At 38.7% G+C, this 144,179-nt stretch overlaps 3 protein-coding genes across 3 annotated transcripts; 1 reads left to right on the top strand and 2 right to left on the bottom strand.

Annotated features, from left to right (window-relative positions):
* Window positions 1-60,309: 60,309 nt before the first annotated feature.
* CAAP1 (caspase activity and apoptosis inhibitor 1) lies at window positions 60,310-76,566 on the bottom strand. The gene is made up of 6 exons (XM_032206591.1): window positions 76,411-76,566; window positions 75,025-75,225; window positions 73,432-73,516; window positions 72,451-72,526; window positions 66,108-66,181; window positions 60,310-61,572 (listed from the first exon to the last, which is right to left on the bottom strand). The coding sequence occupies exons 1-6, from the start codon at window positions 76,540-76,542 to the stop codon at window positions 61,229-61,231; spliced, it is 912 nt and encodes a 303-aa protein (XP_032062482.1). The 5' UTR covers window positions 76,543-76,566; the 3' UTR covers window positions 60,310-61,228.
* An 855-nt stretch (window positions 76,567-77,421) lies between these two features.
* PLAA (phospholipase A2 activating protein) lies at window positions 77,422-95,834 on the bottom strand. Its single transcript, XM_032205774.1, has 14 exons — window positions 95,656-95,834; window positions 94,731-94,924; window positions 92,921-93,021; window positions 92,706-92,826; window positions 92,166-92,333; window positions 90,998-91,133; window positions 90,312-90,481; window positions 89,177-89,334; window positions 88,004-88,223; window positions 85,869-85,937; window positions 84,288-84,359; window positions 83,526-83,627; window positions 81,321-81,485; window positions 77,422-79,826 (listed from the first exon to the last, which is right to left on the bottom strand). The coding sequence occupies exons 1-14, from the start codon at window positions 95,805-95,807 to the stop codon at window positions 79,261-79,263; spliced, it is 2,394 nt and encodes a 797-aa protein (XP_032061665.1). The 5' UTR covers window positions 95,808-95,834; the 3' UTR covers window positions 77,422-79,260.
* Window positions 95,835-96,091: 257 nt separating this feature from the next.
* On the top strand, window positions 96,092-138,160 carry IFT74 (intraflagellar transport 74). Its single transcript, XM_032206043.1, has 19 exons — window positions 96,092-96,431; window positions 96,914-97,049; window positions 97,563-97,611; window positions 99,111-99,209; window positions 99,386-99,446; window positions 99,884-99,943; window positions 100,985-101,046; window positions 112,403-112,541; window positions 113,608-113,670; window positions 114,558-114,701; window positions 115,370-115,410; window positions 116,588-116,667; window positions 120,034-120,087; window positions 126,042-126,139; window positions 127,124-127,250; window positions 130,946-131,109; window positions 131,833-131,958; window positions 133,859-133,919; window positions 136,226-138,160. The coding sequence occupies exons 1-19, from the start codon at window positions 96,315-96,317 to the stop codon at window positions 136,339-136,341; spliced, it is 1,797 nt and encodes a 598-aa protein (XP_032061934.1). The 5' UTR covers window positions 96,092-96,314; the 3' UTR covers window positions 136,342-138,160.
* The last annotated feature ends 6,019 nt before the right edge of the window (window positions 138,161-144,179 follow it).

The following is a 144,179-nucleotide window of genomic DNA, read 5'->3' as shown; positions in this document are numbered from 1 at the left end:
GGGCAGATATGGCTTGCCAAGGAGTTCACCAATTACTGATGACAATCATCATCTTGTTATCACAACCTTCACAGTGGTTGGTGTCACCTCTTAGACTTCTTTGTTCCTCACAAGTACAGTTTTAGTTTTGCTCTCTCATCTCAACTGTATGGAGGTAAAGATTTACAGGCCTTAGTTGCAATAGGTGTGGACAAACTTAACTCCTTTGTTGCAAACCAGTATTTGGTACAATCAACCACAACAAAATGTTGTCCCTGAGGAATGCTGAGCTGGTTTTAACACCTTCCCAAGGCTTTTGTGGCAGGATAGAAATGAGGACCGAGTTGCAAGAACAGTCAGTATAGCAAATCACTTAGAGGTGTGCCATGCGTCTAACTTATCGTGAAAACCCTTATACCTTGGCAGGTTTCAGCTAAGCCCCCTGCTATAGGTGACAAGCCAAGCCATTGCTCCTCAGCCCTCTGTTTCTGAAAAAAACATCCACAATTGAAAGCATAACAGGGAAACAGGCCAAAAGCTGTGGTAAGGGTGTAACCAACACTTTTTTTTTTAGAGAGGGGGGTGCAAGACTAACTGGTCCTCACTCTGCAGGGCCTACAATCAAGCTAATCTTTTGGATTAGCACTACAAAGTTGGAACTCTTGATCCTTGTTTATTTTTCTAAAATAAAATTGGAACTAGGGTTTATCTTGTCCTTAACAGTACTTGCAGGTCTTTTCCAGTTCTAATGCTCATGAATTTAGAAGGGTAGTTAATCTTTAATTAAAAGAAATAATACTTGTTAAACTGTCAATTTGTGCTCTGCACTAGTGCAAGCTCAGCAGTCTCACAATAAATTAAAGTATACTAAAGCTCACAGCTGTTAACTGACATCCACACCCCGCAAAAAAAAAAAAAAAATGAAATAAAAAAAAATCATCAGTTTCAAGTTCTCTATCAGTAAAATATTACAAGTATATAACTAGTCACTTCCTCTCCAGAATAGTAGCTATGGGAACATAGCTACTTTTTCTATCACTCTTTTAGCTAGGATCTCTGGCATTTCAGGGGGGTGATACTTTGCTGATGAGAGCAATGCAGAGTACATCGAGGCCATCAGTTGTCAATGGCCTGCACAGTGCAGCATCAATTCCTGCAAAGTGCATTGTCAGGAATCTACTTCATTACATGATCTCTTTGCAGGAAGGATTATGCTTCCCTAAATGAGTCAAGGCAGACTCTGTGATAAAAGGCTGATAGCTAATTAATCATAGAAGTATTCCAGCTGGAGTCTGGAGTTTACTGGCATGCAGGACAATTTCATGGGGAGTTTATGTTGTGTATTTCTAACCAAAGTTTTTGTTTCTTGGTGGGGAGTTTCCCCTCTGGAAGGAAATGCTTTTCTCCACGGCAGCCAGAAGTGTGACTGCCATGTAGAAATAGATGTGGCAGCAAAAGGCAAGGTGAGGTACACAATACCAACGGCACAGACCTTGACACAAGGCAGTCTCTTGAGTACTCGTCCACATTCCCATCAGTTTTGTGATCATCCTGTGCTTCAAAGCTGTTCTGCAAGACTGATAAGTACAGGAAACAGATGAGCTGACAAGAAATTGCATCCCTCAGGCCATGTGATCGTGCATGCTCCTGTTTCCTCAACCCCATGAAAAGGCAGGGCCCACAGACATGGTAAGCATGGCCAAACACCATAGGAAAAAGGCACTCTCTGAAGTAGGGAGGACCCAGGCTCTTTGTAAAGCACAGCTTTATGGTGTCCATGGAAGAAATCCTGTTCGTTAATTAGCTAGCCAACAAATTCTGCACAAGCTGAAGCTTTTGAACAGATGCAGCTCCATAGAGTGTTCAGTGCTGTTGGCAGATCTCAAGGTGACACTGCCAGATCCTGACAGTGAAATACCTCCTGCAGTATCTGCATCAAATTTTCAGCTTCTTAATTATGCCACTTACTATGTTGAACCCTTCTTTAGTCAACTTTTTCCAGTCCCCAGAAATATTCACACGCTTGCTGAGGCTGCTGGAGAATGTTGCAATTTCAAGTCAGGCGAAAAAAAAAAAAAAAGTATATATTTTTATAAACTCTCTTCAGAGAAAAGTCTTTTACAACCTAGGTTGTGCACCTCGGAGCTTTCTTCACAGTCTCTTCAACCTAAAGCCATCTTCCCTCTGACAAGACATCCTAAGCTTCATATGGCACACTAGATTAGTTGTTCTGGTGGTACAGGGACAGAATACTAAAAAGCCTGAAATGTGTGCAATCCAGAGGCATTAAAAGGTATCTGCCACAAAAACAGCAATGATACAAAACTCATGGGGTTTTGGGTTTTGTCACAGGCACTGAGTTCCTACAGAAGCTTTGATCCTTCAAAAAGCTTGCTAAGGTGAAAATATCTTCTGGGCTACCTCTCACTTTATCTCAATAGAAAAATTCCCAGCTGTCTTTTGAAACTGGCAGAAATTCATTTACACAGGGGAAATAGTACGTTTCTCACTGCTTTGATGTTTGAAGTAAAAAAGCTGCCATTTTAGGGATAATTCAGGTAGCTTAAACTACAGAGAACACTAACACTGTCTACAATGCTTAACCTAGCATCATTCCAGTGGAAAGTTCCCAGAGTCATACAGCCACTGGAGCAGTACAAAATGCATTTGAGTCTTTTACTGGCACGGAAATCGATTCTATTGTGAACCAGAAGTCTGTTCTAGAAAAGTTCAATTTAAGAAAAGCCTTTTAGGGTTTACTTCCTTTTAAACTGCAATAACAAGAAAGTTCAAAATGTTCAAAAATGTTTCATGTTCAAAAAGAACTAGCACTCACTGGGTCATCAATAGCAGGTGATGGGAAAGTCAAATTAAAAAAAAAAAAAAAAAGGAAAAAAATATCAAGAAAAAATTGGAAGAAAGAAGAAAAAAATATAAAAATATTTGATGAGCTCAGTTTCATAACATTTCTCAGAAATTAGAAAGCCTTAATGAGGCTTTATCAATTTCAGCTGGTAATTTCAGGGACAATGTCTACGTTCTAGTCATGTAAGCTTTATTCACTAATAAAATTATTGAGAGTGATCTATCTTCTCACTTGAATAATCACTCAGATAATCACTTCTGCTAGCGCAAAACAAATGTAAAAATGCACCCAAACCAAGATAGCAGCAGAGAAATGTGAAGTTGCACTAGTGAATATTGCTATAATTCGCAGTCTAAGAAAGGGAAAAATCAAGTTCTGCCTAGAGTCCTTACTGACACAAGTGGACCCTCAAAGCATCTTTATTTTCTCACATATAGAAGAGGTGTAATACATAGCTGGTTACAAGTATATTATAACTCTCAGGAAATTCTTCTACTTTTGTTATTTATGCAAATGGCATTCAAATTTCTCTGTAAGCTCTTTTTTCTTTATTTCTTACAGTGGAATTTCAAAAAGTCTTTTCCCAGTCACCTATACATATCTGAACTAGACTACAGACATTTGCTAAAATTTTGTAAATCAGATCTGCTTCATGGAGCTAACCCATATTCCAGCAACATCCATCATACACAGAACTGCAACAAACTTCTTTGTTGTCACATACAAATTATTTTTATGTGTTCTCCCTGAATAGGAAAATAGTGCAAAAGTGCAAAATAGCACAATATCACAAAGAAGAAAAGTGGAACACCACCACCCAAATTGGGTCAAGTCATTTATCCTCCCATTTTACTTCAGCAAATGTTTTCACATAAAGGAAAGAGGGTCAAATAAAATGTTATTCTGATTTCCCACCATCAGTACTGTCCACAAACTCCCCTTGCCCCTATTTATAGCCTTGCAGTAAAACCCCAGTTGGAATGATTTTATTGTAATCAATCATCTTCCACAATTACATCCTTAAACACTCTCCTTTAGTTGTTATTTTTGGTCTCCTCTGAATTATTGGCTAACAAGTCTGCAAGAATTATGCTTTGTGAAGTTTAGATAAGGAAATCATTTACACATGAATATAACAAATATGTTATCAATTCTGTTGTCCCTTGAATTCTCAGTCACGTAGCCAAATGGAAACTTCACAAAAGTCTATCTGCTACCCTTTTACTATAGGGAAGAGGTCCTCAGGATATTAGCATTTATTGGTTAGAACTTCCTTTCAAGCACCTTCTTTCAAGTACCTTTGTAGAGCAGTCTGCTGCTTCTTGCCATCCACCCAAACACAGGAAAATTTTAGGTATACAGGTATATATATATATATATATATATATATATATATATATATATAAGATTCCAGTTGTAGGGCTAGATTAAATTTCACCCTCACACCTCACAAGGCTAGCAGACAAGTGGACAGACTTGCTTTGGAGTACAGTGTCTTTCCACCTATTCCCTCCAAAGAGAATCCATTCTCTCATCTCAAGTACATGAAGGTAGAGACTCCTTCTGCCTAGCCCAGCATTTATCCAAATCTTGGCCAGCTGATGCCTTCACAGCCTGCTGAGCACAATGTGGTTTGCTGATGGAGAAGTACCCAATGCAAGTAACATCTCAAATTCTCCAGTTGCATGGGTGGGCATGGCTCATGGGCATGGGCTATGAAGTTTTGAGCTCAATGGACTCAAGAGCAGCTTGAAAGTGTTTTATTCCAGCAGATAGTATAGTTCAGTGCCTAGCAGGTGCTTAACCTTGAACATGTGCATGGGAATTCAGAGGCCCCTGGTGCCAGCTTGCTAGGAAGTGCCCAGGCAGAGAAAAGGGCCCTGCAGATCCTGCATGTACTTTGTCCACCCAGAACCAAAAGAAGATGGATACTGGTTTTCCTCTTGTTCCTTTTGTGTGTAGTCATTCACTGAACAAATTTAATGTTGTCTTTCTCTCTCTCTCTGGTACTTCATTTAAATCTGTCTTTTAGCCTATCCAGCAGGAAAGAAGAGCAAAGATGGATTAGAGTTAGAACCACATTCACAGTACTAATAATGAAAACACAAATATCTTTTTTTCCCCAGAGTAAAATTCATATAATTCAGAAAGCGTCCCCACTCACCACACCATGTTCACCATGTTGCAAAGCCTGTTTTTAAAAATTTAACAAAAATAAGGAAGTAATTAAGCAAGCTAGCCAAAATTGTACTGATGTAAATTTATTACCTGATAATAAATCTAAGAATGTGCTTCTAGAAAACACCAAAACATGCGTCTAATTAAACCTGAACTAATTTATTTGAAACTTACTGCTGAACAAAGAATCTTGAAATATGACAATTTTACCCCTTTACCCCTTCAAACAAGAAAGGAATGCTGCATTCCCACAACAACGTGGCTCGTCCAGAAGATGGCCACATACATGCAAAAATAATCCAGTGAGTAATTCTGAAACTAAATCCTGCCCAGTTGAATCTGATGTCAGAACTAGTATTTGTTTCAGCTTTTGTTTCGTTTTGTTTTGTTGAATATAATAACTTCTGCTAATAAGGTCAGTTATCATTCAAGCAAGATAAAAAATTTCTGGCAAATTATTTCTCTAGTGGGAAAAAAAATCAACTACTAATCAATGTGGAAAATAGGTTTCTTGGAAAAAGTCTGGAATAAGGTTTTTGCTTATGTATGAGCTGTAAAATCTCAGTTCATTTTCTGAAGCTACTTTTTGTATTTATTTCAGAAGACAAGATCTGATATAAAATTGAAGAATGTTTTTGTTCCATAGAAAAGGAAACTTTTGACTGACTGAAATAAATAACAACAATAACACCAAACAAATGTTCAACATCTTCAATGGTGCGAAATTTTGATGTGTGATTACTCTGTTCTGAACCAGCATACTGTTCTTAAAAGTTTGGGGTTTGCACAGAGGAAATACAGCATAACTTTATCCTATACCACATAATTTTAGATCAGTAATTTCCCCATGAGTTTGGCCAGCAGCTGAAGACAAAGTATGGAAGTTATATCAGGGCATACACAATACTGGTGCCTCACTGGTGTACTCTCCCAGCAGCATTTATATGTGACCAAAGAGAACTCTGTAGGATAAACATTTCATGAATACATTCATTTTCAACAACTTGATATAGGAAGAGATATTTTCATAACAAGGTTTAGATATACAGATACGCCTCACATGCTTTGATTCACAGAGATGCATTTCACATCCAGAGCAATGCAAAACAGTCGAAAGCTATTAGTCCTGCTTATTTGAGTTATGGTCCCTGATGGTTGTGTAATATTTTTCACAGATAACCTGCTGCAAAACCATCAAAATGTTTTGGGAAAACAACCATTTTCACCTATAGAAACAAACACTTTCTACTTTTTTTAAAACACTACCAAGTAGCAACCCAGAATTGAGATGGTAACCTGTCATATCTGTGCCAGTCCAACAGAGATTTTAGAGAAGCAACCTAAAGATCTAAAAATAATGTGAAGTTTCATTTACCACAGCAAATGAACAGAGCCTCTAAATGCAGCATAGGAAATGGAGATGGACTTCAGTCCTAACAGATTGTAGCGGTATGGAAACTATAGATCTGGGAGGCACCTTTTTTCCAGTGACCAAATTCCTGGCTCACACTGGAGTGATGCCTGATGCTTGTGATGGATTGATGGCTTAATTTAGCTGCACCTAGTTAGGAGCATGCCCCTTCTCACAAAGTAGGCTTTTCTTTTTTTTTCTGCACCAAATTATGCCTGGGGGGTTTCCCTCATTGTTTGCAAATTTGAGGGATACACTGCTGGGCATAGTGACCACTCATATCACTAAATCACTCATATCCACTTCAGGATTTCTGGTCCAGGTTATCCAGACTCCATCTGATCCTTAGTTATAGTAAACCCTGGATTTTCACATAGTCTAATGTAATTGGACCAAATTTAAAACACAGTAATTACAGTAGAGGTCTGGCACAGACCTTGAGAAGATTGTTTAAAGATAGCTTTACATCTCCCTTGTCTCTTTTTAATCAAAGCTCCGCTGGAGCAGAAAATCTGTATTCCTAGCTGTAAGACAGGCTGTGAAGGACCACACTCTTATCTTGCAAATGTCATTACTTGGGTGGCAAAGAAAGATGCCTGTTAAATCTCACAGGCTTCAAGGGAACCAGAGAAGAAGTGTTTGGAATGACAAGCACATCCACCATTTCCTAGAGGCACAGCACTGTCATCAGAGACTGATTAGCTCCTATTCATAATATATTCCATCAGGACTTGAGGGAAAGTGTGCTTTCCAAGAGAGTATAGCACAGGAATACCACTATTTTATTCTGCCACTATAGACAGCTCAACATGCACTGAGATACTCCACCACTTCAGAAAACAAGCTGAACAAAAGGCTGAAGAAGGAAACACACCAGTAATTCTCTCTGGATGAATACATTGCCATTTTGCCTAGAAGAGGTACATGTATTCACAACACAGACTCTTCCTCTGCTGGGGTCACCCAGACCAAAGGGCCCGCAGGCCATACCAAGTGCTCTGTAGCTGGAGCTACAGGTCATCTGGCACGGTCACAGGAGGTGAGAACAGGCCGAGACACCGTGCAGTTCTCTTTCCCCAAAGCATGACGCATATGATTTGTTAATCCAGAGGCTGGGTAGCAGTTTGTGACTTACAGGTTTACTATTCTTTAATATGAAGAAGGAAAGACCAAAGATTAAAAAACTTCTTGGTCTCCACACTTACATTCCTATGCTGAAGCTGCCAAACACGGTGATGACTTCTGCAATTTAGGAATTGGGTTTGCTGGGGGAGCAGAGTGGGATTATTTGCTTCAGTCCATGAATCATAGCAAACACAGCACTGTCCTCAGGAACTGCGACCAAGCAGGGACAGAAACATACCTGTGAGCCAGAAGATTCAATCCCAGTCTCACTGAAGTCAGCAGAGTGTTGGCAGCGACTTCAGCATTGCCAGGATTTCACCCAGGAGGAGCAGGAGTTTGTATCACAACTGCCTCCTGCCAAACCAGCCACACTCCCTGTGCACGCCAACAGCCACCAGTTTCTTGTACTGATCCAAGACAAAGCTGTTGTTCTCCTGAGCACAATCAGCACCATGTGGTAAAACGGCCCTGTGCCACAAAGCCAATGCTGAACAGATACACGTCCCACTTGGTGGGGAGTGACACGACCTCATATTTCAATCGTAAGAGCAGAGCCTTGTCAGCACAACAACAGCAACGCACAAGGTACAGAGGAGAGGAGAATAAGGAAGAAAGCTCAGAGATTAATAGAATGGAGATGAGAACAGCCTCACAGTTAAACAGTTTACTTTTCAAAGGCAACACAAGGACAAAACGCTTTGTGCGAGGAGAAAATTAGTTTCCAAGGTGTGTGCTCTCCACAAAGAGTCAAGTTAATTATTCAAAGCAGAAGCCCATGAATTCTCACAATTTAGTCATTCTGTTCTGACACATTCAGGCCCAGTGAGCCGCTTCTTATCACTAAGACTTTGATAATTAGCTTAGACATATCAAATAAACTTTCTGGAGAATTCAGTAGTAAGCAGGTATGACATCCTAATAGGGGTTTTATTAGGCATTTCTCTGCATGGTAATGTATTAGCAATCACTGTGACATTTTCTGCTCTGAGGGGTTTTGGCCTTGCTCATTTTTTACACTTGCTGGGAAATAAATTTATTCACGGCAGAGATCTAATCCACTACACGACTCTGTTTACCCTGGTTTCTAAAGTAGCAGGTCTCTCAGAATTAATGAGAAGTGACATATACATCATAGAAGAAAACAGAGTGTCTTCAGCCTGGCATGACTGAATAGCAATGATCTCTGCTAGGTCTACAGACAGAGGAAAAGCATTCCTTACTGTCTTGGTCCTCACATCACAGCTGACATCAGCAAATGAGAACAGAAGAGATTTCTGCTTCCTCTTTCCCAAGACAAAACTCCAAAAAGACAGAAGAACTATCTACTAACCTTTACAGATATTGCTCCCTAAATTCAGAATAACACTCAATACACCTCCCACCAAAAATAAATAAATAAATAGATAGATAGATAAATAAATAAAAATTACCTATATGATGTGACTTTCAGGGCTTTACTTACTCTTCTGTCTGTGAATTACAACAAAGTTAATTTTGTACTGGTTACAGAGCAAATTATGATGAAGAACCCAGAGTCTTTTTTCAAATGACCCACAACCTGGAAGTGCACTGATGCAGAGTTTTGGCTTAGCATTTTGCAAAGTGTCTCTAACAACTGGACATAGTAGAGGGTGAATGTGCCCCACAGTTTTTGCAAAGACAGCTTTCTCTTTGGAATGGGAATTTCTCTTTGGAATTTGGAATGTCCAAAACAATACCTCTTTATTTTCTCATTTCATGAAGGAGAGATTTTCAGCAAAAGATATAGTTGACATGGCAGAATAACAATGCCCAAATATTATTGTCTACCACTTGTACATTGCCAGTGGACAATCAGGAAGGTCTCGAGCATTTTTGTCCCTTGTTATTCCTTCAGTGTAGTTATTATGAAATGAAGCATACTCATAGATCTAATACCATTTTGCCATGCAAATAATACTGCTCTCACGGAAGATTATCAGATGTACTTTTCTGAAGTTTTGACTGAAATTTCATTCATAAATTTTTATCTTGCAGAAAGGTAATCCTATGAAAGTCATTATAATGTTTTTGTCATTACAATGACAAATAGTAATCAAAGTCATTATAATGGTTTTGGTATTCATTGCAATGACACCTTTTCCTAAATTTACAACACTAATGGTATCTCTCAAGGCACTTCCATGTTAACTTTACAGAAGCTGTCCAAACTGGATGCCATATGTGTTTAACTGTGTTTTCATTAATGATTGAGTTAGTCATATTGTACTCACCTCACTCTTCGTGATAACCTTAATTGCTTTTGTGAACAGACCTATTACAGGAAACTTTACATCACATTATTGTCAGCCCCTACCATCTCATGTGTGCATTAATTTATTTCATATTCTGCTTTTTTTTTGTTGTTTTTTTTTTTTTTTTTTGTCTTTCCCAGCTTCTCTCCTGTTTGCTCCATTTGTTTAGAAACTGTCCCTTCCAGATGAAGGGCAAGAAATGCATGCTGTCCAGAGATTATAACAAAAAGTGAGACAGAATTAACAACTGCGAAGTATTTGGAAATCTCACTGTGGATAGAGACTGTCACAGAAAATATTCTTTCTCCTGTACCTTGCAAAATGGAGGATACAGGTACAGCTTCTAGTTTTGGAGTCTTTGCATTGGATAATGCCCTCAAAAATTTTGACTTTTTTCCTCCAGTATTCTGGTCCCATACCATATATAAAAAATATTTAGAATGCAATTAATTTTATTCATTAGCTACTTTTGTTAAGGTGTTGTTGCACCTCCACTCAAAAAAGAAAAAAAAAAAAAAAAAGGCAGCTGTTAGTTCACATAAATACTTTGGAAGTTAAGCCATGGTTGTTCTTAGAACAACCCAGAACTCCTCAAAATTGCAAGACCCTTACTCATTTCTTTCTTATACAAGCCAGATCCATAAACAAATTACTAGCAATGAATCTGCAGAAAAATATACTCTGGAAGTTGTAGTATAACAGGAAATCATGTTGATGTCTTAAGTAAGAGAAGATAAGTAATAAAATGAGTAAGGTAAGTACAGACTTGGAAATCAAAAAAAAAAAAAAAAGCTAAATTGCAATATATGAGAGAGAACACTGCATTTGCTTTACTAGTACTATACAAAGGCCATATTTTCCAACTTTTATGACAGGGAACAGTAGATTTCTCATGTTTTCTTCAAGGACTGGGGATGAAACCTCATTTTAATAACGGTCTTGATAGAACAATAGCTGACAACAATTAGCCTACAAAGGCCCTGAAAGTGGCAAATCTCTGCTATGCTAACTGATACAGCATTGTTTCCTTGGAAACTAGCAGTCAGGGAATACATCTGTCTTGGTCCTGCCTTTCTGTCTTGTCTGAAAGTTCCCGAGGAAAAGGGCCATCCTTTTAGTGTTAGTATATTTAGCAACTCAGGAATAATGGGCACATGATTACAATTGTGATAGCAAAATAAATAACAGCAGCGCTGTTAATCAGGTGCACAGTGCACTATTTGCATTTGTTAATGTCCGAAAATATTTAGTTCTAGAGGCATTCTTGCATCACCAAATACAAGGCGTCTCATCTTTTCTTTTTATGATTGCCTTTGTAAGATCACCTGCTCAGGACTCCTAGGTTACAAAGTGTCAATTATTCTAAAATTCCAGTACAAATAAATATGGATCACTTTGGGTCAGACTGTGTTAATCTGTTAACCAGAATCATGCTGTGATCAATCTGTTCTTCCTTTAAAACAGGACTACCTATGATTGACTACCTGAGGTCACCTTGATGCATAGAGTTATCTTAAGTGAGCAGTCCCATATTGTACAGGTTCAACAGGGCAAAGTTAAAGCAATAGTCCTGTATTTGAAAAGTGAGTGACAGAAAGTATAAAATGCTAATTAACTTGTCTATCCCTGCTGCTGACATGCCTTTGTTTAGCACTGAGTCTTAAGAAAAATATCAGACATCAGTGGGTACCCGTCCAGGTGCCCTGCACTTAAAGAAAAAAGATAATATTTTTGTAAATAATGATACTTTCAAGACAAAAAAAACAGCTTTCAAGTAGGCTGTACAGCATGGGAACAGTCATATTTATACATAAAACTAATTTTTCTAGTGGTTAGCACCAAATAATATTTATTAGATAACCTCATGCCCTATGTTAAAACTGGCAGTGGCAGTGCATTTTGGCACAGTGTGAGGCTAATGTCTGTAATTAGGGCTTAACAAGGCTACATAAAGTACTTAGTTTGTCAATTGTCATGAAAGTAGATGTACTGGCTTGATTATTTGTTCCTGTTTGTTTATGTACTTACTTATTGCCATATATTAAAGGTAATGGCGTGCCTTTCCCTCCCTTCTCCTTGTATGGTGATTAAGAATAGGATGCAAAGCCATTTTTAACACAAAGCACTGCTTCACTTTGTGGAAGGTTTGGCAGGTGTTTGCTATGAAGGTTCTGACATTGATACAATTTAGTACATTTATTTTTACATAAATACCATTAAAAGTTTATAAAGAGGCAAAAGGAGCAAGCTCTGTCTCATTAGGAGTGCAGCAAAGTACATTGGCGACATTGAACTATGGTATGTCCAGAAACTAAGTCCCCAGTCTTTCTCTGTCCTCCCTAAAATACAAAGTCTGGCTCCTCATTTCAGGTGCTTTGAGTCTCATCTCATTAAATATGTTATAGACTATGCTTTTGTATGGCATGCAGTACAGGACACCTTCTAGCAGTCTGATCCTGCAATGCACCTAGAAGTGCCCTTGGAAAGAAGGAAGTCCATAGCTAGGCCATTTACCCCAGTAGGGCAATAAAAATAACTGTCATTTCAACCTGCCTGGCCTCATACCTTTGCTAAACGAGATATTCAGTTCCTTTGCTCCTTGCTGCTATGTCCAACAAAAACATGTGTTAAGGCATGATGCCAGGGAATATCTGCCAGTCTAAAGAAAAAAGGGTTATCTGGGATAATGAACAATACTTGTAGACACACAACATATGGAGGTTGAGAAGAAAAGTGAAGGATCAGATCCATGGAGGTAATGAAATAATAAATATCTTCAGAAATCTCACTGTACGTGATTTTCCCAAGGTAACAAAGGAAGTTCGTAGCACAGCGAGAACTGAATTTTGATTTCCCAAGTCCTGAATTATCACCCAGCCACTGAATTTTAATGATTTTTAAATGATCCTTACATAGACTAGATCCGAACCACTGACCCAAAAGTGAAAATTTCTTCATCACATTATTCCAGGGTTACCTCATGAGTGGTCTCCTGAGTCATCCTGTATCTACAAAGCTATTTAGGAAAAGCAAATTACCTGTGGATATTGCTGTACAATAAAAGCCTTCTCATCTGCACCTACAAAATTACATAGTAAAATCTATGTACTGTAACCTGGCAGGGAGAGGTTTCACTTGACCAATATATTTTCTGCTGCAGATGATACAAGGAAGCTTTCTCAACAGAATAATTCTAACTCTGGCACTGCAGTACTTATCTATGGAAATGAGAGAATCTGTAAAAACACTCTGATCTTGGAGAGTCCAAAGAAAAGCAGAAGCTTCTCTGAAACAAAAAACAAAATTAAAAAAAAATAAAATAAAATAAAATAAATAAAAAAGGGGGGGGGAAGAGAGAGAGCAGAGAGAGCAGAAGAGTATGAAAGAACAAATAAAAAAAAATAAAAAATGTTTAAAAAAAGTTCTTATTTGAGCATTACTGTTCAAAGTAAATTACCCTGACTTATTCATAGCACAGCAAGACTGTAATATTATAAAACACTTGACTGTAATCAAAGGGCAACAGGATTAGCAGTTGTTTGTAATAATTTTATTTTACACTATAATAGTCATGACAAGTCTAGGATGTTTTTTATTCTGAGCATAAAATGAAATCTTATTACATTCTGCTACATGCTGCAAACACAGAAGAATATATTATGGATCTTGAAAAGTGCTAATAAAAATGTTCTTTATACTACAGAACTGATAAAAACAATATAGGGAATCTAATCCTGTGTAATGAGTACACACAAAATCTCTGTTAACATTGATTGGGGTTTTGCCTGAGTAAAGACAGAAGGTTAGAGTCACAATTTGCACTTTTCAAGCAGCTGAGAGATCTGTGGTTATAGAAAATATTCACTTTTCACCTAGAAAAGACTAAGACGTAGTTTCTTCTGATGTGGTGACCAAACATCTGCTTAAAGCTCTATGTGCATCCTTTCTGTCTGTCAGCAGGTGAACTGATGAAATAAGACCTGGAATTTTCAGATATCTTGATGAGTGCTTACTTGTCATTATGTTTTTAGGAAATAATTAATCTCTTCCTGGGTTCAGGTACTGCTTCAAACAGTTCAAGGAAGTTCAAAAGCACTATCACCTTGGGAAAATAGTAGAAAACAGATATTCTGCACTATCCTTGCACAGGTTCAGCAGAAGACCTCTGCCTCCATCTTGGGGACTCCTATCTTCAGCTAGGTCATAGAATCATAGAATCATAGAATCATAGAATATCCTGAGTTGGAAGGGGCCCTTAAGGATCATCAAGTCCAACTCTTGACACCGCACAGGTCTACCCAAAAGTTCAGACCATGTGCCTAAGTTCACAGTCCAATCTCTTCTTAAATTCAGACAGGCTCGGTGCAGTGACCACTTCCCTGGGGAGCCTGTTCCAGTGTGCAACCACCCTCTCTGTGAAGAACCCCCTCCTGACGTCCAGCCTAAATTTCCCCTGCCTCAGCTTAACCCCGTTCCCGCGGGTCCTGTCACTAGTGTTAATGGAGAAAAGGTCTCCTGCCTCTTGACAACCCCTTACGAGGAAGTTGTAGACTGCGATGAGGTCTCCCCTCAGCCTCCTCTTCTCCAGGCTGAACAGGCCCAGTGACCTCAGCCGTTCCTCGTACATCTTCCCCTCAAGGCCTTTCACCATCTTCGTAGCCCTCCTCTGGACACTTTCCAACAGTTTCATGTCCTTTTTATACTGTGGTGCCCAGAACTGCACACAGTACTCGAGGTGAGGCCGCACCAGCGCAGAGTAGAGCGGGACAATCACCTCCCTTGACCTACTAGCGATGCCGTTCTTGATGCACCCCAGGATACGATTGGCCCTCCTGGCTGCCAGGGCACACTGCTGGCTCATATTCAACTTGCTGTCTATCACGACCCCCAGATCCCTCAGGTCACTTCCTTCAACCTGCTGGCCACCCCTCTGTTGATGCAGCCCAGGACACAGTTGGCCTTCTGGGCTGCAGGCACCCATTGCTGGCTCATGTTAAGCCTTTTGTCCACCAGAACCCACAAGTCTTTCTCTGCAGGGCTGCTCTCAATGAGTTCTTCTCCCACTCTGTGCTCATGTCTAGGATTGCCCTGACCCAGGTGCAGCACCTTGCACTTGGACCTGTTGAACCTCATGCAGTTCACATGGGCCCATTTCTCCAGCCTGTCCAGGTCCTTTTGGATGGCGTCTTTGCCTTCTTTGGTATCAACTGCACCACTCAGCTTGGTGTTGTCTGCATACTTGCTGAGGGTGCACTCAATCCCATCGTCTATGTCACTGATGTATTGTAAAGCACCAGTCCCAAGACAGACCCCTGAGGGACACCGCTCGTCACCAGTCTCCTCCTGGACATTGACCACAACTCTCTGGGCGCAGCCATCAAGCTGGTTCCTTATCTACCAGAAGGTCCACCCTTCAAATCTAAATCTTTCCAATTTAGAGATTAGGATGTCATGTGGAACTGTGTCAAAGGCTTTACAGAAGTCAAAGTAGATGACATCAGTCAGTCTTCACTTCTCAACTAATGTAGTCACACCATCACAGGCCACCAGATTGGTCAAGCATGCTTTGCCCCTGGGGGAGCCACGCTGGCCGTCTCGGATCACCTGCTTGTCTTGCCTTAACATTAACTCCTGGAGGATCTGTTCCACGATCTTGCCAGGCTCAGAGGTGAGGCTCACCAGTCTGTAGTTCCCTGGGTCCTCCTTTCTACCCCTTTTAAAAATGGGAGTGATGTTTCCCTTTTTCTAGTCACTAGGGACTTCACCTGACTGCCATGATTTTTCAAAAATGATGGAGAGTGGCTTGGCGACTACATCAGCCAACTCCCTTAGGACCCTTTGATGCATGTCATCAGGGCCCTTGTAGTTGTTAGGTTGCATCAGGAGGTTCCAAATTTGCTCTTTGCTTACAGCAGGAGGGACTCTGCTCCCCATGCCCCCACCTAGGAGTTTGGGAACTTGAGAGATGTGAGAAGCCTGACCATTAGTGAAGACCAAGGCAACGAAGTTGTTCAGTACCTCTGCCTTCTCCACATCTGTCATAACCAGTTCTCCATCTTCAGTTGTCAGAGACACTACAGTTTCCCTAGATTTTCTTTTGCAGCCAATGTACCTGTTGAACACCTTCTTGTTATTCTTTGCATCCCTCCTCAACTTTAGTTCAGTCAGTGTATTGGCTTTCCTGATTCCATCCCTGCATATCTAGAGAGCATTTCTGTACTATTCCCAGAGCACATGTCCCCGTTTCCACTGTCTGTGCATTTCCTTCTTTTGTCTAAGTTTGACCAGCAGGTCCTTGTTCAGCCATGGAGTTTTCCTACCTTTCCTGCTTGATTTATTACATATAGAGCTCTTTTTTATTTATTTATTACATAGAGAGCTCTTGCGCTCTAAGAAAAAATCTCCAACAAAAACAAATCTCCAACCAAAGGACTTTGACTACTGTGTTCATGCATTCACACACAAAGACACTATCCAGACTTTGTAAAAGACAGGAAAAAAAGATAGAATGGATTGCATCCCAATTGAGAAGGCGTTCAATCCTCAGTCAAACTGCATGCATCATGGATGAGGCAGACAAGAACAACCAAATTCAGGTAAACATCTCAGAGAAAAAATGGAAAGTGATGAAGCAGAATAATTATGTAAAATAAGTGTTTATTTACTTGAAAATGGATAAAAGCACACTGGCCAGTGAGGTGCCAGAAATGGGTGGTATCAGCACTGAAAGGAAAGCTACAACCCATGGACAGTAAAATTGATGAAACTGAGGCTCCATGGTAGATCTATCATGTTTACTAAAGGACTTAATTTATCTATCTTCAGATCACATAATTATAGCATCGAGGTAGAAGGCACCAATCCTTCCTTCTACAATAAACATTAAAAAACTAGCAATAGGGACTTTTTGGCCTTAAGAGGAACAGAATCTTATTAGCATGTGACAAAAACAAATGATGATGCATTTGCCCAGAGTCTCAAAGGAGTACTGAAATGCACAAAAATAGACCTGGTCCGTTAAAATTAACAACACATAACACCATTCCCTTACTGTAAGGAAACTTTACATTAACTAACGAACATTTAATTAATTAATTTTATATTAATTGTATTTATAATATTAGTTAATTGATTAATTAATAAAAAGCAAATTTGGTTTGTTACACCTAGCAAGAAAAACAGGCAGCTAACTCAGTGGGGGAGAAAAGTGAACTCTTTCCTCTGAACAGACACAACAGGAGCAAAATTAAGAGCACAATGAAGTTTTCCAGTATCTACAGCAAACAAGCCTGGGACAAGGTATCCAGTACAGGATGAGATACTCCAAGATCAGCACACAATAATGCAAGAATGAGTGTAGTTACAGATATCTGACAGCAAAAATGCTGGTGCCTCACAAGAGATCAGTGGTTTATATTTTAAGGATCTGGACTTCTGTTTTAGGTTCATTGCATCCCCTATAGAGGATTTAAAGAAAAACAGATGCCAATTCTTTACAACTAGAATGCTTCCCTATTTTAATATTAGGGCTAAAACTGTGAACTGGGTAAAATGAGCCCATTGTTCCACTAAGCAGAGCGTATCTGTGTTGTGAATCAGAGTCATAGGTTCACGTACTTGTACAGCATGCAAGAAAAATAAAATCTAGAGGCAATACTTTCTTGTAGTGTAGTGTCAATAATCTAAATACAGAGAACGCGTGCTGTGCTACTTATGTGCATAACCCATGCCTAACCATCACAATCTCTGGAGGAAACACTCCATGGAAGAAATAAGTTGTGCGGTCTGCATGAAGGTTTTCTTTCTTACAGGAATACATGCATAGTGGTATACTTGTTGCTCTGTCTATGACACTCTTCACATGTAATTTCTCACCCAGAAGAGTATACTATATTTATGGAAAAGTAATAAGAAATGTGTAATACATTTGTGGATTATGTTATGATGTCCATAAATACTTTTTTTCGTCTAGCATTCTTTATACTAATTTCTTTAATTTTAGAAGATTTTTGAAATATGAAAAAGACTGACTACAGTGCAGGAAAATATCAAGAACAGGTGCATTACCAAAACTAATTCCAACAGCACACAAGTAGTATTTTTGCACTTTTTCTACCTGCTGTAGTTAAAGTAGTGACAGCAGTCACAAAGGTACAAATTAGCAGGTGAAGTCCATAAAAGAACACTTCAGTTTGTCTAAAGGTTGTCATAGTGCACAAAATCTCTAAGGATTAAAATCCAGTCTGATGGATGAAAATTTTGTCAATACCACAGGTTATCTGGGAAGGAGAACTGGTTAGGTAAGAAACTTTTTTTTTTCACTAAAATAAACAGTTTTTTTTAGTTAGCAACAACCAAAATTACATTATGCAGCAAATATATATTGTTGATCACTACCACCAACACTTTTCAGTGTTCAGGTATGGGATAAAGGTTAAATTCCTTATATTTTGAGGTGTAGTTTTGTTGCCAAATGTAAATTATTTAACTATTAAACCTGTCATTATTCTTCCACTGTTCTGGTCTGATTAGTTCTTATAATATTAAACAGCAATTCATTTTATCCCTCCACATCACAAATCCAGCTGAAGGAGATAAGTGGCTGATAAAAGATCTCTGAGAACAGTTATAAATGATTCACTTTACAAGAATAATAAAGCAGCTATGCAGAGCTAAGTAAACCCTCCATACATTGCATATAACTAATTTAGTTAGAAACCTTCAGCAAATTACATTCAATAATCTTCACTGTCAACCTGCTGTCCCCCAAACTTTTAAGCAGAAACTTAACTCTGAAATGCAAATGTCTAATTAGTTTTTAATAGTGAGGTTTATTTTTACTAAACTTGGTCATCTGTCTCTATTATTTTCTCAAATTTGTATAGTTAACAAGTAATTGCCATTTCAGGAGATCTCTTTCTCTTTCTTTCTGCTTTGCATTTACGCAAACTTCAGTAGAATTGATGTTCCTCTATTGTAAGCTGAGCCCTATGCCATGCTGATGTCCTCCCAGAGCCAGCACTCTCCTTCTCTAGAGGGACCCACTACAGGGACACTTTTTAGGGACTCACTGTAGGGATCCACCAACAGTCTTTTTCTCTTGGGACAGATGTGGAAAGCTTGAGGGCTGAGGTGTGAGGAAAGAAGCAGGTACTAAGCCGAATCTACAGGACATCATTTACATACATATGTAAGTGAAAGTCAATGTATCATGCTTTGTTTTGATGTAAATAACTGATTGCAAGGAATAGGAACCATTGACGTAAGAATTTAGACATTTTACGGCTCTTAGATCTCAGTTGTGATGCACATTCTGTCCTGGAGGGGAAAAAAAAACAGCAACACACAACTTTGGTAATTGAACAGCAACAGTCTCTGTGTTAGGTTCTTATGCTGTGCTGAAAATAGGGCTCACATTTAATAATAATATTAGAAACACTTCTCCATACTATATGTATTATGCCTCCTTTGTGTATATAAGGAATGTGATACATCTGAAAAATTTAGAAAAAAAAAAAAAAAAAAAAAAAAAGTTTCTTTTTCCCTAGGCCAGAAAATAAATGAAAACATTTTAAGTAATTTATTTCTTCCATTAAATTTGGTCTAAATAGTAAAAATATCACATCATTAATTACTGAATTGTTTTCTAACATATCAGGCAGGTGATATCTTGGCCTGTGTCCGAGTAATTACATTTAGAAGATTTGATTTTTAATGACGCAAACATTATGCATGGTACATGGCACTTCACCTCCTAAACCTAGAGTCTGAGATCAGAGAGCCACAAAGTTTTCTCTCATCTCTCCATTGCCTTCTTGTTCTGCGACTGTCAGAGTGGATTTGTCTAAAACCTGATGTCATGCTAAACAATATATAGGGGTGGCTAGCCTGGGGAGAGGGGCGGGGAACGACTGCTCAGGGTTAGGCTGGGCATCAGTCAGTGGGTGGTGAGCAATTGTACTGTGCATCACTTGTTTGTACACATTATTAATGGTTGGAAAGCTGCCAGGCAGAGAAGGACCTGGGAGTGATGGTGGATAGTCGGCTGAATATGAGCCAGCAGTGTGCTCAGGTGGCCAAGAAGGCCAACAGCATCCTGGCTTGTATTAGGAACAGTGTGACCAGCAGGGCTAGGGAGGTGATCGTCCCCCTGTACTCAGCTCTGGTGAGGCCGCACCTCGAGTACTGTGTTCAGTTTTGGGCCCCTCGCTACAAGAAGGACATCGAGGTGCTTGAGCGGGTGCAGAGAAGGGCGACGAAGCTGGTGAGGGGCCTGGAGAACAAGTCCTACGAGGAGCAGCTGAGGGAGCTGGGCTTGTTCAGCCTGGAGAAGAGGAGGCTCAGGGGTGACCTTATCGCTCTTTTTAGGTACCTCAAGGGAGGCTGTAGCGAGGTGGGGGTTGGCCTGTTCTCCCACGTGCCTGGTGACAGGACGAGGGGGAATGGGTTTAAGTTGAGCCAGGGGAGTTTTAGGTTAGATGTTAGGAAGAACTTCTTCACTGAAAGGGTTGTGAGGCACTGGAACAGGCTGCCCAGGGAAGTGGTGGAGTCACCATCCCTGGAAGTCTTCAAAAGACGTTTAGATGTAGAGCTTAGGGATATGGTTTATTGGAGGGCTGTTAGCGTTAGGTTGGAGGTTGGACTCGATGACCTTGAGGTCTCTTCCAACCTAGAAAATTCTGTGATTCTGTGATTAGTAGTAGTACTATTATCATCATTATTGTTATTATTATTTTCCTGTCTTAATAAACTGTCTTTATCTCAACTCACAGGCTTCACTTTCCCATTTCTCTCCCCCATCCCAGAGAGGGAGTGGGGAGGGTGAGCGAACGGCTGTGTGGTGTTTAGCTGCCAGCCAGGTAAACCCACAACAGTCTTTTTGGTTTACTAAACCCAGGCTTTAGTAGCCTGGGCAGGCTACTAGAAGAGCTCTCCATGCCATGTGATTACTCAGATGCTCCTGGGGCAATTTGGAGGACCGTGATTCAGTTATTTTGGATGAATGCAAGCAAAATCCTCCAGCAGCCCTTTCCACCTGCTTCTGACAACTAGAAGAAAGGCCTTACAGTCTTTAAAACACTTAAATCCTCCTCATCAAATGCTCAGACACCACAGCAACCAGGATAGACAGGTAGACTCAGACAGTTGCATATTGTTACAGGGGAAATGTAGGAGATGGACAGGCTATGTCCCACCAAAGCTCTTGTTCTGCCCACAATAGTCTTGTTCTGCCATCAGATGTAGCTATTGCTGTGGTCACAGGAGCTGGCCCAATTAAGACAGCAAAGGATTTGCAGAGAATGCATGGAATACAAAGCACTGGACTCCGCTGTCTCTGTCCTTAAGGGAATGTTATTACAGTGTCACAAGCAGCACCTGTTTTGGCTTAGTCCCTCAATACACAATTGGAATCTGTTGAAAGGAAAAGAAAAGTAACTATTAATAGGGAAATGCATCATAATTAGTAATTGCTTGCCATGTGAGTAATTTAAATACCAAGTTGGAGCCATGAAAAATCTGTAGTAGAGTGATGATCTGACAGAGTTTAGCATAGGAATAGGTCACATGCTTGTTTTTTTCCATTAGGAAGGAAGAATTACTACCCCATTTGTTCTGAACATGCACCAAATATAAGATCACCTTCCTTTCAAACCAAGCTCGGTTAAGAGACGAACAAGATTTATCTTCCACTATGTAAAAGTGATCCTCAGCACAGTAGCCAGTTGCCACAGGGATGGCACAGAAAAGAAACTGTATGCAAAAATGAGTTGCAGGCCTGCGTCCAGTTGCATTAGCAAGATGTCCTTCTCAGAACCAGGTGTGTTTGGCACTTGCTGTCAATCTCACTGGACAAGTTGACAAGGCCAGCGAGGGTGAGTAACTGCACCACTCCCAGCAGCAATCCCTTCAGGTCTAAACAGAGCTTGTCCCACACTGACTGCTGACCTTGTGTTGTGGTTCAATCAGCAACTTCAGCTTCAAATCGTGTCAATTCAGCAGTGTCCCCAGTAACAGCACATGCTGGCCAGGGGAGATTTATCATGCTTGATTTCAAGAAGTCAAACCCCTCTCATGTCTTAAAGGCAGCCAAGTCCATAGGCAAGTCCCCAAACAGGGGCTAAGGAAGGGACAGACCCTTCCCATCTCCTTGGGTGACAGAGCAACCATGTCTGTTCCCCAGCATCTCTTCCATAGGACCTGCAGAGGCAGAACTGAAAGGTAGTTTTGAGATGCCTCATTCTTAAACAGAACAAATTAAATCACCTCTCAAGTGGTCATTTCTGGAGCCCTACACTGTGTTGAGTGACAGGCCCTCCTTGCCCTATAGTCATAATTATTAACCTTTAGGATCACGTACTCAAAAAGGAATTTTTGACTGATAATATTGTTTGTAAAGAATGGGTGGGTGATGAAGCTGGATTTGCTGCTCTGAATACTGGTTGCTCAGGAAGAAAATTGGAAGTTCACTCTTAGTACTGCTTATGAGAAACTGACTTAAAGGATATTTTTACAAAGAAGTTCTGTAATTTCTAGATTCCAGAACTGGTAGCACATTTAAGCAGCCCTACTACCAGAGGGTTGTTTCCCAGCTCCAACACTTTCAGCTTTCTCAAACTGCACTCCAAAAACAAAGATAGGAGGCAAATTCAATCCAAATTCAAGGCCACTATAATAGCAAAAGAAGCTGGCTTTTAAACACTTATCTTATACAAGGATGTCTGAGAAGACATTTGTTGTCCTTATAGTCATATAGTGGTGAATGGATTGAAGAATAAACTTTCGCTCTTTGCCCTTTCAATCACTTCTCTTTTAATGCAACAATCATCATAAACACAGAGAACATTTTATGGGGGTTCCTGATATATGACATTTAATATCCCACAAACATGTTATCACAAAGGAGTTTATGGAGCAATGCATTATGTTCCTGAACTGCACTGACTTGCAAGTACACATACCAGCCCTGTTGTGAAAAGAGCAAGGCTATCATGAATTTTTGTACTACTGGCATTTAATCTGCAGTGATTTACTGAGTGAAGGCATATTTGTCAGGACACTGAGCCCACGCTCTGTTCCTTTGTTGAGTTGTCTCATGGGACCTTTCAAATCCTTTGCTCGCACATATCAATAAGAAAGGAGCAAGAAGATTAAACATCTGTCTTTACGCTTTCTCCTCTCAGGTATTCAGTTGTTTCGAAAAAGGACAAGAAAAAAAGTCTCATACAGTAGATATCTTGCAAATGAAAGGTAAGATAATGGAATTCATATGTCAGAAGAGAACAACAACGACAAAAAAAAAAAAAAAAAAAAAAAAAAAAACTGCTAAATATCCCTAGATGGCATTGAATTAATTTGGTAGCAAAGATCCTCAGTGCTTTGCAGAAATTGGATCTTCATTAGTGTCACACTAAAGCAGCACCACATAGAAACAAGATTATTTTTGCTTTATTGTTATTATTATTTTATTTTTTCCCACTGAAAAGGATGAACCAGACAAAGTATGACCCTTTATGGAACATTATGCCTCAATTTCTACCATGATCTTTGGTGATGTAATTCAACTTTAGGCTATGATTTTGCAGCTAGCCTTTATCTTTGCATACACACATAGACGCAAAAGAGAAAAAGATTCGTAACAACCTCCCAGAGATAAAGAACATTAAGGAACATTAACTATATGAATTTTGCACTACAGAACAGGCACTGTAAGAATAGCCCCACCCACCTGCCTACATTTCCTGCAAATACTCTTTACCAGACTAGTACTCATTCCCCGAAGTTAACTTGCATGATATTGACCGCTTGTAGAGGGATACTGAAAGAAGGGTGGATAGGAGTCATGTAAAGAAGTTCAGATACACTGACAAGACTTCCTACATTGATTTGAGGTCTCAAGGATTAGGCTTGGGTTGCTAGGCTAACTTTATAGATCTAACAGTAAAATTATTAGCTAAACTCACTGAAGTTCAACAGCAACTGGCAATGTAAGTTGATAGAGGAAAGTTAACTTTAATTTCATATTTAGACACAAATCTAACAACAGAGCTGCAACCAGATCCCTTGGTTGCAAGGAACAAATTCCAAGTACCAGATGGAAATAAAGCTCAGTGTCCCAGGGGGATTTCTATATCCCCAGTTAATGCCCATATTTTTTGACCTGGGCCTGCCTCTGTTGATGAATAGCCAATATGGTGAAGATGTGAAGTGGAGAAGTGCTAAATTTGACCTTTTATGATAATGACTTCTGGTGATAAGAACCCTGCTTCTCTTCTCTGATTATTTCCAAAGGAAATGAACAGGTTCAAAGCCTTACATTATTGAACTTTAATTAGGAGACTAGTTTGCATACATTTTAAATGTTAATCACTGTTCGGTGAGCTGGTGAACTTTGATGGGTCACAACAAGCTCACCACTGGAATAGTTTGTAGTTCTCACTGCCTATTGGCACTGATGCCAGAAGACAAATAGAATAGGACATGTGTGGACAGCATAGAATCCTCTTCAGAAATATGGGATCTTTACAGAGGTAGAGGTATGAAGCAGATTTGAATTGAACTGATTTGAAAATGACTTCTTTCTGAACTGTGCTCTGGTGTCTAGGTTTCTTCATAGGCATTATCTGCTGGCTATAATTTCAGACACTGGTTTTAAAATGGTAAGTTGCAGCAGATAAACAGCACAGAAAATATATTTGCTATGTTATGCATATAATGAGTAGCAATACAGGTTATGCAACTCAAATTATGGAGTAAAAACTGAAGAAAATATGTATGAGAACAATAATTTATAGACAGCTTCCATTGTTCTCACCTGTTTTTATTTTTAAAAAGCAAAATAGCATTTCAAGGGATATGTTTCTACATTCTAATTCAGCCAGGCTGATGAGGAAGGACAAACACTTGAAAAGTGCTGTTACACAAAGTGCTTGAAGATAGAAATTATTTCCTTAAAGTGTTTAATCATGCTTTCCAAAACCACTTCCTCTGGTGACCTAATCACATAAATCATAGTAAAAGGTTAAAGACGAAGTTCAATTGCACCAAATTATGTGTGATGGTTTCTCTGAAATGGATTACTTTCTATTAAAGAGTGAACTCACTCCAAATAACCATGTTCTTTCTATGGCCTCTGGACTGAAAGTTCATACTTTGTCACACACCTGTATGGGTTGACTTTTTACCTCCTCAAAACTATGCTATCTGGGAAAATAACAACCACTCACACACCAACTTTGTTCTAGAAAGGAATTGCTTTAGTCCATTGCATTGCCTTAGTCCATGCAATGAAAATGTTAAGTGAGACTGATTTCTCCAGAATTTTCTTTAAACTCCACAAGTTTGACAGCAAGGGAAAACAAAGCATAGAGAGAAAACAAGAGAACATGGAGATGAGAAATGTTCCACCCCTAGACCAGAGTATTATTTTCCTCCACTCATCCCCCAGAGACGTTTTCTTTGTAAACTTATTACTCTGATGTATTATTTGGGTGGCATCATAGTTTTTACTGGGTTCAAGTTTGAAAAGCCAAGGCCACCATGTTTCCAAGAACTGGTGAAAGCCACCAAATTGTGCTGGCTGTATGGGGTACTGAAGAAACGCCAGTCCAACTGCCCTCTCTGAAAACTAATGAATTGCTCTGTCTTGGGATTAAACATGGAAAAGAAAGATGTCAATCACTTTGATGTTGCCAACACAGTAAAAAACAAATGGCACAGTAAGGCAGAGCTGTCAAAGGAGTAACACTGCCCCTACGTTTAATGGCAACAGCAACACAAGCTTGAAGAGTCTTTCATTGAAAATATCTTAAAAGATACTGGGTATGAGCCAAAGGTTTTGGCCACTGCAGACGAGGTGGCAGGCACTCAAAACTGTGGCAGAACTTGTGTAACGCAGTGGCAGAAATATATCATATAGATGCACCTTCTATAAGAACATCCCTAAGAATGACTTTATAATCTTACTATTCAAAATATAATCTCTTGATTACAGGTCCATTCAGTCCAAGAACATTTGATAGGATTCATATCCCTGAAAAAATCTCTAAGTTCAGATTCTCCTCTCATCAGCTAATCAGCAGTTTATCAGTTCAGATAAAGGTGTACGCTTTAAAGAAGGGTAGCCTTTATATGTACTCATTAAAGAAGTCCATATACCTTAATGTACACTTTGAACAACCAAGGCCAGTTTAAAACATTAAGTAATACTTTTTGACAGCAAATTTCCCTGAATTTCTACACCATGCATTACTTCACCAAATGACCCTACTCCAATCTTTCTGAAAAATCAGAATCAGATAGTTGCAAAATACAGGAAAAGAAATACTCAAAGATTAACAAAATTGTCAGGCCCAATCTTAGCTGAAATTTTCACCATCCAAACAACACAGAGGAGCTCCAGTACATGTGAAAATCAAGCCAACACACTGGCAGGCAACCAGATCTCTGCTGGTAGCCTCCTAATTACAAAGTAGTTTCAGTAGAACACTGTAATTATTAACAGTTAATTAGGACTTTATAATGTAGCTTTGATAGCACTACTTGAACTTAATTATGAAAGAGGTAATAGGCTTGTTCCCACAATAAAGAAAGTAAATACATCATTACAGGGGAAATCATATTAAGAAATAAAATAAATCTAATTGTCATTCAGATGGTAAAATTAATACCAAAGGTAACAAAGGTCATACCAGATTAATAATACTTTTAAAAGTTATCACATCTAATACAGTACTTGAACTGAAAAGGTGGTCACAAAATATGACTCTCTTCCAGTTCTGCAGCTCTGACCATGGTTTTGCTAACTCCTCAGAGGAAGCTATGGAGGTTGAGTTGAATTGTTCAAGACAACCATGGCTACTCAACATTTCATAGAAGCCTAAGCACTTTATGGTGACATACTTATTTGGACCTGTTTTTTCCCATGCAGAGGAAGAAATGCTGGCAGTATGACAGGCAGGTGCATAATTCTACATTCCTGCATTACTTCTACTTTTGTTTGGAGATGTATGGGAAGAAAACAACAACAACAATAACTATTACTACTACTCAGCTCCAAAGCAGGCAGAGCAATGATTTGAATCAGGTCTTCAACACAGTTCTTAGCCTTGAGCTGGCAGGTTCAGGTGCTGGAAAACAGACATTTTGATAAAATTCTATGCATTCAAAAGCTTTTAAGTCCTCTGTTTTGATTAATGCAGAAAGAAAACAAATATAAAAATGCCTGGGATAAACTTTTGCTGATGACCACTGTCATCATTTTGAATATCTCTTATCTGCCCTAAGAGCTAATTAATTTAACAGCCTTTTTAATCTAGCAAAAAGTAAAAGTCAAGATTTAATTCATCTTTGATGCACATCAACCATGTCAAAGAAATGCTGGTGTAAGCATGCCTGTGAGTGGCATGGCAAATATGCCTTTGCCTTTTGTTGTCAATGGCTTCCAGTGTAACTTCAACAGGCAGAGTTAATGAATTACCAGTCCAATTTTCCTTTGATTATTAACAGTTAATTAACAGTTAATCTCTCTTTTCTTTGAGACCTCTTGGTATTTTTGGTGTCATTTTCATGTTGTGTTACTTAAACACATGCACGTCTTTCACAAGACGAAGAAGTCAACATTCATTGTAAGCAGATCTGCTGTTGTGGCTGGCAGGGCAGCTATTGTTGCATATTATGCTAGCTGTCTATAAACAGACCAACCTTCTAACATGCACTTTTATACCTTCAGTGATCCACACCATTTTCCAAGATGGTTCCTGACTATAACAAGCACTTCCGACATAAGTTCTACATGGATCTGTTTTATTTATTAAAGTATTACACTGAGTGTCAAGAGACATACTCAAGCATAAGAATGCACATGGAAACTGGTGGCAGCATTGCTACAAAGCTTATTTCTGGAGATGAGGTTCCTAGAGCACTAGAAAAACTGAACACCTAAGCCATGTTTCCTTGTTGGTTATGCCTTATGACATGAATTTGACCTACCTGGAAGAAGCCAACATGTCATTCAAACAAGTATCTGCAAAAGTGGGTAGCCAAGAGCTCATGACCAAGTAAAGTAGATGCTCCATAAGAAGTTACAAGTAAAATTTATGTCCATCAATACCCCAGCATTGGTCCCTAATTAAAAGATGTCCTCACAAATACTTCAGCTAGATTGCATACACTTAAAAAACAAAGAACTTTTTCTATGCCCATTTGAGGAAATGTATAACAAACTTCAGTGAGGAAGGGTAACTTGAATACAGGCTTCATATGTATTCATATTTCTTCCAACATGTGTGTACATAGTAACCAAATCAAACCACTGTACCCTCTTTTCAGTTTGGCTGAGAAGGTAGCAGAATACCAAATTCAATTTTGGCTTAACACATGGAAAAAAAGTGGGCAACATTTGTTCAGAGAGCACTCTTGTCTCATTGTTGGCATTAAAATTAAACATAGTGACAACATTAATCAAGGTATGACAGTGAATGTTTCTAGTCCTTCTTGCCAAGAGGACCTCAACTATTGAGTTTCAGGCCTCTGCAAAGGAATAAGGAAGGTATGTCATTGACAGATGCACCAAATCCTAGACATACATGTACTAAAACAGTATGACACTGTGATCACCCAGTGAGCACTGGATTTCTCAACTAAACTTAGAAATTCTAAAGTTAAGTTCAAATCTGGAATTTCACATTTTCACAGCCATTCAGGTGCAGCTGAGCAGATTGGAGATCACTTTCCAGAGAGAGACCTTTTCCTTCCTGGATGATAACACAGCTTTATTTAGTGGCAGTATGACAGTGAAGAACCTTGAATAATAGGTCACTGATCCGATTGACAACTAATTCTGTAAAACAAGAAATAATACAGAAAGCTTTAAATATTGCATTTGGTTCAACACTAGCTACCTTCACATAAGGGTTATGGTCCTGAATTTGCCCTGGATTTCAAGTAGAAAAAATGAAAATATCAGTGCATACTGAGCAGCTAGGCTTTCCTATTGATGTTGTACATCTGATATGTTCACACAGACTATGCAGAGAAATCTGCATTCACGTTTCTTTTTGCAAACAAATTATGTGCTCGTTATGTTCCAGTATTGTTAGGCCCTGAAAACACTCTTCTTAAGGTAATGCAGAAAGCCTTGCCAAGAACACCATGTCAGCCTAATGAAGTGACATTGCTTTCAAACAGGTGTTTGTTCCTGTTAGTTGGCTGTGAATGTAATCACAGAGACTGCAAGAGACTGCAACTTCTGGTCAGGGTGGTTGCCAACAGCTTGCAGTCAGCATGACAAACAGGCACACTCTCGGTTTTGAAACAGGTCTTGAACAAGCTGATGGGACCAGCACTGGCCTTCCACACAGTGTAAGCTCCCGTGATTACCACCAAGAATCAACTCATTGCATTCACAGCCTCCCTTCACAACCAAAAGCTTCTGAGTTTCCAGAACATTAAAGGAGACAACCTGAAAATGTGGCTAAACATTCTTTCCGAACAGCCTCAGGTCGCTCTGCAGTTAATCCAAAGTGAGGCAAGCAGACAACAACAAGCATAATATGCAGTCTGCACACTTCTCTTAAGGCAATTATAATGCCAAGAAGGCACAAAACAAATGAAAGAATCTCATGAAAGAGGACTCGGAGATTAATGGACAGTGAATAGCTACCTACACTCTGTGCTACGTTATACTGGCCTTTTTGTGTTTTCAGTATAGGTTTCCTGCAGGTGTGGCTCAGGCAATAGTTTAAAGACAACGGAAGTTAAACTTTCTGTTCCTGCTGCTGGAAACCTTTTCACTGCAATTTCTTTTACTCCAGTGACACATAAGCAAGCCTCTTTTAGTATTTGGAAACTACTTCACAGCCTCACAAGATCCACAGGAACAGCTCAAGGGTGCAGAATTCACAAGAGTTCAGGCTGAAGGACACACACATATCCTAGTCATGCAAAAGGAGAATGTGATTGCTCCATGTGTACACATCTATTCCTATATCATCAGGTCCTTCATTCGCACCTCCTAGTACAAATACAGCTTTAAGACATTCCAATGACTTCCTATCCATGAGGAGCAGGACAGTTGGCTCAAAGTGGTTCACGTTCCCTTCGAACTGAAAGGAAAAAGAGGTTTGTCCTTTGCTCATCTCTTTGTTAAGTTCCTGTTTATCACTTTGGTCTGGAGGGGTATTTCTTTACCAGCACTGGCAGCAGGACGTCTTTTTGGGTTATTTGGTGATTGCTTTGTTGCCATTTTGGTGGAGGGATGGACAGTACAAGTGTTTTGCATGTCTGGTGGAGTACCCAGAAATGGCCACAGCATGCATAAAGATTTTCTCTAAAAAAAAATTTCTCTACATGCAATATTATGCCTTAGCCTACTGCTGCTCCCTGCACATAACTGTATTTCCACAGAAGGGACAAGGTGCTCTGGGTGATTTGACCAAAAAATGTGAATCTTAAAGGGACTGACATGCACTGAAACTGATCTATAAGTCATATATATGCATATTTAGGAAGTGCAGTGTTAGGAATATATTAAGCTTATTGATTTCAAATTGGCTATCTGGAACTAACCTTTACACTTTCTGTACAAAATTGTGATACACTAAAAATCTAAAAAAACAAAGTCTACAGAAGTAGTATACAAAATATGGTGCAACAGAGAAGGGATTTCTTGGGAGAACTGTTTGTGGTAAGAACTCCTTAAGGAGGCTTATAATATAACACTCCCAATGTTCTGTCAGTCCCACTTTTCTAACCCACTGAAGATTTTTGTACTCCATCCTTTCTGCTGTTGCCTTATCTTATGCTTATCTGGCAAACCCTTCACCACAGAATTTCTTTGTTTTTTAGTTCTGAGTCAGTACAACACCTAACACAATGAACACTGTAGTTGACTATGCTGGCAAGACAGTAGTAGTTGTAACACAAACAGTGATGATTTGTTATTAGTTCTAATACATGCTCAGCCTCAAAACAAAGTCCATACCTTAGTGATACTCTGGTTCTCTGCAAGTAGCAAAAATCTAGACTGAACTTAAAAACACTGGACCCTTTTGTATCACCTCAGGATCTAGCTCAGGAGATCATAGAATCATTTAGGTCAGACAATACCTCAAAGATCATCAAGTCCAACCAACAACCTGACCTACCCTGTCCCATCACTAAATCCTTAGTGTCGCGTCCATATGTCCCTTGAATACCTCCAGGAACAAGGACTACACCGCCCTGGGTAGTCTGTTGACTACTCTATCCATAAAGAAATTCTTCCTAATGTCCAACCTAAACCTCTTCTGGTGCTTCTAGAGGCCATTTCCTCATGTTGTATCATTTGCCACCTGAGAAAAGAGACTGACACCTTCCTCACTGCAACCTCCTTTCAGATAGCTGTGCAGAGCAATGATGTCTCTCCTCTACTCCAGACTAAACAACCCCAGTTCCCTCAGCCATTCTTCATACGTCTTGTTTTCTAGTCCCTTCACGACCTTCATTGCTCTTCTCTGCACATGCTTGAGCAACTCCACAACTTTCTTGTAGTGAGGGGCCCAAAAGTGAATACTGTACTTGAGGTGTGATCTCAGCAGTGCCACATACAAGGAAGTTATCACCTCTTCAGTCCTGCAGGCCACACCATTTCTGATACAGGCCAGGACGCCATTGGCCTTCTTGGCCACCTGGGCACACTGCTGGCTCATGAGGTACAAGACAGTGTTTCATACCTCTCCCAGTGATAGCTGGCTTGGCTGATCACCATATTTTGAGAGCTTTTTATTCCCATGCTTTTGCAGTGGTTACATCTGAATTATTTTTTCTTCCTTACAGCTGTCTGTGAGCTATGCCTCTCATGCTACAATACAACTGAGAGGATGTTCACTTCCATGCAGGGGAGCAGAAAAATGGTTTTACATCTTTTAAACACTACAATAGGTCTTAATTATGTCAATATTACATTGAGCAAACACTCATCTTTAACTCTGATTGACTTTAATGGAGGCTAAGGCCACTTAGCAGTACTTTGAAGCACTCGATAGAAGGACTGGACCCTACAGACTTCATCCTGCTACACAGGAGTCAAGGAGAGTTTATGTCATTAAATAAAGGGGGAGCTGAAGCGAACTCCAAACAACCACCCTGGGCTGATCGGGAACTGGAAATTAATTCCTCATATGTTCACCACCTCAAACTGTAACCAACCAACCAACCAAAAAAAAAAAAAAAGTTTACATAACTGAATTCAAATCAAAGATCTGTAACCACTGAAATCAATGGGGTCATTTCATAATTGTGGGTCAAAATATAAGCCAGATAACACATCTTTCTTCCAGACTATCCAGAGTATTTTTACAAAATGCTTGTCTTTTAGAAATACATAATTGTTAATACCTGAGGGGGTGTAACATAAGTACCAACATCACTTTTAAAATCACTATGTGCTGCTTCAGAAACAAGTACTTTCTACTCAGTTGAGGGTAAAAAAATTATTACAAAAGAGGTGTGTGCTTTTCTGATTCCAAAATGTTACATTTTACTACATTTTTAAAAGAAGAAAAGTAAGAGATTACCCTATAGGTATACTCCAGTCTTGGAAGAAAAATGTCATGTCAACTCAATCTTCCTGGTGTTATTAGGTTAGTAGATAGCTTCCAGGTGAAAGACATCCACCTGTAATGATCACATTAAGGCAGAGCTCATTAATTAAAAATGGGCTATGTTTTTATTCATTTGTGGTGTCAGATGAATAACCCATGGCATTTCTTTAACATAGAAACACAAACGAATAAACAAAAAGATAATTCTGACCTATTCTAATGAAAGAAAAAATGTATGTGGTACATTCTTATGTAAGTGTAAGTCAGAATAGCTCCACTGATATTCTGTGGAGGGTAACTATTCCTACCTAAGAACAATCTGTTCCAAGACGTAGAATAGCCTTGTTTGATCAGAGAGTTTCTACTTTCTGCATGGAAAACTTACGTAGTTTTTTTCCAGATAAAACATAACTAATTTTCAACACATGACATTGGAAACGATTTTCCCTAAACTATTTGTTTTTAAATGGAGGGACCAAATTGCAGATTTTCACAGGAACTGAGACTTTCAATTCTAGCAGAGGGTTTTTCAGTGTTGATAGATAGATAATATTAACAGTCAAAATCAAGGCCAATTTTGTATTTAATTTACTGCACTAAAGAGAAGAAGGACTTTTAATAAGAAATAATTTTAATAGACTTTTCAGGTGAGATTCCACTCCTATTGATGTAAATTCATCATAAAGCAATGAAAGCAATGGCATTTTTTGAATTTATAGCAGCATCCAAGGAATCTATATGTGACCCAAAGAGTTTTACTGCTGCTCTTTGAAAAAGACTAACTACGAATTTAAAACTAGATCAAAAATCCCATTGACTATGTCTTCTAACCCAATTAAGTAAGTCCACCTCCACAATCTAAATTCTGTACCTTGAATTCTAGAGAAGTTTTATAATTTTGGTTTGATATCTGTGGCTTAACCTCATCTCTCATTTTAAATACAGACTGCGTAACAATCTCTCGTTTTGCCACAGACAGTGGGCTCATTACTAAATCTGCTCACCATCTACTCACTTATTTACAACAGCACACTGCTCCCTAGCTGCCTTCTCCAGTAACAGTCAACTCAGGTACAGACAGATATAACCAATATTGCAGTGAGATGCATAAATTGAGAATTACCTTTTGCTGGCTTTGGTAAAATACGTTTCAGAATCAAATGGAAGGGACTTTTCTGACTGCCTTTCCTGTCCTGCAATCGGATTACCCCAGTGAGGGTTTTCATTTCCTAATACTTAGTCATTGTGTCACTAACACATCATCAGTGGAAATAAAATAAAATAAAATCCTTCAAATACTTGAAAAAAAAATTCCATATAAAATTCCAATGACTTCATTCCACCATTTGGTATACCAATAACAGCCATGTTAAGTGGATTTTTTCATATCTATAGGTGAGTAGGAAGGTAGGCATATGGATAGGTTGATAGACAGGTAAATATATATATATATTCATTCAGCATTTTTATTTTGTATCAAATCAGCTGGGCATTGTTTGCATTTAACAGTTTAATGCAGCTTGTCGTCATTCATGTAGGCAAATTAATGTAAATGAAAATAAATCACATATTACACCCAGTAGAAAGAGCACCCCAGATGTAATTCATTAGTCCAAGGAAAGCGCAATGTTAGTAGTGTTCAAATCTCATAAAAACTTTGGAGAGGAGAAATGAGTTTTCCCCTCTGTTGCCTCCCAACCAGTGTCCATTGAATATATTTGGAGTAGAACACCATTACCTTAGAGAGTTCCAGAAGAAAATATTTTAAGAAACTACATGCTACTTTGTAATATTCAAGGCATCATTTTCCATTAGCTTTCAGTCAGGCCCTGCACATCTTTCCTTTCTCTGCTGCTTTAGTGTGCTGAAAAGCTGATGGTAGTACAGGGGAGGGTAACTGCCATTGTTCACTAGAGGAGAATATGAAGTTTTCTAACCTTGAAATTGGGATGCAACTAAAATGGACCTTACTTTTACTTTCTCTCTTTTTTTAAAACACATTGTGCTCTCCCATCTAAAAGGACAAGTTCAATTTCCGTTCAATTCAGCACTGCTAGTATGGCCCTGAGCAGAATTAATAAATCCACCTCTAATTTATTAACGTCTTTCACAGTTCTCCATTCAACCAGCTTGCATGGCACACGTTTAAAAAATGATTCTGTCATCTGGAATGAGAGGATACAAATAATGGACAAAACAGGATCAGAGTGACTGCATTTAATGACTGAACTCCCAAGAAGCTTTATGGCAGGCATCACAAATACCCTCATGTTTCACCACGGCTGAAATAAACCACTGACTCGCATGTGACAGCTGATCCTCACCTTAATTAGCAACACCTTTAAATCAGAAAAGCTTCATCAAACGAGGGGTCTGCACCTCATTGGATTAAAATGTATAGCTCTTGAGAGAAATCCACGGATCACTATGAACTCAAATCTTTTACAGGGGTCAGAAGAGGGTCAGAAGTGCAAACTATATCCTTTTACTATCTAATTTTGTATGACAGTCTATTATTGAAACTTCCCAAGCCACACCTTTTTGTCACTTTGCACCAGCCGTGGTCTTCTCCTTGAAATTAGTCACTTGTGCATGTAAGAGTTTGGTCTCCAGTTTATTCAGCTATTACACTGCCAAGAAGAAAGAGAGCTCAGGATGGAGTGAATGAAAAGTTAAAATAAATATTAGTAAAATACCATGACATATGATATTCATCCAGGATCAGATGTTTTTCCCATACAGTTTCATTCCCATTAAGGACATGAAAGCCAGGACAAACAGAAGGAAGAAGATTTTTTGGAGAGCAATACAAGTCATAAATGAGCAGAATTACCTTGCATTCTAGCTTATTCACAGCAATGGTAAGGTTAATATATTGCTGGTTCAGCGGCTGTATTTTCTGTTCTTCATAACTGACCTGGATCCCTTTGTGCCCTAAAAACAAAAACACAGAGAGAAAGGTATTACACTAAGAGTTTGAAAAGGCATAATACCGCTGTGGATAGAGCGTGGAGTGGGCACTGTGTCTGCCAGAAGCATTTACTGAGAGATTCAGTAGTGAGAACGTAAAATCCAAAGTCACTTTTTACATACAGATTGTCCACTCAATCATTCTACTTAAAAAAAAAAATAAAAATAAACTAAATCAATACATAAGAAAATTGTAGCGGTGCCCACTGTGGCTCTGCAACCAAAGTGTATTGAAAACAGATCTCAGTGTTCAATTGGCTTTCAAAAGAATAATACAGATCCATCAGTCCTGCAATAAAAGCAGGGCATAAGTGTTAAACAGTGAACTTTTAAGTTTTCTTCTTAAATAACAAAATGAAATTACAAAATGAAATGACAGCTACATCATGCCATTTGCTTATGCTATCTAGAGTGAAAGTTAAAATCATCTTTAACTTTGGGCTGTCTCTGAAAATTCTAGTTAAAGTAAATAAAAGCCTCTTGCATTTTGTTAAAAACAGATGCTGTTTGAACCTGTTCATTAAAGTGATTTACGTGTATATATGCTTGATCTTTAATTATCCTGGAAATTTCAGGATTAAATATATATATCACTTTTTATCACCTTTTTTTTTTTTTTTTCTGTTAAAAGATTACTCATCAGTTCTGAAAGAACTTCTCCTGTTAGGATTTTTATAGTTCTTTACACTATTATGATTCGGGAAGTTTTGCTGTAGATGATTTCTTTTAATTAAGAAAAAAAAAAAAAAATCAAGATCCAATCATGCTTTTCTTTTCCTATGCAAGTAATGGATGGTACTATCCAAAATCACAGAATCACAGAATCACAGCAGGACTGAGGTTGGAGACAACTCTGGAGATCATTTAGTCCAAATCCTCCATCTCAGAGCAGTGTCAGCTAGAGCACATCACCCAAGACCATGTGCAGTTGGGGTTTGAATACTTCCAGGGGTGGAGAATCCACAGGAGAGGTTTCTCCTCTCTGAGAAACCCACTCCAGTATTTGAACATTCTCATAGTGAGAAAGTTTTGAGTTTAAATTGATTTTCCTGTATTTCAGTCTTGACATCACAATATACATCTTGCTTAAAGAGTATTCAGGAGAAAAAAAAATATATATTGAGGAACCTCTACATTTCAAACATCTCCTGAGGTTCAGATCAAGAAGAGAATTAAAGAAACTTAGGTCCTGCAACAGAGTGCTTGGATTTAGTTCAGCATTCTTTATAGAGAAAAACTAGGGAATTATTTTGGAAGTTGATGCCATTGTCCTCTAGGTTTTAGAAGACAGAGAGCAGAAAATTAAGATACAGTGCTTTGACTTCAACCCTTGTCTTCTCTCTTTCTGCATCATGCTCTCTCCTGCATCATCCCAAACAAGGTTTACAGGTTTATAAACCCAAGTACTAATTTATACTATTCTATGCTGCATGCTCAGCTGTGCATATCAGACTATTAAGAAATTAATAGGGTCTCTGTATCTGTCATTACTAATTTTAAACAGGAACAAGGACATGCCAAGCCATAATATTGATGCATTTGAAAATATGTTAATTGTCCTTCTCATCATTCAGCCTACTTAGCTGCTTTCCAATACTACTTTCCTAAATACAAATCATGAGATTTCAACGAACATTTTAAAAACCATATCTGAGTTCCTTTGAAATGCCAGTTTTCCCACTAATTGAAAAATAGGTCTTGTAAGGATATTTACAGAGAAATCAACAATCAGAGATAGAAGTTAAGGTACATTTGGTACACATTATCAGCTGCTTTTCAGCTTCAATTACTAATGAAAATTAGCTATCTGAGATCAGCAGAAGTGCTAACTAGCTTTCAGTACCAGTAGTTCTCATCCTGGGTCCAGAAGAGCTGCAAACAGCTCGGTCACACTTCTGCTGTGAAATGTCTGGGGTAGATGTGAAATGGGAGGTAAGCAAGGGACTGTTTTTCTCCCCAGTAAACCTGAGTAATTTCCGCTCATGCTAATATAGTCATGCCTGTGCAATAATGACTGTGTATTCCCCTCAGACTGCAAACAGACAGACAGTCTTACTGCATTATCAGTGTGTATAAGGAAACACAATGAATATTCACAGTGATTTAATGCATCATTTTCTCTATGGAAACCTGCAATACCAAATGGTCCAACTCCATTTCAGCTTTAGGAGGGGCACTGAGTGGAATTTTGTAGAGGTGTGTGGAATAGTGACTCTTTTGACATTTAGATGTCAAGTTCCCTGTGCTGATATTTGATTTGTAGGCTGAAATATCTTTTGGGCTGCCTGAGATCTTACCTACAGAAAATATTTTTCTTGAAGAGAGATGGCAGCCCTTTAAGTAATAAATCAGGAAATGTCCCCCAGTAGTGAATGAAAGCAAAGGAGGAGCACAGGTGGGGGCTGGGGCGGGGGAAATCTCTTTAAAATGAGTGATAATCATCACGGAGGCTATTACTCCTTTGTCTCTTCTCAAAACTTCTGTACCATTCCGTTTTCTGACACTGGAGGAGGTGATTCATCCAAGCTGCGTAGACAAACCTCATTTCCTGGCATACAAAACCACACTAATTTTTTGCATATTCATATACATAATACTCCAGAAAATCTAGAAATTATCCATGACCTAAGTTTTTGGGCTGTTATTTTCAAAGAAACTTAAGGGGATCTGACACTTAGGCCCCAGCAAATTTCATGGAAGTTCAACCTCAGGGCAAGATAGCCAGAGTTAATGAACTGATACCTGCAGAACAGCAGCATTTTCAGAGGCACTTCCAAACCCAGCTGGCCAGTGCTCGTTGCTTGTATCTGAAAAACTGCAGTATGATTATGTTGATTACTAGTTGCTGTGCTTTGGATTCCAAAAGATAATAGTCCAGAGATTCTCCCTTGATTCACCTTCCATCCTTTAGGCAAAATATCGAATCTAAGTCAGAACTCCTCAACTGTTAGAGAGCAAAATATTTCCCTCCTCTCCCGCATCTGAATGTAGGCATGAAGGTAACCCTTGACAGGGTTGCTGAGACAGTCCCTGGACCACCTTTCTAAAGACATGGCATGCTGACAGATATGTTCTCCATAAAGCCTTGTCTCCAGTGAAAAAGTGAAAGATTTGCCATTTGTCAGGACTTCATGGACTTAATTTTGACAGCTTCTTGCAAACACATTTATTGTTCTGGCTGCTATGTTCTTTAGTCAATTTTTGTGCAGCAATAGCACATACTCATGGCAAAGAACAGCACTGGTGTTATACTGGCTCCACCAAAACTGATTCAGCTACCATCCAGGCCAGCTGCAATGCCATAATGAGGGCTGATGTGTGGAAGACAAAGTCATTGCAGCAGAACACTGCAGACTGAAGGAGCTGAATAGAGCCACAAAATGGGAATCACAAGCACTGAGAGGTGGAAGACAAAAGAACAGGTCGTATCTCATCTCTCTCTGTGCCACACATCTTGCTAATATGAAGAACTCATGACAAATCATCCCTCATTTATTTTCTTTGTACACAGTGAATGCCAAATGTGTTTGGTTGCTGACCTCCAGCAGTAATGAAGCCATAAAAGAACATGCACTAAGAAAGAAAACAATGGCAGGAGCACTTTCAGTCTCCTTTTTCTAGATTTAAGAACTTTCTTATTTTAAAAAGAGGAAAAAAATATATATAGATCCCTGTGTGTATGTTTCATAAAGTTTAAAAGTGTGACAAGAAGCAAGACTTGCATTTTAACATTTTTTACTTGTTCTGCTCCTGGTTTGCTGTAACAATTTAGTCATGCCTTCCATGCCTTTATTTGCTTTCTTCCTTGGATGCTGTATGCATTTAGCTATAGTAAAAAGCTTTCTGGTGCTACAGTAAGCTGAAGGTATTGTGATGTAAAAATAAATAAATAAGAAGACAAAAAGACTTGGGTAACAACTAGTTTAAGAGTAAGCAGGCAGCTCCAAATATACTGTGGAGACACACAGTGTTTCAATTTGCAACACACAAAGTCTAAATGCAAGCTCAGTAATTAAGAGCTAATGAGCTCCCCACACCCAAGATATTAGGTAAGGGGTATGTTTTCCAGGAACAACATCACTTGGGACACCATATCAAAAGGAAGTAATTATAGCAGCTCCTCGACACCGATGCTTGCATTCACCAAGTTGTGCAAGGAAGAGCTTGCAACAATATGCCTCACAATCAGCAGCCCTATCAGGAACAGAAGAGTTTGTCCAAATGAGAGGAGAATATGCCATAAAGAGGTCAGGGAAATGGCTAGAGAGAGAGAAGGAGAGAGGAACACTCTCCTAACATAATTTCTGAGTAATAATCCAGCACCTGCATTAACAACCAAGCCTTGCTATTGATATGGATTTAGAAGTAACTAGAGAATGGGTGATGTCCCACCTACACAGAGCAGCAGTTCTACAGGGCCAGTTCACCCCAGAGGAGGTAAGACCCCTGTTGCATTCAGAAGGTAAGACCCCTGTTGCGTTCGGAAGCATGCATGCATGAAGTCTTCCATGTCCCAGTGACCCAGGGGCTGCCAGACACATACACAAAGAATTTCACATTTCCCCAATTTTCAAGTAACCAGGAGAGACACTGAAGCCCCAGCAGCAACTGCAGAGCAGAGGATGCAGGCTGCTGCACAACTGCACACCCTGCAGAAGAAGAGCTGCTCGATGCAGTTCACTGCAACGTCTGCGGGGAGTGGGGCTCGCTCCTCTGTGACGCAGCTCGTCATTGCTTGCTCACTGCGGGAGGAAGGGGGATAAAAGCTAGTGCTTTTTCACTTAAACAGGCACAGTAACATAAGAGTTAAAGTAAGAAAGCCTGAATGTTTAATCTGCCAGAAACATATGAGAAGAGCAATCAAATCTGGGATAAGTAGCTCCGAATGAGGTATGCTTGATTGCTTTAGGCCATGCTGTTTGTCAGTCTTTTAAAATTCAAGTCATTACCAGATGCTGATCTGCTATAATATTGTGATATTTTATCTGATTACACTTATCTGATTGTGCTGTATCTGCTATTTGCCTTCCTATTTTTCCATGTATATTAAATGCAGGTGGTTTTATTATTCAGAGAGCTAGAAAGTGTTGACTGCTCTGAATATAAATGGGGATATTATATCATTACCTTGCTCTGAAAGCAGAGCCATTCAGTGTGTAAATCATATGCAAGGTACCTAGTGGAGACACAATAAACCATAATGTCTTGAGAGAGAAAGCAATGAGGAAGGGATAAGGAGATAAAAATTTAAGGCATTGTTAAAGAAGGATAATCTTCATAATCCTATTTAGTTCTTGCAAACCACCATTTGTTGACAGTATAACCTTTATATTCAAAACTTTTTTTTAAGTTCATTAAGTATCTCTTGGTGAAGTTATTGCCACATGGAACATTATCAATAATGAAACTGAATAAAATACAAGATCACCAGCCAACCAAGCGTTTTAGCAGCTTTCTAAAGGATGCAGAAGGGGCATGCACATTTCCCAAAAGCTCTGCATACCCCTCCTCTCCCCACCACAGTGCTTTCTCTGGGTACAGGGCTTCAGGACTACCTGGAGAAAAATGCAGAATTCACTTATAGCAGGTCAGGGTGGCAGGGTAAAGGGACTGCACAGGCAATCTGGCTCCACCAGAGGCAGAAGTAGCAAAGTACTCTTCTCTTTTTAAAATTCACCTTCAGAAAGCAGGAACAAAGAAGGCTGTGAGATGGAGAAAGAAGCTAGACATAGCTCTCAGTGCCAGGATAAGGGCCAGAGGGATAAACTACCACCTTAAATGACACTATCCCAAATACTGATTTATCTGCCCATATTATTTTCAGCATAGTGATATTAATAAACAAGTCTGAGCATCAAAGGAATGAACAGTCTATTTGCTGGAATAAATGTGATTTCCTTATGAACAGCACCAAATATGTTGTTCTTGCAATTTCTGTGCCTGGAGCCACCTGACACAAGGAAATTCTTGTTTTGTGTTCATAATCCAAAAGCAAGCCTTCCTATCTATGGAGAAAAGTTTGAAGATGTTAGCCCAAAGTTAAAAGAACAGAAAGCAGATGAAAAGAACCCCATGTGTAAAACATTATTTCATTATTTTTTAAAAAACTTAGAGTGTCTTTTTTTTTTTTTTTTTTTTTTTAATACCTGTAATGGTTTTACATAGCAAGGGTTTTGTAGCTGGGTGCTGCAGGGGTAGTCTCTGTGAGCAGAGCCCAGCAGCTGCCCCATGTCAGAGCAGAGCCAGCTCCAGCTGCTCCGAAAGGGACCTGCAGCTGGCCAGAGCTGAACCATGAGCAATGCTAGTTTGGCCTCTTATTAAAAAAAAAAAAAAAATCTCTCAAGATATCCAGGGCAGTGGGCAAGTCCATGGGGATGGGGAAGGACAGGGCCAGGATGGGCAGTCAGCCTGTGGGTGGGGGTCAGGAGCAGGTGATGGGACCCAGAGTCAGACACAGACCCAGTACCAGAGTTTGAAATTACTGGATTTGAAGAAACATCATTAGAAGCAAAACTGCTTGTGCTGCTTTTGTCTTTCTCTTGTATTTGTTTATATGCTAATTACTATAATATGTCTGCTAAAGATACAGCTTTGTTTTGACTGTTGGTGTTTCCAGAACATCACTCTGAAGAGCGCCTGCAAAGCCACTCCATGTGCAAAAACAGCCACAGAACGCGAAGCCCTTACCAAGCAGGCAGGCTCCCAGACAAGCTGCTCATGAGTTTGTCAGCTACAAGCTGAGAACTGCCTAAGCCTGGTGTCCTGTTGCCGGTGCCAGGTCCATGCCACTCCAAGCATCCGTATCTCACCAGAACTGCTCTGTACTGGGGGTGCCATGGCCTCCAGGCCCCTGAGCCCTGGTGATGGCAAATGCCTGCTCATCTCTGTGTTTTCCTCTTCTCTTGGCCTGTAAATGCTATGGCCAGGACTATCATTTTCCAAAAACCTGAGAGGTTTCACCAAAAGTGACTTTGTGGCTTTATTGCTCAGGTCACCTTAGTAAGGAATAATTTCAAGAGCATTAGCCATAATTTAGCAACTTGGTCTGCTAAAGAAAGTATACAACAATAAATAAATAAATAAATAAATGGAAATCTGGCTAACAGTTCCTCTGTTAAAAGCTTTCATCTGGTAACTGGGATTATATGGTAAATATTTGTTAGCATGGGGGCTGCAGGGATGATCTCTGTGAACAGAGCCCAGCAGCTGCCCCATATCAGAGCAGAGCCAGCTCCAGCTGCTCGAAAAGGGACCCACCGCTGGCCAGCGCCGAGCCATGAGCCTGGGTGGGCCTCTGGGAGAGCAGAGTTAAGGGAGGGAAAGAAGTGCTGGGCAACAGCAGCTGGGAGAGAGGGGTGAGAGCCAGCCCTGCAGCCCCCACGGGCAGTGCAGCAGGAGGGCAGGAGGTGCTGCAGGCAGGCAGCAGCAGTTCCCCTGAGGCCTGTGCAGGGAGAGGCCCCTGGTGGAGCAGGCTGTCCCCCTGCAGCCCATGGGTCCCACATGGAGCAGATCTCCACGCTGCAGCCCCCCCATGGGTGGAGGAGCCCCCGGTGGAGCAGGTGGATGTGGCCTGGAGGAGGCTGCGGCCCATGGAGAGCCCCCGCAGGAGCAGGCCCCAGACTGGAGCTGCAGCCTGTTAAAATAATTGTTGAGTGATCTCCCCATCCTTATCTCAACCCTTGAGCCCTTTCCCATTGTATTTGCCTTCCCCCCCACACTCCCACCCCATTCAGCTGAGGAGGGGGAGTAAGAACACAGTGTGTGGGGTTCAGCTTTCCATCAGCGTGAAAACACCAGACAAGCTTCAAGTGCATGTTCCACGTTAATAGTGCTTACGGACATCAGGACACAGTGTTACAGGCTTTTTCTGAGGAAAAAGCTGAAGGAGTTCCTGACTGAAATGTCTGTTCTTATTCTTCGCCCTGTGCTGCCCCTCAGATATGCTGACACAACTGTTCGGTCAGACTGTACAGCAAGCAGCACTAGATTAACGGAAACCCTGCCAAAGGGAAAATCTGGTATACTCTCAAAGCCGCCTTACCTCACCAACCAGTTTAACACATGGGGACACTTTAGGACAACAGCAGAATCTCAGCCACTGCAGCACCAAGGCTTTGTGGAGCTACCCAGGCTACGTGGAGCACTACTGCAGGAACATAGTGACCTAGGGCCTATTCCCAAGGAGAAATTCATCTTCTCAGAAGGGCTTTGGCACTGTTCTGATCTTTCATCAACTCTTAAAGAGTTAGGCGTGAATTTGTGTGGTATAAAACTATCGCTAAAGAAATACATCATGCTTTGACCATCTCCTCCTATCAAACATACACGAGCAAACTTTGTTCCTATCCTTACACTGAATTTTTCCTCTCACAACGTGAGAAACTCACGTGTCCACCAAGGTGTTTGTAATACCCTTTTCTTCTCTCTCACCTCGCTATTACAGTTATATAGAGACTCACTTTTAAGCAGACAAGGGAAAATTATCATCATGAAGTTCCAGCAGTAGTTTTGTCCCCAGCCCCATTATGCAACATCCACCCACGCTTTGATCAAAAGACAATGATTCAGAAATACTTCAGAGAACCCTTTTTTCTGAAGAGCCTTTAGCTCAGGCACTTCATTCTTTTGTCTTTTCTCAGTCTGTTTAGTCTTTGCATACACAGTATTTTATCATGGAATAATTTTGTTGAAGAAAATGTTGACAATCACTGGCTTTATCAATACTTGCCACAATTTATCTGTCACTCCTCTTTCAAAAATTCCCATCCTGAGACCTCATCAATCCAGACTCCTCTATTGTTTTCTAGTTATTCCTTTCCCAAGGAGGCCTTTGTTATCTCCATCTGCTGGCAAAAGTAAGAAACAGAGGCTTATTATTTATGCACATGAGAACATGCTTGTACATATAAGCACACACAGGAAACAGTCATAGGGTGCTTTCAATTCTCTGTATTCACCTGTAAACACCCTATTACACTTGGCAAAACTTTCACAGCAAGTGAACAGTTTGCCACATTTTTTAGTTACAGAAACTTACAACCCTGCAATAACAGCAGGCCTAAAATTTGACAGAAGAAACCACCCCTCAGTCAAATTCTGCAGAGTGACTAGCATACAAATGTAGATAGTCTAGTAAATTATTTAGAGAGCTGCTCCTCATTCTTTGCAGATGGATCCTGCAAATTGTATCCAGACATGACAGCAGTGCATTCATTAGCAGTGTTAGCAAAATAAATATTTTCAATAACAAAAATACATCAAATGAAAAAGAAATATTGAGGCAGAACGTCATATGGTATAAACAGGCACAACATTGTTCAGGCAAATTTTCTAGTTTTATTTTATAATATATAAATACAAGGTAACTTGCAAATCTACTTCTTAAACATACTGAATGGAGAGTGATATGCTAGTCGTTTAGAAATATTTCATCGCCTGTGGAATAGAGTATGCTACAGGGGGGGTGACAAAACACAAGAACTCTGCTGTGGAGCATTGCAGTTCTTCAAAAAGAAGGGTGCTGAGCTGCTGTAAACACACTCCTTCACTTTTCTAATCTTTAGTAATAGTAACAAAGAATAGTGAAAAGATTTTTAATGTCATTCATTGCTTACACACTTCATGATCAGCTTTTCTCTTAGCTTGGAACAGTGCACCCTTTGGTTACTGAGGCACTTGTTTTCAACCTTGTCAAGTCAAATATCTATCGCAGGCTACCTTTCTGAACTGGAGTTTAAGAAAAGCTCTATTGCCCTAAAAAGTTATGAAGGTATATTTTTCCAAATGTAGTTGCATATTGGATTTTCTTAGTTTTGTTTTAAGGACAATATTATGTCAAAACTCCAAGAAAATGCATTATGATCCCCATTGGATTTAATAACCCAGGTCAACAAATTCTCTGTATAAAATAATATAAAATAATATAACCTTCCTCTTTCTTTTTGTAATATATATAAAGCACCTGTTCAATACTTTTTTCCCCACAGACCAAAAAGCATGTTAACAACCTCTAGTTGCTGCCAGTAAAATACACGTTGGCTGTGAACAACACAAATCCTTTCTGTTCTCATTAACTGAGGAAAAAATTGGACTCATTAAAACTAGGCTGTGCTTCACAACCCAAGAAAGAAGAGAGAAAGGGTCTGAAAGGGACAGGGTCAGGAAAAGTGGCAGGTAAGGAGGTTATTTGTAGTTGTTTTCCTCCACATGAGCCTCAGAATTACCCCAAGAACTGTCAGTACTGCCAAAGACAAAAGAGAAACTTCTAGTTATTTGGAAAGGTACATTGGGCAGACCAAAAGAAGAAAACACTGCTAGCAGAAGCCTACATAGAGAGATGAAGACGTAACCTAAAACCAAAGAGATGGGTGCAAGGAGATAAAGAAGTGCAGGAAAAGTAAAAAAGAAAAACTAATTTGAACTTGAGGGTGGAGACATCCACCCTGTGAAGATACATGAACTCTGTCCTTAAGAAAACCCCATTAGTATTTCCTGTAGCTGATGCAGCCCTGGAGGCAAGTCTGTAGGACCAAAATCAATGCGCTGGCCTGAGAAGCTTTATAGATTGTCAGTTTGCCCAAAAAAGAGAACCATTTTTCTCCCATAGATGCAAAAGAGATACGTCTATCACTACCAAACACTAGTCTGAGAGATCACAGAAAGGATATCTGATGCCCATTTTGTTGGGAAAATAAAAAATAAGATTGGGACCGTAGGCATAACCCAGAGTAGCAGCTGAAAAAATTAGTCTCACTGATACTCAGCATCACATGTCCAACCAGCCTGGTGGATCAGTCTCCAAATCTGTGTGCCTCAGTTGCTCACCTCAGTAACCTGCTCCAAAAGGCAGTTTTTTAAGATCCTTGTTCATTCTAAATGAAGAGGCTGAAATGAGAAAGAAGGAAGCTTTTCATCATAAATCGAGTTGATACACGGGCAAAGCGGAAGTAAAAACCTTTGTATCTCAGTGCGCCCAGAAGTAAATTCAAAGCACTAATTAAAAGTGCTGGGAATCCCACATCCAAAATAACTGTAATTCAGAATGTGGGATACAGCTGCAGCACATGTCTGAGTAGTAAAACCTACAAATTATAAAGGAATGGAGAAAGATGTCCTGATGTCCCACACAGAAGGATCATGTCTGACAGGAAGAATTGGTCAAAGAGACCCCCATGCAGTTCAGGCAGGGGGCAATGCGCAGCCCTGCCCAAGACAGGCAGGGCCCAGCAGCGATGCCAGTGGGGAGAAGGCCTGGGGAGAAGGCCGCAGGTCTTGTGCAGTGAGTGAGCAGGGCCAGAGAGGCTGGAGAGAAGGGAAAGCTTTTTCTCCATGTGGGGAGTAGGGCACCGGGAGGTGGTGTCATCTCCCTGCTTGGAGGGTTTCCAGCCCCCAAGGGATAAAGGCCTGACCCCATGGATGAGACTGCTCTGGGCAGGGATCAAACTGGAGATCTCCTGAGGTCCTTCCTGGCCTGAGGTACAACGATCCAGTGTTCATAAGTCAAGGAGGCAAGTGGATGCATTGGTCACAGTCCTTAAGTACAGAATCACAGAATCGCAGAATCATCTAGGTTGGAAGAGACCTCCAAGATCACCTAGTCCAACCTCTGACCTAACACTAACCAGGCCTCCACTAAACTATAGTACCACTGCGGAAGCACAAACCTGGTAACAGAGGACTCTTAGTCTAGTGAGAGAAGTTATGAGAGGATCCAGTGGCAGAGAAAAAGAAAGTCTCAGACAGAAAGAAAAAAAAAAAAAAAAAAAGAAAAAAAAAAAAAGAAAAAAAAAAGAAAAAAAAAAAGTCATTTTGCAGATTGAACAGATTGAACATAAGTATTTAATTTGTTGAAATCCTGTAAGCAGGTTCGATCTAGCTGGCATTTGTTTTTTTTTTATCTGGGAACATCAAGCACTAAATAACTTTTTTTGTTTGTTTTTTTTGTTTGGTTTTTTTTTTTTTTTCAAAAGGAATGAAAATAGAATAACATTTCTTCTGACCAAAAAAATGAAAGATGGATATTAGTCTTTGAATAAGATGTAAAAATAGAGAGTAGGAAGAAAGCCTATGGAGCAAAAGAAACCTAAGTCAAAAGGAAACAAAAGTATGGAGGTTGCAAATAAAAGTTGACATGATACTAAAGATGTAAAGACAGCGAGATTGCATTAATGCAGTTCTTTCTGGTTTCCTTCCAATAGCTCTGCAGAGTTAACGAAAACACAGATCATCAGCAAATCAGGCCTTGGGTCTATAGATTTGCAGCACAAAACAATAAATAAATTGATGCTGTTCAGAAACCATCTTCTGTGTTGGGAAGGCACGCTGCCATTTCAACTGCAACTGGCCAGTGCCATTACAGGAGTGCAATTTGTGTTTGTTGCCAATGCATTGCTGCTTCATATCTGACTGGGTAAACACACAGCGCAGCCCCTTATCGTGTCCCTGGCTTAAACCAATACTTTGCAGGGCAGAACTGCACTTCACAGCTCTGTGACAATTTGATAGAAACGTGAATCGGAAGGTTAGATAAATTACAGATAAATTACAGAGTTAGATAACAGCGTTTGCATATTTAATGTTTAAGCATTTCTAAGTACTACAAACACAACAGAAGAGAGCAATAATTAGCTGAAAATATGGTAACAATACCTTGAGGTATGAAGTACAGTCATTTCAGAAAAACAACATGATATACGAGGAATTTCAATTCATGCTGTTCTGGTGCTGCACTAGAATCACAGAATCATAGAATATCTGGAAGGGACCCAGAAGGATCATCAAATCCAACTCCTGGCACCACACAGGTCTACCAAAAATTCAGACCATTTGACTAAGTGCACAGTCCAAATGCTTCTTGAACTTCTGACAGGCTTGGTACCATGACTATGTCCCTGGGGAGCCTGTTACAGTGTGTGACCACCTTCTCAGTGAAGAACCTCTTCCTGATACCCAGCTGGAACTTCCCCTGTCACAGCTTGAAACCATTCCCTTGGGTCCTATCACTGGCCACTAAAGAGGATAGATTGACACCTGCCCCACCACTCCCCCTCGTGAGGAAGCTGTAGGCCATGATGAGGTCTCCCCTCAGCGTCCTCTTCTCCAGGCTGAACAGGCCCAGTGACCTCAGCCGCTTCTCATACGCCTTCCCCTCTAGGCTCTTTACTGTCTTCGTAGCCCTTCTGCGGAGAATCTCCAGCAGTTTCATGTCCTTTTTGTACTTTGGTGCCCAGAACTGCACACAGTACTCGAGGCATCACCAGCACAGAGAAAAGCAGGAAAATCACTTTTCTCAGCCAACTAGCAATGCCATGCTTGATGCACCCCAGGATGCAGTTGGCCCTCCTGGCTGCCAGGGCACACTGCTGGCTCATATTCAGCTTGCTGTCAACCACAGTCCCCAGATCCCTCTCTGCGTGGCAGCTCTCCAGCATCTCGTCGCCCAGTCTGTACATGCAGCCAGGGTTGCCCCATCCCAGGTGCAGGACCCAGCACTTGCTCTTGTTAAACTTCACGTGGTTGGTGATCGCCCAGCTCTGCAATCTGTCCAGATCTCTCTGCTAGGCCTTTCCACCCTCAGAGTCAACAGCTCCTCCCAGTCTAGTATCATCAGCAAATTTGCTCAAAACACCTTCTAGTCCTATATCCCACTTGTTTATAAAAACATTGAAGAGAACTGGGCCTAAAACGGAGCCTTGGGGGACTCCACTGGTGACCACACCAGCCAGATGTGGCCCCATTTACCACAACCCTTTGAGCCCTACCCATCAGCCAATTGCTCACCCATCGTGTGATGTTTTTGTTTAGCTGTATGCTAGACATTTTGTCCAGTCAGATCCTATGGGAAATTGTGTCAAAAGCTTTACTGAAATCCAAAAAGATCATCACATCATCTGGTTTCCCTTGATCGACTAGGTGGGCAATCTTATCATAAAAGGAAATCAAGTTAGCCAAACAGGACCTACCCCTCATGAACCCATGTTGGCTGGGACCAATGACTGCATTGTTCCCCAGATGCCCTTCAGTGACTTCAGGGATTATCTTCTCCCTATTTTTACCAGGCACTGATGTGAGACTGACAGGCCTATAGTTGCCAGGGTCTTCTTTCTTGCCCTTTTTGAACGTCAGTGCAACATTTGCCAGCTTCCAGTCAAATACGACCTCTCCAGATGTCCAAGACCATTGAAAAATAATTGAGAGAGGTCCTGCAATGACATCGGCCAGCAATCTAAGCACCCTGGGATGAGTCCCATCCAGATCCATGGACTTGTATGGATCCAGGTGGAGCAGCAAATGAGGGTAGCGTTCCTCACACGTTCCAGGTCAGTTGAGAGTTTATCATTACCACCGTCATAGTCCTCTGGCTCAGGGCACCTGGAGTCCTGAAGCCCATCATTAGTGTTGAAGATGAAAGCAAAGAAGGCATTAAACATTTCTGCTTTGCCGAAGTCCTTGTCTGTGAGGTGACCTTCCCCATCAAGTAGTGAACCTATGTTTTCTCTGGTCCTCCTTTTTCTTTTCACATATTTAAAAAATCTCTTTTTATTATCTCCTACAGACGTGGCCAGCTTCAACTCTAATTGGACTTTGGCCACACGAATTTTCTCCCCTCTCCTTTTTTTTTTTTTTTTTTTTTTTTTTTTTTTTCCAGCAGATTTAATGTTCACTTTAGTAAACTGAACACTTCATTCATCCTGAACACTTCGGGAAGTCAGAGGTGGGAAAGGTTAATTGCTGTGTTTTCAGGAGAAAAGTAATCATGACTGCCTTTTGCAAGGAGTTTGACCTCTCCCTGCAGGAGATGCAGAAACCATTCTGCCACTGTTGTAGATCCAGAGCACCCAGCAGAGCGTGCTGGTCAGTTTTCTGGGGTTTAGGCACCTCGTGCATCCTCTTTCTGGAGCTGGCCTGGTACACACTATGCTGACTCAGAACCATACTGTTCAAATAATGAAGCTGATGTTCTGCTTCCCCCACCCATTGTCTCAGGCAGTCAGAAGCTTTTCTCATAGAAAAGGATATTTTCCTGTCACCACAGCTACATTCATTAGCAAGAGCATGAGCAACCAGTGTCTTTTCAGTTCCTGGCGGACCATAGAATAAGCAGCCTCTTGGGGGCTGAATATTGAATCTCTCAAAGACTTCTGAATAAAGCAGTGGAAAAATGACCATCTCTTTTAAAGCTGCAATGTGTTCACAGAGACTACTCACTGACAACTGCAGACACTCCACTCCCTCTCTGAGCCCCACAACTGCCTCCATTATGCGCCTTATCCAAGTAGCTGCCAATCTCCAGTGCTGCATATCATCTCCGCCACCACAGTGCCGCCACTTTGTGTCTACCCAAGTCACGTGCTCCCAGCAGGGCAGGTGGTGAGCCACCAACTCCCAGTGCTGCCAGGGCCCTCGCCTCACTACCCACAGTGCCCACTCGCATCCTCCTGGCACCTTGCAGCCCCCTGGGACAGTTGAGTGGGGAGGGCTGGGCAGCAGCGGCCACGGTGCCTTAGCTTCCCCTCGCAGAAGTTGATGCTACAGGCAGCATCTGTCCTAACACCAAAGTGGCATTAAGATTCAATCTTTTAAAATTCATGGAAAATAAGTAGCAAACATCTTTCTTCATAGCATAGCCTATGCTGGATGTTGCTGTATTTATATTGGAGGTGTTAGCATGGTGGAGAGAAGATCTCTGGCAGAGGAAACTGTAGAGTTATTCTGATGGCAAAGAACCACAGAATATCCCAAGTTGGAAGGGACCCACAAGGATCATTAAGTTCAACTCCTGGCTTCACAAAGGACCACCCAAAAATAAAGCTATATGTCTGAGAGCACTGTCCAAATGCTTCTTGAGCTCTGGGCAGGCCTGGTGCCATGACCACTGCCCTGGGGAGCCTGTCCCAGTGCCCGACCACCCTCCGGGTGCAGAATCTTTCCCTAACCCCCAGCCTGACCCTCCCCTGTCCCAGCTCCATGCCGTTCCCTCGGGTCCTGTCGCTGTCCCCAGAGAGCAGAGCTCAGCGCCTGCCCCTCCACTCCCTTTGTGAGGGAGCTACAGGCTGCCATGAGGTCTCCCCTTGGCCTGCTCTGCTCTGAGCAAACAAAGGGACCTCAACTGCTCCTAATAGATCTTTCTTTCTAGATTCTTCACCATCTTTGTAGCCCTAAAAAATGAATTTCTCATAAGCATGGTGTCAGGTGCAAAAAACTCCGAGGATGCCTTCTGGGCATTTAAAATGTCTTTCATAACATTTATTCATCCAACTGGCAAGATTGGTTGTATCTTAAAAGGCTAGTACATTTAAGTTCCCTCCTTTTCGTTAATGGTTCTTGTTTCCTAAGAGCCACTTGGATTTCTAATGGGTATGAGGCTGAGCCGCAGGGGCAGCCATGGGAGAGGTCAGTTCCTAGCTTTGGAAATGGTTGGGGTAAGCAAAACCTTATGCAACAAGGCTCTGGACAAGGGCAACTTGTGAGACACCGCCATTTCCTCTGCAAATGTACTACCACAGCTGCTCCAATTATCTTTGATGAAAAAGTCTTTTGACCAGATAGGCTCTTCAGACCCAAAATCCTGAAATGAATCCACTTAAAGAAATGGGCAGAATATCAGCACAGTGACTGCAATAAATTCTTCAGTCTGAATAACGTGCAAGTTACAGAAGCCCTATATGAGTTTCACTCTGGCTCTATCCATTAAAAGCTGGTCTATTATTCTGCTATTGGACTGTGTGATGGAAAGTTCAGAAAAGCTGAGTTTTAGTTTTCCTGTTCAGTTTCTTGCTTGCTAGTCTCTGTGGCAATGACCCCCATTTAAAGTTAGTAAAGGACAAGATATATTAAGCTATTACGAAAACATTCTAAATGGTGCACTCAAAGAACTGACCAATTTATTTCATAAGTGGTTATAAGCTTGACAGAAAAGAATTTTAGTGAGAACTTGGTCTGTATTCATCCTGTTCTTGAATGATGAGTGCTAAGTAGAAGCCTACTAAAATCATGATTCAGTGTTAACAATCTTTTTTTCTGAAAAAGTAAAAGAACCTTGCCTATCAGCAGTGTTTCCTTCCTATAAAGCACACTGAATCATGGTGAGATGCATTTTTGATAACTGATTCTGCAGGGATTTTTTTTTTTTTTTTTTTTGGTAAGCTCAAGAGGAAGCTCAAGTTTTAATTGCTACATTTTTATTTATATTAATTCCATGCGTTTAAAAGGTTGCTCTGGCTGGAGTAGAAAGAAGGTTATTACACTATCAAGCATTTCTCCTGTAGGCTGACAAAAAGAAGCTGTCTCTTAACCTGATGGCAATGAAAGACAGCGAATGAATCATTGCTTGAGGAAACCAATTTATTTAGTCACTCTGTGTCACTGTTATTTATTACTTGTCAGCACATGCTGTTAGTTCAATTAAATATAAAAACCTGAAGTTCTCTTCCAGTCCTTCCCCCACCCCAATTTTTAAAAACACACAACAAACAAGAAAAATGACATGAATCTTTAGTGCTAAAGCAGAACCCTTTGGGTTTATTGTGCTTCTCTTGTTTTAATTAAGCTTTGTTTATTAAACTTCTGCAGCTAAAGTATGGGGATTATTAATCTTCTTCAGTAGCTAAAGATAAAAGTTAGCAGAGAGAGGACATTGTAAAACTACAGTTTAGAGTTCCCTACTGAGATATACATAAAAAAATGAAATGAAGTAGTGAGACAAAGTGTTGATTACAACATTTTGTCAATAAAAATAAAGGTAGCTGCAAACAGTAATCATTTTCTATCTTTTGCATATAAAGGAATAAGGAATGAAAACTCCTAATTTGTATATGTGGGCATATACATGTATAATATATAGTAGTTAGTAAGTTGAATATATATACATATATATGTATGTATGTATATATATTCAGCCCAGAATGCCAACTGTTTCAGACTTACCTAAAAGCCAACAGTATCCTGGGCTGCATCAGAAGCAGTATGGCCAGCAGGTCGAGGGAGGTGATTCCCCCTGACTGCTCTGCTCTCATGAGACCCCACCTGGAGTGCTGCATTCAGCTCTGGGACCCCCAGCACAAGAAAGACATGTATGTTTTAGAACGAGTCCAGGGAAGGGCCACAAGAATGGATCAAGGGGCTGAGCACCTCTCCTGCAAAGACAGGCTGAGGGAGTTGGGGTTGTTTAGACTAAAGAAGAGAAGAGCAGATTCTGAGGAGACCTCAGTGTGGCCTTCCAGTCCCTAAAAGGGGTCCTGCAAGAAAGATGGGAAGGGACTCTTTGTCAGGGAATGTAGTGATAGGACAAGGAGTAATGGTTTTAAACTACAAAAGGGCAGTTTTGGATTAGACATTAGGAATAAATTCTTTACTCTGAGGGCCATGAAGCCCTGAAACAGGTTGCTCAGAGAAGCTGTGGATGCCCCATCCCTGGAATTTTTTAATGGACAGGTCTTTGAGCAACCTGGTCTATTGGGAGGTGTCCCTGCCCATGGCAGAGGGTTAGAATTAGATGATCTTTAAAAGTCCCCTCCAACCCAAACCATTCTGTGATTCTATAACTAGTGGCCCAACAGCTGTTCTCCTCCTCTGTTTTTTATAGCTTGCCTTCCTGATAAGACTTTCAATATTAGTTTAGGCATATGGCAATGAAGTCACATATTTTCACATAGGTCCACTAAAAAGCATTTCAACCATTATCATTTTTGACATGCTATACTGTCATGAAATAACAAAAATCTTAGCAAATTTCATTTCTTAGTATATGTGCAGCCAGTGTTTTTATTAAGCATCCCAACACGGCAAGGATTAAAAGAACAGGTTTCACCACACTAGAATGATCTGAGCCTGTGGACAGAAATGGATGCATGCACAGCTTCACTATTTTTGCTACAGGACCAAGGTTCACCAACTGGAGATTAAGTCCATTATCTACCAACTTCTGTAACAGTTTATTTTGCAAAATGAACATCATGCCAATACATATATAAAGGCATACCCTTAAACATTGAAAACACAGAATTGCTGCAATGCTTACTAAACTTTTCCTGCAAAGCAGATAAAACCACCGCATTCCTGAAAGGCATGTGCAGATTAGATTAGTTAATGAAACAACTGATTAAGCTCTTGTATTGTGTTACCAGACACCAATATTTAGCAAGACTAATTTGAATGGCCTAAATACCTTTTTCTAAATGGCCTAAATATCTCATTTTAAATGGGCTATAGGTGAGAAAGATATTACCTGCCTTTACAATGCCAAGTGGCCCATTCTGTTCATTTTCCAATACTGCATCCTCTCTAGTTTCAGTATCTGTGTACACCAACATCCTGATGAGGTCTGGCAAATAAATTGGAGAAGATATTTAATCAAACAACCAGTCTTAATTGTGGTTGGGCAATTAAGCAGGCAGCTTCCTAAAAATATAGTTTAAGGAGTGCCTGTATTTGTAAGAGAGTAATCTCACTACACTGCAGTGATGTGAGATTCTCACATCACTGGTGCAGGCCAACCAAAGAAGTAGGACACTACACCAGAAACAGTGGGACATGCAGTATGTAGAAATTCCCCTTTACGGAAGAGAAAATGCTAATGTCACCAAATGTTGACAAAGAGCAACCTACCTGTTCCCACTTCCACCGAACTGAGTTGTTTGTCCTTACTCTCAAGTGCCACTTTAGGTCTGAAGTAACCAGGATTCACTCGTCTCAAGTCAGGACAAGTACACCTCTTCATCCTTAAATTTCAACATCTCATCTAAATATACACGTTACAAAATGTCCTTGCTCCTACCTTATATTTGTCTAAATTGCAAGTCATTCCCCTTTACTATTCTGTTCCCATCCCTTTTTATGCAGGGAAAAAATGTGCTTAGAAGTTGTTTATACAGCTCTGGTTGTGCTCTTGGTATATCGCTCTCTGAAACTGACATTGTTAAAGCAATACAGCCCCCTAGCGTGGACACGATTGAAAAGTTTTACTTCCATACCATTATGAGATGCTAGCTTTGTGCAGACTACATATGGTACCAATTATAATGCCTCTACTTAAAAAACATATCAATTATCAGTAGCACATAGATGGGAAATTTAATAACTAAAGTAGTTTTATTTTGGAGCAGTTTAATTACCATTTTTTTGGGTGAAGATCTGTATCACCTCCACAAGACAGAATTTAATTGCAGATTTTAATTCTGATGCCTCAGATTTCAAGTGGAAGATGCTGGACTGGCTATCACATTTCTGTCATTCAATCAGCACTGTTTTCAGCAGTTGTATTTTCACCCAAGTACAGCACTGTTAACCCCCAAATCCCAAATCCGTATTTAATAAAAGTTTTCCAGCAGCAGGGTCCATTATGCAGCCCCTACTCTCCTTCCACTTTCAAGCCACTCGTTCCCAAGTGTCAACATAGCAAATTGTATTAGCATGCTGATCCAGGCGGGGAGGAGCAAAAACCACAGGATATCCTGGTTCGAGCAGCTTTCCGTGTACCCATGCCAACACTAGTGCCATGTAGTGGTGTGGCAGTGAGTAGACACAAGGAGACAGCCACAGAGAAGCAACTAAAATGCCTTCCTAGCCACCTCATAAGCATTCATTCTTCACCAATATTCAGTGTCTTTCCCAATATTCGATTTCGGCCTGTCTTATAGGAAGAAAATATATTCTCTCAAAGCTTTAACATTTTTTGACTAACCTAACTTTTCTGTTAATGTCTCTCATCCTCTGTTCCTTTGATGACCTTTGAAGCCTGCAGTTGTTCCACTTCCAGTAGGTGTTTCCAAAGCAGACATGCAGAACTGCACACAGTATTCCAGGGAAATAAAGGTGGAATTTTGTAAATAAAATTAGGTTGAGTGGAGTGAGAAAATGGAAGGTAGGAAGATCACAGATTCAACACTTCACTGTTACAATTCAAGAGCAACTTTCAGAACCATGAGAGACAAAAGACAAAAATTCATCTTTGAACCTGACAATGAAGACAGATCTCATGAAAAATGACATTTTTTCCACATGATTAAGAAAGCAATGGTGTACTGTATGAGCACGAATTTTTTAACAGAGATGATTACTTGTGCTCCACAATTTAACAATAGCGCAGTATTTACAGCTATGGTTTTGAGTCTTTCCCTCTCTAACTAGAGTCAGAGTGATTAACTGGTATATGGCTAAAACATTTTACAAGCTTCAGATTTTTCTTAATCTTTTATCTATCCTGTTTGCATATTTTAATATTAATGACAAGAAAGGACCATAAAACATGAGACAACAACAAAAAAAAAAAAAACTGCAGCATTTTAACTTTTAAATTTTGTTGTACAGAAGGTATGCTTTTTTTCTCTCCACAGATTGCAGATTGACTTAGCAATAAACATAAAGCTTTGTATTACTGAGAATAAATTGCAGGACTTCATAATCAGCTTTTAATCTGGTGCTTTTGTTCCCAAAGTTGCGTTGTTCTTTGTGTCACTGCATGAATTAACCACCTCATCTCCCTTTCTTATTAAAGAATCTATTTCACAATTCCTCTTTAACTACCTTCTGTGAAAAGGGCATGTCTACCTACTTCAATGATCCCATAAAGCTAAATCACTGCTTATAAATTTAAGATGGGCACGTAAAATGCCATATAACTTATTCACAGGCACAAAGCCTTTCTTCATTTAGTGTTTTACAGAAAACCCTTGATTTGCTGTATCCATAGATGAAAACGAAGTAATTTAGTTAAGACTACCAGTTTTGTTGACTAACATTAAAAACTAATAGCAATAACCAAGCAAAGACATATGGATCTTTGTAGATCGGAATGTGCAAAGATTCAGCTGGCAGAGATGTGTTGTCACGTTAGAGGGTTCTTAAGTGGTGACTGCTTTTTCTAAAACATCCTCCCACAAACACAGACAGTGATGCAGAGGGGTATTTTCCAGCTACCCAGCTCGGTGAGATTCATAGTACAGTTATGTACTATTCATGTTTAATATGACATTTCAACAGCACCAAGTTAGAACAGAAATATCTTAAATCATCCACATGGATGATTTGATATCTGATGTGCTACCCTTTTATCTGCTTAGAAGCAACTTGAACTCAGCGATCAAAGCTTTCATTCACCATCATTAATAATTATAACCATTTTAAACAGCAAAGAAAATATTTTATGGCATATAATTTTAAAAATATATGTAATGCATGGCTCCAAGTAACAGGCAAAATATTTTTCTGAGGGAGCAACTACTGTAATAAAAAGAGTTAAAAACAGTGCTATTTTTTTTTTCCCTCAGGAAATGCCTATGATTTGTCTCTCAAAAGTGGCATCTTCAAGTCTAATTATTATTCTCAGTGACATAACCACAAAAGTAACATCAAAGCCTGTTAACAGGAATAATAGATACTTTCGGTTTTCTCGAGAGTCATGTGTTTTTATTTACCTCATACAAATCAGCCCTCCTCCTCCAAAACACACAGTGCTTCATCTATTAGGACAGCCAAAAATAATTAGAATATATTTATATTTGAGGCCAGAATATAATATTATATAATATAAAGGATTTTTCTGCTTATGCTGACCAATATCCAGTATATATTTGGCCAATTGATTGATCAAAATCCAGTAAAATTAATATTTCATTAATAATTAATGACTACATTTTACATACAAATTGTCTCTTCCTCCAAGTGAAGTAGATTTACTTTTAAAGGAAAAAGAATCAGGTATTTAGAAGCAAACAAAACAGCTGTGTAAGATGTAGTTTAAATATACCGTTGTTTGTTTTTTTAACTGTGCACTGATGTTTGCTGTGTACATAATTAGTGCAGAAACCCATATAATTTAGTTGATCTGTTTTTAATCTAAGCAACAATAGTACAATATCCTAAAAATTAATTAGCACTTGTGCAATCAATCACATGAAGTCTGTCTGAATATACACACACACACACACAATTTGTAAACAGCTTAATTTAATTTTCTTGGAATCCTTCTCTTTTAATTTCAAATTTAACTGAGCTGTAATTACACACCTCCATCATGTGCATGGCAAACCTGTTTCATCTTTGTCACACTACATATTAAAAAATTTAGCATATGCAATTTCTTGATACAGATCACATGTTGAAATAACAACCTTTGACAGTTCAACACACTACAAAGGGATCTTTTAAAGATACCCTGGAAAAAAAAGGCATGAAAATGAAGCTCAATTCAGAAACAGTCACCTCCAACAACTAGCCAGGAAACCTGTGTTCTAATTTATCATTACTTTAAAATTACAGCAGTACTTCCTCACTTGCAAACAACCGCAAATGGATCATTCTGCAGCATCACTGTATGAAAGCCATACATTTGACTGCCTCAGCCCTTCTGGTGATGTGTGAAACCGAGTTCGGCTTAAAGTTGATCTACATTTCGCCTTCAAAAGAATTCTGCATGAAGTAAGCTTTAGCTGTTCAGTGATTGCCAGAAGTACATTGGAGCCACAGGAGTTTGCAGTCAGCAAGGAATCAACTCTGCAGGTGAAAGGGTAAATTAGTGATGAAACCATAGGTGTTAAAGAGATCCAGTAGAAAAGGAAGGAAAGATACAAGTCTAGAAGCATTTGTTCTGTCAATCAACTGTATTGTCCATTTTTCTTCAATATTAAAAACTGATTTTTGTTTATTCATATAGCTTGGAATTTTATAAGCCTCATCAATACAATGGCAGGTTGCAGAACTGGCAAATGAACCTTGAAATGAAAGAAGAGAGGCTAAAAATAAGTATCAAGTTTTGCTACTGATTGACATGTATAGGGTTGTATAGGGCAACTAGGATGTGAATGTCCTTGCAGGTGAGATTTCTCAGTTTCCACAGGAGGCAAAGGGAGGAATTCAGTGCCTTAAGGACAGGGGTTATCTATACACAGCAGCAGTAAAACTTCTTGCCACAGTCCATGTGGCAGTTCCATAAGTCTGTGTCTTTACAGTCAAAGAAGACAGAACACAGTCTTCCCAACTATCTTTCTCCCATTATCTGCTTTTGTTTCTCTCCTCGAATAAATCACAGGTTTCCCAAACAGCTAGATGACATCTACTGAAGACAACACATATTCCAAGGCAGTTATCTGTTGAACTGGATGCATACATATTTATTTATTTACTTTTTCTAATTTGTGTCTTCTGATTTCTAAAAAATAATAGAAAAATGTTGCTGTGGGTAAGTGATTACAGTCAGGTATAATTTACTCAGGTTACTGCCATCGTTTACTGAATGCAACCATACTTCTCTCAGCTGTATTTAATGAGAGGTGTAGTTCATAACCAAATTTATGCTGCATTATGTTACTACCATTTTACTCTCTACACTGTTGATGCTAGAGAAAATCAATTGTACTTTAAGAGATCTGTAAGAAACTTGCTACTAAAGACAGTGTACTTGACCATCAACAAAACTGAGAAAAAAGTGGAAAAGGGGGAAAGGAAAGGGGAAAAGGCAGAAGTGAAAGGGGGGAGGGAGAAAAGGAAAAGAATTATAAACCTTGCAGGATAGTTAAGAATGTACTCATTATGACAACCTCTGCTGTAATAATAATCTCCACAAATTACTCTTAAATATCTATGGCACTATTACAAATTATCTAATTTGCTTTCCAAGTTACAATCAAAGGAAAATCACATGTTACAACATCATTTTACTTACCAAGAACCACAATCACAAACCTCATACTGTAATAAAAATTGATTTATGTTTATATGTAAACACACACATTTAAAAAAGAATTTTATGAGCAGCCAAGTAGGAAAATAGCACTACTCAACAGAACCAGAATTTTTGTAATTATTTCAGGGAATGATAGGAGGAAAAGTTTTCATTCTATAATACAAATTACTTAAAAATAAATACCTTCAAAATGAAAAAATGTAGAATTATGATTTTGAAACTGTATTTAAAATTATACATAAGTGCCTTTTCTAACAAGCATTTACTCTGAAATTATGTAGATAATACTATTTACAGAGGACATGAAATGACAAACAGTTAAATACTAAACATTTAGGGACTTCTAAGTAATCCAATCTACCACGTTGTACTAAATATTATACCAAATATTCAACAACAACAAAAAAAAGCTTCATAACCAAGAAAAAACTCCATTTTCTTTATTTCAGTTGTGACACAGAAGACAAACAGTGGAGGAGAGTAACAATTAGACGACCAGCAGTATAAAAACACTGGTATTTGTCACTTTCAGGCACTTTCTCAGAAAATAAGTTTAACTGTTTATTTAAAAAAAAAAAAAAACTAACAAATTAGCTTTTTCAAAATTAACCATGCTTTTAACTTTCTCAAAATGAATCATCGTTCAACTTAACTAGAACATTTACATTACTGTGAGCTGGGCCTCAAGGAGAAATAAGCATCTGAGAGCACCTTGCAGAATGCTGAAGGCTGTCACACCACAAAAGACTCTTCAAAATGGCATTTTAAAAGAAGCGTATATAAATCAAGTTTCTCAAGTAGTTCAGAAGTTGCTAATAAATAAAATAACTGGTTAATTTCTAACCATGGGGTTATAACGAGCTTGATTTTTCTAACCTGTCCTGAAGGCACCAGGTTCACAGCATAGCTCTGTACATTGTACCTCCTCGAGGAGGTAACACAGCAAAGACACTGCTCAGTGCAGCATCAAACCAGCCCATCTGTGCCAGCAATGGAAGCAGCACACCAAAGGCAATGAAAACTACGATCAATGGCTTAAGCCACAGGTCGGGATACACAGTAAGAGTCTGAATGAGGAATGTCATACCCAACCCAAATATACTTTAGCGCTGAAGAGAAAAGATACAATGTTCTTCAAAACATACTGAAGCTTTAATCTGAACAACCTCAGGGTTGTTTTTTTACATCTCCAGCTTTCATCAGAGCCTTAATAGCTCTGGCCCTCATCTCGAGCTCCAGGAGCTCCAGCTGCTGTGCTGATGGCTGAACATCTTCCGAGGGAGGAACAGCTACGCCTTCCGTTTTGGACTCCTTTGGGCTAGATTCTGCCAGCCCCAGTATCTCATTCACGCTTTTCTCAATGTCCTTCTGAAGGTCATCTATCTGACCGGCTCCACTTCTGCTGGTGTTTTCTTGCACATCTGAGCTGTCGTCTTCATTGCACGGACCTTCTATATCACTATCATATGCATCTGCATTTATGCTGAGGACATCGCTATCTTCTCCTTTGCCTGTAACACAAATGTAACAATCATATAATGACCTAACTGAACAATTTTTCTCTCAATTTACAAAATCACTTCTGCTTAAAGCACTTCTCTGTAGATTAAGGGTGGCAAAGAGATCTGTGAATTTGAGACAACTAATTCCTCCTCTTTTTCTTCTCCATCTTTTAAGGCTGATCTAATTTAGACAAGTGTTAATGCATTTTTATGCCAATTTAGAAGAACATACAGTATTGCAAAGCTGTAGTACCGGGAAAATTTATTCCATCATATGGAGTTACATGATCTATTTTCCCCAATTAAAAAGCCATAAGGTTTTATATCACAAGGAAGTTTCTGCAGTGCAGAATTGGTTATTGTTATCTTTAAAGTAAGCTTAGTTTTCAAAATGCAATTATAAGAACACTTTAAAACTATTTTACTTATTTTAAAAGAAATGGGACACTATGTCAAGCAGAATACTGAAGACTAATAGAAAATCCTATTACAGTGTAACTATTCAGAATCTATCATACAACTATTTCAGACATATTTAACTCACGTCAGTAAAAATGGAAAGTTACAGTATTGGCTTTTAACACTGGCAAAAAGTTGGGAGTTTACTAAGAAGAGCAATTAGATGAGGCAGTGCTGTAAGATAAAAGCCAAACTCCGTCAGAGCTCAAGTAACTGATCTTACAATTTGGCTATAGAGAGACTACTGCTTGTGACACCTTGGCCTCAAAAATTATTAGTGCATGGCCAACCTCTGTATCTTTTGAAACTTACCATTCATTGCTTCAAATAAAGAATTTATAACCAAATGATGATAAAGTTACTGCCTTTAAAGGCTTTATAATTGCACCACTGTCCAGAAGTACAGCTGTGTTCCTTGTTAATTAATATTGAAGGCTTACAGTTAAAGACCAGTATTTTTGAAATAAGTATAATTTCGTATCGTAAATATTTGAAGAAAGTTTGCATTCCTGTGTAAGCTACTGTAAGCCATAATGATCCTTTATATAGAAAAAATATTTAATAAACATCAAGACAGTACTGCAAACATGTTTTTTTGTTTTTTTTTTTCTTTTAAACACACCGTGAAGGTTGTCAAACACTGGCACAGATTGTCCAGAAAGGCAGTGGAGTCTCCATCCTTGGAGACACTCAAGATGCAGCTGCGTAGGATCCTTAGCAGCCTGCTCTTGCTGACCTTGCTTAAGTATGGGGATTAACTATGACTTAGGATAACATTTAAGTCCCTATTCTGGAATATTGCACATTACCCTGCCAGAGAATTCACTCCTGATTCAGGGTGTTGCACCATCATCAGCGATGACCCTCCAGCACTTCATAACACTGTTTACAGTACACAACTGCAAAAACTGCCCACCGTGCTTCAGAATACATCAGATGTGGGAAATACACAGCTAATGTGTGCAGCATCTCCAACATCCTAATCAAAACTGTTAAGAAAGTATCCAGCTCTGGGAAATGCAGTATTAGCCACATAAATAAAGTTTACATAGAATTTTTGGTCTTCAATTTCTGTAAAATAAATTACAATTCACAAGCCTAAAGCACAAATGATTCTGAAGCTATATAAAATCCTCACAGCGGTGTGTAAAAAATACTCATATGAGATGTGCATACCAGAGCCTTCTTCAATCTTAAGTGTTTTTGCCATGTTTCTACTGTAACAGTAGCTTCAAGGTTAGTATTTCAATTTCAGATGCAGTCTGACCCATTTCTTATACTAAAAAATCAACTTTGTACACTATCTTCTCAACTCTGCCCTGCAAGATACAAAATACGTGAAAGATCAGAAGTAATGAGAATCAACAGGATAAGGAAATGGAAATACATGTACTTCTGTCTTGCATCAGTCAGTATTTACCTAACATGCTGCTCAACAGGACAGCATTTCCATGGATCAAAAACCAGGCACGTCAATGGCTCTCAACTCAATACATGAAAGTTACCTCCTGAATATGTTCATATTACCTAATTCAATGCCAAAGGTAAACTGACTTTGTACCAGGCCTGGCTGGACAGGTGTCCATTTTCTTCACAGATGCCCCTACGGTGCTATGTTTTGAATTGGATATCAAAAGTGTGTTGATAACACACCGTTGTCTTGACTACTGCTGAAAGTGCTTGCCAAGCCTTGAGGCTTTCTCTGCTTCTCACTCTGACCCCATAGCAAGTAGGTTAAAGATAGGCAAGAGGTTGGGAGATAAATAGAGCCAAGGCAGCTGACCCGAACTGACCAAAGGGATATCCCATATTATATGACATCATGCTCAGCAATAAAAGTTAGAGAAAAGAAAGAGGAAGGGGTGATCTGCACAGTTATAGCATTTGTGTTCCGTAGCTGTTATGCATGCTGAGGCTCTGCTTTCTAGGACATGGCTAAAAATTTGTCTGTCAATGGGAAGTAGTGAGTAAATTCCTCATTTTGCATTCCTTGTGCATGCAGCTTTCCTTTACATATTACAATGTCTTTATCTTGACCCAAGAGTTCTTCTTGCTTTTGTTCTTCCAATTCTCTCCCCTGTGCCACTGGGGGAGGAGTAATTGAGCTGCTCTGCGGTGTTTAGCTGATAGCTGGGGTCAACCCATCATAAAACTCTGTGTGGTACTGGTAAGATATTAAACAAACAAGTCATTTAAAGCAGCCTTGGGTTCCATTCAGAATTCAGGCCTGCCAAAACTGCATAATATACAGTATTCATACATGTCTATTTGCCTACAAATGTTGTTTAATTAGCTGGTGGGCTTCATTTCCCTTCTTTTTCACTTTTAATTTTACCCAGTAATAAAGCTCTTGCTTGGCATTTCTCATTACCTTTTTCATTTTGATAACTTACTTTTTCTTTCAGCTACATTTGTGAAATTCATTCTAACATGCTTTATTCTTTTTTTTTTTTTTTAACCCCTTTTGTTTAACCCCTCAATCTGTTTTTTCCCACAGCATCATGAGCTGCAGAAGAAGGATTAGACTTACATTTTATCATTTATATTGATATTCTCATAAACTCTTTAAAGGTAGCACCTTCAGTGAAGTCACTATTATAGCCCTAAGCCATCATGATACTCTGGTTGATAAAGTCATAAAAAACAACAGTGAAAGAATCACCGGGAACAGTCATTAATTCCCTTTGATAATACAAAAGTGGAAGAGATCTGCAGAAATCTGTCAGGTCTAAGGCTACTCTATATACACCAGGCAACACTTACATCTGCTCCTGAAAGTTATTATGTTGTTACAATTCCCTTCTCCGTTTAATTCCCCTCACTAAATACCTCTTAAAAAAACACCCTTCATACAGTTCTTACAGGGGAGATATCTTTAAAGAGAGCATTCTGAATTGTAAAATAGGAGTTGCAGGAACCACATAATGCTATGTGGTTTCTTGCTTCACAGAAGAAAAATATAGCTTATAAGAATTTGCAACATTCTCTGATAGGAAAAGCTATTTCTGATGTTACTAAATAGATATAGTCCAAATGAAAATAGACTGAGACAGAAACGCCTACAATTTGGTGCTTCGTCTACAAAATAATACTGGCAGTCGTTATATGGTGTTGTTTTAATGATTGGAATAAAACAAATACTGCTGCTGGTTAAAGAAACAGTTTCCTTACACAACAGTTACTCAAATGAGTACCACTAACTTGCCTACTTTTGTATTTTCTATTCTTCCAATATTGTAGTACCTGAGTGTCTCACCCACTGCACTTTGCATTTAAAAAGAAAAAACACACAAGACAAAACTTTCCCTCTTATAGATCCGAAGAGTTGAGTACTTCTACTCTGCTTTTACACTACAAAATGCACCAGTCATCAGGAGTAGTGGGTGTTAAGCACCATTCCCAGAGACCTCAGCTCGGCACAATCAAAACAACCTATCACATATCAAGACTGAATACAATGATTAAATTACAAGCAGTTCTTTGGCAAACAGTTATTACAGCGGATTTCCATGAATGTCAAAACAGAGTACTCTTAAGATCATTTCAACACAAAGTAAAACTGAATCTCAAAGAATTCAGCAAACAGCAATGGCAGTACTAGCAATCACCTACAGATCAAGATACTGAAAGAACTGAAGTTCTTCAGCTGATAAACTAGAAGAGAAAAGCCAAATGAACCTTGCAAGATCATTCAGTCATGTTCTGGAAGCTAAATTACCAAACTCTGAAGAGCTATTGTTTGCTTCTATCCACAAAAACCTCCAGACTTAAAGTGCTGAGAAGCCAAATTTTCTACAATGTCTTCTTCAGTGTTCCTTTCTACTTTCATGGAATTGGGCCCAAGGGAGAGGTTGAAACCATTCATCAAGTGATTTCTCTGAGGATGCATCTCTGTGACTGCAGGTACGGCTCATGAGTTAGTAGTTATCTTGAACTAGTCACTGTCCAACATCATTCTAGTGGGAAGTGTCCTTGCTCGTGGCAAGGGGGTCAAAATTGGATGATCTTTAAGGTCCTTTCCAACCCAAACCATTCCATGTTTCTATGATTAAGAGAGCAAAGTTTCATCTTTCTCCACTACATACCTTGTTTTGATTCCTGACCTTCCAGTTTGTTGTCGTCTCTTAAGGAAGAAGTAGAGTCTATACTGTTGTCCTGCCTGGAAACAAATGACACCACATCTTAATCTACATCTTTACAACTTAAGAGGATTTTTCAAAGAAACATTAACTAAAAAGAAAATATGTGGTGGCAGGGCAATAGGAATGTGCTGTCTCTAAGCATTTGAGAATGAGCTTTTCTTTGCTTTCCCTAGTAACCTGCAAGAATGAAGTAATTATTTCAATACACCCCTTAGAATACCAATCTTCACTGATAGGCTCTCCCTAGAAGCTTGTCTCTAAAGCTCAGAATAAATGGTCACGGAGTTAAATATTTTGAAAAACTACTGTTTCAGTTGCACTCAAATACTCTTTCCTTTTGAAATTAAGAAGCTATTTTCATGAAGTTATTGTCACCCTACCACCACCCACCTTTTCTACATCACAATCTCATGTTTTCACTAAGGGCTGCTTTTTAAAAGGAAATGCAACTTAACCTTTAAGTTGTATTCAACATCCATGTTTATTTCTTCAATTTAAGGATTTCTACCCTTGACCTGTAAGGTTTCACCTGCTTTACACCTGGGATAAGGAAAAGGTACTTCTGTGAAATGTTCATGTCCTTCATACATTTTGTACACACTACTTGGACAAATTGTGAAAATACTGTGAAATATACAGGGCAAATAAAGGACAGCCCTCAGAGAAGGACCTAGACTCAGAGAAAAACTTCAATTACCATGTTTAGCAAGCATTTTGACAGTAGTATTGCCAATTTCCTACCCAGAACGTCATTGTGGCATTGATTTCTTACAAGTTAACATGCAACCACCCTGCCCGTTGGAGCTAAACAGCACTATAAAAACGATAGCAAGATTCTGGTATCACAGATTTAAATGTAATGATTTTAACAACTTGTCAGTAATGGCCTGAAGGCCTCTTCTGTAATTGAATACAGATCTGTTTTCTCCAGGCTCTCAAGGATGTTTGGTGTGTGCTTTTTTTTTTTTCCAGGTGTCCAACGACCATGTCGGGAGGGAGAACACCATTATACTTCTTGACGACTTGATCTGAGAGACGGAGTTATTTTGATGGCTATTTCCTTTCCTATGGTAGTAGAGGTTACAAATCAATTGACCTTGTTTCTCCCACGTTTGCACCCAGTGCAATATAAATGTGTATAGAATAGTGCAATAATTAAGGAGAACGTGCCCACAGAAAAGAGGTACACAACACATGAAGAAATATTTTAAGTGTTCCTCACTTTAAATAAGGAACCCCCAAAACAAATTTACTGCTCAATATTATTTTAATAAAATTTGAATAGATTATTTACTGCAATGCATTTTTCTCAAAACATCTCAGTAGTACGTATCCTTAAAATTTGCTTTCCTGCTTAGTCAACTCAGGAAGTATTTTCCCAATTCTTTCATTTCTGATAGACTTTCCATTCCCAGGCTGGACTGAATGCAAACTACATGTTCAAATAGGTATGCTGAACATGAAGTTCTATATACTCGCTAACCCCTTCACAAAATCATTTAAACTTTGCCTCTTCACAAATAGTTGCTCATTTATTTTCTATTTGAGTCATCAATCTTGTACCACAAAGGCCACAGGTGTTGCAAGATTGATTACAGCCCTCACATGCTAGATGTAAAATAAGCCGAGGAATTCTACAAATAAATTAGTTTTGCTCTATGTGACAGTTTAGACATGTTAACCAGAGTCTCAAACTTCTCAGTGTAACAACATGACATTGCCATTTATTAAGTGGAGCAGCAAAGGATAGGCAGCAAGGAAAAGTTTTGCACACATAAAGTTAGAGATAACTGAGACCCATCACAATTACCAGTCCCGTGAGCCTGTGGAGTTTAGAGTGGGGGAAATCACAGAATGGTTTGGGTTGTAAGGGACCTGGAAGATCATCTAGCCCCAACCATTCCTGTCAGCACCCAGTGTCAGCTCCAGGCTGCAGCTGGGAACCAAAGCTTGAATGGTGCAACACTTCGAAGCAGTGTCACAGCTCCTGGGGAGTAACATTTCCCCTCCTACCTTCACTCCATTATTGGGAGGGATTAGGCCAGATGTCAGCACAGACTACCAGTTAAACCTGCCCATGATGCTGTCACAGAACACCTTCCCAGAAATTTCAGGTTTTGTTCTCCTGTCACCTACTGAGCCAAAGCTGAGGCTCATCGTACTCCGTTGTGTTCTCCTGTCTGTGCTTTTAAAGATCTGGGGAGGAGAAGGATGTTATTAACCTGACCAGCACAGGGGGATCACCCTGCCCAAGTTGCTCTGAGGGCTGTCAAAGGAAAGCAGCAGCCTGTTTGCCAGGAGAGAAAACAACTAAGGGCAGTCAGCTAGAGAAGTCACCTTAGAGACTGAAGGGAGTTACTGCCCACAGCAGCATGGGGCTCGTTACAGTATGCTGGGGAAGAACATTTCAGGATTGTGTAAAACTTACTTGGGGATATGTTTAAGGGTGTGGTAATATGCAGGGCATTATCAGATGTTTAGAGGAAGGACCAAGGATGGTAAAAGGGACAGACTTAGGTAGACTGTTGAAGAACAAGCATAGGGAAAACAGAGAAAAAATAAGACAAAATCAGTCAGATGAATATAAACAGGTTGCTGGTCAGCACACTTGTCTTGCAATGCCCTGCACCTGGTCACCAGTCTGCCCTGCCTTCTTGTGGAACTCCACAGCTAACCATTCCTCCAAACGAGAGGTCTGTGTGTGCCTAAGAGCCAGCAGCTGCAGAGAGGACCACAGGTGACAGGGGCCTGCAATACTGTGCTGCCAGAGAATAGACAGCATGGAAAATGTGCACGCCTCCTCAGGGAAGTTCGGTGTCGTGCATCAGTGTGCAGCAAACCTCAGGCAAGTTTAGCTATTAAGTAGGATGAGATATCTGAGAGTCAGGTGCCAAAGAAACTGCAAGATTAGAGGCCAAATTCCAGAGAGACCAGGGTCTGCAAGTACTTGAATCAAAGGACCGTAGATCTGCCAGTTCCCCAGCAGATAAAGAGTCAAGGAGTCACCTACTTGGGACAACACAGGTCTGGACCAGCTACTGGAAAGGTCTGTGTGTACACAAGGAGGTCAGAGCAAGCAGCTGGAGTGGGGCTGCAAACCTTGCAGACTTGAACACCTTAGTGTCAGCAACTACAGGGACATGTTGGCCACAGACCAGCTACTGGCCAACACAATCAGGTTGTGATGCCCCCATAACACCTGCTTATCACCAACAGCAAAAGCTGCTTAGGCTCCTCATGCCCCATCCTCTCCCCCCACAAACACACATTCTTCATCCTTTTGAACTGAGCAGTCACCTCTGCACTGGACAGCAACACGTCTTTTAGCAATGCGTTACTGTCTGACCTTGCACAAGAATTTTCAGGAGGAAAGAATACAAGTTTCACATCCTTGATACCACAAGGAGCTCTGAAGCCAAATTTCATCAGGTATTAAAATCACTCATTTGACAGAAAACTCATTGACTTCTTTGGTTCAAAGAAATGGCTGTGAAGTTACATATACCCACTTCAAAAGCTACATAAAAAACTAATTCTGAATTGGAATTCACACATCAAAAATTGTTGTAAAGTTTCTTCATGCTATCTTGACAGTATCACTGATTATAGTAGAGATATTCTTATAAAGATTACCTACTGTCAGAAAGAAATTATTGGATCCCCAAAGTACTTTTACAGCACATTTTATATTTTGCTGTTGCTTTTCCAGAATTGGCTGGATTGGACCGTATTACTTGTGACCTGTCACCGTTTCATAAGTAGGCTTTCTGCACCATCTTGTGGCCAAGTAGATGCAGTTCAACTCATAGTTCAATTTCATTCTCAGTTTGTTAATCTTACTTTGTTTATTTACAGGAAATATTTTTACAAATTATCTATACTGAGGCACAGATTTAAGAAAGGGCAGCACAAAATCATGTCACCAAATGATGGGAGCAGAAGATATGTTAATCTAAAAGTAAGGCATAGTATATAAATTTAAAATCCATTTCATGCATATTAATTTTTCAAAGCAAAAAGTCATTTGTTCACATTATACATGTGAACATACCACTGTAAATTGTAATAGTATGTCTCTTCTTTTAATACATGTTTTTCTTACTACTGCCAATAATTTACTTTCAGTCCTTCAGGTTATTTAAATAGCCACCTAAGGGAACTTGAAAGACACAGTTTAAGCACCTACTTATAGCTTATGAATAAGATGCCTACCTGTTTTTTTCAGGACATTAATTAGCTAAATCCTTTCAATTAAATGTCTACCATTCAGCTGGAAAACTTGACATAAATCAATTCTCTTGTTTTAATGGTACTCCACTGCAGACTAACACCGATATATGAAAATTACTGTTAAACAATCTATACAGAGCTCACAAATGACCTAGCTCATCTATTATAGCAGCCTTTTCCAGTTTTGGCAAACATAGACCCTGATACTGCTGTTTTTCTGCCTGCTTATTTCAGAATTCATAGCATTTAACTCTGAAGAAGCTGGTGACAAAATAACAGAGCATTTTACGTGATGATGCAAACAGCTGAAGCTTTTTCAGAGACGAACTTTTAGAAAAAAAAACTCAAGACTTTTGTTTTTAGTTAAAGAACATGTCTAAACTGTAGCTCTGAAACACTCTGAACTCACAAAATTGCCTTACAGAAATCTAGCAGCATTGAACCTCCCATACCTCTTTAAGATGTGAAATATTATACGCATTTTGCAAGAGTAAACATCTTTTGAATTAGATCTTTAAAAAAAAAAACATAAAATTCCTCCAAAGTCCTGGGATGTTTTTGATGGTTTCCTTAGTAAACAAGGCTTTCTTCTAATTTAATTCACAAGTTCACTTGCAAAGCACCAATCATCATCAAAGGGACTCATTTATATAAAGAGTATTTTATATTGTTATTTTATACTTTAAATAGCCAGCAGAGGGTAAAAATCAAAAGGCAAAATTAGTTTACACAAAAGTGCGTACTGACATCATTCACAGACCGCGCAAGAATGCAAAGGAGGGAATACGGTCACAAATGAGTTCCAAATGGAACCCAAGAAGAAAAAGCGTCACAGGGTATTAAACCTGTATCACATGAGAAAAACTGAAGCATCACTCATCTTAGTATCTATCACTCCACTTTCTACAATATTTGTGTTTTCACAAACCTGGTATATGATGAGATGTGATCAAAGAAAATGACTTCATTCGATAATTTCATAATTTGTTCTGAGCCAAAGAAATGAGGTCTCTGTTGAATCAAATATACTGACCAGCACACAAAATCTGGATTACTATCATTGTCTTTCTGTTTCATAAATCTAGATGAACTCACCGAATTAGCAGCTAACTGATACCTTAATCAGCCCTACACTCCTGTAAGGCCACTGTGTTTCAAAAGGCTTGTTAAGTTTATGCACGGAATCTGTGGGCCAGCTGCAGACAGGTCAGCAACCAAACCAGAAAAAGCTTTTGGCTTTCCTACATGCTTTTTGTTTGCTACAGTCACATTTAGACCCAAAATTTGACACATTTTGGGTGATAACTATTAGCATTCTTTTCCCCCTCAACTACTTCTGTAAAGACCGTCTTTATTAAAGGAGTGACTTAATAATACACTACACAAAAGTTGTCTTTTTTAAAAAAACAAACAAACAAACAAGAAAGTATTTTAAGAAAAGGTTAAAAATGTTGGCCTTTGCAAAACTGACAGATGTCAGCTTAAGAATGAGCAGCTAGAAACCTCTGTACTTCAAACTCTAAACATTAATATAACATTCCCAGCAGGAAAGATGGGAACAGGCAAGCGTCAGCACTGCTTCAGCTGGGACAGGAATGGTGGACCAGAAACAAGGATGCAAGGAACACGATACATCTCAGCTGAACTCAAAACACTCTTTACAAAGTTCATGGATTTCACTGGGAGGGGTTTTGTTCAACCTGCTCTAGTGAATCCTCTAGTGAAGAGGATTAACCTAAATCACATTACCTCACTTCCGGCTGCGGGCAAGGATTGTGCATATGTTCAATTATCACAAATTAACTGATGGGCAATAATGCCAGTGTAAATTTCAGTGATGTGCTTATGAAACATCTGATGTTATCAAATAACTAGGCCACGTAACTGCAATGCTTCCTAGCAGTAACAGCTCATTGTCATTCTACCAAAAAAAAAAAACATATGATTAAGGATATAGCAGAGGTCTTTCAGTGCTACAGTTGATCAGTTCTCATGAAAAATTCCAGTATCATTCAATATTTTAAAATTAAGCTTTGAACTGTTTTCTTTTACTCACTGACTGACAGATTCACCTCCAGTCTTGTCTCCTCCATCTCCATCCTCGTCAGTATCAGAATCAGCTCCACTCTTGCCTAGATGTACACAATTTCAAACATGCAAATTTAGGCATCTAGTACAATTAGTGCTACATAGTTAGCCTTATTTTTTAATGATTAACTCTACTGAGATCAGAAAAGGGTTTTCTCCCCAGTTCAAACAGATGTTCTAAGAATCAGACTTACACAGAATCAAAAAGATTATTCTTGAGATGCCTGCTAGCCACACAGTTGCCATTTTTCAGTTACATTATATTATGGAAAAACAGAGGATAAATACTGCTACTGCAATATTATAGGCACTAAAAATAAAGCACAGGAGACAAGTAATAGAAGGTACTCTCTACCACTCAAGATTCAAATGGCTCCACTTAATTGAGGAGACAGCAATTTGTTTACAAATGAATTCTATGGCCCTTAAATACCAAGTGGAAATTCAGTAAGATACTGATATGCTGAAATATCATATCCTTAATCAAAATATATGCATTGTGTGTCTCAGCAGAGCAAAGGCATGCACTAAGAATCCTTTAGCTACACTGATTGTTCCAGTGCAATTGTTAATACAGTTGAACTGGTATTGCAGTACATCTGATTTCCCCTCCGGAGAACCAGGGGACAACTTAATGCCAATTTAACTAAAGCAGTGGATTTCAAACAATGCTTCTAAATTCCTGCCTTTGTTTTTACCATACATCAAGTCAAAAGCTTTGTTCTTAGTCTAAGTACTAGGGAAAGGAAGCTAATACTACTATGATCTGAATGTATCCCTAATACCTTCAGAATTACTGGATGATTTCACCCACGATTAAAAGATCAAGACCAGCATATACATACATATACGTGTCAGTACCTGGAAACACAGGCGCAGTTTAATGCAGACTACTTTTGTTTTCCTTATTCCCTCTGTGTACAGTGGTGCCTAAAAGTTGCATTCATACCTTCAAGTATCTTCAAAAGTTTTTTTTCAGATAACAGCTCCAACTGCTCCAAGCAAAGCCTTTTGATTTCATCCATGGAACAGTTCTAAGAAGACAGATAAGACAGACCACAAGCCACTAAGATTTCTGAGGACAGAAAAATTATGAAAGCTGAGTAGTTCTTCAGCCCTACTGAGAAACTCAGATTGCAAGTCCTTTCTCTATTCTGACATGCACTGATGCAACTACCAAAGAACATTAGGTAGGTGGGCCAACCACCAAAAATATTTGTTTGTTTGTTTTGGTATTGTTTTCAAAATTAAGCAATATACAGTATCAGTCACTTGAGCTTTGCCTGAGAGTTTTCACTGCTGTTGTGACACTGAGCTGTAGAAATAACAGACTGCAGGTGTAAAGCATGAAACAGTAACCCAGATCACTCCTAATTCTCCATCACTCAGGAGCAGGTGAATTACATAATTAAATCTGCAAAGATCAAAGCCAATTGTTGAACCCAAGTTCATGAAACAAAGTAAACAAAAGTGTCAACAAAGCACAAACAGGAATCATACATCACATTGCACGTCATAAGAAAGAAACTGTAAGAAAGTTGTAATCTGTGATCCACTTCTCATTTTTGATACATACCACACACCGAGTCCAGCTAGTTTCACATCTCTTGTACTTCTGAGTATGCCCTTGGTGAAACAGTGATAATTTCACACTCATAAATAAGCTGTGCACACGTACATGTACCAACATTATTAAGTGTTGAGCATACTGTAATATACACCATCCTACTGCAGGCTTGGTTCTACACCACTAGACAACTGCCTTTCCAATTCAGTTATGCCTTTGCCTCTGGCCATTCTAGACCTCTTTTCTTCTTCCAGATATGAGAAACAGGAGAGACTGTAAGCAATTCAATAAGAGTTTAAAATGAGTAAGTCTCACCTTAGTTGTAACCGGTCTCACAGATTTAGATAAAATTTAAGACAGAAATTGAAAAACTACTAGTTAACAAACACTGCACAAATGGCATTTAACCAGAAGCTTCTTCCCCCATATAGACCGTTCACCTATTTTCACCAATTCCCACTGTTCTCAATACTCAAAAAGCATATGTTCTAAGTCAGTAAAACTCTAGAGGCACTACTATTAAATTCCAGAGAAATAACAGCTTCCAGAAGCTGTTTATCACGAAGGGGCATTATGGCCTCATCTCAGACATTAATAACTTATAAAGAAATTTAGATAACACATAAATAGAAGTCAGACTTTTATTAACAAATCAGCAAACTTGTTACTGCACAATACTACTGAATTCACTCCATGCAATTAGAAACTCCTTTTACATTAAGAATAACCAGTATAGATAGACAGTACAAAAATAATCAGCCTGCATTCAGCTGCAGCTGAGCTGTGGAAAATGGAGTAGGATGAAATAAGTGTATCAAATCTTAAGTGTCTCACTTTCAGAGACTTCACATAATCTTCGTTTAAGAAAAACACAGGCAGTTTTTAAGATGGGAAGTCCACTAGACTTGAGAGATGTGATTTGTTATGCAAGCATTCAAGCTTGTGAAAAGCATACAAGTAGCTGTATTTCGTTACCTTTAAAATATCAGGCAGCATCTTCTGTAGTTTCTTCTCCCCTACGACACAGAAACACTGTTGAAGCATTTCTTTTTTGTCCGCGATGTAGAAACTAACTGGCTTGAGTGACACACTGAGATCTAATCCTCCTTCCTCTACATCACTGGGTTGTTCAGCTTCTTCCACATTTTCTCCAGATGGCACATTGCATTTTTCTTCCTAAACATCAAGAAGGCAAGTAGAATTTTCATCTTCTAGTGAACTGCAAAAGAAGGAAACTTAACACCTCATCTGTGATAGCAGTAGTTTTTCCTTCATAATTGCAAGGGACATCTTAAAGTAGATTTCTGAACTTCCAAATACTGTTTTAGCTTACAGGGTAAGGGTAACTGCATCACAATAGTTATGTTTTTGGTTACTGAAATCACTTTTACGCTAGGAAAAATTTTTAAACTTTCAAGAGACAAAAAGTATTCTTCAATACTAACTGGAAATTATTATCTTAAGATATCTTGCTGCTGCTTCTAAATCAAAGCATGCTTTAAGGCAGAATAAATCCGTTTATCTGATTTCCTCTGCAATTGAACGACGAAGTCGATAATCTGCAACTACCTTGCTAAGAAAGAAATTTGCACATGTTTCCATGTGGCACAGTTTTCTGAGGAGAAAAAAAAAAAAAAAAAAAAGAGTTTTGCATGAGAAAATATATCTTCCATATCAGAAAAAAAAGATTGAACCATTAAAAATCAGATATATTTTGAAGACACAGACAGTCACTCACGATCATGTGTCACGCAGTCATCTTTGTATTTGAGCACAACTGGCTAGGACACAGTGATTGTGATTTGGGTCACCTCTGAGCGTGTGCCTCACATCGCTTTGCACTGGGTCTGGCCAGGATGGAGTACATTTTCCTCACGGCAGCTCACATGGTGCCACGCTTCAGATCTGTGACTAACACCCCAGCTGCGGACGAGGAGCATTTGTGCAGCACCACGGCCGCCTGCCTGCCCCGCTGCAACGAGCTGGGGGGCACAGCACCGGGCAGAGCCCCAAGGTAGCCGTGCAGCATTACCTCCAACACCACGCTCAGCAGCACAGAGGGCAGACAGGTGCCATGAGGGGCGAGCCACCCTTTTCGCTCAGGAGCTGGCTGGGGACCTGACGCCCCTCGGAGGGGAGCGCCCCGCTGTCACCGCACTGCCTGCTTCGCTTCCCTTCTCTCCTCCTCCGCTCCCTCCTCACCCCTTAAGCCGTTTTTACCTCAGCCCAGGCCTCCTCCCCCGCTTTTTTTTTTTTTTTTTTTCCCTCTTCCTTCCCTCTCCCCTGTCCCACCGGGGCAGGGTGCCGCAGCGATCCTTCCCAACCCCTCCCAGCACAACGCCACCGCCGCCACCACCGCACCTCAGGGGCGCCGCGGGCGGACTCGGCGCTCCGGCGCTTCCTCTCGCCGCCCCCCGGCCCCGCGGCCCCCTCGGGGCAGCACGAACGGGAGCGGCGCCGCTTCTTCTCCTTCGACGACTTTCGGCCCGCCATCGCCACCGCCACCGCCACCGGGCCGGGCCGGGCCGGGGAGGGCCGTGAGGGGCCGCGGCCCCGCCTGCTTCCCGCCGGGGGCGGCCGCCTCTTCCGGGCCGCACAGAGCCCGCCCCGGCACCGGCAAAATGGCGGCGCCGGCCCCGTTCGGCCCCCCCCCCCCCCCCTTCACCCCCTCACAGAGGCGCTCTGCCCCGCTACCCCCCACTACCCTCACAGGGGGGTAGTGGGAAGCCCTCAACAAAAGAGGGCAAAATCTCTCTGCAAGAGCTCTCAAAAAATCCCAACCGTGTTTGTTTGTTTGTTTGTTTTGTTGTTTTTTTTTTTGTCCCCTGGTGAATTTAGAGAAAACAAGCTCAAATCAGGAGCACTGCTTCGAGTGCATTAAGTTATCTGAGGGTTGCTGATGTAGACAGAAGGCCAGCTCTGAGTGCTGTGCCAGCATCCTCTGGTCTCAAGAGGTCGCACGGTGTGGTCCTGTCTTGCTCTTTTCCTGGGCACGGATTTAACATCCTTTCACTGAAGTGAAACCTTAAAGCAAGCAGCGCTAGGGGGTGTTGTAACTTTTCACTTTTACCTCCACTGCCAGCTACTATTGCACGTCTCTGTGGAGACACCCTCCAAAGAAGGTTCCTGTGGAGATGGAATCAAATGTTCCCAATTTCTCTGTTCTCTCACACAGTGCAAAATTACCAAACTGCCAGATATCACAAAACTCCGTAGCAGAATCTGGCCTTCTATCCAAACGTTTTCATGCAGCTTGATTTATCTTGATACATACTGCTGCAGCCCCCAGTGAAGGATTTTCTGCTATGCCAAATCATTTCCCTGCAAATTAAATCTAAGTGCATTTTGTATCATCTCTTAATATACCAGTTGTTGGAGTTGCCAGAGTATGTTTATTAACATAAACATTATTTTTGGTCTGGGAAATTCATGACAATTTTCACGTAGAGGTAATCAGTAACAGAGTAATCCCACAATAACAGAAGCAAAAAGGTAAATGAGTATAGGTTTCTTAGAATAGCACAAGTACAAACACAGTTAAAGAGCACACAATATGTCAGAACTAATTTCAAGAACAATTGTATACCAGGCAACCGAAACTCAACAGACAGGCACATCATTTCACAGAAATATTTCCTGAAGATAGTTTCTTAGGATAGCTTCAGAGTTTCCTAGGAAGGTATCTTTTTTTTTTTTTTCGTTTTTTTTTTTTTCCCCCTATTGGTAAGCACTGTAAATCCTGAATGATGTCATGGAGTGTCGAGTGTCTCACGCTTGAGCCCACAATGGATCAAACATGAAAAATGGTGGCTAAGGCCATGATCAAGGCTGTTGACAAGGATATGTATCTGAAAATCCGTCAGAACTGTAATGACACAAGAGTGCAACTACAGAGCTGAGTATGTGTATATATAGATCCGGCAAACAAGGTTTGCTGGAAGTAACATAGTAATTCATATACTTTAGTGGAGATTGAGGGGAAAAAAAAGCTCTTGGTCACAACACCTTTCATAGCTGGCACAGCTGATGCAGACAAGTATTGTGATGAAGAGCTCATATGCCAGATACAATTATCCATTTCTCCATGTTTCCCATCCATGAGTCTATATAAAATGCAACTTATTTTAAATCTTTTATTTTTCTTAAGAGACATGCGGAACATTGACCATCCTAGCTTTATCTTAACCCTAAACAAAAGTGTAATATATGCAGTTTTTCAATCCTTCAGGCACAAAAATATGCATAGGAAAACAGAAATTGTCACTAGTAATCTTACTAAATTTTAAGCAGATTGGAATGACTAGTAAAAAATAATATCCCCTTTTCGAAGTGAACATCTTAGATCTGCTGGAAGACCCGTAAAATATCTCCCCTTTTCAAATTCACCACAGGTATCGTTAAAGCTACTTCATAAAACTGCACATTTCTAGTTTCCACAGTTGTCTGTACTATACACCTAAGTTTCCCTCCCACTCTCAACATAACCCATTTTTTATTGTCTAAATATATTCTGCCATACTTTAAAATAAGACTGTTGCTATACTAGTAAGATGTTCTTGTGCATTAAAAGCTGAAGTCATGTAAAAGACTTGTAGAGGTTTAGGAAATTTTGCAAACAAGATATTCACTTATCACTGAAGCACTATGTCTATACATCAGTTCAATGTTCTACCCCTCAAAAAGCCACCTATTTCTAGGTTTATAAAAAAAAAAAAAAAAAAAAAAGATACAGGAAGAGCCCTATTAGGTTTTATAAGGAAGTAGAAAAAAGATGATGGAAAATTACACGAATGCCACTTCCTTACCAGCATATTTGACCAGAGTTAATACAGCCAGTGTTAACTAATAAAGTGATGAAGAGCACCATTGAACTTAACAGCTCTCAGGGCTCCTTCTCTGCTGCCAAACACCGTGGTCAAGAAACAGTCCTTACACTGAATTGGGGAAACTTGGCTTGGGTGCAGATGAGATGGTATCACTGGATCACATCTAGATGACCTTTAAGCACTTGCAGATCTATTTCAATCTGAGCTACAACAGAAGGGCTTCCTGCAAAGATCCTGTGCACTGCAGACTTCAGAAAAGCAGTCAAATGAAAAACAGTGTAAAAAGTTTTATTTGCTCTGTAACTCACAACAAATCAAGTCATCCACAGTATTTTCTCAGTTATATTCTGCATACACTGTATTTCCCAAGTGCTAATTAACACGATTACAGCAGATTAAGAACAAACCTACAGCATTCCTTTACTTTAGCCGGTTCTGATACAGAGGCATATTTTTTTATTTGGGAGTCAACTCCAAGAGACTTAGCTAATTGCACAGCATTTGTATCATCACTGATTAGCGTCCCCAGAGCCACAAGCAGTCTAAAAACAGCTTCAAGATCTTGAACAACTTCCATAACTGTGTTGATTACTGATAAACATTGAACTTTGCCCTCAGTGTTGTTGACTTTATGTAAACATACAGCATAGTTCAACGTCAGTGTGGCAAATGCAATGTGGATATTCTTATTATTGCCTGATGCAACTTCTATTGCTTGTGTCATTATTTCATCCCTCTGTTCCATCAAAAGCTTCTGGCCTGCCTGGTTGACAAAGCAATTGCAAAGAGCTCTAAGTGTCAACAGCTGGTTTGCTTGCTTTCCTCCAGGGTTCAGAAATTTGAGGAGAAGGCGGATAAATTGCACATGATCCTTTTCACCACAGAAGTTCGCATTCACAGTGGGATGCCTGACAGACAATCTAAGAATGTCTAGAGCTGGAAAGACAATATCTAAGAAACAAAAAAAATGTTTTAGTATTAGAATTGCATTATGTGCAAACATGCTGGTGAGTTTATTTCTGTTGGAGATACTCTTAAATCCCTAGCTTTCAGAACAGACAGTAACAGTTTCATGCAGAAAGTCAGATAAACCACAAATTATCAAAAAGTCATAAAAAGGTCGCACTGACAAACCATACTACTAATACTTCCAATAATGACAGAAAAAAAATATGCTCCTTCAGATTGACACAGATCTTTTCAAGCAAGTCTTAGAAATCTTTCCTAAAAGCTGATCACTAACGCTGAAGGCAAATGCTGAACACAAAATACGCATAGTGACTAATCCAAAAACGTTTCTCAAAACTTAACTCAGTTACTGATTATTCCTGTACAGGCAGCGTATCAATTTGTCCTCACTCCATATCTTACAGTTTAGTGTAACTACCGAACTGTCTGCAGGAGAACGATGCTTTTAGGCTATCTTCAGCTGTTGGATATAACTTAAAAGAAAAATAAAAGATATTCTCAACTGATCAGCTGGGTATCATTAAGGAACCTAAATTTATAGTTTGTTCAGCAGTTCCTCTCAACTTCTCTGAATTTCAAATATATTTGGCTCTTCATGGCTACCACCACTATCCCACGCTTACAAACATAGCTAGGAAGCTGAACCTGCTGAGCTACCCACTGAGCAGTTTTTCCTGCAGATATGCAGCACGTTGAGAATTAAGACTTTGTACAATATAAAGTCTGATATGAAGACATTAGCCACCACCAGTTCCCAGCGCTACAGAATATAGCTTAAGTAATGTTATCCAATGAACAGCAATTTTTAATAAAAACAGTATTCTTCCTGTTAATAAACTTTTAACCTCAATTTTAAGAAAGCAGTTCATTTTAAACTGCATATTTAGCTATCCGTACATGCAACGCATCCTGTTTTTCCAGAATATTTACAAACAAAATAGTCTTTCCAACTGGTCCATCAGTACTGAAAATGTTATGTTATTAAATCAAATCACCTCCACTTGCATTTGTCAAAGAATGTTATTTCAGTAATCCAGACCACATAAACTAACTTCAGTAACTTCCAACTTCCACCATACTAAACAAGATATACATTTGAGATATTTCTTTTTCCTATAACTTACCTCTGTAATTTAATCTCTCATTTGATAGCAAGTTAGGACTCCAACTTTACACTTCTTTGCTCTATTTCCTAATAAGTTTCACAGCTCTGTCTTGAGGAAGCTCCTACTAACGAAATAACTGCAATCGATGTTTATATCAGGTGTCTCTTTTATCTTTACTGTTGTGCCAACAAAAGCAAACTGACTGCTAACTACCAATTCTCTGTTCTGTAAATAACTGTATGTCCTCTTCTGGGTTCTGTTTGGGTTATAGACTTTAGGAGACAGACTGTAACAGCCAGCAATAGTGTTCTGGTTCATGGTGGAAGTACCGATGAAACAACAATATAAACAAATAATTTCAAGTGTCTACCTTCTGGCCAGTTAACTGCTCTCCATAACGTTTGAAGCTGTTGAGGTGTAGGCGTTTCTGCAGAGCTGTTACATGTTGCAGACAATAACTTCTCTAGCATTATCAAGTCATCTTCTGTAAGCTTTTGTTCTTCAGTTGCAGTACCATTAAGTTCCTTTAGTTTGCCTGTAAGACCAATAAAAAGGTACAGTTTTCTGACATTACAGCTTAACAAATCCAGATCTTCAATAAAATACTACGCTACAAAACACTTCAAAAAGAAGTTACAACTATTAAGATTGTTTAAAAATCTTTAATGAAACATTACTTCTCATCATTTCATCATATTTCTAAGTTTAATCATCACAGCAGGTGATGCTATAAAGCTTCTTCAATATTGAATCATTATGCTTCAATATTCGCATCTAAGCCTATGTGTAGGCACAGATGCAGAAAAGCATCCTAAGACCAATAGCTGTCAAAACTGAAATGTGATTCCTCTTTACTATTAGGGAGTAGAAACGAACTATTGAAACAAATGTATCAGGATAGTATGATCAGTATTTGTAGTTTCATTTGCTTAAGTGCCACACGCAAAATATGATTGCACCTTGTTATGTATTCAAGCTTCAATCTAAATTAAAATCCAAGTCTTGGAAGTGGTATTATAATGTACAGCATTGAGCACCTGGCAATTGTGGTTCTTCCAGAATTGATGAGGGCCATATCAATAAACATGCCAGCAGGCAATATTACATTAGTACATCTTTATGTAATGAGTCTTAGAGCATGCACAAAAGTGAACTGTTTGCCCATTATGAAAAAAACATACAGCTATTAAATCTAGCCCTGTCCAGCTATATTTACAAATGTATTTAACCATGCACTGTTATAGGACTGCAGGAAACTCAGTAAATGTAGTTATCAGATTTCAAGCCTAAAAAAAACAAACCACCACATTAGGTCTATACTTAATTATCTCTGAAGAACACCAAACAGAAAGAAACAATTGCAGTATGTTTTGGGGATTAAATAAAAGTCGCTGCTTTGCTGCAACAGAATATGAAAGTCAACCATTCTTGAAGTTCTCCTTCTTAGTAAGTTCTGGACAAAGTTTTACTGCAAAATGTAAGCAAAACTAGGAGGAGGCTAGATCTTTTTATTAGTGACAACCTCATTTAAAAAAAAAAAAAAAAAAAAAGTTTGTGAATCTCTTATCACCCTGAACAAGCATATACCTGCCCACCATAAAGAATACAGAGAAAGAGGGTATGACCAACTGAAGACTGACAAATACTTTTAAATAGAAAACGAATCCTGAACAATATGTAGGACAATAGAAAAAACAGTCAGCAGTCTGTCCTCTGCAAGAAGTTGGATAAAGGTGAAGGTATATGTTTTTTAAAAAGCAGTTCTTAAGTTTACTCATCAGACTACCTATAACATTTTCAAGTCCTGCATATAAAGCAGAGAGAAGAAAGGAAGAAATGGAAAAAAAGATTAGTAAAAGAATTTTAATGTGGAGATTCAAGGCAGGTACTGTATTTTCCTGCACTGTGGATGCAAACTAGTATACATAATCATACTAAAGCACTCCACAGAAACACAGTGAAACAAACTGAAGACAAATGGTACAGATTCTGTAGAATAGCTATGGGAAGTACAGAAGAGACTGTAGAATAGCAATAAAGATGGGGAAAGATGGAGAAATAGAAGGCAACAGCAACATTTATCAGAAGTGTGTAGTATTACTATACACTATTTTCTTTTTCTGTAATGCTGAATGTTCTGCTTAAATACAGAAGAGACCCTCTGAACCTGTGAAACTGCAGAATGCCTCACTTTAACACAGCTTAGATCACACTGTATGGCAACCTAGTGAACTGAAACTTTCATGTGCAAAACCAGAAAGAGACTGCATATGATGCACATATCCAGAAGCTGAAAAAAAATGCTCAGTGTTCCAGCTTGGTAAACAAGACATGGAACAGCAGACATAAGCTAACGGGGGAAAAGAAATTATATTCTGCATTAGATAGGAGTTCTTCTGAAAATTAATTGTATTCCTAAGCCTTCAAATCCTTAAAGTAATTAATGTAATTTTAAAAGGTCAAAACTGAGAATGAGTAGTAAAGCTATAGGAAATAATTGAGCTTTTTGAAAAGATCAAAAATTAAGTCACTTCAAACAAAACAAAAAAGCCATCCTTGAAATTAAAATACTGACCCAATATCTGTGTAGGATTGGCCTGGTCAAAGGTGACAGCATCTTTCTTCGGGAAATAAATATTTTCAGCTTTTGCTGCAGCAGATTGGTAAGCGCCCGTTCCTACATAAAGGAAATAAAAGAAGTTCAACAGCATATCAAAGTGTTTGACATAGAACAACACCCTACCAGTATGTCTAGATGGTGTCCAAAGGAGAGTAACAATGATGGTGAAGGGTACTGGAGGGGAAGATGCATGAGGACCTCTGGCGTCACTTGCTTTCAGCTTAGAGACAAGGAGACTGAGTCTGCAGCTTCCACAGAAGGGGAGCGGAGGGGCAGGTGCTGAGCTCTGTTCCCTGGGGACAGCGAGAGGACCTGAGGGAACAGCACGGAGCTGGGACAGGGGAGGGACAGGCTGGGGGTTAGGGAAAGGGTCTGCACCCAGAGGTGGTCGGGCACTGGGATGGGCTCCCCAGGGCAGCGGTCACAGTACCAAGCTTCTGGAGCTCAAGAAGCATTTGGACAGTGTGCTCAGATTTTATTTTTGGATGAGATGGGAGGTGGATACAATGGGTCCTTCTGACTCAGGGTATTCTGATTCTCTGATTCCTACATGTAAAAGGCTTTGTTCCCCTTATTTTCTCAGTAATTTCTAAAATAATTGGTTTCAATCTGCTCATTATGCTTAATTAAACATAAATTTGCAACAGCATAGAATTCATGTCAAAAGAAAAAAAAAAAGATCAGTGATGCTTTTTATAAACAGGCCTCATTTCTTACCTGTATATGGATCAACCCCACCCATTGGGGCTACTGCATTTGACGCGGAACCAGGAACATAGCGACCAGCACCTGAATGGGGAGGTTAGACTTTTTAAACACCACCAGTGGTAAAGAGGTAACATACCCACTTTCAGCCACTAGTTTTGAAATATCACTACTAAGGGTGTTATTTTGCTCTATGATAATTAAAAAGAAGTCCTTCAACTCTTCCTGAAATTTAAGGATTTTATCTGAATGCATGTGTAAGCATGGTGCTGGCAGTGGCAGCACGCACAAGCTAAGTGACCCACTGCTGAGAGACGTTCTGTCGTGCTCCCTGGCACCACTGCTGCCAAAACCCTTGGTGCAGGCAGAGGGTGCTGATGCCCAGGCCTGGCCTCTCCCTCTGCCTGGGGTACTGTTAGCGTCTCCTCAAGGAGCTGGGTTTTGGATGTGGTGCTGAGTCCTCAGGTGAAGGAGCTGCAGGGACAGGTGACAAGGCTGTGAACTATCAGTTCAGAAGAGACTGGCAAGGTGTTTGTATCTGCAGACAGAGCCCGAGTCACAAAATGCAAGGGAGAAGACAGCTGGAGATCATAGTGGGAGAGGTATGGAGAAAGACTGCCAAGATGGGGAATACTGTGGCTTTTGGCAACAGCAGGAAGGCTTCTGCTCCATATGTAGATCTGCACCTGCAGAGCAGACACTGTGCCCTGGCAGTGTTGAGGACAAACACCCAAAAGGGTGTTTGAGAACAGAGCCAGCTGAGACTGCACCTAATATCCGCAGAAATGGGAAAGGCAAGCAGTGGTGGGCAGCCTCCTTCTGCAGGGTATGGAGGCACCCATCTACTGATGTGACCTGTTACCTTGAGAGGTTGGTTGTTTGCTAGGAACCAGGATCCAGAAAGTCACAGAGACTGCCACAGCTTGTCAGGCCTTCAAATTTTTACCCCTGCTACTCTTCCACCCAGGCATCAATTATAATGCCATGAAAGACCTGGAGAGTATCAAGCAGCAAAAGAGCCCCAAGGACAAGTCTATGATTACAGGACCCTCTCCAAGGAGCAAAAACTATTAAGAAAGATAGTGTGTCTTTGTAAACAGGCTCATCACTATGAGAAGGGCTTTTAACTAGCAAAGACAGGAAGGGTTGGAATCTGAAATTTAGCACGGAAGGTACCAGTAACAGCCACATAAGATAAAAAGAGTAATAGGATAAAAACAAAAAACAAAACAAAACAAAAAAAAAAAGAAAAAAAACTAACTCTACGAAAATAGCCAATCCCAAGCTGGTCATGCATATAAGAGATGACAAAACGTAAGGTTTGAGAACTTAGTCCTCTACTGTAAAGGACAGAGTGGCACGAGGCAGACCAGACAAGCAGAGAGCTCTCTCCTCTACTAAACAGGTCTGGACAGGCTTTGACGTTTTTCACACCAGTGGAGACCACCTAACCAGTCTATCCCACACAGCTGCCCCAAAGGGAGCACTGCAACAAAGAGGGCTCTGGAGCCGAACACACGGCAACTGAATGTGGTAACATACCTTAAATGCTGGCAAGACAAATTTCAGTAAGAGGTATGAATTTTACGTTACCTGTAAATGGATCTGCCCCAGGTACCGTACTTGATCCAGATGAAGAGCCTGGAACATAACGTCCAGCACCTGGTGAAACATACACCGCTTGATGTTACTAAAGTACTAATATTTTCAAACAGATGCAACTCAGAAATGAAGCCAAAAACATCAAGTATGTCTCATGTCTTACTGTGGTGTTATGACAAATTTAATCCCCTCCACATACAGTTCTGTCAACATTGAACAAATTCTTCCTAATAATTTCAGGGCCCAAACTTTGTTTTCTAGGATATAAACACTGTGCATTTGGACACAGACAAATCAAAGGTATATGCATAAGTTTATACAACTGCAGTTCCATGAGATACATTTGAACCTGACTAACGGCCTGTATTCTTATTTGTAGTTCAATGCAGGAGTAAGATCTAGAATTATTTTCACTTTTTGTTCCTGCCTTCAACTTGGTAAAACTGGTTGAAATCTGGTTTATTTTGTAATACAATAGGCAGGATGTAATCAATTAGCACATTTCAACTGGTAATTAACTTTTTATAGTTCTCATTCACTGTCTGAAAAAGGGTCATTTATGTATTTCACTCAGTTTCATCCTTTGTCTAGTTGATTTTTTGTATTTCTTTCATTGCCTTAACAGCATCTGGCTACCTGTTACCCTAATATAAAAGGCTGGATTTTCTTACATTGGGAAACTGAGCCTAGGCTGAAAAATACAACCAGCCTGATTAGCATTTTGTTGAAAGATTTGATCTGACAAATATCTCACAGAGTTGACAAGTTTTTGCATTTTTGTTACGTCTGTCTGTGCCATGCCCTCCATGATTTGAGGACATGAAAGTCCTATACAGGAAGTTGAAGTTGAGGAACTGGGACACTGAAATCTGGATGATCAGACTGAGTTGGACTAAAAACTGGCTGAATAGATGTGCCCAGAAGCTGGTATTCAGTGGCAGGACATCTAGCTGGTAACCAGTAACTAGCACTGTACCCCAAATGCCAGTAGTGGATTCGATCTTGTTTCACATCTTCATTAATGATCTGGATGATGTGGTGGAGTGTATCCTCAGCAAGTTTGCACAAAAATGAGCGGATTGGCTGATTCTCCAGAGGGCTATTTTACCATCCAGAGAGATCTGGACAGTCTGGATATAAGGGCTGACAGAAACCTCTTTTAAGTTTGACAAGAAGTCCTATACCCGGGGAGGAACAACCACCAAGAACCAGTATGTGCTAGGGACTACTGAAAGCAGGTTGGCAGAAAATGGACACCAAGTTGAACATGAGCCCGTGATCTGGCCACACTGCAAAGGAGGCTAATGGTATCCCAGGCTGCGTTAGGCGAAGTACTACCAGCAGGAGGAGGCAGATAATTCTTCCCCCTTCTACTCAGCACTGAGAAGGCCATGTTTGAAGTGTTGTGTCCAGTTCTAGGCTCCCTGGTATAAGAGAAACATGGACATAACAGAGAGTATAACAAAGGGCCACAAATATGATGAAGAGAATCATGGCTGAACCATCTCTCTTATGAGGGAAGATTTGAAAGACGGAACTATTCAGCCTGGAGGAGGCTCAGGTGGAGTCTTAGCAATGTATATAAATAGCTAGAGAAAGGGTGCAGAGAAGACAAAGTCAGTCTCTTTTCAGTGGTGCCCAGTGACAGAACAAGGGGCAATGGAAGTGAAATGAAACACAGGAGGTTCTGTCAGAACATCAGGAAATCCCTCCTCATTGTTCAGGTAACTTAGCACTGAAAGAGGTTCCTCAGAGAAGCTGTGGAGTCTCCCAGGCTGGAGGTACTGAGTAGGCACCAGGAAAACTGACTCCAGGTGGTCCTGCCTGAGCTTGGGGGTTAGACCAGGCAGCCTCCAGAAGGCAGCTTTCCAACCTCAGCCATTCTGTGACTTGGAAGTCTGCTTGTGAAATGACCCAAGCTGCTAGTCAAATATTCAATAATAGGTTTCAAGTTGCACTACAGCATACAAAATACTCTAACCCATTCTGCCACATTCATGCCCTACCCTTGTGAAGAAATATACTTACAGGGAAACTCAGTGCATAATATAACATGTTACAGTACACATCTTTACCCCTTTGTTACTTAACTTTTTAGTTGTGCACCATGAAGTTTAAATTTTTACCTGTAAAGGGATCTGAAAATTGTGTATTTGTATTTAACAGTGTTTGTCCCTTAGTGTTGTCCATAATAAACTTGGCCACCTGATCCAGAAACATTGGATTTAGATCATTCTTTTGCAGGAAGTTGTATGCAGTCAGCCAAGGATCATCAGTTATGTTGTATGGCAGTTTGTAGGAAGGTCCATTTTCATTTACATCGATAGTGAAAACATAATCATACTCCTTTAAGTAGAATAAAAACAAGAACATATGAGAACTTTGTCAACACATTTGGCATAGAGATGTACCACACGCAGACTAATAATGACCCAGGGCTAAGCCTGTAAACATTAATAACGCTACTTGCAGATTGTATCAACAGCAGTCTCCAACAGAGGCTGGAAATAAAAGCCACTGAAGCTGCACCTTACACTTCCCAGAATTCTGTATCTCAGGAAAAGCAGGCTAGAACAATAGATCATGACAATGTATGTATAGATATATTACGAAGTAACAAAATGCATCACGTAACACTCATGGTCAGCTGTGGCTGCCTAAAGAGGTACAGGGTCATCACATGCCTCAAAAAAACTTCAGGCCAGAACAAACACTTCTACTACTAAAAAAGAACCAAATCCTAAGACTTCTTTAAAGCATACAAGAGAAAATTAGTCTCTGAAACGCATTTTTTAAGTGGTGGCACAAGACAGATCTGTGTACACGTCACTACAGGAAATGTTCACTTTTTATCTGTCTTTACTCTCAAAAGACAAAGAAAAGGGTCACATGAAGCCTGGTACCTAATATTTCAGGTGACCCTTGCACCTCTCATTCTACATTGTAGGGTTCTCTCCTTTTGGAAGGGCAGTTAAAACTAACTTTACAATGTATTAACAATAAATACTAGAGATCTTGACCCTTTCTTTAATAGCTGGCAGTTGACCTTTCTGCAACATAATTTGTTTCTGCTAGCTTGCTGGTTTTACAAAATGCATTTCAAAGGTAAAACAGAAAATATTCATAATTCTACCTCTCAGTTTTAATAGATCAAAGACGTACAAAGAAGTATCAACAAATTCCTGTTTCCTAATTTACATTTTAGCTAAGTAAAGACCAGGATTATTTTTTTTTTTTTCAAACGTGAAATTACACATCTAACGTTGAAAGGAGTAAAGCTTATTAAAGGTTGTATATACCTTTCCTTCAAATAAAACCTTTCCAGACGTTTGTTGCGTGGCTCCAGAAGAACCAACGACATCACCAATCTTTATCCATCTTCCTTCACTAACACTCCACTGATACGCTTCAACTTTCCCATTGTCTTTAATGAGCCGTGTCTGTCCATCTCTTGTTCCTGCAGACAGGAATATTTAACAGTTTTAAGAAATCTAAGAGTATGATTTACTTTAGAGGAGAAAAATAATGTCTTAAATAGCACTCCAGTTTAAGAATGAAAAGATGGTTCACCAGGATTTGAGGTCACAGCGTATCAAACTAGATACATGTAGTATCAAACTAGATACTACATGTTACAACAAGAAGAGTGGAAATTCTGTGAATAGCATTTTATGGTTACAGTAATGGTATATGCCACCAGACTAAGTCATGAAAGCAGTCCTTAAGTATTTCAAAAGTTCACCATTTTCCCAGGGAGGTGACAAGCAAGAAAGATGATACTCTCTCCCATGGTCTAACAAGATGGGAAGTTTCAATTTTAAGATTTATACCACTTGCCGATCAGAGCCAAGGGATGAGGTTATTTCACCTGGGGAAAAATATTTGTCTATTTAAGAGTAATCTTAACTACCAATGCTTCCAACTGTATCCCCTGTAACTTCCTGAGTACCTAGAAACTCTAAAGTGAGTTGATCAAGACAAACTGTTCTTCAAGATGAAAGCTAAAGCATAGTATTTGTCTACTTTTCCTTAGGAAAAAAATTCTAGTCCTTTTGCAAAGTACATGACTGTCTTTTATTATTGACACAGGTGGCATAATAGATCTAAAACATCTTGAATACACTGCAGTGTCCTGTAACTGAGTTTTTTCTAAGTTATTTTGTAAGAGAAGTATTTTAGCCACTTTAGTCTAGAAAACACACATGTATATGTTAAGATGTACACATACAGACACGTACACCTAAATATTTAAACTAGTCTTGACTCCAAAAGAGGAGATGAAAGGAAAGCAGAGCAAAATTGAGCTGTTTTCTTTTGTAACTCTACTGAACATGGTCAAAGCTTCCCCCCCACCACAGAATTTATGGAAAGTTTCAGTACCTCAGAACTAAGATCCAGAGGCAACTCTGACATAACAGAGGTAACGTAACTTACCAGGTTCCTTAAGATGTTCTTTTCCAGGAAGGTCTTCAGCATTAATATCCCCTAAATCGCCAGTTTTAGGGTCAATGGATGCTTGGGAAAGCTCATTTTCAAAAGCTTGAATCTCCTCAGCACTCGCTGTTCTTTCCGAAGACTCTGTAAACACCCGTACAAATCCATCACTGAAGAGAGACAAAAACATTCAAAAAGAAATATTATTTTAAATGGCAAAATGATTACATACATTCTAATAGTGACTTCCATGTCACGAGAAACCATCATTACTTCTAATAACCCTCTGCATTTTTTTTTATAAAAAGAATTTGCCCTCATGCTAAAAAAAGCCCATAGGAAGACTTACATGGGTAACGTGAAACCCAATCTGTAGTACAGCTTTAAAGTCAAATTAGGATACGCCTATCAAATGTGTTCTTTATACAGTATCTGCAAGTCTATTCTCAGTCTACTCATAGTTTACCACATTACCAAGGAACTTACTCTTTAACTGTGTAATTCAATACCATAAGAATGACTTTTTGGCTGAATTATAGCACATACTTAAATTTAATCCCCACACACACTTTCATAACTGTATTTTCAAATATAATCAGAAATGAAAATCAAAGTGATGCACAAAATTTCACCCAGAGTTTTGCAAATTTAGATTTGAAAATGTACTGAGAATAAAACCTGGATACCTTGCACCAACTACAATGTCACCATTATCCAACACACAGCAGCACCACACAGACTGAGCTGGGAGTCTGATTGTTTGAGCACATTCCCCTTGTTTCCATATTCTAAGAGATCTGTCCTCTCCAGTAGTTACAAAATCTGCAAAGGAAAAAATAAAAAAGCTTTTAAAACGTATTTTCGTGTATTATGATAGTAGATGCCTTTTTACAACTTAGTATCTAAAAATTAAAATAGCAAAAGAACTTTTCTACAATTCAATACTTCTCTCAATCACAAGAAGAGAGCTAAAAGAAAGCCACTGCAGAGCTATCTTCTCAAAAAAAAAAAAAAAAAGAAGTGCATAAATTGCAGACTGAGCAGCCAGACAGGGAACGAAATTGTCTGTGGCAAAAGATCACCTCCTCCTTCAAATTGTTTAAACAAAGAACTTGGGAACTATCATTATTTTGTCTTACACTGCACTTCCAGAGTACCACAGTTCAGAAAACATGCATAAGGCATTCTCAAAAGCAGAGATCGAACTTCAGGCATCTCCTCTACGAGGGGTTTCAAGACGGAAGAGATTTATGATGTACACATGTCATACCTACACATTCACTTTACCCTCCGAACAAATGTGCAAGTCCACTTGTACGCATACACTATACAAAGGTCACTGACTTAGAATTTCTTCTGCAACCATCTGCGACAGCCAGTTCTGAACCTCCAAACCTCTAGCTCTAAAAACAAACGCATAAGGCATATAGAGAAAATCCCTGAACTAAACTATTTATAAACTACTTTGAAAACTTCCTGTGCAAGTATTGAAATTTGTATTACGTCAAACTGCTAAGCCACACAAACCATTTTAACACCCTGAAACAGTGCTGAAATACAAGTGGCAACCCAGATGGTATTTTGTCCATTTGTTTGCCAAAGTTTCACTTGAGCTTTATAATTAGGTTTAATCTAGGACCTTTCATCTCACCTCAAAGAGCAAGTCTGCCAGAGACATGATTTTCTGTCAATCACAGAAATTTCTTATTACTTACACAAAAAGAAAAAAAATAAAAAAGTGAATGAAACACTACCCGAGTTCTTTGGTTATGGCAGCTCCATTGAACTACTGAATGCCTCATCTGCCATTTTATTTTGGAACGATATGGGCTAAATCTCAAAAAATAAACTTACCTTTACAATGAGGGAAAACAGATATGCTGTATATATAATTTGTATGTCCATAATACACCTGCAGACACTTGCCAGAGATCTGCCACCTTCGAACACTAGCATCATTAGCACAGGAAAGGAATTCCATTTCACTGAGAATGGCTAACCCTCTCACACAATCTTCATGTCCTTTGTAAAAGAAAGGAAAACTTTTAATGGTGCTTTTCTTTCCATTACCAGCAGCATACCATTTCACACACCTATATATACTGATAACCAATTTTCATTATGGAAGCACTCAAAAAAAAAAAAAAAAAAAAAAAAGCAATTCATTGCTTAATATCTTGTGGAAATAAGAAGTACAATGCTTATAGAAGGGATGTGATTTCCAGGCAACCTGAGATACTTTAGAAATTCTGCCTAAAAATGGTTCAATTTACATAAGGCTTCGAGTTTTTTGTTTGTTTTTGTTTGTTTTTTTTTGTTTGTTTTGTTTTGTTTTGTTCTGCTTTGTTTTTTTTTGTTAATCTTGATGAAACTACTAACTGCAACAATATTTACCAGTGAATGTTCTTTCACATCTGCCTGCCTTCCACAGCTTTATGGTTTTGTCAGCTGAACCAGTCAACATTAATCCCTGTTCAGGCAGTATTTTCACTGCCCATATTGCAGCTGTGTGACCCTGAAAAATAAAATAAAATAAAATAAGGACAACAATATTGTTAGACTTGTAAAAGTCAGTATGTATTTTATATTCATGCAGAAGAACTTCATACCTGTAATGTCATCATACATCTGTCATGCAACCAGACTTTGGCTGTTGTATCCCATGATCCACTTAATAATGTGCCAAATTTTCCAGATGAAAGGCTGCAAACTGGAATAAACATTCAGATCAACAATGACACGTCTCTTGCACTGTAGCAAATCTTATGCTAGCAATTTTAAATTAATTATTTAAGGACTTCTGCTTGGTATTAAAAGCATACCTAACATCGAGGAGTTCAGGGAAAGATTAAGTGTAGAGATACAGCAACCTAGAAAGGAACCACTTAAAAATCTCCTCACTTCAGATGAGGAAACTGCAAATCTTTTTACCATTCATATTCCATAATTTCTTTCTGTACCTGATCTCTTCTCAAGAGAAAATACGTTGACAAGCAGCACAGATAATCAAGAAAAATTATTAATACAAGGATTTAGATTTAAGATTACCAACAAAGTCAAGATTTCATCAACATTATCGGGTTATGTCCTCACAGAACAAGACTTCATGCCAAAAATACTTCACTCTTCTTCTTGGATGGCAAAATCATACCACCGAGAAACTGTACTAACATTTGAAGATTTATTTAACATGGATATGATTTGCAAATGCTCCACTAATGCAGAGCTATAAAACTGAAAAAGAATAGTGCTAATAAAGCACAATAAAAACTATACAAAGTAACAACAATAAAAACTATACAAAGTATACAAAACTATATAAGCCATAAACAGAATTCACTGTCCATCTGAAAATTCAAAAAAGAAAGCACGGCCTTTTGTTTCTTGACTCTGTAATCTGATTTTCCTTTTTTGAATGTTTTGCATTACTGCAAGAATTGCCTCAAATACTTTCTTGTAATGGAATCAATAACATACCTCATATAATGCCTCATCCCCTTTTGCACCTCTGGAGGGAACATGCCAACTATTCTTTTATCTACTCAATCATCCTAGGTTTCCTTTTATAGAGTGTAAATTATTCCATACCTTCTGACACACTGACATTATTCTGGTATCATTTTACCTGTTTCTCAGAGCAGCCCAAGAGGCTTATAATGCAGAGACAGAAATTTTTGGTGCTGTGTTACTTTCCATGTTACTTTCAAGCTGGTCTCAAGAGCCCTTATTTAATATAGTAAAAGAGATCCAAAACCTTCCAGTCTTGAAGTGATTACTTCTGACACCCCATAATTACAAGATGATGCTGTTCAAAGGTCTTTAAAATACTAGATCAGCTCATGAAAAAATAAACTTAGCATGCTACTGTAAAAATTGCCCAACCTTTTATTTGATGGCTCAAGAAAAGTTATCGGTTTAATATGTCACACGCTGCACTGACCTGACTAAAGAGATGAACTTTCTGCAGTGACCTTTTAGGCTTCACCACATATTTAAAGCACCAATTAATATGAGATCCCCATTTAGATAATGAAATGGGCAGTGAACATTTGTTTATTTAGGAAGCTCGCTTCTTCTGTTTCTGTGTATTTTTATATATGTGTATATATCTTACTTCAGAGAAGATGAAATTAACTGCTTCAACCCTTGACAACAGGGCCACCATTCTGTGAATTGCCATGTGATCACTTATGCATCAAATGCTCAAACACCGATCAGTGTTAACTCAGAAGTCATTGTGACAAGCTGTCACTGTGTGAAATGAAATTATAAAAAAAGCTATTTTACACACGCCATAATCAGAAAGTTAGGTACATTAAGTATCAAAGAAATTACAATTCAGTTTTATAACTTCGTTTCCTGTCTAATGAACCTCATTAACGTTTATATAATAAACTCAAAAAAAATATTACTACATACCTGCATTCTTATGACCCTTAAGGACGTAAAGGGGAGCTGTGCTGTCAACTGTGAAAATGCAAATATTATGATCATTGCCACCAGTTGCAATCAGCCCACGAGGATAGAGGTCACTTGGAGGTATGATGCACACACAAGATACAAAATTTGAGTGGCCACGCATACAGTGCATTTCAGTAAAACCCCTGTTAAGACTAAACATATGCAATAATCAGTTGAGAGTCATGACAGAAACAGTACTTTTTTTGAGGCACTGAACTACACCGGGCATTTTATATTCCAGCTCTTGAATTAGTAACTATCCTTGCAGCGTGCCTACTCTGGATGACCTAGAAAGAATGAAAACTTGGAGAAAAACTGCACTCCAGCATTCCAGACCAAAAAGCAGTATTTAAAGCTCTCCACGTACTTTTTTTTTTTTTTTTTTTCCAGTCACAGAATCCTGGTATAACTTCATTTTGTTGTTTACTGCTCAGTTGCAAACACTGTGCCCCCAGTTTCACAGGATCACAGCGCAGTTTGGGTTGGAAGGGACCTCAAAGGCCACCCAGTTTCAACCCCTTGCCATGGGGGGGGGGGACACCTCCCACCAGACCAGGCAGCCGACAGCCCAGCCCAGCCTGGTGTTGGGCACCTCCAGGGACGGGGCACCCTCAGCTTCCCTGCACGTTCTGGCGCCTCACCCCCCCCACGGCGGGGAACTGCTTCATCACACCCACCCTAAACACCAAACTTTCGGCTTAAAGCTGCTCCCCCTTGCCTCGTCGCTCCCTGATAAACAGCCCTTTCGCATCTCCAGGTACAGCTCGGCATTTAACCAAAATTTCACCACACGCAGCTGCATTTGTGAGACCTCCCCCCCCCCTCCACCACCACCACACGAGTAACGGCCGGCGTCCGCCGGGGGGGGGGGGGCAGCGCTCACCCGTCGGGAGCCCAGAGCCGCGCCGTGCGGTCGCGGGAGACGGAGACGAAGCCGCCGTCGGGGAAGATGCCTCGGGCGAGGCCGCGCACGTCCTGCTGGTGGCCGGGCAGCGAGCAGCGCAGCCGGTAGGCGCCGCCGGCGTCGTCCGCCATGGCCGTGAGAGCGGCGGAGGCCCTGACGCAGCAGCTCCCCGCCCGCCGCCACTGCCGGAACGCGCCGCGCTCCGCGCCGGAAGAGGAGCCGCCCGCCGTGCCGGCGGCGGGGAGGAGGCGGAACTATAAGTCCCAGCAGGCAAAGCGGCGCGCGGAGGGTGGAAGAGGCTGCGCCGCCGCCGCGAGGCAGCATGGGAGTTGTAGTCTGGTTGGGGAGTGTGGGGGGGGGGGTGTTGGCGGCGTTGCTGGGAGACCCGTGGCGGTGCGCGGCATGGCGGCGGCCCGCTGAGGGGACGGGGACAGCGGGGCCAGGGGCCCGGCCGTGCCGTGCCGTGCCGTGCCCCGGGCGTCCCGCAGGGTGTTTGTTCAGCTATTGAGAAGGGGGAGAATTAAATCTTTAACGAGTCGGCCTCTGGTCGCCCCAAGCCAGCTTTCCACGTGCAAGGGCTGTTCCCCGTCCCTCCTGGTTTCCTGCTCTCCAGGGAGGGGTCCCAAGCGCCACAAAATATGGCCAGTGGGCACAGGCCGCCCGCAGCTCGGCCCTCTTCGAGAGCAGGAGTGGGGCTGGCAGCACGGCCGGCCTCTTCGTCACGGACTCCATCAGCAACCAGGATAGGAACAGGGGTATGTTTAAAAAAAAAAAAAAAGAGAGAGAGAAATAAAAAATTGAACGTCAACTTTGGTATCTTTACACTATCTCTTTTGGTATCTTTTTGGTATCTTTGGTATCTAATCTCCATGACTGGAGAGAGATTTTCTCAGGAAGAGTTGAAAGATTTCCAGTCAGAGAGAGTTTTGTGATCTGGGCTGAGAGAGGTAAGGGCACTCTTCCATCGAGACTTCATCTGGGAGATCTTGGGGTTGATGTCACATAGGGTGAACAAGGAACACAGCAATCGCAGTCATCTCTTACTTCAAGAGGTGATCTTGTACCTTTCTACAGCAGACGTTTGTCTGAAGCTTTGTTTACGTGAACAGCTGTAAATCTAAAAGTTTCCTGCTTGGAGTGTTTAAGAGAGTGACTCAAGCTTTGGCAATTACAGAAGGGTAATAAAATCACAATTCAGCATTGGGTTTTGTTTGTTTGTCTGTTTGTTTTCTTCTAGATGCCTCCTAGTACCTCAAGACCTGGTTCTCGTGGTGGTCCTTCAACTGCTAGCGGAATTTTATCATCTCAGATTAAAGTTGCAGACCGCCCAGTGACACAACAAGGATTAAGTGGAATGAAAACTGGAATGAAAGGTATTTTCTGTTGAAAATAGCTATCAAAGTGTCTAAAAAAGTTCTGGAGAAATATTTATGGTTTAAAGGAAAACTTTTCATAGTTGTATAAATTGCAGGGTGAATAGCTGTGACTACAAAATGTAACAGAAAGGAAAGGAAGATGAATGCATCCTCCCTCCTTTGTTTTTGGCCATTAGAGATGACAAAGGCTTTTCTGTGCCCACGCTTCCTATATGATTTTTATATCTATTTAAAAATCATTAGAATAGATTAGAATACAACAGGATACATTTTATCTTCTTCCAGCACTACAGAATAATTAAAATACTTTGTTGCATTGTAAATATTCAAATAGCTAAAAAAATACTGTTTGTTTTCATAAAAGTCCAAAGTGAATTTCTGCCTTCATTTGTTTTAACAAAGTAAAATCTACTGTCTCTGCCTGTAAAATCTGCATGTTGTTTTCCTAATTTGCAGTTAATCAGAATGTGTTGCTTTCTAATGAACTGTCATCGTACTCTCCTTTGTCAGGTCCTCAGAGACAGATAATGGATAAAACGTATTATCTTGGACTGCTGAGGTATGTCTTAAAAATACATTCAAATTGTGGAAGGCTTCATGCTCTGTTCCCTTTCTGGCATAAAGGTAGAGCTATTCTTAATAATAGCATGGGATGAGTGGTGTTCACTGTTAATGAAATCTGTTCTGTTCTAACACATAAGAAGGTCATTTTGCAGGTAGTTTGTAGAAGAGGAATTTTATGCTTATGTCCAAGTACAAGATTTCTTTGACATTTTGTTATTAGTCTTGTTAAGTTAAATGCACTCCTGCAGCGTTAGTTCCAGAAGCATCAGTGATTTTGAACTTGCACCTGTCGCATAGCTCCAACTGTAAGACATAGTATCTTGAACTAAGTACTTTTTCAGTGCATGCTTCAGGTGGTTTGCTTGAATTATGCATTCAGTTGGCAATGACAAAAACATGTGCTCCATTGTCAGTTGGCCACATTGCAGTATTGAATAATCAATCCTAAAAGATGTTGTTCTATACAGGGATGATACAGCATCCTTCCACAGATTGTGGATGATTTTTTTTTTCTGGTGCATCTGAGAAGGATTCATGTCTCTTTCACCAGAAGCAACAAAAAGCTAATTAAAACATTTTATTTCATGTCAAGGTTTTCTAATGATTTCACAAAATCACAGAATCGTCTAGGTTGGAAGAGACCTCCAAGATCACCTAGTCCAACCTCTGACCTAACACTAACAAGTCCTCCACTAAGCCATATCCCTAAGTTCAACATCTAAACGTCTTTTAAAGACCTCCAGGAATGGTGACTCAACCATTTCCCTGGGCAGCCCATTCCGATGCTCTCAGTAAAGAAGTTCTTCCTAACATCTAACCTAAAACTCCCCTGGCGCAACTTAAGCCCATTCCCCCTCGTCCTGTCACCAGGCACGTGGGAGAACAGACCAACCCCCACCTTGCTACAGCCTCGTTTAAGGTGTCTGTAGAGAGCGATAAGGTCGCCCCTGAGCCTCCTTTTCTCGAGGCTGAACAAGCCCAGCTCCCTCAGCCACTCCTCGTAGGACTTGTTTTCCAGGCCCCTCACCAGCTTCGTCACCCTTCTCTGGACTCGCTCGAGCACCTCGATGTCCTTCTTGTAGCGAGGGGCCCAAAACTGAACACAGTACTCGAGGTGCGGCCTCACCAGAGCTGAATACAGGGGACAATCACTTCCCTAGCCCTGCTGGCCGCACTGCTTCTTATACAAGCCAGGATGCCGTTGGCCTTCTTGGCCACCAGAGCACACTGCTGGCTCATATTCAGCCGACTATTAGCCAATACTCCCAGGTCCTTCTCTGCCAGGCAGCTATTCTTACAATTTTATGTGATAGAACCACTTTATTTTTTCCCCTCATTTCTCTAGCTTTTCTCAGAAATAGTTGTCAGAAATTTGGTACTCTGTGATAAAGAGATACTTACTGCACATCACTTAGAGTAAAATGCTGTTTCTTTTTTAGCTGTGTTTTAGCTGTATATTTAAGTTTCAGTAAATCTTTTGTTTATTTTTTGCAGGAGCAAAACAAATGAACTCACAACAGAAATTAACAAGCTGCAGGAAGAAGTAGAAATGTACAAGCAAGAGAAATCGGTCTATTTGTCATATGAAAAAAGGTGAGCTGTGTCGCAGCTAATACAAAGTTACCTTTCTCAGCCACAAGACTTTGTTCTAGGCTGTTTTCACCTTTCACAGACTTCAGGGAATCATTACATATTTTTTTGTTGTTGTTATTTCATTTTTATTATATGATGCTTCCTGTCTGAATTTTGGCTTCTTGTTTTGTGTTTAGGGCAGAGGCTCTAGCTGGTGAAATCAAAGAATTTCAAGGTCAGCTAGCAGACTACAACATGGTACGCTGCTATCAGCTTCTGATACTGAACACTCCCTTGTCTCCTTCACTTCATCCTGTTTTTGCTTAAATTCAACATCTTTTTTTATCGATGTTCCTGTTTAAAAGTTTACTGGTTAGTACTGTGTTTATTCAGATACTGGGAAAGAAAAAATGGGAACTAAAGAAAACAAGAAAGATAGGAGAAGCAGTTGCATTTAAGAAATGACTGCTGCATATTGTTTGTGCGTTTGTACAGCTACATATAATGAGAATTACTTCTGAAAACTATGTGTAATCTATGCAGATTCACAAATCATTTTTTTTCCTTTTGCAATAATAGATATCTGTTGTGTTTTCATGAGTGTTTTGCAAGTTGCTCCTTTTCTCTGTGTGTATAATTAAAAAAAAAAAAAAAAAAGAAGAGTGCCAACAGGTTGGAATTCTATCTCATTTCAGGTTGTGGATATTCTTAACACCAATACAGATGTGGCGGAAGTGATTCATGATTACAATATGGTAAGAATTAGTGTGCTTGCTACATTTTAACAATGCAATGGCATACATTACATTTTTTGTACTTTGAACATGAAATGTATAAAAAAGCAAATCACTCATTTAAAACTTACACAATTTTTTCCAGTTAAATTGCCCATAGTACTTGACAGTGTTCTTTGTAGTGAGACAGCTGTCTAAAGCATTGTCTTCAAAACCACATGACAATGCTTCTGTGTATTAGGTTTAAGAAGGCTGTGTTCCCACCTCAAATTTCAAGTGTTCAAATACATTATTTATGTGACTAAGCATAGAATGCTAGTCTTATGAAAGGCAAGTTCACTGGACTGCACTGCCTTTAAAGCTGCCTGATCCTCTGGAAATTTATTTACTTCTCTTTTCCTTCTGCCTTCTAAATGCCTCCAGCATAATAAACATGAACTAGGTCTGCAACATGGACAACCACAAAATCAATCAGCTTTGTTCTTCTTTAATTTTCTTTATTTTCTAAGATAGTGAGAGATTTCATTCAAGTATTAAGGCTATAGACATATTAAGCACTTTCCATTTCTTGTGATCACTTTGTCCTTTAGCAAAAGCAGCTAGTCTTAGAACAGGTTAGTTTGGTAGCTTGAAAAACCACCTGAGTATTTCTTGGCCATTTATTTTTCTCCACATTTTATTGAAAAATAAAGTCTCATAATCCGCATCATAAAGAATGCTCTTTAAAGTATTATATTTGCATTCTGTCTGTAGGCTTAAGCAGTTAATTGCTAATAGGTAGTAATACTGACTGAACTGATTTGTTACAAACTTGATAGCATTTATTTTTCAAACAGAGAGAGAGATGTCTTCTTACTTCCTTAGGTTTCCAGTGGAAGACTGCAATTTTAGAAGCTGTTTCTTCAGTACAGCCTGGGAACATCTCTGGAGCAGGAGACATCTGCTGCTCCTTTCTGTATTGCATCCTTAGCAGCTTCTTGATACTTTAAAGGAAACTTTGCCCTCGTGTATAACTATTTTTTTATTACGTATTATATCAAAATACTTTTTTTTTTTTTAAAGTTAAAGGTTCAGAATGACCGAGACGCTCAGAGTGTGGATAAAATTTTCACCGAAAGACAAGCGTAAGTACATAAAGTATATGCTTCTCAAAAGCTGTTAAAATCATACAGGAACTTGGTAAAATTGAGAGGTTATCTAATTAAGAAATTGTTAACAGTACAATCCATACAACAAGAGACATCCCCAAACAATGTCAAGATCCTGTACCAGTATCAGGATGAAGCTGTAAACTATTCTGAGTAACTTTAAACTATTCTGAGTAAACTATTCTGAGTATCTGTGGAGATACTTACTATTTCATCCAGGAGGAGCTAGGTGGCAGTGAAGTCTTCTGGCTTGTGAGGACTTACTTTTAAGGTCCCGGATTTTGGAGCTTATGTTTCAGTAGCAGAGTGGAGAAAATAAGCAGAAGTGGGGGCTAGAACTAAGATTCCTGTCTGGTAAAGTAAGGATGTGTGGAAAGGAAGATGAAATCAGCGAGATGCTTGTAGTGAGAGTTTGAAAGCCATGAAAACGGATTGTGTACTGATAAGCTGAGAGGGTGAGTTTGAGATGTTTAATTTAGGGACAGCAGATGTAAGAAGTAGGTCTGGTCCTACCGGGCGCCAGAAAGAACAATAACATTTTATGCGTAAATAAATACTTCTGAAATACCAATTTTCCATTTAATATGCACTTTTCACTAATCCTGTGGTTTTCAATAGGTTGTAAATATGTCTGTTCTACCCCTAAATGCATTTTTAATTGTTAACAAAATGTGCAGAGAAGAGACTTGGTTCAGTATCAAACTAAGGCATAAAGGCATGGTTTGGTGGATAATACTGGTGCTAGCAGCATGGTTGGACCAGATGATCTTTTCCAACCTTAGTGATTCTATGATTCTATATGCAGTAATGATATTTATCATTTTACTGTGTGTAGACACATTTAAGGGAGTGGAGAAATCAGTCTTTGTTACTCTGCTAATTCAGGTTTAAAAAAAAGAAAAAAAAAAAAAAAACCTCTATTCTCTGATGGATACTCATTTTGACTAATAAACTACTGAGCTTTGACATTGTTGATTCAGATTCAGTCCCCAGTCTGACTGTGGTCTGCTTCTTCAGTGCTTTAAATAAATATTTTTTCATCTCTGGCTTCTTTGCCTCTTGAACATCAGTAATTACGGCAGCTTCACAAGCTGCTTTTTAAAGATTTGGTCATGTTAAGCAGTGTACAGTATGCTTTTTATCCCCAGTAAATAGTAACATGATCAGTGATCTTTCATGTTTTGAAATACTTATTTCATGATTCATGAAGCAATAGCTTGTTTCAGACTTGATGAGATGAAAGGAGATGGACTGCTTAGGTTCCATTTGTGTTGTACCTAAGTAGCATAACATGGAAGGCTAAGTAAATGGAGCAAGTATACTACAGTTTTGAAAAGTCAGTCATCATCCACCATGTAGGATATCAGCTCTCCTCAGTTATATATGAATCTATGTATTTATCCTCAATAAATCCATCTTCGCCGTGCTCAAATTCAGTAGTTTTCTCAAATATTACTATGGGATCTTCATTGCTTGTATCTGATACTGCAGGAAAAGAATTCATGTCAGCTGAGAACTCCTGTTCAGTTATCTCTGGGTCGTTTTCTTCCAGACGACGGTGACTGTAGCTGATCAAATAGTGATACCATGTTGGGCATTTTATGGCCATAAAAATCAGGAATGTAGTGCTTAGGACAAACCCTAGGACTCCCACGAGGAAGGTCCAACTTTTGCCAAGGAGTGGAAGCTCTTGAAAACAGATAGGAGAAAAAAAAAATCAAAAAAGCACATACATCTCACATTTGATAGCAATGTAAACCCACCATGCATATTTACTAAAATTAAACAATTGTTTAAAAGTCATCTGATGTTCTGGAGGTGTAGATAAAATAAAATTCTTTTTTTTTTTTTTTCTTTTTCAAAAATAATTCCAGGGCTGGCTTTGAGAATGGAAAAAATAAAAATCAGTAATTGACATTAAATTCTATTTCCCAGGCTTAAATTTCTACATGGTGGTGATGTCTGCATCCTGAAATACCACATTGTTTGTTTGTAATCCTTTCAGTTACATTTCCTTTATGTATTATGTATTTATTATGTATTTATTTATGTATTATTTATTTCTTGTAAATTTCAATAGACTGTAGGTACCAGTAGTCTTTATATACAAGTTGGCTTTGTGTGCTGTCACACAATACACTGTAGATGCTGGCTACAGTAAATGAAGTCAGTGGCAGTGGTGGCTTACGATTTGTGTGTGAACCAGAAGATGGATATTCCTGCTTTAGCCAACAGCAGGAATTGGAGTATTTCGTTATGGGAAAGTGGAGAACATTAATTCGGATGGAAGAAAAAGAGAAATTTGATTTTTACCAGAAGGAAACGTAGAATCTTACCAAATAATGTTGGAATTGGCATCAAAAAATAATGTAAGGAGGCTATTACTGAATTTTTAAAAGAATATGGGATATGCACAGCTGTGTCCCTTACACTGAACACAGTTGAGAGCTGGACAAAAATTAATACACTCAATCTTTTACTTTTTAAGAAGACTACATCTTGTGAGCAGTTAGTTTGGAATAATTATTTATTTATTTATTTTTATGCAGACATCTGGAGAATTATCTGAATTTCAAGCCCTAGAAATTTTCACACCTTTGTTTTTAGTGTCGTTTAAGGTGTGGTTTATCTGTTTTGCAGCGTTACTTAGTAGAGCATAACATTCACTGCAGCATGTTACATGGTCTAACAAAATCTAAAAGTACACTTGTTCCATAGCTGTGACTTTTACGGAAGAATTACAGTACATATGCAAAAGCATATGAAATCATGGATCAGCAAATAAAACATTGCAAGCAGTAAAGGGAAGCGTCATGGTATTACCTGCATGTGTTCCGTTGTTTTCAGTGGTGATGTTTGGAGTTGGAGCTGCTAGGAAGGCTGTGCTTCTGCGCTTAATGGCAGAATTGGAAGTTATACTGGTTTCTAAAGAAGCTTTTTCAGTTTCACAGTCAGCTAGTTGTATAGTTGCAGCCCTGATGGACAATTTTTCCTTTGTTTTGGGGAATGTGCATGTAGTGTTGTTTTCATTTTCTGTGAATGAGCAATGGAGAGTCTATTAGATACCGTTAATTGACAGTTTTATCTAAAAAAAAATCACTGATAACTAATTTATTACTGAAAAATACATAATATGTGGTGGATATTATTCACATCAGGAAAAGCTAAGATAAGATGCAAACAGATATGAAATGCTGCTCTTAGCAGAACTTACCCATTGTCACATTGGAAGCAGTTAGACGTATCTGTAAATCAAGGAGGTCACAGGAGCAGTTCCATGGGTTTCCAGCTAAGGTAATTGTAGCCAATTTAAAAGATGATTTTATATGAAAAGATTTCAAAAAGTTATTTTGTAGATTCAAAACTTTGAGACTTTTTAGAGAAGAAAATACATCTGAATCTAATTGAGTAATCCTGTTATAGGACAGATTCAAAACTGACAGTCGATTTAGTCCTGCAAATGCTGCTGGATGAACTATGCTAATAAGATTGTTGCTGATATCCAGAATTATAAGTTTTGTCAAACTGTAGAAGCTGTTATTACACAGTACGGTAATCATGTTTTCATTCAGATAAAGTTCAGTGAGGTTAGTAAGCCTCTGAAGAATATCTTTGCCATTGTCTTTTAAAGTGATTTTATTATTTTTGAGGCTTAATGTAGTAACATTTGGCAAAAGATCAGTGGGGATATGAGAGAGGTTCTTTCCAGACTCCTCACAAATGACCTGTTGAAAAAAAGAGAATGTCAACAATTAAAATAGTGTAAGGACATCTTGTGATGGAGTCCCAGTGATGATTTTTAAGGGAATAAAAAAATCTATTTAACGTCAGCCCTTTACAAGAAAAATTCTGCTGGCCTTCCTGCCTTTTTGTTTATGATGTTCTTAATATGTTTGTCGATTAGTGACACAGGGTAATGAATCATCCTAGTGTGTAGAGACCTGAAGTGCCAAGAAACTTAGTGTTTAAACTCTGTTATAGTTGCAATGCTTATGTGAATAATATCCAGAATATTATGTATGTCCGACATGCTGTTTTGGAGATAATAGTGTTGTCGGTTTTGGTATTCTAAGGTGAAGTCTAACAGGGTAGGAAAAGGATTCCCTTGCCACAAAATAGAGAAGCCACCAAGTGAAGTTGTCATAGAGAAAATGGACTCAAGCCTGACTATTAATTTATGTGTGTTTTTTCAAACGGATTGATTTGCTTTAAAGTAGCTGTGTTTGCTATTGAAAACATCTTTGGAGCAGACCTTCAACCAGATTGACTACATATTTAATTATAAATGTGGCATTTAAATTCATTTCGGTTTTCTGAGTTGAAGTTTAGCATAGCTGTAGACTTTTCAGGTTTGAGAGTGTTTATATTCTTAATAACTGGAAACATTTTTCTTTTCTGAAAAGATTAGATTTCCATATAGGTTTATTTATGCATCACTGCAGCTTACAGTTTGTTGTCAAGGTAATTAAACTTGCTTTAAAGGAGATTCTAAGCACTGAAAACAGGTTGGTTTATTGTTCCGCTTGCTAGAGGAGTAGCCTATGCTCAAGTCGTTACTGCTGTTATCAGGCTGAGTCTAGGTAGCTTATTTTAAAACAAATTAGGTGTAGTGTCTGCATATACTTTTTTTCTTCATGTTTGTCCCAGCGATGAACAAACAGTAAATACAGTACTGGACCAGTAGACAGTAAGAGCAAACAGTTCAATAACATTTTTTTGCCAGACTCTTAATCCCCCTATATATAAATACAAAATCCATTAAACTATTCTCTAAAAGAATATTTCAAAATATCTTGTACACGTTTGGACCTGACTTGGGCAAGTGCTAACTCAAAAACATCTCTCAAAACAATCTCTCAGCAAGTGGTTGGCCTTGTCCAAATAGCTGTTGTGATTTAGGCCTATTGCAAAATGGTGCAGATATAAAGGAGGCACTCCTGTTGTCTGCGGGGATTTGACTGAAATACAAAACCATCTCAAATATGTTTCAGTGTTACTCCCCTGCTTAGAATGATTGGTAGCAGCAAATTCCCTTTTCACAGGAAAATGTGTCATTTTATTTATCTCTGTCTGCTTCTATACTCAGGTATTTCATGTTTGCAGGCTTTTAAAAGTCTTTAATTTCTACTGTATCTCAAAAATAAGGGTAATTTACATGCACATGGAACTTACAGTTTGAGATGTAACATTGCAGTCAGCAGTGACTGGATTCAAAAACAGTGTTCCAGCCCAGATCATGAGACAAGAGAACTTCATGTTCATAGCCTAGCAATAAGCAAATAACACTTTAAAATATTGAGTACCAGTGTCTTCTGTATCAGCAGTTTAGCAAATTAATAAATAAAATTATTTCCATGATAAGGTTTAAAAAAAAATTGTTCTACATAGATATCATGAAATGTAAAGTTAAGAGAAAAATCATGTTATCAGCCGTAATGCATTGAGCTTTCACTGAATCAAGACAAACCTAAAATCCTGTGGACAGTATCAGAAGATAGCAAATTGATTGAGTAGACAAGTTAGTAGATGAATTTCAATTTCACAAATATCCATATGGAAAATAGCCATAGGCAGAGGTATACACATTAATACCCTGTTAAAGCAGTTATGGGTACTGGAAGTCTATGATATGAATCATCTGAGAAAAGTGTCTGGGCTTGGTTACTGTCCCTATTTTCTTGCCACTGTTAGAGGCAGAATGCTGTACTAGATTGTTGGTTTATTTGGCCAGGTATCTCATATATTCTTAAGTGAAGTCACAGGTTTTGTGAACATTTAATGAGTAGGATGGTCTTCTAATCTCTTTGTTATCCATACTATAATATATTAAATAAGCAATGTACCTCTGTGCTACGAAGGTGTAGTGTTTGCTCTGATCTTTGGAACTAAGTAAGCACAGTTCAGTCTCTTGTGCTGGTGTTTTTGTATGGGTTTGTACCTTGTTTTCTGAGAGTCAGGAAAGATTTTTTGACAAATGGTATTGACTACAATATTAACTTCTCTGAAAGAAATCAGGCATTATTTGCAAGATCTACATCTTGTCTTTCAGATGTTAAACTGATCCATGTTTATGCCAGATATGAATTAAATGTTATGCAAAAGGTAGATTATTCCTTTTGTAACATTTTTCCACTTTGCTTAAGCCTCTGAAGTCTCACAGAGAAAAGGCAGTATACTAAACGAACCTCAATATCTCATTCCTAGATTGCGATCTTCCAGATTAAAAAAGGCAAAAAAGATAAAGCGTTCAAAGTGATTATTGTAGTTTGAGCAGCATTCAGTGAATTTAACAGAAAAGGGATTGGGTACAGAATTACATAACGAAGCTCAATTGTACCAACAAGGAACAATGCTAAATATAGATAGCCAGTTAGATAAAAGAAAAAAAATCTGTTTGCTTCTATGCATTTGTATCTCTACAGACTGACCTTATTCACCTCAGTGAATCAGAAACTTTATAACTTCCTGGAAAGAGGTTGTTTGTATCCTGATCTACTACTCTGATCCATTGTGTAGGTTTAGTGCTATTGGAAATTTACATTAAAAAAAGGACATTATCAGGGGCAAGGGGTGCTAGCCTCAGTGGTATTAAGTTCCTGTATTAGGTACTGTTCTTGTCGGTAATAGTATTGGTGGCTGCGTGATTTTTTGAGACAATTTGCATATTGCTAGTGGCAGTTTGTGAACTCCCAATATCAAATATGGTAAGAGTTGGAACTTGTGACACACTTGGACTTCTGAGATACCTCTTCCAAGATGTTCAGAAACAGAGCAGACCTTAACCACGCTATCTAGAAATACAGATTAATAGCAGTATTTTAGTTTGCAGGTTTCAGAAAAAATGTGCTGTCATTAGGAGAGTGGGAAAATACACTAAGATTTTTTTTAACGTTGCTCAGTCTGTAAGTTAATAACAGTCAAATTAAAAATGAAAGATATATTTTTTTTTTTCCAGAAGTTCAAAGGAAGAATTAGCATAGTCGAGTAACAGGGATGCCGTTAACTGGAAAAATCTGTTTTCTGTCTAAAAAAGTACTGCACAAATGTCTAAGTCAAAAACAGAGTTTCTTCTTTTTTACTTTACTACTGTTGAAAAATTAGGGTTGTTCTTACAATGTTGATTTATTGCATTGTATGTGGGGGAACCCAAGTAGTCAATAGAAAAACAGGAAAGCATCTGTAATTTTAATTGCACTATATCTTTTTAGTAAAACCAGATTTTAAGAATTGCTGCTTAAATTTTTGGAAAGAAACTGAACCTGGCAATGCATTGATAATACTTTGACATTTGTCATTTCAACTCAGAAGTGTTTCTTTAAAAGGTTTTTCTCAGAGAGTTTTTGAAACTTTTACCATTTAATAATAATGTAACTTCTGTTGCTTTTATTGCATTTGTAAAAAAAATAAAAAATAAAAATGGCGTATCTGGAGAGGTAATGGGGTTTGTATAATCAAGTACTCTGGTTTCCAGAAAACAATCAGACTGTTCCCTGGCTTTTAACTGAAGCACAATTTACTTGCTTTGCATGTTGAAGGTTCACAGTAATTCCTGAACTTTTAACATATCTCGAGATATATTTGTTTCCAGTCTAGCAGAAAAGTTATACTAATAAATCTTTGCCTACATTTTGAAAAAGGTGTGCCAAGTGTCTTACCTTTCTGTTGCTTCTTAGAGGCAGCATGAACACGTTTCAGTGCACTGACAAGAAATAATATCATGTAACAGCACTTCGTTTTTCTCCAACCTTTGTACCTAATGAATAAGCAGGCAGTGTAAAAAAAAATAAGGAAGCTAGAACATCTTTAGCAAACGATTGACTAGGTTGAGCAATTCCATATAATCATCTCAGATTTAATTGGTTCCGCAGCCAATGGGGAAGAGTAATGGAAGTATGCCCAAGTGTCAAGTTCCAGATCACATAGGAAGCACTGAGTTAAAATGCCACAGAGTATTTAGAAGCAAGCTGTGTTATATTGTCAGTTAAAGAAATGTTGGAGACAGATAAAGACTTGATTTTTTATTTTTTTTTATAAGACCTATCTTCAAATGAAGAAAATTTCGTGAGATTTGCATGCTGAAGTAAAGATCTCTAGTAGAGATCTCTCGTAGATCTTTAGTAGATCTCTAGTAAAGATCTGTAGTAGAGATCTTAGAAAAGAAAGTAGAGACCTTAGCATAAGAAAAGCTATGGGGTACATTAAAAATAAAGCTCATTATTTACAAAGGATTGCAAGCATTTAAAGACATCTGTTGTATGTGCTATATTTCAGGAACAAATCCTAAAAAAGGAAAAAAAAAAAAAAAGTATTTGCTTTTGAGTAAAAAAAAAAGTATTTTGCTTTTGAGACATGCATCTGAGTGCATGTCTTTATGCAGTTTGACAAAGGGATTATATTGATACACTAACACTATGTCCACTATTTTTTTTTCTTCTGATGATGCTCATTCTCTCAACTTCACTCTACCCAATGCACAGCATGAATCTACAGAAGGATTCACCTTCCTCTTATTCTCCGTTCCTCTCAGATATGGGTCTGAGTAGAAACCTTTCTACTTCAGTATCTGTCTTTAATGTTACTGCCACTTTGATTTTTGCTTAATATCTCAGAAAGTTCTGTGACTTCCAAGGCTCAACCTTGGTTCAGCTTCCCCAGTAATCTTCAAGTGTTGCACTGGCTATGGTAATGAACTATCCTCCTGTTACAGCCATTGCTGATAGCTTTAGTCCTCCTAGAAAAGCACCGAGCTTTAATTTTTTGTCAAAACACTGCTTATCAGAGATGGTGCATCACAGCTAAATCTGTCATTTCTAGTCTCATGAAGATACTCATCTAGCTATCTAGCCAGAAGTCCACATCACATTAAAAATAGAGACTTGCTGCAGGTAAAGACACTACTCTGTTATGTGTCTGCACCTACTTTTACATCAATGAGGCTAGAAAAGTAGACTCTTTCCATATTCTATCAGGCATACTTGCAGTCTCAGACATAGATGAGAAAAACTCAGTAGAGCATGGAGATGCCACTGCCCTCAACAGTGACAGCTGCTTCCAGATGCTGTTTTGGAACACTGGGGGAATATATCAAGCTGTATTCTTCTCTTCCTCTATGAATGCCCCAGTGATCTCCAGGAAAATCCACCTTGTTTGTACGTAGAGACAAGTTCCCTATGATCAGTACTAACTATGATCAGTCTCTCCAGAGGAGTTGCATCTGGTGTGGGCATTTGTTCTGGAAATTAGCAACCTTCAGTTTTTCTTGAATTCTTCCTTGGAATTTTTCTTTTTTCATTCAGCCATGCCTTCAGTTGGGCTTGATTTGTGAGAAATTGTCACTGCGGGGACCTTGCAACAGTTTTCACAGGCCCAGGGTAAGGCATGAGGAGCCTCCAATAACAAAGACACATGAAAGCTCCCTGCCAATTCTAGTTCCATGCCTTCCAGAGAATCTTGGATCAAACTACTTGCATAGTTTAAAAGCATGCTTCACTTAGCAAATTACACCTTTCCCAAGCATAACATAATAATCCATTCATATACTGGTGTACTTACAGAAAGGGCCTCATTCTTTGGACGAGGTTTGAACAAACTATAGTTACTTTCAGGAGGCTGTTCCATTTACCTTCATGTTAAAACCATCCAATACATCAAGTCCCACTGCACTGCAAATTTTCCATGGGTTGTGGGAGATCATCACTTCCACTTGCTTCGTCATCGTCAGGTTCCAAAACTCCTTGCAACACAGGTGGTTATCCTGACAATTTGTACTTAACCTCATCAGATTTCTGGAGATTATAGGTCTTTCCTGAAGTCAGTTACAAGATTGGTTACACTTCTAAATCTTTCCTCAGCAATCCTCAGAAATGGTGGAAACTCTGAGAAATGGCTGAGAGAGGTGGAATTGTTTGATGGAAGGGTTAGGGGGTATCTTATCAGATACGCCACAATAAAGAAGATGGAGCCGGTCTCTTCTCAGTGATACCCAAGGGTAGGATAAGAGTCAGTAAGCATAAATTGAAGTACAGGATATTTCATTTAAGCAGAAAAAAACTCTTCTATGGTAAAGGTGGCCATACTTTGAAACGTTTCCCAGACAAGTTGTGGAGTCTACGTTATTCAATGTAACCAAAAGCTGCCTGAACAAGACACTGACAATCTGTTCTATGTGATTGTGCTTTGCGTAATGGCGCTGCGCAAGCCGACCATCAGAGGTCCACTCCAACATCAACTGTACATGCTTCAATGAAATGTTCATTATTCTTTTATCCCAAGGTTGTCCTTGAGCAGTTCCATTATTTCGCATTGTCTTTGAAGCCTGAGGGCATTCTTGCCTGCTGTCATGGATCTAGTAGCATCAGTCACACAATTTTAAATTTTTGGTGTCTTGCAACTCAGGAAGCGTTAATGAAAACTGGAGAAAAATGGAGCTAATTTTGCAGGAGGCATTCTGAAAGCTAGCAGTGTAAACGGTATTTTAAGAACCGTAAAGGAAAGCCTTTTGAGGAAAAGGACTTATTGTTCAGTGTCTCAGGACTTTTAGTTCATTTCCTTTATCTTCAGCTATGCTCTCAAATTACTTGACTTGCTAGCTTTCAGGAGTTTCACAGAAACCAGTAGACTCTATGTTAAGCAGTGAGAACAACACTTTATGCCTTCCTTGACTGCTAAAACACCTAGCTGCAGCTTATTGCAGTTGTGGTGGTAGAGATTTTTTTCTGCTTGCAGTCACTTGATTTTCTAACAGGTTTACAGTCATTGATCAAGAACATCAGGAATGGCTAATTGCTTAGCCATAGCATGAATAAAAAGCTCCACGCTCCTTAAGGCTACAAAGCCACATCCTGTTCTTAAGGAATCCAGCAATTCATTGGTAAAGCAAAGCTTTCTCATCATCATTATCCAGCACCATCAAGTCCTGGTAACTGTATAGTATGTTCTCTTCACATGCATTCACAAATTATACTCCAGGTTCTTTATTTCAGACTGCCTGTTCTCATTCTAAGAATTCACTGATACAGAGCAAAAAGGGAAAAAAATATACTTCTGCCAGTTTTGAGGACTATCCAGGTAGACAGTGTTGTCACGTTAGGAAGTACTATATGGGTACAGTAAGGGCAAAGAATTCTTTATCTTCTGCATTCCACAATATGAATGTTTATATAGCTAATGCAACTCCAAGGAGATACAAGTAGGTAACTTGTTTTCTTGAAGTCTGTGAAGTTTTTGTGTTAGAGGATCATTTTAGGGAGGCTGAAGGAATAGCAGAGTTTTAAATGTGTCCTTAAAGTAATCATGGACTAGTAAAAATAGTACAATTTTGTACCTTTTACAGCACAGAAAAGTTAATTCAAGCTGTGGAAGAAGATATTGAACGTGAAAAAGTCGTAGCAGATGACATCATAAAAGACATGTCTCCGGAAAATCAAGCTAAGTATATGGAGATGAAGACTGCAAATGAAAAACTCTCCCAGGTTGGTTTGTTTCATAGTACTTAACATAAAATGTTTCTAAACCTGGTCGTATTAGTTCCAGATACAATTTAAATATTAAAGTGAAAACTGAGCAATATAATAAAAAAACTTGCTGGTATCTTAAGCAATTTTAAGTGTCTGAAAAATAAACACAACAATGGACTGAAAACAAATACTTTGTGATTTTGTATTCCTTAAAAGCAAATTATTTTCATCATTTTCTTTTCTTGTTTGGGGATTGACATGCATATTTTAAAACCCTCTGTAGTGCTTAGGTGTTTGATCACATGTAAAAAGCAAGCAAAAGGGAAAAGAGAATCACAGTGTTTTTTCATTCACTTTAGTAGAAATTTTTCTTACCATGCCTAAAAATGAATCTGGCTGGGATTTTTTGTGCTTCTTGTATGTTTGCATATATGAGAAAATTAAGCTGGGCCTTTTAAAATGTTTGTGGCTTTGCTACTTATAATATTAACAAAAGCAATAAAATCTTTAGGGTTAGAATAACCTCATCTAGGTTCAGGCATGTGGTCTTGGAATACTTCCCTGTAAAGTCTACACAGAGAGAAAGGTATCTTTTAAATCTAGTGCTTCCTAGCTGTCAAAGGATGAACTGAATCACTAGTCAGGGCCTATTTGTGCCTTTATTGACTGAAACTGTGCTGACTAGTTCAGATTTTAAAATCTGACTTTAAATTTCTAAAGCAGAAATGATAAATTCCACCTTCAGTACTGATGTTAAGAAAAAGAAGAAAAAAGTGTAAAAAGCAATTCTTGGTTATTGCCCAACAGCAAGTAAGAGGAATAAGAGTTTATTGGAAAATTTGTTTTCTGAAAATAAGTGGATATTATGTCTGAGCTATTTGGAGAAGTCTTGATTTTTAAATTTTTAAGAAGACCAAGAAGAGATTTTCTATTTTTAGGAGATATCTCTTTTTAAGAAGATACCTTCTTTTTAAGAAGAGATATTTTACAGCATCTTCTGGATGCTAGAATGAAGAATTTAAAAAGCAATCTAATCATGCAGTAATTTTTTATCTAAATTTTGCATTTTTTTCCTCTTTAGGAATTGATTGTTCAACAGCAGGAATTGGACACACTGAACATGAAGGAGGAGTCTCTAAGAGCTGTATGTATGATAAAAGCTGTTTCTGTACCAATTTTTGCTGAACTCTACTGTAATAAATAATACTTTTCTCATTAAATTTTCATATGCTGTAGGTTTGTGCTCTAGAATGAGAAAGCAAAGCCACCTCTCTGTTTTCCACCAATAATTTATAATTAGCTGTGTTTTAAAATGTTTTTGTTAGATGCCAAGTACAAAACTTACTAGCTTTAGTTAGCCATATGGTTATCAAATGTTTTGTGTGATGTGTGACTGATTTAGAATTACTCTCCGAAGATAAATGTGAAATTACCACTCAAATTTTTCTAAAGAATTTGTGATACCTAATTTTTCAACATAATGTGGGAGCATGATTTTCTTGTTTCAAATGCCAATGTCATTTGAAGCACAAAGTGGTACCAGCTGAGATATTTTTTCTCCCACAAACATGTAAACACACACTTCTAATATGCTGTTTTACATTACTAGAATTAGAAGCTTCTCACATTGGGTCTCTCATGGATCTTCAAGGATTCATAAGCTGAAACGTACAGTCATATATGTCTTCAGAAAATACCACTTTTGAATACTTGTAGACATTTTTCTATTCCTTTGGAATACTGTATATTGTTTGTGTTTCCCTAGAAATGATAAAATAGCAGTAAATCTACTCAGAAGGTTGGCCTGAGCATGAACTCATTGAGCAAGAAATGCTGACTGGGATATTCTGTTCCAGAAAATGCATTTTTGAGATTACAGATTATATTCATTCTTTATACTGCCTCCGTACCATTTGTAACAAGTGAGCTTCACTTTCAATGTATGGTTAAGTGTCATTCAATTAAAACAATTTCTGCAATGTTCTCTTGCAGTCTGGAAGTCGGTAGTAGGTGTTTTGTTTCTCCCAACAGGAAATAGCACACTCCCTGGTGAAACAGGAGGCTGTGCAGCTGTATGAAAAGCTCCATGAGCTTGAGGAACGTCGAAATCAAATGATTGCTGAGGACAAGAACATGGAATCTCCACAGGAGGAAAGAGAGAGATTACTAAAGCAGGCAAGAACATAAAATGGTATCATTTAAAGGATCCTCTAAGTCAGTCAGTATATTAAGGGATGATGGAGAAAGAAAAATACTTAGTTTTGAACCTTGCCATTATTTAGTCTTTAACCAGCACAAACCATCTGGAATTAAGTACAGGTAATGGATGGGCTGGAAGGGATGCTTCAGGTTCAGCCATAACAAAATTGGCACAGTCAGTTTCTCAGCTGGTTGACTTGTTCAAATTCATCAGTCCTGTTGGGATGGGAAAAATGATCCTATTGAACAATATTATAGCATAACTCTAAACTGCATCATTTTGGGATAGTGTGCAGATGTACTAATCAAGAAACAATCTTATTACTTTGTAAGGGAGCGTGCCGTGTTATATAGCCATTCTTGCATACATACTATGTGGATTATTGTACTGAACAGCACTCATGAGTATATCCAATTTTTAAATATGTATGGAGAAAGCAGGGGAGCATTTGGAAGAGATCAAATTTAAATAATAACACTTCTCTCAGTGAAGAGATGTTGTTGGACAACATGACAACAAGTTTGTGAAATCATATGCTGAGTTTCTATTCCTCGTGTACTGAATTAAGAATTATTTTTTAGATTTCTCCTTCTTCATTTGTAGATTTTATTTCATATGTTACAGTTGGTATTCCTTTCTATAGGTTAAAGAAGATAGTCAAGAAATAGCAAGCATGGAAAGACAGTGAGTAATCCCATTTTATTGTTGTTCATATTACATTTAGCCCCTGCAGAGAGAGATTAATCCTGTCACATTTTCACCATATGTTGCATCCTCTACTGGTTTTAACCTTCCACAATAACAGGACATATCCTTCTGCTGCAGCTAAATAATTTTTGTATTACTAGACCATTTAGGTCGGCATAAGATATTTCCTATCTTCATGAATATGCCTTAATAATAGCACTGACATAAATTTATTTAGGGCTGCAGAACACATTCCAAGAGCTGTTCATTGCAAGCCCATTTTTAAGATTTTGTTGTTGTTGTTTCAGTTTCTTAAGCCTGTAGAGTTACAAAGTTGCTTACAGAAATTTCAATTCTGAAGAGTAACAGGGCACTGCTTCTTACTTCTCAGTTACTACACCTTTCTGTAGATTTTCCAGAAGCTCTTTTAATATTACAATACATAGTAATATGTTATGGGGGACAGATAGAGTAGTATCTTTCTGTAATCTTGAGTTTTTTGATTTTTCTTTCTTTAAAGAAGATTTTAAATAATTCTTGAATTCTCCTAGAAACAATTTTAAATTCTTCTTACAAGTACTTTCAGTTTTAATCATTGGTTAATTTTTAATGCATTATCACCTTTTGATTGGCTAATAAGTTACTTAACAGAATTCTTGGTAAGAAGCAGTAACAGAGAAATTTATTTGAGAATTTACAGAAAAATGTTTCTAAGGTAGTTTTCTTCCTCATTTCAATTGATTATCTATAGATACAGTGTTTTATCTGGCAATTTCTTAACAGATTTTAGTGAGCACATAGGTAATTTTTACATGATACAGTCACTTGATGGAGTTTGCCAATTACGTTGTACGTTGCAGAGCTGTATAGCAACCAGAAGAGGGGCCAGTTGAGTAAGGTAAAAGCTACTGATGATGCAAAATTGCTTTTAATGGAAAAGAGCAGCAGTACTTATACTTACTAAGATGGACTATGTATATTAAATATAGATTGTGACTAAAGTGAAAGGTACATTGCATGTATGTTTTATAATAACGGTAATCCTAATGTTATCTTGTTTTTGAAAAACTTAGGTTTGTTATTTTGATTCTGATTCTTCTCTCCATTTTTCTTTAAAAAAAGTAAGTCTTTTACAAAGCAGTTTTAACCATGGATTTCATAATCTTTTTATTAGGCTGGCAGAAGTAAAAGAAAAAACAAACCACTTTAAAAAGGTTATTCAACGACTTGATATGGATTTGGAGAATCATCAAGGTAGTATCACTTCAGTTGTGGTATACCATGCAGGGATTTACTTGGAAAAGATGCCATGCCCGTGTTACAATGTGGACGTTAAGTGCTTGAAAACGTTTGAATTTATACAAATACCCAGTTGTTCACTATCAGGAGAAAGTTTTATGTCGTTTGAGTTTATGCAAATACCCATTCATCACTATCAGAAGAAAGTTTTGTGAAAGTTTTGTGCAGACTTCTCAGAGAAGCTGAAAAATGACCAGTACACACTTAATACTGGAGCATTCATCAACGTTGTTGTGCTTGGTAAACTACTGTATAAAAAGATAGTACAGCTCTCTGGCTTTCTGTCCTAATACCTGTCTGAAAGTGTGAGAATGTTTAAACTAATATCCATGTGTAAAGCAGCTGGAACTCAGTTTGATTTTTTATCTGTCTTGGACACTCCTTATGTTGATCTCTGCAACAGTTTGAGAATTGCCTAAAAATGGTGTTAGTTCTGCAAACACCCAATGTCATTATATTAGGCTAATCCCAACGTAGGTTGGGATTTGTTTTAGCACTGGAAGTTACGGTTCAGGAGAAGTAGCTTAGTTTGAGTATAGGCCTTCAACAGCTCTGGAAGATTCTCCTTAAAATGGAAATTCATACCATGGGAAACCTATTGTTTAATTATAGTGGATTCTGGTTAGGTAGGAGTTAGATAAATATGCGTATATATTTTGGAAAACCTTAGAACAAGCTATTTAACTTCTGTGGAACTGATAAATTGATGTTTTTGATTACTTTAATTTATACATTTTCATGGGTAAACAGTATTAAAGTTAGCTGTGAATTTCTTCAAAGTGAACAGATACTCCTAAAAATGACCCTAAATGATCCCTCTCATCTTTTGCATTATGAAGTATTTAATATTTTTCCATATGTTTCATTATTTTAATGCAAATAATTTATTAAAATTGTTCTATTGGCTATTTCCAGACAAAATAATTTTCAGTTTTACTATCCTGCTTTTATTTTGTTGTTGTTGTTGTTGTATCTTTGGAGAAATGCAGAAGGTAAGAAGTGAGTTGCTTTTCACCTTTTATAGTTGGATTTGCACTTACAGTAATTCATTGCTGGTCTGTACTTCTTTTGGCATTCTAGATGTTGTATTGACAAAGAGGATTTAACACACAGGCAGCAGAAGGCACATGCTCTCCTTCAACATACAAGTAACAGTCAGGATATGCAGAATAAAGCTACCTGGTGATCTTATCTAAAAGTGTATTGAGCCAGAGTTTGATTTGCAACAGTGTTGTAGAAGAAAATAGGTTTAAGGCTTATCTATTGCAACCTGCAAATAGCTACAGTTTAAAAGTGGGTTCTGCCTGGTCTTTTTCGATATAGGAGTTGTGGCATGGTCAAACGCTTTATATTAAGTCTACAAAGGGTGCAGTATGCAGAGTGGGAAAGCGTCTGCTTTAAAAGTTTGGTTTTCCTAGCGTTTGAGGCTGCAGTTGATACAGTTATATCTGACAGTGCCAGCACTGTACTACCCTGCATTAGTTGTATTCATCTGCATTGTTTTACCCCATTTATGCAAAAAGAATGTGTGCCTATAACATATTTGTGGAAATGGTTAACACGCATAACTTGATTATGACATGAACGCTGTGTGTAGCAACAAAAAGAATAACTAACTCATAAAGACCTTTCTTAAATTGTTAGTAGAATCAATAATTCTTTTATGTACTAAAGCACTTGATTCTCTCTTGTCTACTTCTTTGTCCTTGAGATTCCTGTCCTCCCTCCTTCCCCAGTCAACTTACTTCAGGCTCAGTATTTAAATTGCATATTTCAAAGCATTCACAAAACTTCAGGTCTTACAAGTTTTTTGAATAAAATTTAAGGAAAATTAACCAGTCAAAAAAAAAAAAGTTACAACTAGGAAGTGTTTGAATATTTCAGGATGCATATTTCAGTGCTTGGAACATTTTGAAAGAATGGGAAAAACAAAATAAGTAAACTATAAGTAGGGTTTTTGTTCAGTTTTCACTTAACTGGGTAAGTTTTTTACTTGTTTATCTTGTTTTATTGTATTTTTAATTATATGCTGCATATATTAGCATCTAGTTTTATTGATTATTCAAAGTCAGCATTAACTGATAATGCAATAGACATAGCATTTCATAAATTGAATGAAAGGCTAATCTATTGATGGAATAATGCCAGCTTTTAAAGAAAAATTATCTGTAAAGGTATTTTAAAGATAAAGGTCTTTAATTCAAATATCTTTTTATTTAAAAGTTTGGATGATTGCATAGCTCTATTTCATGGCTCATTGTAACTAGACTTTTTGAAGACTAGAACAGACTTTAAGTTATCAAGTATTGGATACTTGCCTTGCAAAATGAGAGAGTCTAGCAAGGAACAAAGCGACAGCTACAAGGAAGCTGAAGAAAAATTACTGTCCCTTAGGGGTTTGCGGGTGTTTGTATATACTAGATAAAAAGGAAAGCAGGGGAGTATATAAGTAAAAAGACCTTGGTAAATTTGCTTGCTCTGTTATATCTGTATCTATTGTTATTCTTTTTCTTTATATTTTTTTAAAGTCACAACCTCAAGCTGAAAATTAATCTATGAACAAAACTCAAACAATTAAAAATTTAGATGTTTGCAACTTAAGGTTGTTGTTAGCAGCTGAATTTTCTTGGCTTCATGAAACCTGTGGCAAATACAGCAACTCTACCATTTTACTAGTACATTTTAATTAAGAGCTGTTTATAGTCAATTGTTAGATACAAAGATGGACTGATTATTTCATAGTCATTATTCCTAATAGCAAAGTAAAGAACATGTTGGAAAGGGTCTTTTAAAACTTTTCGTGCATTCCATTTTCCTCTACCAGTTTTCTTGTTTATTTCCTGAGATTGTCATGCTGGCTTACAAGCTGCTTATCTTTATGAACGTCCATTTTAATACCTGAAAGTGCCATTGAATTGTCTCGTGTTAAATGAAGACACACAAAGCTTAACTAACCATGCTGCCCAAAAACATTAAAGCATTCTTTCTCTATTGTTGAAATTCAACTGACTTAAGAAAAATCGTGCCAACTTCCTTTGTTCAAACCAAATACTTATCCTACTCTTATTTATGAAAAATCCTGACCTCTAAAAGGTTCTAAAAATTGCACCAAGACTGGTTTATTAAGATAATTATCTTATTTTTTAATATAAAGCTGTGTATGACATATTGAATTGAATGGTGATAGCAAATGATATGGAATGAGTCCTCTACTTTTAACACATGCTTAATTTTTATTTTTTTAAATTGGACATTTTGCCTGCCTAAAGGAATCCACGACTGAGGTAATAGAGAGTTGAATCAATGTTACATTTCTTGCAGGAGAGGAAAATTGGAAATACAAGGAGCTGAAGAAGAGAGAAGAAAGCATGGACAGTAAGATGTCTAATATACTTTAATTCCACTAAAATACAGGTTTTCTTGTACTGTTTTCACTTAGTTAATTTAGCACTGAAAAGAACTGATCTCCTGATCTTTGCATAAAAGTTTCTGTGTTCTGTCTCAGGACAAAATAATTGATAACTTAAGATTTACAGGACACTCACAAATATTTGAAGTGTCTTTCAAGGCTTTTCATCAAACGTCTTAGGAACAGCTTTATTTTGTGAAATAGTGCTGAAATGAATTTTAAAGTGAACTTAAATGAGAGACTCAAAACCAGCTGGTCAGGTCTGATTAATAGAAGCAAAACTTTAGAATTGGGATGCATAAATATCACATAAACCTTTAAAATTAAGGCTTTTCATATCTGTTTATTCAAGATGAATGCTTCTAAAGTTCTGCTCCATATTAAAAAGTTCTCATGTTAGGAAGATCTCAGCAGCGTCTAGCAAAAGAATGAAGAGAGAACTATTTTTAAAGTATATTCCACAGCTACTATATTATAGTAGGAAATTTACAAAAACTGTTGGTCTGCTACTCAGCAAACGGGGAAAATGATCAGCAAATATGCCACGAAGTGTCTAATAGTAAGTGCTCTCTAATACTGTTCAGTTTAACTTAAGGCTAGTGTGATTGAAAACAAGGTCTCAGATGACAACGAGGAAATATGGGTGGGAGCATACGTACAGAGTCACTGGATTTTCAAATTACCTGAACTTCATCAGAGGATACTGATGCAGCTCTAGAGCTGTTTGAGATTAATTGAGAGATGTGGGGTTAACATATACAAATCTGGGAATAGGGCAAGTATTTTAACAGTCTTGAAGAAGAGTAGCCAGAGAAATATAGATCAGGCACCTTAGCATCAATTTCCAGAAAGACTGTGGAAAAAATAATCAAGCAAACAACATTAATGTTACAAAGCATGATTATGAGTAACAATTACATTGATTGGTCAAGAACAAACAACTAATTTCCTTTTTTGACTAAAAAATACAGCAGACTAAGGGGGGAGAAGCAGGTGTTCTGTCTCATGTAATTTTCTTAGAAGCAAGGAATGGAAATATGGTCCAATTTTTAGCCTGTATTGTGCATTTCATTAACAAATTATTGATTATTAAGGATTCATTGTCAAGAAGAATGGAAGGATGTGTTGAGTGGAATTTTGCTGTGTGTTGGATGTTTAGGTTGGTCAATATTTTTTTAGTCAGTTGGATGACAAGATATAGAGTAAATAAATATTTTCACAAAAAAAGCTACATTGGAAAAACTGAAGTCATGATGGAGAACAAGGTTAGAATTTAAAATATGACAGACTTTAAAAGATGTAGAAAAAAAATTGACAAGGGTAAGTGTAAGATCATACCTGGGCAGGGGTAATCAGCCGCAAAGAGCAAGGAGCAGTTCCTCAGGCACAACTCACATGATCTTGTTGAATGAAGTGATCTTGTTCTTTGTGCATTAAGGAAGGCTTCAGACGGAGCATTGTTTTTAGTACTGCTCAATGCACGTGAAGATAGAGGTTGTCCATCTGAGGTGTGATTGATCAAGGATACAGAAAACATGACCCATGAGGAAATTTTAAAGAATAGAGAATTTAGGAAAGTCATCAAATACATGAAAAGGCTGTTTCAGAGAATAAGTGAATAATATATCTGTACATATAGATGAGGGATAGAAAAGGAGAAAAGGAGTAATAAACATATAGTCACAGAAGGACTTCAGATTGAATGTTAGGAAACTCTTTATAAAGTTAAAACTCACCAAGCATTGCAATAGGTTGATGAGGAGGATTAGAGAATGTCTTTCATGAACCCTCTCTTAAGACAAGTGCATACAAACATCTGAGACATGCTTTTGTGAATCTGTAAAACATTAGATTAGACTTAGATGAAGCAAGATCAATCAGACAGGTATGATAAAAAGGAAAGAGGCTTTCTTGCAGGAAGACAATGAAATTAGAGATAAATATGGACCCTATAGAAAGTCTTTGAATAAATGCAAAGAAGGTTTAAAAACAACCTAAAAAGGTCCAGAATGGCAAAGGAAAAAAATGCTGATGAAATCGTATAGGTGCGGTGCCTAGGTCCTAATTCCACAGTTTCAGACTCTGTTTTATAAAATGGTTTATTTGTGGATATAAAGTGCATTAGTTCAGTCTCTAGAGAATTACTAGCTAATAAAGTCTGCTGTGTCTATCTTTATTTCACATTTTTGAATGTCTGAGAAAACTTTTTTTTTATGGAGGTGCTTTAATTTCAGGTTATTGGCCTGAAATTAAATTAGGTTTGGCTTTAACTATGTCTCCAGTTACAAGTTCACAGCAGTACTGGCAAAAGGTAAACCTTCTTATATTCTTGTCAAGTACTGTTTGTTACAGGTGTTTTTCAGTCTCTCAGCAGGACCAAAGCTTTATCTCAACTTTTTGAGCTAACTAAATTTGCATCAGAACTAGTAATTATTTTTAGCAATTAGCTGTGCACATTACAGTTGTGCTGTCTAATTGGCCTCTAAGAATTCCAAGTATCTTTCATCCTGAAATCACTGCCTCGGGGATAGCCTTTGTAGTATGTAAGTATTGTCCCCTTGCTCCAATAATATAAATTATTGAAGCACACTCTCTGAAAGTTTTACAAGCTGTAATCTGTGAAGCTTTTGTATTAATTCTTTGATGGAAAGCAATGCAGATCATGTTCAGATATTGCAACAGCTCTCTTACTTATAAATCTTAAATTAGTTGATAATTTAAGAGATATTATTGAAAAATACTGGTTGCTCCGTGATCCACATTGGTCTAGTCAGTCCTCATCCCATCAGGATTTGTTACTATTTCCATTTAGTAGTCCCTCCTGTTATATATCTCTCTTCCCAAATGATCCATCTCACATTTACTATCATCTAATCCCCCTTGTTCAATGAAGCACTTCTCCCATTTTTTGTCTAACTAGAAATTTAGCAAGCTCTTACATTTCCTCTATGCTCCTGTATATTTAAATATATTTCAGGTGGAGAGCCACCAGGTGACAGGTGGTCATTAAGGTACAGACCTGGGTGTCATCTTGCTGTCCATGTGATGTGTCCAGCACCTTTTATCATTATGTCTGTCACCAGGAATACGATTTCATATGCCTGGGACACAAATACAGACTGCACAGCAACATTACAGCTGTCTTGTCAGATTCAGCTGGACACTTACAGGAATGATGATAAAAGGTAGATGTTAGCAAAGGGACATAGCATGGCAAGTAGGAGATAATACCAGGTGGATAATAGTCTCAGGTGCTTAGCCATGCTTGTTATTTAGTCCAAGCCTTTAGAGATAGTGAAGTTACCTGTTTCCATTAGTTGGTAGCCCATTTCACTAGCAGTCACAAAAATGAAGACTGACAGCTGCTGGGACAAGCATTCAGAAAGATGTCAGAAATGATGGTGATGAAACTCCTTTCCCATTGACTGGCAACCCTCACCTAAACAATATCAAAGAAGATATCAAATATCAAAGAATATCAAATATTAAGCGTGTCAAGATTGGGGGAAGTACTGAGCATAGGGATTGGGGCTGGGTGGAGTACTGCATCACAACCAGTGCCACAAAAAAAGAAGGGAGAATCTTAGGGATCAGAGACTCCTTGCTGAGGGGCACGGAGGCCCTCATTTGTCGCTGAGATAACCTATCCAGAGAGGTGTGCTGTCTTCCTGGAGCACGTGTCAGAGACATTAGGAAGGCTCATTAAACTGGAGGATTACTATCCTCTTGTTGTCATTCAGGTTGGATCCCAGGAAGCTGCAACTAGAAAAATGAGAAATATTAAAAAGGACTTTGCATCTGTGGGAAGGTTGTTGAAGGGATCAGAGGTGCAGGTAGTGTTCTCCTTTGTCCTCCCTCTGGGTGACGGGGATCCAGAAAGAAGGTGAAGAATGGGACAGGTGAATGACTGGCTGAGGGGGTGATGTCTGGACCAAGGATTTGGCTGCCCAAGATCAAAATACCCATTTGAGTATCTTGATCAATGATCTTGGGTGAGGGGATCAAGTGCACCCTCAGTAAGTTCACAGATGACAGCAAGTTAGGTGCGTGTGTCGATCTGCTCGAGGGTAGGAAGGCTCTGCAGGAGGATCTGGATAGGCTGCACCGATGGGCTGAGGTCAACTGCATGAAGTTCAACAAGGCAAAGTTCCGGGTCCTGCACCTGGGGCACAATAACCCCAAGCAGAGCTACAGGCTGGGAGATGAGTGGTTGGAAAGCTGCCAGGCGGAGAAGAACCTGGGAGTGTTGGTGGATAGTCGGCTGAATATGAGCCAGCAGTGTGCTCAGGTGGCCAAGAAGGCCAACAGCATCCTGGCTTGTATAGGAAGCAGTGTGACCAGCAGGGCTAGGGAAGTGATTGTTCCCCTGTACTCGGCTCTGGTGAGGCCGCACCTCGAGTACTGTGTTCAGTTTTGGGCCCCTCGCTACAAGAAGGACATGGAGGTGCTCGAGCGAGTCCAGAGAAGGGCGACCAAGCTGGTGAGGGGCCTGGAGAACAAGTCCTACGAGGAGTGGCTGAGGGAGCTGGGCTTGTTCAGCCTGGAAAAAAGGAGGCTCAGGGGCGACCTTATCGCTCTCTACAGGTACCTTAAAGGAGGTGTAGCGAGGTGGGGGTTGGCCTGTTCTCCCACGTGCCTGGTGACAAGACGAGGGGGAATGGGCTAAAGTTGCGCCAGGGGAGTTTTAGGTTGGATATTAGGAAGAACTTCTTTACTGAGAGGGTTGTGAGGCATTGGAATGGGCTGCCCAGGGAAGTGGTGGAGTCACCATCCCTGGAGGTCTTTAAAAGACATTTAGATGTTGAACTTAGGGATATGGTTTAGTGGAGGACTTGTTAGTGTTAGGTCAGAGGTTGGACTAGGTGATCTTGAGGTCTCTTCCAACCTAGACAATTCTGTGATTCTGTGAAGTGTAGAGTCCTGCACCTGGGAAGGAACAGCCACATGTATCAGTACAGACTGGGGGACAACCTGCTGGAGAGGAGCTCTGAGGAGAAGGACCTGGGGGTCCTGGTGGACGACAGGTTGACTGTGAGCCATCAGTGTGCCCTGGTGGCCAAGAGGGCCAATGGGATCCTGGCGTGCATTAAAAGGAGTGTGTCCAGCAGGTCAAGGGAGGTGATCCTCCCCCTCTACTCTGCCCTGGTCAAGCCTCACCTGGAGTGCTGTGTCCAGTTCTGGGCTCCCCAGTACAAAGAAGACGGATCTCCTGGAAAGAGTCCAGCAGAGGGCCACACAGATGATACAGGGCCTGGAACATCTTCCCTATGAGGAAAGGCTGAGAGACCTGGGTCTGTTCAGCCTGGAGAAAAGAAGGCTGAGAGGGGATCTCATCAATGTGTATAACTACCTAAGGTGTGGGAGACAGAGGGATTTGGCCAATCTCTTTTCAGTGGTTTTTGGGGACAGGACAAGGGGCAATGGCCACAAAATGGAGCCCAGGCAGTTCCGCACCAACATGTGAAAGAACTTCACTGTGAGGGTGATGGAGCACTGGGACAGGCTGCCCAGGGAAGCTGTGGAGTCTCCTTCTCTGGAGATATTCAAGGCCTATCTGGACGCCTACCTGGGCAGCGTGCTCTAAGGAACCTGCTTTGGCAGGGGGGTTGGACCCGATGATCTTTCTAGGTCCCTTCCAACCCCTTCAATTCTGTGATTCTGTGAAGATGGTGACCTCATATCATTAATGAGTCAAATATGTGTATATGTGAAAAAAAAAACAAAACTGGTTTTCATTCCAGCCTCTTAAGTTGACAAGTTTCAAGGACTGTATCACTTGCCTTTTAAGTAAATTATTAATCTCAAAGTCTAAATATGTACAGCTTATCAATTTAATACAAAGATTTAACTGAAAATTACAAGGGTTTGTGCTATACCTCTGTTAGCAGCAGTCTTCTTTATCATGTTTGTTGATCTCTAGATTTTCTTGAGACTTTTGAAGATGTGAAGAATCAAGAGCTAGAACGAAAGGCCCAAATAGAAGCCAATATTATTGCACTCCTGGAGCATTCAAGCAGGGTAAGCGCATTTCCATCCTCCCATGGCAACCTAGGCATTTAGAACCACAGAACAGGAGAATGAATGGTTAAAACAAGGTTATTGTTTTTTGTTTTGTTTTGTTTTGTTTTGTTTTTTTTTCCAGAAAATATATGCATAATAATCTCTAAGGATCAAACAAGTACCATATATTGTTGTAGTAAAAAGATGTAATTAATTTCTCTTTATCCCTGGGGAAAGTCTTTTGAATGTTAGATTATGCATGTGACTGGAGTAAAAGAAATGCATATATCATTCCTGTAACTTATCATTGATATAATCAATATCATTCTATTTATGATAAACATTTCAGAATGTTGCAAATAAAACTACTGCAACATTTTTTTTATCTAAAGTCTGCAAATCTCAGTTCATGGGTATTTTATCATCACTAAGAGGTAAAACTAACAATATTTCAACTGTCTCCTCAATATTTGAATTATGCCTAAAATACCCTGCCATGTATATTTAATGTAAACACTTCAGAAATTGTTCCCACTTGCAGTCTGACATTTTTTGAACTTTCAGAACATTTTTCCTATTAACATTTTTGTTCCTGCAGATTTTTTTGTTATTGTGGTTGTTGTTAGAGAAATCTTTTAGCTGAGTAATATTTTGATTATATCATCGCTTCAATTGTGTCTTATTCAATGTAGTATACTGTTAAGGTATGTGTAAAGCAATTAATACTTAGTTTAGAAGAGATTTATGTGGCACAACAGTTTATCCTTACTGCATTTCTCTTTCATATTCATTGGTCTATCAGTACATTTTTTTATCAAAAGCTGACAGAATGAAAAGTCATTAAATTTAAATTATTTCAGACTGTTTCCAGTATTTTCAATCCTTGTGATAGAAAAGCCAAATAACAGACTAGGAACTTGGAGAGAAGAGGGTTTGGTAATTGTCCAGTTACCATTTGTGGATTCAAAGATACAGTATGTTCTTGTTATTTATACTACACAGAATGTGAATTGTATGAAACAAATTTCATCTGTTACCAATCAAGAGTTGAAGATTATGCAGGAAGACCTCACTTTCAAATCAAATGAAATGCAGAAGTCACAGAGCACTGCTAAGAATCTGATTACAGGTGAGACCAACACTGAATTTTCAAATTCATTCCTTTAAAAAGCTAAAATGACCTAAGCACAAGAAAAATTACACTAAGTACAAGATCAGAGTTCTGTACTGAACTTGAAATGCTGTTGTAAGTTGACAAACTTGAATTTGTATGAGTAACAAGTGGTTTATATTCCTCAAAAGTATTTTACTTACTATTAGCAATAAAAGATGAGCTTGCTTGCAGAAATACATTTTCAACAGATGTATTTTAGTATATATGCAAAATGTCTCTTGAGACAGAAACTTGATTTTATTAATATTCACCTTGAAGTAAACATTCTTTGCAATGTTAAAACAGTTTTTAAGAAATACAACTAGGGACTTGCACCTAACCACGTATTATTTGTAAATGTTATTCTTAGTATCACTTACTCACAGTTTGTGCTTTTCTAAAGGGAAACTTCCCATGGGAGAATTAACTGGCAACAATGGTGAATAGCTCTCAAATTCATATTCTTAGGTTTTGATTCTTTGACTCTGAATTTTCATTTTGACTTAATTTTGGAAATACTCAAGCAATTAATTTTCAGTGTAGGAATTTGTAGGACCTGTAGTTTCAGAAAGCAGACAATACTTTTCTTTCATTTCCGCAACAGGTATCTATTTAGTTCTTTATTTGTACTGTTTATAGTGGAATTGTTCTCCTAATTGTAAACCTTTGCCAATATCATTATTGGTTCAGCAAGCCTTTCCTTGTTTGTTTGGCTGAAAGGAAGGGGCAGGAATGAAGAACCATAAATCTTTTTGTTAGAAGGCTATTACGTGCTGTACTTGGTAGTGATTTTCAAAATAGGGGCTTGTATTGTAACTTCAAGCAGATACGTGCAAATGAAAAGTTGTTATTCACAAAATACTGTAGAAATTGATTTTGTTGTGCATTTGAACATTTAGTGTTCATTTGTCTGCAAATAAGCATTTTGCAGTTATAGTTTAAAGAACTGGACCAGACCTTACAGGTTCAAATATGACTTTTTGTTCTTTCATGTTAACAGCAATTCTTGGATTTTACAATATAGGGATGTTCCAGAAACACATAGCACTGTAGATGACATTATTGAAATACGTAGTTCTCTCTTTGCAAGGGGATAGAAGTTGCTGTATATAATTTTCAGCAGATAATTTAAATTATTTAGAAGTACATTTCTGAAAGCAAGGAGTCACAGATACTGTAATAAACATTAGATTCTTTCGAAAACAGAGTGAATGTTCCATTTGCGCAGTTGAAGTTCTTTGTAGCCCCTGAATTATAGCATGGTCATCTTCAGGATTTTTTTGTTGTTACTAAAATCTGAATTTCCATATATTTGTGCCATAACAAAGATATAAAAAGTCCATCGGCAAGCCCTTTTTTTAAAAAAAAAATAAAAAATAAAAAGGAAGAAAGGAAACCATGAAGAGTAAACAAAAGTGCTGATGGCATAGTTTCCCAAAAACATTTCCCTGGGTCACAGTGGTTTGGTCTCAGAGTTTGCTACTGTGTACACACTGCCTGCGAGACGCTGCAACTTCATGGCGTATCAGAAGGAACTGGGCTGCATCCTCTTCCTGTCTCTTCCCCTAGAGGAGTTTGGAGTTTTTTTTGTTTTGTTTTGTTTTGTTTCATTTAGGTTGTCGCTAGATAAGGATAACATTCATCCCTTCCAGTTTATTCCCTTTTCTCCAAAAAGTGCGAATGGGAAGGAATAGCCCACTGCTGTCTCACCACAGAATATCAGTTTATAGACAGAGCAGTCTTTTAGTCCTTTCGGGTATTTTGGCTTGTATGTTGTTATTATTCATTACATGTAAAATAAATCCTATTTAGTCAACTACATGTTGCTTTGAAGTAATAGAATATTAATATTAGACTAATTATATTAAAAGCAAAAATGTTTTCATTAGGTCTAAGTAAGTCTTTAAAATGTAAAGTTGTTTTTCAGCTGTTTCCCTCTGATTTGAATTCTTTATGTATTTTTTTTATTGTTTCGAATGTTAAAGCTCTGATTTCTTGAGGTTGCTAAGCATTTGTTTGTCTTTAAACCACAGTGCCATAGGAACAGAATTAGTTCGGTGGTCTGTTCAGTTTTGTTTTAGGATCTGACATTGCCCAATAACAGCCACTGCAAAGCGAAGCTATGGTCAGTTATTCTAGATGCAAGCAACTTCTTTTCTTAAACCCTTTACAGTGGAAGAAGGCATAAACATTGATTCACAGACAAGCATTTTAGTTCCAATACTTTTTCTTTTAAATCCTTCTTTTTGCCAGTATGGAAATGTTTAGAGTCTATATATATGCTCTTTTCACATATAGGAACCTTTCAGTCTTACCTTATTGAACCATGCTACTCAGGATGTGCAACACAAAAATCTTGGCTTCCCTTTTTGTTTGCTTATTTTGAGGTTTCTGAAGACATCACAAACATACTTTATTATAAGAAAAAAAAAAAAAAAGAAAAAAAAAAGTTGACTAAAGCTAATATTTCACACTAAGAAATGTATATATGGCATAAATACAGAGGAAGAGAAATGAGTACCAAAATCTTGCTATATTAGGATTTTGATCAGGTGAGATTTTTCCAAATAGTTCCAACAATGAAGTTGTTCACAGTTTCTAAAAAACACAGTTTTTAGAAAGGTGAGCCCCTGTCACATATGCACATCCATTTCCTTCTGCTGTAAAGATCTCTATTGCTTTGGTGAAGATGGGAGAAACAAATTTCTACTGTTTTTCCAGGGGAACTGCACATACCTGAGTGTGTAAGCATAACGTTCAGTGTATGCCAAGTGCTGTTTCTTTGTGTTGTCTCATCCCTTCCAATAACTCACTTCACCTGGTACTTTAGAATTTAGAAAAAAAAAAAATATTTGTATCATTATTCAGAGTTAAACACAGCTCTGAATCATAGGATTATGTAGCTATGTCTTTAAAAATTCAGGAAAATATAAGAATGGGAAGGCACACACCCATCCAAAACAGTTCTACCCCTATCTAGTCCTTCCACGCTTCTAATTCCTTTCATTACCTATCTCTCTTATTTCTTTTTAGAGGATTGTCAGAAGTAAATGCTGAATATTGACACACATGCTCAGTTTGTAAAAATAAGACAATTCTTATTACTGTGAAGATATGGAAGAATTTTCTTCAAGGAAAAGCTGGCAATTTAATCTCATAAAACTAGGGCAACAGAACAACAGAAATAAAGAACAACAGAAATAAAGGCAATATGATACTAAAAAGCTAACAAAAATAAATTTCAAAATCTGTCTGCATTGTAAGTCAACTTTTGGTAAGGTATTACCACTGCCTTAAAACTTGAAATTGACTGAAGTTATGTGCAACTTTAACAATATAAATACAACAGTGTGATGTAGAAAATCACCACATTTCCATTATTGTTCACTTATGTAGTATATATTACCATAACTGTAATTTAACAATTTGAAATACAGGATGATTGTGAAGATTGGATTTTGTGCTTTCATTCATGTTAACATTCCTATGTATATCAAGATAGCAAGAGCTGTTTGTATTGCTCAAGTATAGCATAAATCTTTATATCTGGATAATGTATTATCATAGAATCATAGAATCATAGAATATTATATAGAATCATAGAATATTATGGGAAAAAAAAAAAAAAAAAAAAGTCCTATTATTTAGTGATTGTGCATTTGTTGGCCTAGAGAGTCAAAAATTGCAGATGGACCTGCAGAAGATGGAACTCCTGGAGGGCAAGATGACTGATGAACTGGCTTCTCTTAAAGAGAAAATTGAACAAACAACAGCAGAGTTGGAAGTCTATAATAATTTGCCAGCTCTGAAAGCATCAGGAGAAGAGAAGAAAAAGGTAATAATAGGAGTGAAGCATAGAAATACATGAAACACATGGGGATTTGTGTGTTTTTGAGCACCTGCAAGAGGGGCAGCCAGGCCTATGGTTGGGGATCCTGAATGAAACAGGGTTTGCACAGCAGTACAAATGAATCCAAATGCTTCTTAGCTTATATATGTGACTTATTAACTGGATACATGTGGCAGGCTATCAGCTGGATACCTTTTGATAACTTCCTTCCCACAAAATTTCCCATTTATTTTACCGATTTATCTGATCTTTCTGCTGTAACTTATGACTACCCATAAGATTGAGAATGTAGCGATCTAACCACAAACCCCCCCCCAAAAAAAAAAAAATCCTGTCCTTTCTTTGCTGTAATATAAACTCCATCTAGAACAGTTCCCATTTCACTTGTGATAAATTTTCTATAAATTCTTAACACCATCATTCACACTTGTGCTGTTATAGTACAGTCTAAGCTTACAACTTGTTCATCATAACTGCTGAATGTTATCATTATGATAGGGCATGCATTGTTAGAGAAAAGCTGTGACTTATTTATGCATATGAGGTTGGAACCAGATGATCTTTCAGGTCAAACCAAGCCATTCTGATATGATCTTGTTCTGAAAGGAATTAAAACTAGCATCTTGAAAGTTGAACAAAAATAATCTGTCTTTAGCCCACAGCAAATAAACTCATCAATTAATCTGTTTGTGTTTCTTTTTCAAATAGAGACTACAGGATGACAAAGAAAAATTAACAAAACGTAGTAATGCTTTCAAGAAAATAATGGAACACTTGAATGCAGAGTATGAGACCCTGAAGAGAGAGCTTCAAGAGAATGAGACACATTCTCAGGTATAGCTCAGGAAATGTATCATCACTTCAGTTGTTTCTGTCCTATCCTTGTTTCCTCATATGCGCTGTATGGGATGAATCAGCTTACTCCTTCTAAGGGAGATTTGGAAGCATGTGTTGTTCTGTTTTTAAACAGAAATTAGTATCATGCCAATAAATTTATTACAAGCTTTGGTTTCAAAGTTACTAAGAGCAGATCTTTCTGAGCTTAAGAATTGTGTGAATCTTTTAAGTGTTTACATTGATTTTGCTCAGAATTCTCTCTCTTCCATTACTTAAGAAGTTTTGAGAACTAACTTAGAAAGCAACTAAAGAAGAAAAAAAAAAAAAGTCCCTAATAATTAGATCAGATCACCTTCCTTTTTAAAGGTATGCTGCTAACTTTTTTCTTTGCAACCTGTGCTATTATTTTTCCTTCTTTTTCCCAATCCTTCTGCTTCTGGTCCTGGTAGACCACTAAAACTTCAGGGTTTGTTTGGGTTTCTTTAAACCCAAATAACTTTTGTATATATTTACATTTAAATTTCAAATGTGAATCAGAAAGGAATATGTTTACAAACTTGCGATCAGTTTTGAATCTTCTATTATAAACACTAATTAATTCTTATCATTTTGGCAACAGAACTTCACTAGGTGCGGATGCACAGAAGGAAAATGCATAACCTCAAAATAAGTGGAGAATGGGAATTATTTTCTGTGTTTCACTCATTTTTATTGCTTTCAGTTATTGAGAGCTTTGCCATTGACAGAAGGGCAAATAAAGTATATTCTTAAAACAGTTGATTGCTCTATATAAATCAAACATTTTGAAGTACAAATAGAGTTTACATATCTTGAGGGTTTGGGTGATTTTGCAAGCAGTCAACTGTATAAGTTTTGACCTTCAAAGGATTACTATAAAAGTGCACTGATTATTTCCTTTGATGTGTATCACATGTTTTAAACCTAGGCCCCATTACTGGATGTATTGCAAGTAGCTACACCTACAAATGTTACAAGAAAAATTTTTAGTCAGAAACGTCTCACAAATGTCTCATGCTGTGAACCAGTGCACTTAGATAACTGATTCTTTTCTGTAAAATTTATTTGAAGTGAGATAGCAATTATTTCATGTTTTCTAGTTTAAGAATAAGCTTTTAAATAAAGTGTAGAAATAGCTTCCTAAATTGCTGCAGTAGTTCTCACAGAAAGTTTAGTCTCAGAATGATTTTCAGATTTTCTATTTAAAAATAACATCTACATATCTTGAAATGCAGAATCCTGAACAGTAGCATCAGAAAAACAAATATTATAAAATTGTATTGTAAGGAAGCAGCCATCGATATAATGTCCACATTAGTTTCCTGTTGATGCTGAAATTATTGAAGAAGTGCCAGCAGTTAACCCACACTCTTACAATCTTCTCACTGCAGCACCGTTCTTATCACAGCTTCTGGCATCAGACAGGAAACTTAACTATGGAAGAAAGGAAATTTCTTCTGTATAGCTCAAAGTCCAAGACATTGTCAGGAAATACTGTATCTTCAGTGATTTTAGATCTTACTGATTTTAAGAAGAGATCACTTTAATGATATGAAGTCTAATGAGAATTAATATCTCTCTACCATGTCCATCTTTTTCCCTCAGAGTTGCATACACATTTCTCTGTATGTACCATTGTAGTTATATGCAGTGCTTTTATATAAATAGAGAAAAAGTAAATGTATGAAGTGTAAATTATATACAGACCAGTGTGTCATTGGCACCTTAAAAATCATTTAGCCATTGGTTATCTTTGTTTGTGAAGTAACCTTGATCTTATCAGGTGACAGAATGTAGGGTATTGAAGCATTTGGGGGGAGATTATTTGTAGAAAGAACATGTGTAGTTATTTTCTTTTTTGGCTCTTTTTTGTTTTCAGCTTACAAATTTGGAGAGGAAGTGGCAGCATCATGAGCAAAATAACTTTATGATGAAGGAATGTATCCTTTTATTTAAGAAATACAGTAAAATTCACACACTGTAGTAATTGAGGAAGAAGGCTGTTTCCTCCATCAGAATAACGCAGGACAGAATGGGGAGCAGAAGACAGAGGAGGGCGGGAAAGGCTGTGCTTTGCAAGTATCTGTTTAAACACTAGACATTATATATAGCAAAACCTGCATCTGTTGTCTGAAACAATTTTAAGCTGTCCCAAAGCAGAAGAATTGTCTTGCTGTCTGCATTTTTCCTGTTGTGTCAGTTTTGTAATTAGGTTTCATATAAAGATCAACTTTGTATCTGTACAGTCTTACCTGAATTTATCCAGCATTTTGAATTATTTGAAAATTTATATGGAATGGTGAATGATGAAAAAGTAAACAATTTGTTTTATGCATTTAGGTATTTCTTACAACATAAAAGAGGAAGTTCATATCAGAGGGGAAAAAAAAACAGCTAAACACACTAAGATCTGACAAGGAGATGCTTTAGCTAGGAAAAAAAGTGGGCTGGGATGGTAAACTGTGTTGTTGCTCTCTCATTACATGCTGCTAATTAGAGGTACATTACACTGTCTCCCTGACTAATCCTTCACTGTGAAAGACCTTCCAAAACACCAGCAAAAACTTGCTGCAAGTGATTTTCATAAGATAGGTTTTTAACTATCAAAAGAAGTGAAGTTTTTTAGATTTGATAGTTCTTATCTTGTACTATTTTCCATAGCTGTTTTATAGATCTGCGTGTGGCATGGTTGCACATCTGTTTTATTTATTTAAATTCAAAGTTAGGGGCTTTGAATTCAGTGTAGTAAATTCCTTTTTTTAAAATTATTTAGAAAACAAAAATTTTGAAATCTCAATGATGAATAGAATCATTATATGTTTATAGTACAAATACTGTAGTAAAAGTGAAAGCAGAACTAGACTGTATCATCCAGCTCTGTGTGTTTGACAATGGATATTGCTATGCACCTGAAAAAACATCAAAAAAAATATTTCAGGCAATTCTATAATAGTCTAGCCATCAGGATGAGAAAAAAATGCAATGTAGGATCTGCATATAACTTTATTTTTTCATATAACAAATATCCCATTTCTTATATCTGATAAGTGCTCTAATTCTTAGAAAAAGAAAAAAAAAGCAACATAATACATCTTGGACAAAGATGTATTTTATTATCAATCTCTTTGCTAGTAGTGAATTTCTTTTGATATATGTTTATATATTTTGTTTTTTAATTATTTCAGAATATTATGTGGAAAATATATACTTTTAATAATTGCTACTGCATTTAAAGGCTAGTAGAATGATTTATTTCAAGTGAAGCAATTTTTTTACTTTTTTCACATGAAAAACAGTAATAGGCAGTTTATTGCAGGTTGGATTGTTCTTTGCACAAAGCAATAAGGAACAAATGTTAATGAGTTTTTGCTTTTTTAGGTTCATAGGAGAAAATACAGCTATCTTAGGATATTATGTACCTTTGACCTGTGGGCATCCTTCTGTTCTTTGAGATAGGATTAGGTGAGTGTATGCAGACAGACCTTTTCTACGCTCATAGAAGAATGGTCTTCCTTTGTCAGTGATGTGAAGCCTTCTGGTGAGCTGTGGCTCACCACCTCATGGCCCCAGTCATTCCTTGACAGATAACAGGGCTCACCAGCAAGTAGCAGAAGAGACTGCTGACATTAACAGAAAAGAACTGCAGCTGTCTTCCTCTGTGGAGTAGGCTATGCAGGAATATTTTATTAAGGCGAGAATTTTGAACCCTATGATAGTCTAAAAAGAAGAAAGTCTTAAGAAGAACCCAAGAGAAAAAATGTTCAGAATATTAAAAGTTCTGCCTAACATGGTACAATATATCACCTACCTATGCAAGTGCAGATGCTTACTTAAACAGGTTTTTACATCTGCTTTGGCTACTGGAAAGAAGGATCCTGTTTTTTTGGACTCAGATTTTTCTGGCTAGAGACCTGAAGTGTCAAAACATATAGTTTTAAATAGCTGAGTGCCTTGGAATGGTTTTGTTTGCAGTGTAACAATGGGCAGTCTTCCACAAGGGACCTATTGCCTATACATATGAAAACAGAATTGACTCAAGTATGTAAGCTCTTTTTTATCATGTTTGGCATGGGATGGTAGCTAGTAAATTGCTGTAAATTTTTTACAGCCATTCAGAGTTTTTTCCATTATTTGCAACTCTTGATAGTTTTTGCAGAAGGAAACTTACTGTATTATGTTTCTCTTATGATCTCTAATTATGCTAATATTTATACTGGCAGTTTGTTTCCTTAATTCTTTTAATCAGTCATAGCAACAAAGAGTCAGGAGAGTGACTACCAGCCAGTAATGAAGAACGTGAGAAAGCTGGTCACTGAATACAACAAAGCTCTCATAGAAGCTTTACAGAACACGAAGAGCTGAACCCAGGCACTTCCTTCCTGCCCCCATGGACCAACAATGAGGGATGTGCAGAGGCAGCATGGAAAGCTGAGCCACTGAGCTCATGTGCTCACCACAGCTGTGACAGATGTTCTTAAAACTATTTTTCCAAGTTTATAAAAATCACAGATTTTAGTAGTACTCCTATTTTTTTGCAATGTTTGAAAATATTTAGAAAAAAAAAAAAACTTACAAATTGTAGAAACATGTAGAACTAGAAATACTGCATCGTAAGTGTAAAATCATCAGAATGTTTTACTGAAACTCATTGCTGGATTGTGAAGATGATGCTTGCTGTAGACAATGCTTGACACAATGCTTTACACATGCTTTACACAATGAATGTCTAATTGTCTTTTAGTCCTACCCCTGATGATCAGTGGGATTTTTCCCTGAATAAGGACTGCCCAATGGACTCTCAGATGCATTATCTTAAATGAAAGCATGTAAATTAAGTAGTAATATGCCTTCGCTATTTAAATAGCAATTCATAACAAGTAAAGGAAGCATGTAAGGACAATAAGCAGCCTCTTATGACAGAATTATTTCATACTGTAAAGTCTTAAAGTAAATTTACTTTAGGGATCTGTCAGCAAATTTTCATTTCCCAAGGGAAAACTGACTAACTTGTAGAGCATGTCCTTATTTCATCTTTTGAATATAAGAGCAGAACTATAATAAAATGTAGTGAAATATAGCTAATACTGACCTTGTGCAGAGCATTTTAGTTTTGTGGTATTCACCAATAAAGGAAGTGAAAGGGAAAATTACTTGCATTTTCTGCAATGTTTTTTTTTTCCAAGTTTTTTCTTTTTTCTCAAGCTGCAGTGTCATATGTAAACCCAACTTCAAGATAAGAGCATTGAATAGAGATTCAACATAGAAGAAAAATAGGACTGATCCATAAATAATGTGCATTACGATATATACATGCTCAGAAAGCATTAAACAAAATTACCAAGTGTGTATTTCCCTCACATTGTACGTGTAATGTAATTATAAACTACCTATTGGTAACTTCCTCTACCTTCCACATTGTAAACTAGTCCTGACCAAGGGGAAAAAAAAAAAAAAAAAAAAAAAAAAAAAAAAAAAAAAAAAAGGTAAAATCTAGGTAAAAATCCTAGACAGACAGTAATCTTAAAAAGTAGTTAAAAAAAAAAGGGGGGTTGGATATAGTCTTACTACTACCTTAGAAGAGTTCTCATGTAAAAGAAGAATACTGTGTGCTTTATTTCATAAAACGGGTTCACAAAGAATTAGAAAATTATCTGTCTGTTAAAATATAAGTTGTGTGGTTTTGTCCTTCAGTTTCTCCAAATCTGTGACCATCATTTTGAGTATATAGCAGAAATATGTAAAACAAACATACTGAAGGATCTTGCAGAGAACACCGTGTTTCCAATTTCAGCTCAGTAAATGCTGTTGTCCTCTATATTTATGTCTGTATAATATTTAGAGATAATGGAACAGGATTTCTATAAACCAAGGGATGTTATCTAGGGGAAATTCCCACTAATGTCTCTTCCTTCCTGACTAAGTTTCAGCTATTCCAGAGAGAGCCCATTATTTGCTGAGATAAAGTTGAAGTCTGATATTCTCACCAATCAAACCATCACCTAGTGAGATCGCCTCCTGAATTCCACTTCTGTTACAATAACATATTTTAATGAACAATGGAAAGAAGCTGCAGACTGAATAAACAGGCCGCTTTAAATTCGCTTTCTCTCAAGGCAGGGAATGGTTTTATTCTTTAGCAGTGATTCTGTTGGATAGCAGAATAAAATTTACAGGATTTGGTTGTGTTTTGTAATGTTCCCTTGTGATAAAAATGCTTTCTTTAGCACCCTGATTTTTCTTTTGTTCTGTTGAAGGCCTCCAGGTTGCCTGTTTCTGTCTGAGAACCTTATTGATCATTCCTTCTTTTAACAACTCATCCTTTTGGTCCTCAGTCATGCTCATAACATCTTTGGCTCACGAAGGGGCTCATCTTTGAGCCATGAAGGGGGTACTAACCTCCCGTCAGGAGATCCCGTCCTCATTAATAAATCGTTCCCAGCTATGATCTGAGCTACTGTGTGTATATCAAGACTCTTAGGACAATATCACAGGTCTCACTACCTGGCAATAGTTTACCCATTTTATGCTATGCCCCCAACCTGAGAGGACGTGGATTAAGTGGTGGTATGTATGGATTGAAGCAATTTAGAAACAGTTCTGCTCACTTGTCTCACGAGGGCTGAGTAGAGGGAAGGATCACCTCCCTCAGCCTGCTGAAGACAAATCTTCCTAATACTATCTAGGATATTACTGGCCTTTTTCACTGTGAAGGTGCACTGCTTGCTCATGGTCAGCTCCTTGTCCACCTGGACCCTTAGGTCCTTCTCAGCAAAGCTGCTTTCCAGCCAGTCACCCCCCAACCTGTGCTGGTGCCTGAGCTGTTGCTCATCGGGTCAGGACCTTTTCCAGAAAGGCATTTACCTTTCTGGAACTTCTTGAGGTTCCTCTCTGACCATTTCTCCAGCCTGTCAAGGTCCCTTTGCCCAGTGACACAACCAGTTGGTGTACATGTATCAGCCACCCCTCCCTGCTGTGCATCATCCACAAACTTGTTGAGGGTACACTGTCCCACCATCCAGGTCATTAGTGAAAAGGTTAAACAGTGCTGGCAGCAGTACCCACCCCTGGGGGCACCACTACTGACTGGCCTTCGCTGGACTTTGGGCCACAGATCACACAGTGAGCCCTGAGCTAGTTTTCAGTCCATCTTACAGTTACCTAACCCATGCTGTATCTGTAAGGAAGTTATGGAAAAACAGCATCAAAAAAAGCCTTGTTCAGGTAAACATCTATACCACTCTCCTTGACCATTGGCTAATTACTTCATTGGAGAAGTCTGTCAGGTTGGTGAAGTACATTTTCCCCTTCATAAATTCATACCGACTCTTCCCAGTCAGCTTTGCATCCTACATGTGTCTGGAAATGATTCCAGCATTAATTGCTCCATCACCACCTCAGAGATCAAGGTGAGACTGATGAGCCTGTAGTTCCCTGGCTCTTCCTTCTTGCTCTTCCTGAAGATAGGAGTGATGTTCTTTCAGTCTTCAGGAGCAACTCCCAGTCACTACAGATAAAAGAGAATCAAAGCTGTTTCTTTCAAATTGTGTTGTTTTCTTTCCTTGTGTTAGTGAGCTTAGAAAACAATATGCAGTGTTCCTGTGAGCAATTTCAGACACGCGGAACACTGATACATTTTTAATTATTTTTGTCTGATAATATTGGTTAATGCTTCTTACTGCTGGAGTGTACTGCTTCACAACTGGAGGAATACATTCCCAAGGTGAAGTGGTTGTAAAGTCTTTCAGTATATTTCCATTTTTCTGCTGCAAGCATGAAACAAAAATACAAGGAACAAACCAGACCACAATGAGGCAATAGCAATAAGAAAATCTTATTTTGAGGAGACAGGTAGATATTAAAATGCTTGCTTTCATAGAATCACAGAATATCCTGAGTTGGAAGGGTCCCACAAGGCTTATGGAGTCCAACTCCTGGCACCAGATAGGACCACCCACAAAACAGCCCCTACACCTGGCAGCGTTGTCCAAGCACTTACTGAACTCTGGCAGATCGGTGCCGTGACCACTGCCCTGGGGAGCCTGTCTGACTGCCCGACCACCTCTGGGTGCAGACCCTTTCCCTAACCCCCAGCCTGACCCTCCCCTGTCCCACCTCCATGCCGTCCCCTCGGGTCCTGTCGCTGTCCCCAGAGAGCAGAGCTCAGCGCCTGCCCCTCCGCTCCCCTCCTGAGGGAGCTGCAGGCCGCCATCAGGCCTCCCCTCGGCCTGCTCTGCTCTGGGCTGAACAAACTGAGGGACCTCAGCTGCTCCTCATACATCTCTCCCTCCAGACCCTTGAGAAAGCATCTGGATGCTTGCTAATAGTTTTATGTCTTTCTTATACCATTCTTCTTAGTATCTGCTTTGAAGTGACTGCCTTAGAAATATTTTTGCCTCACACTGATAAGGCATCTGGGTGGAGTGGACATCACAATTGTCTAGAGTGAAAAAAAAAAATAATAAAAGCTTGGAAAGATTTTTTCTCCTGAAAAGAGATCATAAAACTAGAGTTTATATGCATACATTCACAACAGTGAATACTAGCTGAATGGTGTAGACAGCAGTAGGTGGCAACTCCAGCCAGAGAAATGCTGCAAAGTGCAGGTTAATCAATGGGAAGGAGAACTGAATTATTTACAAAACAAATAGTTGTCATCTTTTTCAGTTAGGAGGAAGGAAGCCATTCAGCATTTCATAACCACATAGATGATTGGAATTCAAATTCCAGCTTTGATCAATCATTTGTTGGGATTGGCAGACATTTAGAGCAGAGGAAGAAGCATTTCTTGCCCTTACTTGCAGTCTGAACTGATTCTCATTTCAGGAAGAAGGACTAACCAGACAATATGCCAGAAAAGTGAAATGGAGGAAGCCTCCCACATTTAAAAAAAAAAATGAGCCAGAAATGTAAAATGACCTGCTCTGTTTCCTCTTGTAAAACTAATTCCTTGAAAGCTACATTCATTAAAAGTGACTAAGCTTGATTCACTGAACATGGGTATCTTTGGATCAGGACCAAGATTTCTGCTCTGCAGCAAAGAACAAGTAGGGTGCAAGAGGTCTGTCTTGGACACACAACAAGAGTTTGCCCACCTGCAGTAGGGGTAAGGGGGACTCAATACATCTGAAAATTAGAAAGCAAAAAAAAAAAAAAAAGCTTATAGTAGAAAGTATCAAACAGTACTATCATTCATACTATGCATGAGAGACAAAACACCAGATTAATGCCTTCAGATTTTCACTATCCTTCCTTTTCCTTGTTTTTCCTCTAAATTCAATGAGGAAATGGTGTTTAATGGGTGGACTTGTGTTCGGGTTTGCTGTATTTAAAATTATTCAGAATTATTGACCTTAGTGTACAATACTGAAGTCTTTTATTTATATGTAAATCTACATTTTAAGTTCTCAACTTAAGAAAAGAATTGTATTTCTTTCATACTTCCCTATTTCAAGAATGCCTAAAACTGTATTGTTCAAATACTCAAAAACATTACCATTTAGAAATCTTCATCTCAGAGAGGAGAAGCTGAATTTAAAGCCAGAGCTGTCCAGTGAAGGAACTGTGAAGGAACAGATCATCAACAGTGACTCTACTGTTAACCAGTACAATATTTTAGCCAGTCCGAGGGGGATGTAAATTTGAAGGCAAAGGAAGGAGACAGCAAATTTCTCACTAAGTTGCACTTGCCAAAGGCTGGTGACCTGCGCTGTATTTTTGAATGAAAAAGGGATTGTTTATATTTTGGGGGAATTGTTTGACAGTATAACAAATGAGTTAAAAGTTGATTCAAATCTTGGGCGGAATCACTATAAAGTTTAGTAATGCAGCCATTCAAATCAAAGTTATCATTAGAATCAAATCAAGAGAGAGATGATTTCAGTGAAAAATAATGGATCCTGCAAACAGGATTTTAAGAATAAATATTTGTACTGTTGAAGGATAAAAACACCACCCCTGAGATCTCTTTAGTGTGACCTATTTCCTGGGACTTGGAAGCCATAGTCAGATCTGCAAACATCTTGTACATTAAGTGGCTTACACAATTAATCTTTATTTCTCCAAACTGCACAGATAAGAAATTTGCCTCATTGAGTTACAGCTACTCTCTGAAGACTTATTTTAACTGCCTGACATAATTTGTGATGATTCAGTGTTAACATCTTAACGGACATTTGGCTCTACATTTGTTACCATTAAACATAATACAGACTCATTCATCCTTCAAAATGCACTGTAGAAAAATTAAGTAGAAAAACAGTAATAAAGGACAGAGAGGAGAAAAATTACAAGCTCTGTGGTTTCTGCTCACCTCATGTGGGATGACTTCTCTTCTAGGCTGCAGAATCCCATTTGTCTCCAGACTTCTTTTAACTTCAGGGCAGCAGGAGTATTAAACTCCCTTACGCTTGTACTCCTAGAACCTGATCCAATCTTGGCAGAGAAACACGAGCACTTAAGTTAACTTAGCACATGTTCAGGATCACCCCTTTTGGCATGCATTTTAAAAAAGAGAGCAGACATGCTCTAAAATAGGGAAAGAATGGGGTCAAAAAGTACTGACATCAAGTATGCAGGTTTGTCCTTTTCACCCACACAGTGGGATAAAACTAACTTTCTTCTTATTTATGTGACTTTGTACACATTTGGAACCACCAGTGGCCAGCACCACTGCTGGTTCCTCACTTCTTACAGTTTCACTCTCCAAGAAGTTCTTAAACAGAGTTGATCCCATCCATCAGCAAAGAATTGGGAAACAGGAATTATTTTGTTTGTCTCCTGCTAACAGCTGGTAACCCTAAAATCTACACAAAGCCACTTTCAGCAAAATACAAGTGACTCACAAAGCTTCCAGAATGCAGGCATCATGCCTTATTCAATACGCTTGATATCCTTCTCAATGCCTTTACTGATACAGAGTACTTCAAGGACTCCTGTATTGTTTCATCAGCTGAACCTTCCCCTTGAGAGAAACCTGAGGTTCCCAAAGGGTCCTGTGTATGATTCCCCTGTAGAAAATGCCATTTTGTTTCATTTACATGGAAAACAAAAGAGCAAAATCTCCCTTTGGCTAAGGCTATCCTGCAGATGGCTCAGACTCAGCCACTTCCCACACTGTGGTCTCCTGAAGACCCAAGAGAAGGACCTTTTTGACAAGAAAACAAAACAAAACAAAACAAAACAAAAAAGCTGAGCAAAAAAAAAAAATATATATATATATAGCTCTACCTACACACCACAACAAAACCTGTTCCCCCTCCATCTTCTGTACCACCAGTGCCTGGCATGGGTCTGGAGGCTGTCCACAGCACACAGCACAGGGACAGCTCATGTCCCCGGCTGCTGCCCCCACTGCCAGGGACCAAACCAGGGGGCTGTCAGGCTGTGGTCAGCCCCAGTGGCATGGGGGACACCCAGGCTGTGGGGGACAGCCAGGTCTGTGTAAGAAAGGCAGCTTAAAAGCCCATAATTTATGAGCCTCTGCTCCACTTTAGCTGATTGCAGCGAGCAGTACTCCTAAAGGTGCTTTACGGCCTCCTGCTAGCACATATTAACATCATGTCAAGGACAAAGTAATGGCTTGCTTCCAAAAAGCATAATACATCCAGACACTGCAGGAGGATATGTGTTTTCTGCTAACACATCTACCTGATTAAAGAAGTGCAGAGTGGCATTGTTTCTTTTTCCTCCTCACATATTTCCATGTGCTGCAGTGTGCATGAATGGATTGTCCTTGAGACAAGCGTGCTGCTTATCTAGAAAGGAAAGCCTGGTGTCAGGAGTTCACAGCACTTGACATATCATAAAATTAGCTTTCGGCAAACAGAGTTATGAAAACCCAAGTTTAACGTTAGGATTATATCTACGTGTCAAAAGACAACTTGTTTCCCTGCTTTAATTAATTTAAAGATGCGTGCACGCTGCCTTGATGGGTGTGTGGCTAGATGTGAATGCTGATACGTGTTCACGAACAAGACTGATGTTCCTGAGGGAACGCTTCAGAAAGCACATGGGGCTGGGCAGCCTTTCCAACTCCCCCAATGCCTTTGGAATAGCCAACAGATGTTGCTTATGGGGTGCAAACACTGCTGTGAACCCACTTGAGGATGTCCCACAGGCATGTCCATTGGTCAGCCCAGAAGCCAACAGCCTCTATTAGCCCCACGTGCAAGGAAAGTGAGAGTAACTCAACACCTTGTTTT

Source organism: Aythya fuligula, chromosome Z, assembly GCF_009819795.1.
Source record: "Aythya fuligula isolate bAytFul2 chromosome Z, bAytFul2.pri, whole genome shotgun sequence".
NCBI lineage: Eukaryota > Metazoa > Chordata > Aves > Anseriformes > Anatidae > Aythya > Aythya fuligula.
This window is presented reverse-complemented; position numbering and strand designations above follow the sequence as displayed.

Excerpts from the sequence above, each read along its gene's own strand:
- CAAP1 (XM_032206591.1), bottom strand. The coding sequence starts at position 76,542 with ATGGCGGGCCGAAAGTCGTCGAAGGAGAAGAAGCGGCGCCGCTCCCGT. Across the intron at positions 72,527-73,431 it reads ACTTTTGAAGATACTTGAAG|GCAAGAGTGGAGCTGATTCT; the intron begins GTATGAATGCAA and ends GTGTACATCTAG. Across the intron at positions 61,573-66,107 it reads AGGTCAGGAATCAAAACAAG|GCAAAGGAGAAGATAGCGAT; the intron begins GTATGTAGTGGA and ends TTTGTGTTACAG.
- PLAA (XM_032205774.1), bottom strand. The coding sequence starts at position 95,807 with ATGGCGGACGACGCCGGCGGCGCCTACCGGCTGCGCTGCTCGCTGCCC. Across the intron at positions 90,482-90,997 it reads GACATTGTAGTTGGTGCAAG|TGATGGATTTGTACGGGTGT; the intron begins GTATCCAGGTTT and ends GTCTCTCTTCAG. Across the intron at positions 84,360-85,868 it reads TGGGGCAGATCCATTTACAG|GTGCTGGTCGCTATGTTCCT; the intron begins GTAACGTAAAAT and ends CTCCCCATTCAG.
- IFT74 (XM_032206043.1), top strand. The coding sequence starts at position 96,315 with ATGGCCAGTGGGCACAGGCCGCCCGCAGCTCGGCCCTCTTCGAGAGCA. Across the intron at positions 99,944-100,984 it reads TGATTCATGATTACAATATG|TTAAAGGTTCAGAATGACCG; the intron begins GTAAGAATTAGT and ends TTTTTTTTAAAG. Across the intron at positions 112,542-113,607 it reads CAAATGAAAAACTCTCCCAG|GAATTGATTGTTCAACAGCA; the intron begins GTTGGTTTGTTT and ends TTTCCTCTTTAG.